Consider the following 144179-nt stretch of genomic DNA (forward strand, 5'->3'; position numbering starts at 1 on the left):
TACAGAACAAACCATCCTTATACAATAACTTGCCTAATTACTCTAACCTGCCTACCTAACCTAATTACTTAACCTTAATTTACCTAGTTAAGTCTTTAAATGTCACTTTAAGCTGTATAGAAGTGTCTTGAAAAACAGTGAAATATTATTTACTGTCATCATGGCTAAGATAAAATAAATCCCTTTTTTGGAATGAGTTAGTAAAACTATTATTTTTAGAAATGTTTGAAAAAATCTTCTCTGTTAAACAGAATTTTGGGGAAAAATAAACAGGGGTGCTAATAATTCAGGAGGGATAATAATTCTGACTTCAACTGTTTATACATAGGTGTATAGTGTAAACAAACAATAATTTACAGTGTCAAAATCTTCAAAATGAACGCATTTTCAGTAGCTATCAAAAGTGCTGTTGCTAAAGAAGTATATGTCAGTAAAAAGTACAAGATGTGTAAAAATTATTACCATATGGAAGCTCTTATTTGTTTGTTTTTGTCACTGATACACTCAAAAAACAACATTTGCTGTTTGTTCAAACTACTTATCTAAAATGAGTTGAATCAACACAAATGTTAAAGTTTATTTTTAACAATGCTTTGTTCCAACACTGGCTCATTCTGAAAGCGTAGCCCTATATACATTTCTGGAGAGCACGAATTATGTAGCCAGTGGTACATATGGCTGCACTTCATCTTTAAAATGAATGCTACGGGCGGGATGATGCTGTTCCTTTTCGCACTAAAAGCTGACCGCTGACCGTATGAACAGCTTTCCCACTGTTACTAGTTTGCCTAGTTAGCTTGCCGGGTACATTGGCAGACTTGAGTTGCAGACAGGAGTTGACCATGATGATGGGGTTTGAGTGAGGAATGGTTCCAGAAAGCAGGTAAGACAAAAACTGAAGCCAAAAAATTAAATAAACAAATAAATAACAAGATGAGAATGTGGTAAATCTGAAAACGTGGTAGAAATCAGGCTCCTCGCCTTTTCTTTTTCTGGATTGCTTTTTAAAACGGTTGGGTTTAGAAAAGTGGGTGGGCGGGTCAATCTGTGCTTTTAAAAACACTATTGGTTGGATTTAGGTAAGGAGGAGGGTGGGTCAGTCGATCACTCAGTCAGTCATTCGATTGGTCGGTCAACAGCGGCCTCTGGTGGATTTATGCGAAAGGAGCAGACATGAATGACACCTATGAGTGAAATTTGAGATCTGAAAAAGCATAAACAGCGACCTCTGGTGGATTCGTGAAAACAAAAACAGCAACAAAAAAAAAAACAGCTCCTGGGACATATTTCGGGATCTCCAAAAATGTACATAGAGGTACGTTTTCAGAATGAGCCTGGGTTATTTATTTTGGAACAACTTAATTGTTTTATATTCAGTCCACTTAAATTTGTAAAATCTAATAAGTTACCTTAATTCCTTCATGTTACCACAACACAAATCGATATATCCCAGCACTTTTTACAGTGTATAATGGACCCACTGTACAATATGGGTACACTTATTTGTTTTATTGATGCACAAAAGTAAATCATCCACTGTTTAAAAGCTAAGCAGCTGTACACACTGAACATTTCACCTGTACAGGAGCTGTAATGCATCCATCATTCAGGGAAGAAATTCAAAGAAAGTCCCACATTAGCTATGACACAAACGCTGCGTGTCTGATCTGGTCTGTTTTGTACAGCACTCTGAATCAGATAATTCTACTGAACTCCTCCACACGCCACAATCATACCTGCATGTTTTCTGAAGTCTGCAATAAAGTAAATAAGAAGTGTAAATTCCCGGATAAGCGTGTCCAGCGTGTTACGACGTGTTCTGAGAGAACAGAATGTGACATTAAATCCGTTCTGGACTACTGGATCGCGCACAGTCATTGTGGAGGAATTTGTCTCTTATTTGTATTGGGTTACCACAGTTTGATATGCTGAAAGGAACACATCCGCCAAGAGAAATGAAATCATGTCTTGACCTCAATCTGTTCACTGTTGGAAATTAAATATCTTATATTATATTTAGTGCAGTGAAATGATTAATTATCGCTTGACATCCAAAACAAAAGTTCAAATTTAAAAAATATATACAGTATTTGTCCATAATGTATTTTTGTGTATATTAATATATAAATGACTAAATTTATAAAATATTTAAATACACAAACATTTCTATACAAATTACACATAAATATATATGTAAATGTATTTCTTTTGTATATTTTTATATTTTATGTAGAGTATGTGTGCGTATTTCTTTATACATACGTACATAAATATACAATACACATATGTATAATATGTAATAACATACATTTATCTTGGATGCGATTAATCATTATTTGACATTACTATAATATTATATTATACTATATTATATTTAAACAGTTCTGTCTGATTCTCAAATCCGATTAGCTGATAGCCGTGTGATATTCTGCAATATCAGAACTCCTACAGCCTCTTTACGCTTTGTGTTTTACTCCGCCCACATACACCCAGCAAAAAGTAGACACTACAGATCTAAAGTTTAAAAGATGCACGCTCAACTGTTTAACTGTCAGCTTATGATTTGAATCCGGAAGAAAGTAGTTCCTCATATAAAAGGGTTTTTGAGACTCTCCATGTTTGATTTTGTTTTTAAATACACAATTATGCCGTCAAACTGTTGTATAAACGCAATATCACAGTCGTAGCAGTGCGATATGGCTGTATATCGGCACTGATGGGGCACTAAGGCATGCCTACCACCAGTGCCGATATACAGCCATATCCCACTGCTACTCGTGTGATATTGTTGATATATTACATTATATATTACAAAATATTTTATGGCTTTTTTTCATCTCTACTTTGGTGTTCCTCTTCTACACACACACAAAAAAACTTAAAATAACACAACGGAAATATCTAGGAAATATCTCTTTAATTTGAATGAATATTACACATAAGGACAAATATAAATCAACACATGATTTCAGTAAAGCTGGTGGCGCTGCGTATAAGGGTGTGAATTTGTTTTCCATGTAAACATTTTTGTGAATCACATGAGTTTGTTCATGATAAAGATCTTTTATCTTCTGTGCTGCTTTTTTAAATTCATTTTGTTTCATATTTCTTAAAGCAGATGCACATTTGTTTTCTTATAGTTTTAGTTATAAATTTTTCTTTTTTAGTAATTATTTATTTTAAAAATGTAAATGCCTCTGAATAGTCTTGTCTTTTTGCCATTAAATGCAGTCTAGTTTCAGATTAATGTGTCATGTGTTTTTTCTTCAAGAGAAAGTGTTATCTGTCTTAGTTTGGCTGGAACAATAGCAGATTAAAAAATATTAATTAATTAATTAATTAATTAATTCAAACCCAGGTGAGCAGATATGTACATTTTCTACCCCATTAATGGCTTCTTTCTCGTCATGTAGTTAATAAAAGAAGATATACTGTTTTTTAGGTTGTGAGACGTAGTTTGGACAAAGTTGTCAGCGATTCTTCCTATTGTAAAGTCATGCAATGTGAAAACATCTGTGACATGCCGGAGTGCTAACCACTGAGCCACCCTGAATATCCGTATCTTGCAAATGACTAGTAAAATATCATATAAAATGCATTGTTTGAACATAAAATAAAGGAAAAAGTTTTGGTACAGTAATAAATCCAGTCCAGAATCAACATATGCATATGAGTCTCTCTCTAGGTTAAAATTGTTGTTCATATGAGCAGAAAAAAAATGTAGAACACAACATAGAGCAATATAGTGGTTGTATTTGTATGGTAGAGGCAAGGGTTTTGATGTATCTTAATTACTATGAGCACATGGATGATTTGGACACTTTTGGATATATTTAGGGCTGTAGCTGTGCTTTTGTGTTGTATGGATGAAACTAATTTTACTACTAATAAGACTAATAGACTGTTTTAATGCTGATTTGAAATCTAAATGGTCTTATACAGCTTGAAAATAATTATTTGTAGTTGTATTTTGTTGGTTTTAATGTAATAAAGTCTTGTAAAATTCAAATGCTCTCTCTCTCTCTCTCTCTTTCTTTTCTCTCTCTCTCTGTCTGTAAATATTTCTGTGTAATTGGCATCCTAATGGGAGCAGGCTACATTCTGAAATCTGGAGTTTGAACATCTCTCCAGGATGCCTGCTTGATGAGAATAGGAAGGTAAACAAATAACAGTGTATCTTCGTTTCTCATTGGCTCTGGTGCAGGTCACATGGGAGTAAGCAGTGGACTAAGCAGAAACTCAGAGCCAAGAAACAAGAAACTTTGCATTCGGCTCAGCTAACAGATGTTCATCTTGCTGCTTTGTTCTTGAGGTTTTTTTATGTGGTGTTACTTGACTGAAGGATGTGGGTTTTTTTCTAAAGACCTTAAAGGAATAGTTAACCCCAAAATAAAAATTTCCTCAACATTTCCTCATCCACACTCAAGTTTTTCTACTTCTTATTCTGTTGGACACAAAACTAAATATTCTAAAGTATGCTGGAAATAAAGCAGCCATTGATTTTTAGTAGGAAGTAAAAACAAAAAAAGTACTATGGTAGGCACAAAAAATACTATGGTGGGCATAAAAAATACTACAGAAGTCAAATTGCTATTTTTTTCACCAACATTCTTCAGAATATCTTTTTTAGTGATGACAAAATGTTAATTTTTTGGTGAACTACCCCTTTAACTGCATTGCAAAAGGTGTTGGAAAAGATATTCAGACATAAATTAATAGTAAACTTTACATATAATTAAACATATTAAACGTTAAATCTTGACAAAGTGTAAAAACAAACTCTAGTAGTTTTTGTTTAATTCTAATGTGCTTCATTTACAGCATTTCATAGCACAACAGCACTTAAGAGTAACGAATGACCTGCTCCTGTCATGCAGTTGTGGTTGCATTTATCTCTTAGGACTCTATTTTAATTATCAAAGCCTAAAGCACATGGCGCAAAAGCGTTAAAGGCGGGTCCGAATGCACTTTTGCCATTTAAAGTATGGAAAAATACGCTCTGCACCACGGTGCATGGTCTAACAGGGTTGTGCTTATTCTCCTAATGAGTTATGGGTGTGTTTTGAGCATAACATGCATTGAACCAATCAGAGTCTAATCTCCCATTCCTGTTAAGAATCAGTTGTGTTGAGCCATTTGTCGATTTGCTATTTAAATGGCGGACTTTGTAAGTGGAAATCTGCAGCACGTAGGGATGTCAAAATTAATTGTTTCTTCAGTGCACCGCGATGCAGACGCGGACAATTCAATATAGGTTCAGTAGTAATTGGTTATTATATTCTGAAGTCATTTATCTAATATGAGCTATGTCGCCATTACTAACTATGGCGAGGGAGGTGAGCGTGAGTATTTAAAACGCTCCAGCTATTTCAAAACGCAGAAACTGTGCACAATTTCACTGCTTGTGTGCTTTCTGGACAGTCTTTCACTGACACTTACAGCCAAAGCCCTTGTTTCACAGCGATTGAGAAAATGAAAGTAAACTCTATATCACTGTGGCCCACTTGACCTGCTGGAGTGACTTTTCCTCTCCTCTTGACTGTTACAGCGATACTTCTGGATACAGACAAGAGGGCGTGTCTGCAGAGTTTTCTCCACCGTGTCTATCATGGATCAGTTGTGATCTTCGCAGCCGTTTATCAGTGTCACTCATCTGTGAAGAGCACCAGCGTGTAACAGCTAATCCCTGCCCTTTCTGTTGAGCGCAAGACCAATCAAAGGGGTGTAAGAACTTAGTAGACAAGGCAAAGGAAGCAAACAGGATATTTGTATTTGTTTATTTGCTATAAATGCTCGTGTTGTTTAAAGGTACAAGATATATATCTGACTGTTTCTATTAAAGGACATAATTGTATCACAAATAATATATAAATATAAATATATTTATACATTTTAATACAAGAATTGCTGAGCTGTTAAGATAATTTAAAATTTGTGTATGGAAAGTATCGTCAATGCATCGTGATGCACCAAGATTTCGAATTGAACCGAATCAATGCAGCACGCACGAGGATAAAGAACGAGCCTCTTCCATTTGACCTCTTTAGTTTCTCTTTACTTTACTTTTTTGCTTTACTTTAATCCTTTACTTTTGTGAATAAGGAAATGAAGTTGTACCCACTCCACTAAAGACATCCATTAGCCTACATATTTATTTTAATGTAAGTTTGATAACTGCAAAGATTTGTTTTAAAACTATGTCTAAATTCAGTTCTAATTTCCAGCAAACAAATAAATTAACAATAATAATGAAGTGTGGTCAAAAACCTAAGTTATATCTAGGGCCAGATGGAATCTGCTGACATTTTTTGCTATTTCTGCTGAGAATTTTGTTAAAAATCTGCGGATTATGTGGAATTATTTTGGGAGTATCATAACTAAAATCCTAATATATGAAATAAAAAGTAATACCTTTTAAACTTAAATATTTAATGTTTACAATGCAAATCCAATTAAATCCACTTCTTTGTTAAACAATGCAAGTCTCTTATATAATATAGCTACTAAAAGACAAAATATTACTTTACAAACTATTCAATAATATTACTGAAATTAATTTAAAAACTGAATAAAAATAAATTTACACACATTTACACAAGTAAATAAATAGACTCAATGATGGGCTCAAAATCTACGGAATTCTGCACGTGCAAATTCTGTGTGGGCCTAGGTATATCCGAACACACGCCCTATTCATGACCCATATGGTGATGCATACGTCAGATGGACAAATCTAAATCTTTTAATTAAAACAAATGTAAATATGCATATAATAAGTACTACTACTATTACTACCACTACTACTACTACTAATAATAGTAATAACACTATACAAATGCAAATTGTCATGAATAAACTGAAAAACTGGACTTTAGACCAGTTTTTAGTTGGTCAAGGCGCAGTCTATTTCAGTTTCTCAAAATAGCAAAGCGCACAAAATGGACTCTTGACAATCCAGGTGCAACGTGCAAAGCGCAGGTCGCAAAATCATTAAGGTTGTGTCCGAATTCACTTTCGATATTTTAAGGACAGAGAAATCCCCTTTGCGCTGCAGTGCATGGTCTAACAGGGTTGAGCTTATTCTCTTAATGAAGTGCGTTTTAAGAATAAACCAATTAGAGTCTCATTTCCCATTCCCTGTAAGAGTCAGCTGTGTCACGCCATGGCGCACTTGCTATTTACTTGGCGGATTTTGTTAGTGGAAAAACTGAACGCTTTACTAGAGAGAAAACAGTTAAACACCATCTGCAGCCCGAGAATGAGAGAATGAACCCCCTTCTTTACTTTCACTCTCATGTATAAGGAAACGTGTTGTACGCACAGATATCTATAAGCCTATACATAATTCATTTCATTTGTTGAGCGCAAAGATTTGTTTCAAAACTATATATATTCAGTTTTAATTTCCAGCAAACGAATAAATGAACAATAATAACAAAGTGTGTTCAAAAACCTGAGTTATATCCAAATACACATGCTCTGCCCCATATGGTCTAAAACCTGACAGGTGGACAAAACTAAGCTTGTTCTTAATAAAACAAGTCTAAATATGCATATAATAAATAATACTACTATTAATAATAACATTATACAAAAGCAAATTGTCATGAATAAACTGAAAAAGCCCCCCCGAGATGAAGAAGGCATGGAGGCGGTGGTTTTTATATTTATGTGACTAATTTATGTGACTAAAAAAATAATCATTTTTGTAGTATTTTAATCCTTTTTTTATTTTTTTATATGTAAAGATATTTACGTATTGCTGTACATCCTGTGTGTATTAAGCAATGTTTAAGCGAGATGCACAACTAAGAGTGCTTTCACACCTACACTTTTGTTTCGGAACGTATCTCGTTTGCCCAGTTAGCGCGGTTCGTTTGGCATATGTGAACAGGGCAATCGCGCTCTGTTCCGCGCCAAAGTAATCGCTCCGAGATCGCTTGAATGAGGTGGTCTCGGCTCGATTCAAACGAACCCTGGAGCGGTTCGATTACAGTGAGAAAGCGATCCTATCCGAGCGCGGTTATATCACAGTGTTTTATGGATATGTAATAGGCTTACGGCTATATGAAGAGAGAATTATGAGTAGGGCGGGAAGTTTCGCGAGTCTCCGGATGCCAGTGATGAAATGTCAGTGATGATCTCCCGGTAATCTCCCGTCTCCCTCCCGGTCCTCAAATAGGCATCGTCGCGCACCCTTCTCACCCCTCCCCACCGCGTCTCTCCTCAGACACGTCGGGCGCGCGCACCCTGTCAATCACCTCCAAACCACCACCTCTCCAGACAGCTTAGCGGGACGCTGCAAAATAAACCCTGACACTCTTCACTAATGTAAGGAGAGTTTACTCGCACGTGACTTGTTTTAGCTCTTTTGGTCCGATTAGAAACTTTGCAGTGTGAAAGCGAACCGCTCCAAGAGCAAAGAGCAACAATGTAACAATTGTAATCTTTGTTTCGGAACAACTGAATCGATTCACAGGTGTGAAAGCACCCTAAGGCGCTCTGCGCTGGACATTAGGCCTCCACACTGGTCTATTGTGCAGTCTATTTTAGCTCCTCAAAATAGCAAAGCGCCAGCAATGCGCCTTAACACGCCTCCTTTTTTTAGACCAGAACGCCTATGGGAGCACATATGAGCGCAAATGCATTTGCTATTTAAACAGCGTGGCGCAAAACGTCAAAACGACTCTTGTGCCAAGCTGAAACTAGCAAACAACAATTGCGTCGCATCTTGTGCTGCATTGCGCCGGGTGTATGATAGGGACAATTTCTGAACACACCTTCTTTATAGACCAGCACACCCATGAGTCTAAAAAGTGGAGCAAATGGATTTGCTATTTAAACAACATGATGCAAAACATGTTTACCGGGGGTTTGTTAGGGCCCTTAGTGTTATTGGACCAGTGCTGCATATGATGTTATTGATGATAATATTCTCCTTAATAGGCTTAAAGATTATGCAGGTATTACTGAAACTGCATTGGCTTGGTTCAGGTCTTATCTATCTGAATTCAATTATTAATTATCAGATATCAATTTGTATTAGGTAATGAAGAGGCATCACACTTATCAAAAGTATATTGTAGGGTACCACAAGGCTCAGTTCTAGGTCCCTTAATTTTTTATTATATATAACATTCTTTCATTCATTTTCCTTCGGCTTAATCCCTTTATTCATCAGAGGTCGTCACAGCAGAATGAACCGATAACTTATCCAGCATATGTTTTATACAGTGTATACTACGGTCAATTCAGTTTATTCAATTTACCTATAGCGCATGTCTTTGGACTTGTGGAGGAAACCGGAGCACCTGGAGGAAACACATGCCAACACAAGGAGAACATACAAACTCCACAAAGAAATGCCAACTATCCCAGCGGTGACTCGAACCAGCGACCTTCTTGCTTTGAGGTGACAGTGCTAACCACTGAGCCACTGTCGCGCCAATATGATGATTTCAACCCAAAAAAAAGCAAAACAAACTGCATTTTGTTAGATCTACGAAGACTTTGTTACAGTGTTTACCACCAACATTAATAACATCATGTAACTGCTCTTGCTTACAAACCAAAGTCCTCAGAGTGCACAAATCCAGTCTGCCATAAGTCGAGCCACATGTAAGGGAATGAGGTCGGACCAGATGTTATTTTTCTGAAGAGACTCTCCAAGGGGTGCTTGTTTTGTTTCTGACCCACCACATAGAAATTGGAGAGCAGAATAACAATCAAAAAGCTTTCTACCAACAAACAAAAGAGTTAATATGGGGGAAACAACACATTTGGATTTTCTGCTAATAATAGAGACAGATTTTAGGATTTTGATTTGCATGTTAACATAATACATACAAAGCTACTGTTGTAGATGGTTGCCAGAGAGTTGATGGTTATTAACAATAGCTTTAACAATAAATATATTTAGAAATTATAGGTGGGCATTGATCATTTTTTTTATCTAGATTAATCTCACTGTAATCTTGGAGTGAATCTAGATTCATTTAGATTAAAATGGCTCATTTAAATTCTGCCGAAGGCATTCAGAATATGTGTACTACCCAAATAATGACTAAATATAAGTCTTTGGCAATGGGTCATTTGTATTCCCAAGCCAGGTGGCGCATTAGACCAGGGGCTCATCTCCTGTTTCCAAAATGCATCACAAACTGCTTGAGAAACTGCTCTACTATGATAATTGGTCATGAAAATAAATGATGGCACTAAATCAAAAATACAAACTGTAGTAAATTTGCGTAGAATCAAAGTTTGTAATGTTGGTTGGTTTGGGTGAAGGCTTATAAAATGGTAACAAAGACTTTTAAAAAATCCCTATGGGAAAATACATTTTGAGAAAAAAGAGATTTTGAACAAAACATGCACTAATGCCCTCTTTAACCTAGGAGTGTTATGCAATAAATAAACAAATGAAGTAATATACGGAGCATTTCAGTCCGTCATCAGCTACAGTGAGAACAGGGCACAGACTCAGTTGAAACTGAATATCTCTCTGACGATTGTTGGTTTTGTTCTGGTTTCAAGAACATGCCAGTAAGATCATGCCAGCCTGCCAAAAATGATAATGGCAGGACCACATTCCTGCCTTTCTGAGATGCTGTTTAGTTCTCTTACGTGCCTGAGAATGTCAGTTTGATAAGCTTTGTGCAGAGGTGCTGTGACATACAATGAAACTCACTGGTTCTCACACATGCTGTTATTTATTTACAAGAATAAACCTCATTGGTTCCCTCTCTGCTTTTATTTATTTATTGTTTGTTGTTGGTGTTGTTGTAGTAAATTAGGCCAAAAGATTACCTTAAGCTGTACAGATTTGAAAATCACCCGACTAATTTGCTTTAAAAATTAAGTTAAAATACATAATTTAATCAGACAATTGAATAAAATTACAGTAATGCATTTATATATTGTAAATGTATTCAACTCCAACTTCATTATTAGAAAAACTCAATGCTAATAAATGATGGTGTTGTAGTAAATTAGGCCAAAACTACCATGTGTTGTAAAGTATTTAAAATAGTTTAACTAATTCACATTTAAATTTAGTTTAAATGCATAATTTAATGAGCTAATTTATTTAAAATGCAGTATACAGTAATTATTAAACTGTAAGTGCAAACGCATTTTATTATGTAAAATTATTATTTTTTATATAATTACATTCACATTAATTATATTTTAAGTAGGCTTTAACCATCTTCATAAACAGCACAAAAGATTAATTAAAGTTCCACTGAAATTCTTTGAAATGCTCATTTTTTATTCAATGTTTGACGTAATCTCAGCTGAAACATGAAGAGAGGGCGAAACAGAGGAGCTCCTCCCCTATTAAAAATAGCCTTTAGGATTTTGTTATTGGCTCAAGTGCATCAAATAAAAAGCAAATGAGAAGCGTCTTAAAGGGGTGGGGCATGTCAGATACTAGAGAGCATTGAATTAGTCAAGATTGAGTATGAGGTGACAAAAAATCATTAGACCGTTTAGGTGGAAGTGACAAATTGCAAGCTTTGTTTAATTTATGTCAGTTTTATATCTAAATGCGGATTTTATCACTGTTTAGGAGCACACTAGCTTACAGATATCATTTAAACCCGTGTTTCTCAACCACGCTTCTGGAGGACCACCAACACTGCATGTTTTGGATGTCTCCTTTGTCTGTCACACCCATTACAGGTCTTGATGACTTTAATGAGCTGATGATTTGAATCAGGTGTGTTTGGTTAAGGGGACATGGTGTGCAGCGCTGGTGGTCCTCCAGAAATGTGGTTGAGAAACACTGATTTAAACTAACAATACTCTTACTAACATCTAAAAAATTATTTAAACTTAACGGGACCTTTAAAGTCCCATTAAAGCTTGCCTTTATGTAAACAGATTTTTAGTGTAAGGAGAGAAATCTCCTAGATATAAAAAGAAATCTTCATTTGTGTTGATGACCAAAATGTTCAATGGTTCAAGATTACAGAAGCGTGAATAAATGCATTTAAATCAATTGAAAATAAATGAATGTATCAATGTAATGTATTAAAATGTATTTAAATTAAATTTTCAAGAGAGAAATTGCTCCATGTTAAGTCCACTTCATTGGGCACTTGATCTGATAGCAGAAAGAATGTAAATCAACTATTCACTTCTTATCAAGCATCCGTCATCAGTCTGAAGATAAGAGTGCGACTGCCCTCAATTTGACTCTTGAGTCTGACGCTCTGAAACGGGTTTATACTGGCTCTTTACATCTGCACCGACCCTAATAATTGGCATAATTGTGAACAAAAATGTAGTTTTGTTTTTCATCAAAGAAGCTCCAGCCTCGGACAAACGGTTGACAGATGAAACCAGAGTTAAACAGGAAGTTGCTTCCAGACCTACTATAATGGAGTGAGTGATTGTGCTGTCATGCTGTGAGAAACTTTCTTCAGACATAGAGGAATTTCAGGTTCTGGTTCAGACATTGTTAATGTGTGTTCACACTTGTTTGCTTTAATTTAGTCTGCTTTAGTGTATATTTTGATACTGCATTTAACCGAAACGAAATATTAAATGAGAAAACAGTGGCTTGTTTTTTCTATTGCAAGCTGATTGGATGTAGTAAAGTAGGCATTTTATTCAGAAAAAAAAGGGAAAAGGGGTTTAGGGAGAGTTATTACAACCGAACAGACTCCTCCTCCTCACCATTTCTGTGTGTTGACAAAACCGACATTTGGAGGCGCATGGTTAAGTATGTTAGCCACGGCCAATAACTATGACATATTTTTATTAATGACAGGCTCAGATGAATTGTTCACCACAAAACTGACATAATGAGCTAACAAAATCCTATGATTACTTTGGATTTCCTTTTTACTTGAAAAATTGCCAACATTTCATTATAGTATAAGTTTTGAAAGAGTTTATGTTAAAATACATTTGAACCCATTGTTTTCTCCATCTACTTCGGATTGAGCATATGCCTCTTGGAAGAATCAAGGGATACTCTCAGTAGCTGATCTTTACATCGAAGGTGTTTTTGCCTCATTTGACCAACTGAATGCATTGTATAACATATTGAGAAATATTTTTTTTTAGATATTTACAAGTACGTGACTTTGTTCGCAAACATTTCCCAGGTTTTCCCAATGTCCCTCAACTTTCAGAGATCGACAATATTTTATGTCTTGAAGCAAGCAGTAAAGGCCTAATCTCTAAATTAATCAGTATTTTTGCAAATTTACAGTCTTTTCCAGGTGACAGTCTCCGCACCAGCTGGTCTGCGGACCTTAATATTGAAATAGACCAAGATACATGGGAGGCAGTTCTGGATAGGGTTCATTCTTCATCTATATGCGCACGTCACTGCCTCATTCAGTCTAAAGTGGTTCACAGAGTACACTGGTCGAAATGTAGGCTCGCACGGATCGACCCAACTATTGATCCAGAGTGTGATAGGTGTCATTCGGGTTTAGGTACTTTAACCCAGTGGTTCTCAAACTTTTTTCACCAAGTACCACCATAATGACCAGTATTGACGTACAGTAGCATAGTAGGCCTAATTATGCAGCTACAGCTCTGTAATTCTTCTTATTAGGAATATTTATTATTATCAGCCACTTTAAACATTAATAATAGTTTAAACATCAACACTGTAGGCCTACTGTGATTACAGGTAAGAAAAATAAATAAAACGTCAACGTTTAAACTAAAATATGCTTTTAAAAGTTAATTAAAAATAGCACTGTTCTTTCAAAAGTAAAAAGAAAACTGCTGTACTCAAATGTAAATTAGTATAATCAAATAGCACCCTATTTATCAAAACCTGGAAATGTTCTTTAAACCGCGTAACTATATGCTATATGTCATCATATTCATGTATATCTTTTTGGTACATTTTTAAATATACAAATAATTCATATATACATGCAACATATATCTTTGAAATCTAAACATTAACTGCTATTTTAAATATATGAATTGGATTTGCATACTTAAATTAGAATTTAGATATGCTTACTGCACGTTAGAGTAGGCTATGTGTGTCAGAAAAGCAAGTGATAAAAACCATACCTGTCAACATTGGGATATAAAAATACAGGATACGTCCCTAACAACCGATACAAATATGGAGAGGAAATTTGCTTAAAATTATAAATACATAACAAACATTAGAAAATTGAAAATAAAATAAAAGGTTTAGCCTAATAAAATCAATTTATCACATCGGTGTTTTCGTGCACATCAAAGGGGTAAAAGTGCGTTCATTTTTTTTTTACTTTAATTATTCAGCGATTGCTCCATGTACCACTTGAATGAAGCCTGCGTACCACTAGTGGTACACGTACCACAGTTTGAGAACCACTGCTTTAACCCATATGTTTTTTGGACATGCCCTGCAGCTCTTTCCTCATTTTGGAGCTCAGTATTTCAGTCTCTTTCAGCCATTACTTCTATAGATATAGCACCATCACTCATTATTGGCCTGTTTGGCGTGACGCCGGATAATTATGCATTACCCACTTACCTTTTAAACTTTGTGGCCTTTCTTACTTTGCTTGCTTGGCATGTCATTTTATTATACTGGAAGAACCCTCAGCCACCCTCGCATGTACGGTGGCTGAAAGATGTTTTGTATTTTGTAAAACTAGAGAAGATTAGATATTCCCTTCAAAGACCTAACGGAACATCTGTCAAAACTTGGGATGCCCTTTCTTTCTATGTTAAAACTCTCCAGCTGGATCTAGACTGATCATCTCAGCTTTTGACCACAATAGTAAATCAGTTTGTAATCTTTCATTACTTGAAATGTAACATTTGAGATTACTGTATAAATGTAGACATCTGCCTCGCATTATTTGTTAATGTGGTTTTATTTTATTATTATCTTCTTTTTTTATTTGTTTTAAATTAATTTATTAATTTATTTACTTTTTTATCAATATGTTATTTGTATTTATATATTTTTTTCTATTATTATTTAAGGGTTGTTTGATATGTTTGTAAAATGGAAAAATGTTAAATAAATCATTAAAAAGATTTTATGTTAAAATATGCAAATTATTTCATTAAATAAGCACCGATTTCCATAGATGAAAGTCAGGTAAGAGAAGAAGGGAAAAAAAGCAGTTTTTTTAGTTTTACGTTGACACAGGAGTTCTAAACAAACTTTCCATATGTTTGAACATACTTGAATACTCAAAAATGAATGTATTATACATATGTTAGTCTCAAATGCCCATCTTGGATTAGTTAATCTAAACTAGTGCTGTATACCTAATCAAATCGTTTATGAAATTGAAACTGTAAGAGACATTTTACGTCAGCATGTTCTGAGTGATTGTTTGAAAGATATATAGAAAAATAAACATGGACAGCTGCATTCAAAAAATTATTCACAACATGTATGTTAGCAATTACACATTATCCGAATTTATGCAGACTGATGGAAATTGCTCATTCTGTTTAAATCATCCAGAGTCTTTAATTCATCTTTTTTATGAATGTCAACATTCAAAGAAGTTTTGGGAAGACTTATCACTGTATGTCCAAAAAAAATCAGGTTTTAGATGTAATTCGACCCCCAAATATGTTAAATTTTATTTTGTCACAAACAATTTATCTGTGAAATTTATAACGAATCTTTTGATTTTATTTGGTAAATTTGATATTCTGCAGATTGCATAACTCTAAACCTTGTTTAAAGGTTTCTATTAAAGATTTTATTTGTATATAGACTTGCTCCAATAAATTAATAAAAAATGTCAAGATACAATTATAGTTGCTAAGGAGCTGAAGTTAATTGAAAAGTAAACTTGCTGTCAATTGGGTACGTTAAATCTTAATATCATTGTAAAGGTTTCTATGTTGAAGCTGTGTTTTTATTTATTTTATGTAAATTATATTTTAGTTTTTTTAATGTTGTTACATTACTATTTTTTGGATGTCATGTTTAAATTGTATATTTGCTGTTGTTTAAATTAAAAGAAATAAAGGGTCGAACATACGGGTTCTGTTCTGTAAAATGGTTGATTTGAGCTGATTGTTTTACCTCAAGATGTTTTATTATTAATCTTAACAATATATGGGTTGTATTTTTTAGAGACATGGAATCTGCACGCACATGTTGTGAATAAGAGGAGTTGATAAAACTACACAAACCTTCTCTGTTGTCTTATATGATGAGACAAACACACAAAGTTTATGTCCAGAGCCCGTCTGCAGAATCAAGTCACCAGTATTTTACTGTCTTATTAGAGAAAAGTTGCCGTTATGATGTAGCGTTAACGTTAGCTAGAGACTCGCAGCGTCTTTCCGACAAACCATCAAAATAAAAGTCCGGCTTAATGTCACCTTTCAGTTTAATTTTGAAAGCAGTTTTTCACTGTTATTAATGCAATACCCTCATGTATAAAAATGTTAATGAAAAGTTTCTTATCCTATTCGAAAATAACTCTTTCCCTTATTATATATTGGTGAGATTGAAATCGATAATAAATGTTGCACTAATAAACACCTAAGACAAATCATTATCCGATCTTGCTTCCCCTATCAAGTATTAAGAAATGTTATTTCATTCAGTGGATAAAAAATACTGTCAAACATTTTAGAACAACATATCTTAATTTCCAATTCTCCCCAAGGAAAAAGAAGTACAATTTAAACATTAAATGATATATACCCTTCTAATAGGTTATTACACTTGAAAATTAATTTTGAAAATTCACCATGCCAATTATGTAAACAATTAATTGAAGACACAGACCACATATTTTTCACTTGTAGCTCTGTTCAATAATTTTGGGAAAAAGTGCAAGATTGATAGGTTGATAATAAAGAATGTGAATGCTGAAGGTTTGACTTTCACATTACAAGATGTACTATATGGATTTAGTAAAGATTTCTCTGTTTTGCATGATTTGATAAATTTGATCATTAGCCAAATACTTTATTCATAAATGCAGATATTTCAAAACACCTCCACTACTGCCTGTTGAGCCTTTCATGAGTGACACACAATTTGTAAAGTTAAATGCTATTTTGTTCTGTTTGGATTTTGTATTTCCAATTTAAAGAAAAAAAAAAGTTTAATGTTTAAGGATAAAAAAATATGGAACAATATCAGTTGTTTTTGTTTTGCTACTTCTTCCTGTAAAAGGCTGTCAGAAGTATTTTAGGTAATATTGAATGTGTCTCATCAGAAAGACACAGAAGTCTGATCCAGGCAACAGTCAAAACATTAGCCCATTGTCAAAACATTACTGTCAAATTATTATCGTAAATTCAAAACAATATTCCTTGTTTTTCATATTTTATCTGTCAAGAAAACAAAAAACATAAGAACCAAAATGAACTCACAGGGCCAGATTCTGTTCACCTGAGGAAACTAACAAAGAAGATAATTTTATGTTAAGTTTCTGAGGATGTTTACTTCTCTCCTGAAATAAGCACTGGATGTTTAGTTTAATATGAACTTTAGAAAAGGTTAAGCAAGCCAACACAAAGGAAACCTTGTCCTGAAATTCTGAATGTAATAACAAATCTGTCATCAGCCCAGGGGACTTAGGAATGCAACATTTATTGATCCAGAAATGTTGTTGTTTCCAATTCGAAGAGTAAAACATATCTACAGAAACCATCTGAAAGATGTAGTTGGTTGTAGCATTATGAATATTTTACAAGTAAATTATTCCTACATTATCACCATATTATGTTTTTCCTATGCTATTATTTTCTTCTTTTTCTTCTTCTTCTTCTTCTTCTTCTTCTTCTTCTTCTTATTATTATTATTATTATTATTATTAATATTATATTATTTTTTTCTATTACTTTCGTCAATTGGTGAAGTTTGTTTCTCGCCACTGTCACCTCTGGCTTGCTTGGTTTGGGACTTGTGGAGCTGCTCATGGATTTGCTCTTCAATGTTTGGACTTCAGTATTTCAGCAGTGAAAATTAAACCACACTGAACTGAACTAAACTTCAAATCGGAAAACTGGACTGTCACAGTTTCAATTTTAATTTACTAGAACTTCTATGTTAAGCTGCTTTGACACAATCTACATTATAAAAGCATTATAGAAATAAAGATGAATTGAATTGAATATATTTGTTAACAAAGAAAAATCGGTCCTCTTTCTCATTTGAAGTGACCAAGACAAAAAAGATCAGAAATCCTAGGGCGTGATAATATCAGAACCTATTTACATCATTAAAATATTAAAGTTTTTAATAAACAGTTTTAATTAGTTTTCATTCCATTTTTAATAAATTTGTATTATATTTTATTCATTTGGTTTTATTTCGACAATGTATGTGTGTTAAAAATGTATATATAGTTTAGCTTTACTTGACTAAAGTTTACCTGATTCAAACCATAAAGATTATCAGCCAATATTTTAAATATTTTAATGAACTAGTATAAGTAAATATTAAATATGTAAATATATATGCTAATTTTCTCAATGTTTACAGTTTGATGTCTTTGCCTAATGTTGATTTTCTTTAATTAATTAAATATATACAAATTTTAATAATTTAGTTTTATTTCATTTTGATTTTCATGCATTTTAAATATTTATATGTAGTTTATTATTTATTATTTATTTTAGCTTTAGTTTACTTAAAAAACTAAAAGACTAGAACAATAAAGATTATCAGCCAATTTTAGAAAAAATTTTAATGAATTAGTATATAAAATACTAAATATATATGTTTTTAATTTCCCTAATTTTAGAGTTGAATGCTGATTTTCATTATTAAGTTAATTAAATCACTCTTTTTTAGGCTTAGTCCATTTAATAATATGGGGTCACCACAGCGAAATAAACCGCCAACTTATCCAGCACATGTTTTACACATCGGATGCCCTTCCAGCTGCAACGTAGTACTGGGAAATATCCACACTCATTTACACACATGAACCACGGCCAATTTAATTCATCCAATTCACTTATATGACTTATATGCATGTATTTGGATTGTGGGGGAAACCCAAGCACCCAGAGGAAACACACACCAACATGGGGAGAACATGCAAACTCCACATAGAAATATCAACTGCCTCAGCCAGGACTCAAACCAGCGACCTTCTGGCTGTAAGGCAACAGTTCTTATCAGCCAATATTAGAAGTATTTTAATAAACTAGTATAAGTAAATGATAAATATATATATATATATATATATATATATATATATATATATATATATATATATATATATATATATATATATATATATATATAAATATACATGTTCATTTTCCCTATATTTACAGTTTGGTGTCATCATCTAATGTGGATCTTAATTAATTAATTAATTATACATTTAAAAATAATTTGATTTAATTTCCAGCATAATTAATACAAATATTTTTAATACTGTACCTAGATGAACCAATCCCCAGTCCCATTTGAAAAGCATTTGATTATTTTCTTAATTAATTTAAAATATGAAATCAGATCAAAATGTGAATAATTTCAATCAAAATGCAAATTTAACTACACTATTTTATAGCAACAAATAAAAGGAAACATTTGCAGAAATATTACTGTGTCTCTTCCCATAAACTTGGAAAGGTCAAACCAAAGCGGCTGTGCTGTCTAATAAATGTTATTAATATTTTCCTACAACCTTATGACAGTGCATAAGGCTTGAATGTGTTTTAGAATGTATGAGTATAAATGAGTTCAACCAAATAAACTCTGCTTCTGCCTATTGTTTGAGCCTCGCATCCTCACAGGATCCTCCAGAAGCACTTGAGACGATCTGGGTAACGAGAGGTCAGAAAAACCCAGAGGAGGAGCCAATGCAGCAGACCCGCTCTATTGTACCACACAAATAAATCATGACTTCATTCACAAGTGAGGAATGCAGGAGTGATAACTGTATATTGTTTTCATATTCAGTACATGTTGTGAAAGTATTTCAAATAACTGTCCAGGAAGTTCCGCAACTGAATAGATATAGATTAGATGTAGAAGAGCAACTAAAAAATAGTGCAGCTTTACTAATATTACCTTCTTCAGTATTAATATTTCAGTTTTTGGGAGCACACTGTAAAAAAACCCTGGTTGCCTTAAATTTTTAAGCTGAATCAAATTGACCTTATGAGTCCATTGAACTTAAAGGTCGCTGATTCGAGCCTCAGCTGGGTCAATTGGATTTCTATGGGGAGTTTGCATGTTCTCCCCGTGTTTGTGTGGGTTCCCTCCGCATGCTCCAGTTGCTCAAGTCCAAAAACATGCGTTATAGGTGAATTGGGGAATCTAAATTGTCTGTAGTGTATGAGTGTGAATGAGTGTGGATGTTTCTCAGTGTTGGGTTGCAGCTGGAAGGGCATCCGCTAAGTAAGGCATGCTGGATAAGTTGGTGGTTCATCCCGCTGTGGCGACCCCTGAATAATAAAGCGACTAAGCCAAAAAGAATATGAATGAATGCATGAAACACCCAAACAAAGATTAAGTCTATAATTTTATGACGTTGATCCTTTAATTAACTAATTATATTCAAGTTTATGCATTAATGCACTTGAAAAATATGACAAATCTCTGTCTAAAAAGTTTATCAGACAGTACTATGATGACACTTTCAAGAAAAAGCACATCTCTGGTGGTTTTGGGTGAGTTTCATTGGAAGCACTGAGTCTTGAAAGCATTTTAGCATGCAAAGCCACAGGCAAAAGTGAGGTACCAGCTGCTCATTAGCATAAGGGTTTGAATGGGGTAAAGACCCCTGCTGGCTTTCAGCCCTCTAGAGGTGCCAGCGTCACATACCGCCTGAAACTGGGGCAGAACTGGAGTCACACTTCCCGAAATACAAATCATGAGCCTGTCATGAGTAACTTCTTGCATTGGTGGTAAATGGTTGGGTTAATGACCATATAAGCTTTTATGTGTGACAGAATGCATGATTAGATCATACACTGGTGAGTTTACGTCAGCTTCAGATTACATGTGCATTTTCAATCTCTAAACTGTTCATTTACTGAATGTATCCGCAAAGACTGAATTCTTTTAATAAGACAAATCTGACACAAATGATTGTTGTTTTTAAGCAACCTGGACATAATAAAAGCTCATGCTGTAATCTAGTGCTACTTTTATCTAGGATAAAAGGAAGTTGCACATTCCCACACTTCTGCTGTTGCTGCATAATGTCTGAAAAGTGACTAAACACTTCAGATGATCTAACCTCAAGTCTAAATATCAATATATATTTAAAGTGACGGAAAATAAGTGTTTTTATTGATTGGTTGATTTATTAATTGATTGCAGACTTGCCTTGAATGAGTCTTTATAGAAACTGACTATCAAAAATAAACAAATTTGGGGAAAAACTCTAAATAAACTGTGATAATTATGCAATAGTAATAATTGATTATTATGTTTTAATTAAAAAAAACAATTCCCCCTCCAAAATTCTGTATACATATATAGTGTGTTTATTATAAGGATTTATGTAATAGTTATATTATATCATATTAATTATATTATATTAATTGTATTATATTATATTATATTATATTATATTATATTATATTATATTATATTATATCATATTAGGTCACACATTTTAAGTAAAATAAATTATTATATAATATTATAATTATATTATTTTGCATGTAGTTTTGTCTACACAATATCAGGGAATAATCATTAAATCACTTTATTTTATATTTCACCATTTTAAATATTTTATTTTAACTCAATGAGGCGATTGAACAACCACATAAATAATAAACTGAAGTAATAAATAAAAGAGTATGAGTAAGTACTGAATCGGGGCGACTTGGTGGCTCAGTGGTTAGCACTGTCACCTCACAGTAAGAGGGTCACTGATTCAAGTCCTGGCTGGGTCAGTTGGCATTTCAGTGTGGAATTTACATATTCTCCCACAGTCCAAAGACATGCGCTATATGCGAATCAAATAAACTAAATTGGCCGTAGTGTATGTGTGTGAATGAGAGTGTATGGATGTTTTCCAGTATTGGGTTGCAGCTGGATGGGCAAAACATGTGTAAAACATATGCTGGATAAGTTGGCGGTTCATTCCACTGTGGCAACCTCTGATGAATAAAGGGACTGAAAATGGATGAATGAATGAATGAATAAATAAGCACTGAATCAATTTTATTATGATTATTATGCAAGAAAGAACAATGACAAAGACACAATATGAACAAAGAGACAAACAATTCTACAAGTTTAAAAGATTTATACTAAGAAAGAGTTTTACATGCAATATTATGAATAGAGTCACATATAAAGTTCACATATAAATCAAAATCCTTTCTGAAAATTATACGTAAGGGTGTGTTTTTTTTTTTTTTTTTGAAGATTTACATTTATGGATGTAAAATTTAGTCAGAAAAGCAACAAATTAATAAGAAATTTACAATGAGAGGTGTCTAGGTTTAGAGAGTAACCGAAGAATAAAATTTTGGGGGATGTGCAAAAGTTTGGAAATAAAATTTCTTTAATTAAATTGTAAAAGTCAACCCAAAGAACTTTACAGTAAGCACACTCCTAAAATGCAGTGAATCTCTAGGTTTTGTTTGTGTGTAATCAGCTTACTGTATCATCACGGAAGCCCATATATGGTAAAATGAGTAGACGGACCCACTTGTTTAGAGGGCGGGGCTTCATTAGTCTCGCTGTCTGAAATCACAACTGAAAACTGGCTGTTTTCCTACGAGCGCACACAGACACAGTCAGGAGGACTTCATAAACCACTTGGGAGGACTTCAAACTGTCTAATTTTTATCCCACGGGAGTATAACCTGGTATTTGGATCAGTATTGTGGACTTGGGACAATATGGACAGTAACATGAGACAAATTACATTACATACGCTTGTATTGGCGCTGGTTTCATTCTTCACGACGTCTTGCGCCTCAGGTGAGTCTCTTACCTGTGTTTTTTCATTTGTTCTTGTCGTTTTATTTTAAATGTTACGCAATCTAAAGAAATATTATTAATTATTTTTCAACTTTGCTTCTTTATAGACGTGTTTCCAAAAGCAAAGAATGTATCCTGGTCTTCTGTAAACTTTAAATCCATGCTAACGTGGAGTCCAAAACCAACCAATTATTCCTACACAGTTGAGTTTTCTGAGTAAGTATTTCTTTGTTTTTACCATACAGTTAGTATTCAGGTTGTTCATTCAATCTTTAGCACTACAATTTTACTATGTAGGATTAGCAAGACATCGTTTAAATATCAGTTTCCCCAAGTTGAATATACAAGTATATTGTATGCAGCTTTGGGTGCGAATTACAGGGGGGTTTGGGGGGGAGTGACCCCTCTAATTAACTCGTGATCCCCCTAAAGGACATTATAACAAGATGTGTGTGGGGGTCTGCCCTTTAATAGTTAGAAAAAAACTTTCTCTAATCTCTGATTTATATCTTAAGTATTAATAATTAAAAATGTATAATATAAATATACATTTAACCCCCATAACGGTTCATACCATTGTGAATGCATAATTGCCCACTCACAATGTCATTCAACAGTCTAAAAATGGCACTTCTAGAGCACCAATAGACATCTTAAGTATTTACAAAACACATATCTTGTAAAATAGGTGTTTATATCTGCATGTGACCTAAAAAAGAAAAATTAGACACATCATTTATATAGTTTGATCTAAAGTGACCTCTAAAATAGTCACTAAAACCACTCAAATAAATTAGATGTAATTTAAATACATTTATAAAATTGATTCACTGAAGCATGTATTACCAAACTACTACCAAGTTGTACCACCCCACCCTGATCATTGATGTATAATTCGCACACTGACTGTATACATACACTAGTGTCACATAGAAAATTTTATATTTTAACAAAGCAATTAAATGTTTGCCTTAAAATGTGAAAGTTATCAAATGAAGAGTTTATTAGCAAAAAAAGTAATAATTTTTTTTAGCAATATTCAGATACAATTATTATGTGGGGTTAGCAAGATACCTGAATTAGCAAGATGTCATTTGAAGAAACTTTTAAAAAGATTTTAAATCTAAGTTTCCCCAAGTTTAATATACAAGTATTAAAAGGTGCAAATAACAGGGGGATTTGGGGGGGAGCGACCCCATAATTAACACTTGATTCCCCCTAAAGGACATTACAAAATGTATGTGGGGGTCTGCCCTTTAACAGTAAGACATAGCTTTTTCTGATCTCTGATTTACATCTTAAACATTCAAACTTTAAAATGTATAATATAAATATACTTTGACCGCCCATAACGGTTTATACCATTGTGAATGCATAATTGCGCATTTTACAATCATTCAACAGTCTGAAACTTGCAGTTCTGGAGCACCGATAGACATCTTAAGTATTCAAAAAACACATATCTTGTAAAATAGCTGTTTATATCTGCATGTAGCCTAAAAATGAAAAATTATACATAATTTATATAGTTTGATCTACAGTGACCTCTAAAATAGTCACTAATTATCCCTCAAAACACTGAAAATGTTTACATTTTATTAATAAATTAGATGTAATTTAAATACATTTATCAATTTGATTCACTGAAGCATGTATTACCACCCCACCCCGATCACTGATGTATAGTTCCCACACTGACCGTTTATAAATACACCAGTGTCACAAAGAAAATTAAATACTTTAACAAAGCAATTAAATGTTTGCCTTAGAAGCAAAACAACTTCATTTTTAGCAACATTCAGATATCATGTTTTTAGGATTACAAAGATACCTGAATTAGCAAGACATCATTTAAAGACACTTGTAAAAAGGTTTTAAATCTAATTTTCCCCAAGTTTAATATACAAATATACTGTATTTATACACTAGTGTCACATAGAAAATGTAATATTTTAACAAAGCAATTAAATGTTTGCCTTAGAATGTGACAGTTATCAAATGAGTAGTTTATTAAAAATATTAATAATAATAATATTTTGCAATCTTCAAATATCATGTTTTTATTCTGTAGTATTAGCGAGATACCTGAATTAGCAAGACATCATTTAAAGACACTTACAAAAATGTTTTAAATATCAGCTTCCCCACATTTAATATACAAATATACTGTATATGTACATCATTGACATATAGTAAATGTATATTTTAACAAAGCTGTTAAATATTTGCCTTAGAATGTGACAGTTATCAAACAAGAAGTTTATTAGCAGAAAAAAACTTTTTTTTTTAGCAGTATTCAGATATCATGTTTTTAGGATTGGAAGGATACCTGAATTAGCAAGACATTGTTTAAAGTCATTTGTAAAAAAGGTTTTAAATCTCAGTTTCTCCAGGTTTAATATACAATACTGTAGCCTATGTTTTTGCATAAAAATATATTTATATATATATGAACAAAATACTTAAATGTTTGCCTTACAATATGGCTGTTATGAAATGAGTTTAATAGCAAAAAAGCAACAAAATAACTACATTTTTAGGTAAATTTAGATATCATGTTTTTAGGATTAGAAGGATGCCTGAATTAGCAAGACATTGTTTAAAGTCAATTGTAAAAAGGTTTTAAGTCTCAGTTTCCCCAGGTTTAATATACAATACTGTAGCCTATGTTGTTGCATTAAAAAAATATATATATATATATATGAACAAAATAATTAAATGTTTCCCTTATAATATGGCTGTTATGACATGAGTTAATTAGCTAAAAAGCAACAAAATAACTACATTTTAGCTAAATTTAGATATCATGTTTTTATTATGTTGTGCAACTGCTTAAAACATGATTTAAGGAAATTACTGGAGCTGTTTTAGTAGTTTTTAGAAGTCATGTTTCTACATTAAGTATTGAGAGTTCACTTGAAAGAAAAAGCTACTTTTGATCCGTTTTTACATGGTTATTTGTTTTATCTGTGGTTATAAGTAGTTTTGCTAGTTTATATTAAATGTTTCTCACTGTAATCTGAACATGGCCATAAACTCATAAAAGCAAGCAAAAAAAGTGCATAAACTATGGTTCATTCTTTCCATTTCCCTCCATTTAACATCTCTACTCATTTCTACTCAATTTACGATGCTTTTTCATGAGAAATGTAAATCTTCAAGTAGTCTTTAATGCTTTGAATTCACCTCTTAACTTTTTAAACTCCAATCCAGCTCCAATATTACTGATAAATATTGTTTTATAATTAGGAAAATCCTATATGAACTCTCGCATGTGTAGATTTGGCAACTTTTGCATACTTCCACACCCATGACTTGTTACAACGTGCTTTAACTTGTCATTAGCTCTTGTCACTAGTCATGTAATTTATTATCCATTTATTTAATCCGAATGATGTTTTTTACTATCTAAACGTCTGTGTAACATCATCGCAGACTCAGCCAGGACAGAGAACGCACGCCATACTGCATCAGGACGATGGATACCGAATGTGACCTGACTGCAGTGTTAAAAAACCTGAAGGCCTATTACAGCGCTGACGTCCTGTCTGAACCCATGCGGGGCGTCTCCTCTGATCTGGTCGAATTCCCTCATGTCAGCTCTGGGAAATTCTCTCCTTATCATGACAGTCAGTGTTTAGTTGTTTTTTTTGCTTTCAACTTTTGCTCTTTTGTTGAAAAGATTTGTTCACTTCCAGAATGAAAATTGCCTGATCATTTTTTTATTCTCTTGTCATTCAAGATGTTAATTTTTCTTCTTTTTACAGTCAAAAATAAATAGTTTTAAGAAAAACAGAAACAGTTAGTAATATTTAAACTTTTAATTTAAGTTTTTTTTTTTTTTTTAAAAGTATAATTTTTTTCTACCAAAAAGGAGGTAACTACTAAATTTCCATTTCAATGCATCTTCAAAAAAACTCTAAACACTCATTAGTAGTGGTGTATTGGATCACAAATCTCACGGTTCAGATCACATTAAGGTTTTTTAGTCACGTATCGGACCATTTTTTGGATCAGCCAAAAAGGGGAGGAGACAAATATAATTTGCTTTCCATTAATTACAAAAACAGTACTCCAAGACACTTTTGGTTTTAACAAACAGAACTTAGAATCTGTAATTTTATAAAAAATAAAATCAGCAGAATAAAAATAAATAGTAAAATATTTAGTACTGTAAAAAAAAATCACTGTTACTACTACTGTTGCTGATAACGCTAAATGTAGAAATCTAACATTATAATTTGTAGAACCCATATTTATTTGTACAACCTATATTTATTTATATTATATTTTTCATGTTTCATTAATTCATTATTTCGTTAACTTCATGTTTTATTGCTAGATGATCATTTTTTAAGAATTATTCAGTGGCACATTTCTGATGGCTGGTTGTCGCCACCTATTGGTTAAATATTGTAATTGCTGCTTAGTTAACTGCACATCAAGGTGATTTTAATCTTTATCATAAACATCAGTGGTTTTATCTAAATTATAAACTGTTATCCTGGTACTTTGTGTTATTTGACTGTAACTTTATAACTAATTCAAAAGACTAAAGGCTGAATCTCTTTCTTGATTTTTGCATTTTTCAAACACAGATTTGAATGCAGCTATTCAAAGGATCAATAAACATATGCAAATCAACATCATTTATAATTTATGTTGCGTGGATGTGGAGATCCCGATCTTTGTATGATTACTCATGCAGCTTACACTGAATGCATTAATGCAGGCTAAACAAGTAGTGATAGAAAATACCTTTAATAACCTAAGAAACCCACCACATCCCGAATAACCCACCTCAACTTCTTCCGTCATCATTATATATTACAGGAAAGCCTAAATAAAGGAAATAAAGGAAAGCCTTTATACATGGGATTTGAATGACGTAAGAGGCGATTTCTCTGCAATTGGTACAAATTTAGGATTAGTCTACAAGTAAAAAAAAAAAGTATTAATCCGAGGAACACAAGACATTACTGTTAACAACATAGTGTATTAATTTCATACTTTAACCTTAGAGTGAAAGTTTATTATTTGCATGTGTGTTTAAGACCTGACTGTAACAATTTAAAGCAAATTTAAACTTTTGGGCACAATAAATGAAATGTATGTAGCTTGAAGATTAATTGTACATTATATAATAATTTACTCAATTTAAACAATACAGTGGTATATTTAATATTATCATATTATTATTATTATTATTATTATTATTATATGGTGATTATTTAATTTCTGCTTCTGATTACTGTTTGACTCCCCAGAAAATCCTAAATCTTTGTTTATTTACATCTTTTCTCTGTTGTATTTAACTATGCTTGTCCTTTTTATGATATTTTATGCAGATTTGCTCCCCTACAGATTCATCCCAAATCATCTAAAATGATGAATTCTTTACTCACTATTTAAGTCATTTGCTGAAATTGAATTTATATCGCTATATATATCGTAGTAAATGAAATTTTTCTTATATTGTGCTGCCTAAACAGTAATATTGATACAATATTAAATGTAGTTATTTAGCAAATGATTTTTTCCAAAGCGACTTGCAATTGAGGAGGCATTCAGCGATTCAACAAAAAGAGCAATACACTCAAGAAATGCTAATATACAGCAAAATAAAAGAGAAATGATGAATCGTAAAATAAGCACATAATAGAAACCCAATCAGAAGCATGTAAGCAATATTAAAGAGATAAATTTTGAACAAACGCAAGCGCTTGTGGTTAAAAAATTTATACATTTTTACAATTTATACAAAAAAAATATACTTTAAAAAAAGCACAAAGCAGCATTGAAACTACAGTTTGGAAGTTTAAACTATAAAACTCAACAGAAGTCCACTATATGGAGAAAATCCTGCATGTTTTATCTCAAAAAACATTTATTTCTGACTTAAGAAAGTATGAAATGAACATGACTTTAATCATAAGTACATTTTTATTCTGGAAGTGAACCAATCCTCTGCTGATGTGACTTTTGGATTTGTTAAATTATACCTGCTTTGATTGTGTTTCAGCGGACATTGGTAGACCAGAGTTTAAAATAGAAGTAAGCAGCGATAAAAGAATGACAAAGCTGCATGTGACGGACGTCCCGACGGCTCTGTTTGATGATCAGAAAAAGAGATTAAATATTCGGGATGTTTTCGGGGATGAGCTGCAGTATAAGGTTATCTACAGAAAGGCCAAGAGCACAGGAAAGGTTGGTGTTTAAAATGTAAAGTCTATTATCTCATGTCTTTTTGATTTTTATCTTATGTTATAAGCAGTCAAGAAATTTTTGTGAGGTCTATCATCACATCTTTTTATCAATTCTGCATTACTATACATAGAATAAAAAACAAAAATTAAAAAGTTTCAAATAAAACAGATTATTAAAGTGCAAGAAGTATTATAAAATTTACTAGCAATTTCTGACTGAGGCGTGTTTTTTATTTTACATTTAGAATAATGCATTTCTGCCAAATCGGCATGTTTACAGTAAATGGTTTCTGAATAATAATGAGACACTGAAAATTGCACTAAAGATTTAACTTTGAAATTTGATAAATAATTAATATTTATATTATTTTTTAAAGTAGAAAAAAATTGAACTGAAATAATATTTCACAGAGCTACAGTTATTTTATGTTTTATTTTTTCAAATAATTTAATCCTAGATGACTTCTAAACCATCAATAAATCGTACAGTAGTAACTAATATGATGTGAATACATCAAAAGCATGAATTGATCTTAGTTTTTCTGTCTTAAGCATCAATAATAGCATTGCTAATTACATTACATTCATAAAAATTAGTGCTGGGCAAAAATTAATCGTATCCAAAAATAAAAGTTTGTTCAACATAATTTACTGTAAGTGTGTGTATTGTGTATATTTATTATTTATATGTGAATACACAGATGCATGTATATATTTGAGAAAATGTTTATTTATATTTATTTACATATATGATACAAATTCTATATAAGATGAAATATCTATGTAACAAAATAGTTTTGTTATTATGTATGTGTGTGTGGATCACATATACATAATAATTGTATATAATACACACATGTACACTCACCGTCTACTTTATTAGGTACACATGTCTATCTGCTAGTTAACGCAAATTTTTACTCAGCCAATTACATGGCAGCAACTCAATGCATTTAGACATGGAGACATGGTCAAGACGATCTGCTGCAGTTCAAACTGAGCATCAGGAAAGGATTATTTAAGTGACTTTGAATGTGGCATTGTTGTTGGTGCCAGACGGGCTGGTCTGAGTATTTCAGAAACTGCTGATCTACTGGGATTTTCACGCACAACCGTTTCTAGGGTTTACAGAGAATGATCTAAAAAATAGAAAACATCCAGTGAGTGGCAGTTCTGTGGGCCTTGTTGATGCCAGAGGTCAGAGGAGAATGGCCAGACTGGTTCCAACCCAAATCTAGTAGGGTATACCTAATAAAGTGGCCAGTGATTGTATATATAATGTCAGAACAAAATTTTATTTTGGATGCAATTAATTGCGATTAAATTAATTTTTTCCCAGCACTAATAAGAACGAAATTTTCTGTAAGCTGTTAATTAGTCAATTTAAGCTAGCATGAACTAACAATGAACAATTGTACCTTTATTAAGAATTAACTTGCTTATTCAATTACTGTTAAAGCCTGCATTAACTAATATTCTACAGTATACAGTCGAAGTTAAAATGATTAGCTCTCTTTTTCAAATATTTCAATGTTTCACAGAGCAAGGAATTCTTCTCAGTATTTCCTATAATGTTTTTTTCTTCTGGAGAAAGTCTTATTTGTTTTATTTTGGCTAGAATGAAAACAGTTTTAATTAAAAAAAAAAAAAAACAATTTAAGGTTAATATTATTAGCCTCCTTAAGGTATATATATTTTTTTATTCTTTATGAAACACACCACTATTATACAATGACTTCCTAATTACCCTAACTTGCATAATTAACCTAGTTAAACTTATTGTTTAAATTGCACTTTAGGCTGAATACTAGTATCTAGAGAAATATTACGTACTGTCGTCATGGCAAGATAAAATAAATCAGTTATTAGAAATGAGTTAAGGGCAATGCAGTGGCACAGTAGATAGTGCTGTCGCCTCACAGCAAGAAGGTCGCTAGTTCGAGCCTCAGCTGGGTCAGTTGGCATTTCTGTGTGGAGTTTGCACATTCTCCCTGCGTTCGCGTGGGTTTCCTCCGGGTGCTCCGGTTTCCCCCACTGTCCAAAGACATGCGGTACAGGTGAATTGGGTAGGCTAAATTGTCCGTTGTGTATGAGTGTGAATGAGTGTTTATGGATGTTTCCCAGAGATGGGTTGCAGCTGGAAGGGCATCTGCTGCATAAAACATGTGCTGGATAAGTTGGCGGTTCATTCCACTGTGGTGACCTCAGATTAATAAGGGGGCTAAGCCGAAAAGAAAATGATTGAATGAATGAAATGAGTTATTAAAACTATTATGTTTAGAAATGTGTTGAAAACAAATCTTCTTTACGTTAAATAGAAATTGGGGGAAAATATACTGGGGGCTAATAATTAAGATTTCAACTGTATCATCTGTGTTTATCTTTTCAGAAAGAAATGCTTAGTAAAAAAAGCATAATTGAGATGCCGGATTTGGACCGAGGAGTGGGTTACTGTTTTAATGTTCAAGCTTATCTACCTTCACGTGCTGCAAACAAACAATTCGGAGAGCTCAGCAGCGTCCACTGCTCTACAGAAGAAAACACAACCGTCTTTGAAGGTAATACTTTCACTTTCACAACAAAAGACTTTGACTCGGCCTTTCAGGGATTTTTCCGCACAACAATCCAAGGAAAAAACAAACGCTGAGACTTTTGTCTGATCTCAAGTGAATCAGTTTCTAAAAATAAACTCTCTGGGCTATGAAGTTTATGAAGTGTCAGAACGCTGATACGGTATCATATCAGAGGATTATATGGACTCCATTAATGCATGATTCAAGCTAAATGTAACTGATAGCACTTATAATTGATAAGAAGTGTGTCTGCTGGGCGGATGCTGATAGTAGCTTGTGAATCAATCATCTCAGAGTTTACTCTTCCTCAGGTCATCCAAGATGTAGGTGACTTCAGTAGAGTTTCAGATGAAACTGTGATCCTTGGTGATTCTCTAAAATTCAACTCAATGGAATTTCGAGACTCCAATAAACAAATACAGGCTAAACTAAATTGACACCCATGTCTCATAATGATACTTTAAAGGGGACCCATTATCAAAAGTCACTTTTAGAAGGGGTTTAAACACAGTTGTGTGGTAACAGTGTGTGAATATAACCAGCTTCTAATGGTACACATGTATTAATTTAGATTTTTTTGTAATCACACTGATAAAAACTGTCAGCAGAAACACTTTGATTGGCATTCTCTCTCTGTACATGTCATCAGAAGGAGAAAGCCCCACCCACTATTGGGGTTGTCACGATACTAGAAATTGGTACCAATCGCTACTAACATTTAAAAAAACCTCCATTTTCTGCTAACATTTGAGCACTACCGAGCACGTTCTTAAACAGCCCTGATTTGCCATTGTGTTCATGTGCTCAACAGAAGTGACTGTGATTGGCCATGAAGGTCAACATTTCACCGAACTCACTGCTGTTTACTGAGTGTAACAGGGACACTGGAGCATTTAAAAGTCATGATTCAACAACAGGTGACAACTTATAAACAAACCAGCTGATCAAAATAACTTTAAAACACTCTAGTGACTCAGTAAACAGCAGTGAGTTCGGTGAAATGATGACCTAAATAAATTGCTCTTGACACTTAAAAGTGTAAACATGCAGCCCACGACAAGGTGTAAAGTTATTGTGTGTCATTTAACAAGCCGTTTACAGCTAATTTGATGTCATTTTGCTCGCATGGATAATTGAATATTAATCAGATGATGTCATTACGCTGCTGTGCCGTCAGCCAATCGTTGCATTGCTGATCATGATTTCGGGAATCGATAGATCTGTCCTTCACAACACACACAGCGATCTCAGATCAGTTTATCCAGACATTTTAATCTGATTCACGAACTTGTTTGAAGAACCAAGTCAGCCAGAGATCAGTTATCAAGATTAAAAGATCCAGGATCTGCCAAATCATCTATGATCATTTAAGCGAGGTACGAAGAACAGAGCCCAGTAAACACACAAATAAACAATAATAATAATAAATACATTCAAGGGATGTAACAATGCTCTACTAAAGGAAAAAAAAAAGTTTTTGTTTTTGAAATAAATGATCTTTTAAGAGTTGCATCAAAACACAAGAATCATCGCTTATTCCATGTTAATTGCAGTGCGTGTTTTTGATTGAGAATTGGTTAATAAGAGTATATATTTATGAGTCTACATTAGTCTAAAAACTTTTAAAAAGCATTAATCAGACTACACAGGTCACCCTTCATGTTTGCAATTCACTACAAAGTACCTGTTCATAATGTAAGATTCATTAATCATTAAACTATGCTGGCTGCACGTCATATTTTTAATTCACTGAAAAGAACTGGTTCGTAAGAGTCATTCATTGGACTACACTGGTGATGCAAACAAACAAATAAACAACAATCATCATTTCATTTCATTTGTTCATAACACAAACTAAGATGTTTTCAATCAAATTCTGACACACCATTCACATGGGGCTTCAGGGTTAACGCTTGACTGAAGGCGTGTCTAAAGTTGAGGCTAACGCGATTGTCATAGCAGCGTCAGCCAATGAAATTCAGTCAGCAATAGGCCACTGTCTAGCTGGTGTATTTGCATACAGCGATCTGATTGGCTGACGCTTCCTTCGACGTTTGAAAAGTTGAGCTAGTCCCAACTTCTGCAGCGAGCAACGCCTCTGAAGCGGCGCCGACGGATCCACAATGCAGTTCGGCAACGCCTGACGTCACCCATTCAAAGTAAATGGGAAGCGTTGACGCTGACGCCCCGTGTGAATGGGGCATGAGATTCCTGTTCCTTCATTAGAAGTATATTCACTCAAAACGTTCGAAAAAGAGTCATTCAAAAAATAAATATATAAACCATGTGACCACAGAATAAATAAATTAGACCATGAAGCTTTAAGTTTACAGATCAGTGTTTCTGTGTAAATAAAAGCCTAATTTAAAGATAGTTCGCCCAACACATAAAACGTCTGTCATTCAAAGAAATAGTCCACCCAAAATTGAAAATTCTGTCATCGTTTACTTGTTTCAAACCTGTTTTTTCTTCTGTTGAACCCAAAGCAAAGATTAACTGAAGAGTATTATCATAAAACAGACACAGATTAACATAGTATTGATTGTTTTTACGGATATTAAGCCACTGCTTTTTCCAACATTCTACAAAATATCTCAAACAGAAGAAAGAAATCTATTTAAAAAAAGAGTAAATAATGAGGAAATTGTAATTTTTGCGTGAACTGACCCTTTACATCTGGTTATTAAAGAATCATCTCATGAATATCACTTATAATAAATATGAAAATAATCTCTTTTCACTCAGGATTCCCACACTTTTGTTCACACCAAATACAAAGACTTTCAAGGACTTTTTAAATCACTAGTAATTCTAAATCATTTATAATTCACACCCAGCATATATAGTGCCAAGAAAGTCCTTTTTGTACACAACGTTTCCCTTTACTCCTAATATTTACATTAAATGTCAGTAATTAAGTTTTAAATGTGTCATTTTCAGAAACCTAGACAATTTTAAACGAATTTGTTAAATGAATATGTTAATTTCATGTTAAAAGAACTTTAATACAATTAGTTGAATTTAATACTGGTAATGTTTCAATTAAAATTTCTGAAATATTTATTAAACGTGCGTTATTCATCATAGTTTTTGTATAAAAGTTAAATTTATGATTTTTAAATAAAAATTGTTTTTTTTGTATTTAGAAGCAGCACAGTACAGTTGTTGAAATAAATAACAGCATCAGTTTAAAATTCAACCACTTTCAAGTACCTATGTTTGTTTTTAAGTAATTCCCAGGCCTTGAATCCATATGTCTAAAATTCAAGTACTTTCAAGAAGTGTGGGAAGCCTGTTTACTAAATGTCAGATTTTGTGCGTGTGTGTGCGAGAATCGGAGTAACAGAGATCCTTAAGTAATCAGAAAGTCTTAAGCTTTGATCTGAAGGTCAACAAATGTTTTATAGTCTCGAAACGTCATGCAAATGGAGACCCAGCAAACAATTATGCGTTTAATAGACGTCTAATAGACATCTAAATGTAGTCAGCTTGGCTAAAACAAGGCTAAACGTAGGCTGTCAGTGAAATATTAGACTAAGTCTAAGAATAGCCCAAAACTAGACTAGTCGTGAAATAGACAGAATAGACAGACTTGATATGTGTAGTCATTCATTTCTGTTTATTTGATGACTAGTCTAGTTTTGGCCTATTCTTAGACTTATTCTATTAGATTTTTACTGACAGCTCAAATTTAGCCTGGTTTTAGCCAAGACGACTATGTTTAGATGTTGATTAGCCATTTATTAGACATCTTTCAAACACCAGAAAAGCTTGCTGGGGAGTGAGTAAGGGCTGCCAAAATGACATTTGAAATGATCTCTTTAATAATGAGGACGTGATTTATTTTTTTGCAGAGTACGGCACGGGTGTCATCACTGGAGTTATTGTTTTCATCCTTTCGGCAATAATAGTCATCGTTTTGGTCATCGTGATGTGCTGCAGACGAAGGAGGAGAGCGGAAAACGAAGGAAAAGAGGGATTAGCATTGAATGGTCTGTGAGGAGTGCACATGCCCTGTTTGGTACAACTAAATTAATGTAAAGGGAGGATTGCTGTTCCGTTCCACTACCGAAATACTGTTTCTGTGAAACCTCAGAATGTAGATATGTTAGACATATAATTTAGCAAGACGCGAGCTTTTTACTATCAGGGTGGTGGGTTCTTTAGTCTGGCACTGAATTGTACTGTATAAATGTTTTTTTTTTATATACCGTTGAAGTCAAAGTTATTCGCCCTCCTGAGAATTTTTATTTATTTATTTTCAATTATTTCCCAAATAATGTTTAACAGAGCAAGGAATTTTTCACAGTATTTCTTATAAAATATTTTTTTTTCTGGAGAAAGTTTTTAATTTAAAAAAAAAAAAACATTAAGGTCAATAATATTAGCCCCTTTAAGCAACAAATGTTTTAGATAGTCTACAAAGCAAACCATCGTTATACAATGACTTGCCTAATTACCCCTATCTGGCTAATTAACTTAATTAAGCCTTTAAATGTCACTTTAAGCTGAGTACTACCATCTTAAAAATATCTAGAAAAATAGTATTTACTGCCATCATGGCAAAGATAAAAGAAATCTGTTATTAGACATTAGTTATTAAACTATTATGTTTAGAAATGTGTTGAAAAAAAATCTTCTTTTCCTTATGTGAAGTTTATTTATAGACTAATTTCGAGAGGGGGTTCCATAGCCAGGGGGGGGGGGTTCGAGTGGTTAAGAAGACCCACCCCTAACTGACAAAGGTCTAGAATTTGTCCCATACATGGGCTTACTTGTCTTATTTTGACTGCTATACCATCATAAATAGTGAATAACCCATCGAAAAAGGCTTTAAGACCAAGTCAAATCCTCTGATGGCTTTCGCTTCAGTGTGACTTGCTATCAAGCGTCAATGCTAACAAATATTTTTATTTTACAATCTGACCTAAGAGAAGTCATCTTTTGCTACACAGAGAAAAATTTAGCAAATAACTGTTATTCCAAATCTTGAACCTTAGTTATACAAAAAAATCTTGTAACAAAAAAATGACCTATAAAAAGGTGTGAAGCATCAAATCAACCCATATTAAAGTTAATCTGAACACTATTTTGCCGATTGTTGTTGTCTATGATTTTTTAAATGTAGAAGAAAAAGGCTAAAAAAATGTGAAGCTCTACATTATTATTATTAATTATTCAATAGTATTATAATATTATTATTATTTTAATGAAATGGTCAAATTCTAAAAATATTTTTTAGAATTTGACTAAAACTAGTTTTAATTCAAGACTGTAATATTCCTATTTTTTGTAAAGATTTATGATGTAATACATTTGTATTTTAAGTTTGATTTCACATTTCTTTATTTTAAATCTTTAGGAAATATATTTGGTATGTCAAAAAGTGTTAGTGATGACCATCCAACAATTCAGCTAGTTCGGTTAAAAATAGTGCTTAAAATGTCATTAAAATGCAGTAAATGAGGCAAATAACTGCAAAAAGGTCCACTATTGGAGAACAAAAAGATCCAGGCTGGCTACGGGCCTGGATTAATCAAAGCTGGTCCCGCATTACCTAACACATGATTCACCAATTAGACGATTCCAAGCTTATTACAAATAACCAGTTTCTTACCTCAGTATCTTCATTTTGAAGAGTTCCTCTGCACCCCTACTCCTCCTCCTTTCTAAATTGGGCGACATGGTGGCCCAGTGACTATCACTTTTTTCTCACAGCACTGGTTAATGTCCTGACCATATCAGTTGGCATTTCTGTGCGGAGTTTGCTTGTTCTCCCTGTGCTTGCATGGGTTTACCTCGTGTTCCCCAGTTCAAAAAACACGCAACCTAAATAAATTGAACATACCAAATTGCTCTTAGCAAGCCGTACATCTCTCCTTAGCCATCCCTATATCTGTCAACAGCCAGAAAAAAACTAGGGGGAGTTCATCAAGATCTACCTTAGCTCAAACTCCCCTTTCGCCCTGCTAACAGGAGGGAGCCCAGGGTTTGAGGATCTTATAAGCTCAGGGCTGTCTCCCGGGACAGCATGCCAAACAAGCTAATTACTAATTACCAATCATCAGCTAAGTGTAAACTCTTGAAACAGAAATTAGGGAAAAAAATGTACAAGGGGGGTAATCATTTAGGAGGGCTAACAATTCTGACTTCAACTGTAGATATAAGCACTACCTAATTTCATCTTCCTGCTAACAAAGGGAAATACTGTATAATTTCTGATGGGTTTTTTTGTAGGCACTTGGGAGACTCTAAATCAGAGCATATTTTATTAAACGAAAGACTAATTTATTGTTTTTAGCTATTGAAGTTGTTTGTTGTTTATGTGTGTAATTTTAAGTATTTGAAATGTTGTGCCAATATTCAAGTTTTATTATAGTGCATCTGTCCATGGCGAAGCATAAAAACGATGTTAAATCTGGTTCATTTTTGTAAATTTGGTACACAACTTTTATTAATATACGACAGACGTGTCCACTGTGAATCCAGTGGAAATGGTACTGATGTTTTTTTTTATATTTATATACATTAATAAATATACAAAAACACATGTGAATTTATCAGCATGCATGTCTTTGTCTATAGTTTCTTACTTCAAATGATGTATTATAATAAGCCTTATATGAAAACATACAGTCAAACTACTTGAGGAAAATAAATGGGTCAATAGCGCCCCCAACTGTAAGTTCGTAGAAATGTGTTAAATGTTAAATTAAAAGGAAAAAAATATGAAATATTTACTGGCTTAACAAGTACACTGTACACTGTAAACAGTGATTAGTTACTTGAAGCAAGTAAACTAATTGCCTTAAAAGCATCAAGCTGACCGTACAAAGATAATGTAAGTAAACCCATTGTGCTGTTATGTTGACATAATTTTTATCATTATGCATTCCAGCTGGTAAAACGATCAGCTAAAACCAGCTTGACAAGCCTGGTTTAAGCTGGACATAGCTGGTGTTGGCTGGGCTCCCAGCCTGGCTAGGCTGGTCAAGCTGGTTTCAGCTTGTCATCTCCCAGCCCCTTTAAAACCAGCCTGGTTAACCAGCTAAAACCAGCCAAAACCAGCCAACCAGGCTAGGCTAGTTTAAGCAGTTTTTTTTTAGCAGGGTGTTGTTGCAGATGAAATATAACACATATAATGCGATTTAAATATTTTCCAGTTGGCTAGATATTTGACTAATAGTCATTCAAACATCTTTACCGAAGCCTCTCTAGACGGTTGGTCTCGCGCGTCCATTATGTTTGTAGTTTATTTACACTTTTCACACGCATTTGTAATTCTATTGGAATTTGAGTCCAATGCGCAATGTACTGTGGGCAATGTCAGCGGTTAGAGTATGAACGCTTCTACACTTAGATTTTTTGCCGGAATTAGCAAACCATCCGGGAATACCTCTGGCATACTCTTTTCAACAAACTATGGTTTGGGACATACTAGTTTTATTTTCAAATATTATTTAGGACAGATAGTATGAGGATTGGGACGCAGTTGTTTTGATTCACTAAAAGATCCAGTTCATAAGAGTCATTAATTAGATACGCTGGTGACACTTCATATTTTTGATTCACTCAAAAAGAGTCACTTATCTACTACGCTAAAACTGAGCCCACTGTATTTGTGCAATAGTGAATCGGTTGTTTTAAAATGAATAATAATACTGAATCAAAAATACAAAGTGTTTTATTGTCTACAGAGCAAACCAGAGATGAATTAAAATGTAAAATTCAGTCTAAACGTAAACACACAAGGAACTGCAATGAAGAGTAAAGTGCGCAGAAGTGACTTCTCTGTTCATTAAACTCAGACTAGGTCAACTTCAAAGTTGGACTTTGTGTTTGTGGACGGATGTCTGGTAAACACACTTCCCGTCGGGCTGCAGGTAATTGATCAGCATCTCACTTTTATTGACTTCAAAGTACACGAAGGATCCTGACGTCTGATTGACGGGGCTGGAGAACAATTGCCAAGCCGAGGGGAAGCTCTTCCTGTGGTCAGTGGACGAATCCTCCTCAACACCAGCTCCACTGACGACGAACGAACTCCCATCATCCTCTCTGATGAACTGACGACAAAGAAAACAACTCTATTTAAAGTTTTGTTGTGTATTGTTCACATTGACTAGCCTTTCGTTATGTTGGGGGCTGTTTTTGCCCCATTGACTTCCATTATAATGACATATTTTGACTGCAAAGCCTTGACACCATATAATCATGCATTCTTGATTGTGTGTGGTTTTCCCTGTTGGGAAGAGGTCAAAGGTGTAATATTTACAGTTGATCATCAGTTGGCAGGATTAACGGTTTAGACAGGCCCAGTGCAAAAAAGATTATTATATGGCGTAAATGGAGTAAACAGATTATAGTGTGTGTGTATGTGTGTGTGTGCGTGCATAAATACACTTACTATATTTACTATATTCTGAGAGCTGAGCTGCTTATTTTGGTTTTCCCAGACATCAAGGTAAATGCGCAAAAGTCACTCACACGCTCACACTATATACTCCAAATTCACAAAACTAAAGCTGCGTCCCAAATGGCACACTATACACTTATGCACTTACACACTCAACAGCATGGTATATAATTTTATATTTATACTTCTGCGTCAAGCGCACACCTATGCTACGGCGCAGCATACACGTTGACGCATAGCCCTACGCCGTGGCCGTTGGCGTAGCTGACGTGCACCTCTCAAAAAAATTTAACTACACGTCGCACCGACATGTAGCGCAAGCTCTGTGATTGGTTGGCTTGGTAACGCTGACGAGTCTGGGCGGCAAAGAGAGCGAGTGGCGCAAGCCCAATGGAGAGCTTGTTTACAAGTGTGGAGTCCCGTGAAGGAGCTCTGGATGGAAAGTTTTGTTTTGTGTTTACCTCATAGTTAAAGTTGTTGCACGCCCGCTGGTTCCTGCCTCAAAATGAGCGAGTTTGAGCCACTTGTACATTTAGAAAAAACAAAATACCAGCGAAGAAACTCGACACAGAGACACATTTACACCTCACTGCCAACTAGTGTTTTGCAAGTGTTAATGCAGACCAAAAGAGACAGCGCGCAGAAGTATAAATGCACAGCTACGCGCGTTGCATGCGCCGTGGGTTACATCGGTCGCTTGCGATATGCGTCGTTGCGACGTGTAGTTAAATTTTTTGAGAGGTGCTCGTCAGCGACGCAGACGGCCACGGCGTAGGGTTATGCGTCAACGCATGAGCCTGGTTTATACTTCTGCGTGTACGCATAGCCCTACACCGTGGCCATCTGCGTCGCTGACGAGCACCTCTCAAAAAATTTAACTACACGTCGCAACGATGCATATCGCAAGCTCTGTGATTGGTCGGCTTGGTAGCGCTGACAAGTGTGGACAGGACCGAGAGCCGCGTGAGCCTGATGGAGCAATTGTTTACAAGTGTGGAGTCCCGTAAAGGAGCTCCAGATGGAAAGTTTTGTTTTGCGTTTACCTCATGGTTAAAGTTGTTGCACGTCCGCCGGTTCCTGCCTCAAAATTTAAGCCATTAGAGAAGCATTCAGAAAAAACAAAACACCAGTGAAGAATCTCGACACGGAGGAATATTAACACCTCACTGCCAGCTAGCGTTTCGAAAGTGTTATTGCAGAACAACAGAAACAGGACACAGAAGTATAAATGCACAGCTACGCGCGTTGCATGCGCCGTGGGCTGGAAGCGATGATGAGTGTGGGCGGGACCGAGAGCCGGGCGAGTCGAGCCGGAGCAAGTGTCGACTGCTAACAAGGAGCTCCGGATGAAGACTGTTGCTTTGTGTTTACCTTATGGTTAAAGTTGTTTGCATTCGCTGTGGGTCACGCTGATCACCTGATGCAGAAGTATAAACCAGGCTTAAGGCTGCATCCGAAACTGCCAACTACTCAGTAGGTACTGCATTTGAATTTAAACGTACTACTAGGCCACTAGAAAAGTATGTTCTATACAGTATGAACGTGAGAAGTATGAATGGAATTCGGACATACTACATCCGCCATTTTGTCATGGTTACGTGACCTACCAGCGTCTGATGTGTCGCTTCACTCTTATTTATGAATTCTCTCACGGGGCATCATGGAATAGCTTAGCGTGCATGGGACGGTTGCCAAGTTAGTGAAATAAATGACCAAACTACCAAATAATACCTGCCATGAGTATAACCACATTCACCATCAGGAGGCGGTATAATCACAGTCGTAGGAGAATTTTGCTTTCATAATCCAAAATAAATAAATTAAACCAACATCAGCGCGCGAAAGCATCACCTCCTCCTACAGCTTTTGAGTGCGTGAAGTATCCAACACAGGCCCGGATTGGCTAATCATGAGGACCAAGAGAATTCCCCTTGGGCCGGTCCATTTTTTGGCCGCGAGTAAGTCTAGACAATTTTGATTATGATTAATCATAACGCTTTAATTAATACTGCAGGTGCTACAAAGAAGAAAATTGGTGGTTCATTCTGCTGTGGCAAACCCTAACAAAGCAGGAATTAAGCCGAAAAAGAAGGATTGAGTGAAAAGATTGAAAAGACCCTTAAACTTAATATTACACTTTTTGTTTTAAACTTTTATATTAAACTTTATTATTTTGGCCTTTGGGGTGACTCAGTGGTTAGCACTGTTGCTTCACAGAAAGAAGGTCGCTGGTTTGAGTCCCAGCTTGGTCATTTGGCATTTCTGTGTGAAGTTTGCATGTTCTCCCCGTGTTGGCGGGAGTTCCGGTTTCCAGTGAATTGGATGAATTAAATTGGCCATATTATATGTGTGTGAATGAGTGTGTATGGGTGTTTCTCAGTGATGGGTTGCAGCTGGAAGGGCATCCGCTGTGTAAAACATATGCTGGATATGTTGGCGGTTCATTCCGCTGTGGTGACCCCTAATGAAAAAAGGGACTAAGCCGAAGCAAAATGAATAAATGAATTTCTGCCTAAAGCACCGTGTTTTAAACAGACGTTATGTGGCAACACACAATAAAAGATTACTTTCCATGTGTCATCATCTAACCAGCTGTGGCAGCTTTATTAGTTAACTTATAGTTGTAAATAGTTTTGTACACAAGAAACATCTGGGAACAAGTAAATAAAGCTCCAAATGGATGGATTTTAAAGTCTGGCATTGTTTTTTGTCTGCTATCTGCTCATTATATGTCATGGAAACTCAGTTTTTAGGCAAAGGGCAGAGAATTTGACATTTGACTTAGAGAATGAATCCTTTAAATAACAAACATATTTCTTGTTCTGATAAAACCCTGCTGTGTTCAGAAGTGTTTGTTCTCAATGAGAGTTTCTTCTTTAAATACAAGGAGCAAAAGATCAGAAGGTTAAACATTAAAATGTCTAATATTGCAGAGGAATTTGTCATAAGACACTGACCTGCAGACTGTGATCATGACCAGACAGATATAGGGAGACGTTGTACTTCTTCAGAAGGGGCCTGAGTTTTGATATGAGACACTTGGTTGGACCGTGATGACCGATGGACCAGATGGGATAGTGACCAACCACGATGACAAAATCCGCCCTGAGGATTAATAAGCAAGATTCATTTGATGACTATCAGATTTATTTCAGTCCTCCTGTGGATTTTTCCCCTTATTTCCTGCTGAACATGTGAGGGGTTGTGCTGTGTGTACAATAAGCTTTGTGTACCACTCAAATCTACTATCCTTTCCTTATGTTCAGGATTAAAACACTGAATTAAACTGCTGTAAAAATGCATGAGATGAATATTTTGCAAAAATCTGTTAGTCAACTTCAGTCCTGATCAAAACTACAAAAATGTTTTTAAAAACTACAGGATTTCAACTCTTTAATTGCCAAGTTCATAATGATGTCCGTGATTTGCTATAAGTATGCAAATTGGGACGCATCATTATTTTGGATGCGATATATCCCTTTTAATATTTATATAGAACAATTCAGTTAAAGTCTTGTATAAATACATAGTTACATTTCACATATGTTTTGTGGTGTTTTGTTGTTTGTTTTCTGTTTTGCAATCTCTTCTCTCTCTCTCTCTCTTGTTGTGGATCCTGTCAAAGAGCTTAGAATGACCGAGGCAACACTCTACTGTAATTTGGGAAAAAGCCACTTGAGGGTGCGGCGGCCATTTTGGAATGAAAACTCCAATAGAGTGGAGGAACAAGTGAGCTGTCAATCACCATTGTCCTCCGGCCTGTTCACTTGTTAGCTTCGCTAGGTTTTGTTTGCAATTGCTGTGTTCTAGTTTTCTCTTTATTGAGAGATTGATTTATTAGATAAACTTGTGCAGCTCAGTTTATTGTCTAAGGAGAATTTGAACGATCTTCATGAGAACTGGATTATATGAGATATTGTTTTGCTAATGGCTAACAGTGTGTGTACTTTAATAGAATTCTAGTAATGTGAGCAGCTTGGGATAATTCTGTATTAGTTAGTTAACAGAGGCATTGCCACATGTATAATTATGTTTGGAAGTTATGAAGTTTAGTTAAGCTACGTGCTGAAGATTACGGTTTTGTTTCTGCATTTTTCTTTGATCAGTCAGTTTGGTGGGTTGGGGTTTAGTTAGATTTTGTTATATTTATTTCTTTGTTTTGGCAACACTCCTGTTTTCTTTATTTAATTCAATTATTTAAAATTACATTTACATTTTCCTATTCATTGTTTGACATTTTCTGTTTAATAAATACTTACTTTCAGGGCTTTACATTAACTTTTTTGATCTCCAGACACAGTGGCTAGTAGTTTTCCAACGTTACTAGCCACTCTGCATTTTCACAAGCCACAATTTTGTTGTTGGAAAAATATTTTATATGCATAAATATGACTTTGACATGCTAAAATTACTTGATTTAGATTTTGTGTTATGTCCACATGCCTTCTCGTTCATTTCACGTTTTGTGTGTCGTGTATGAGCAAATGGGTCATGGTTTCATAGTGTTATACTGCAATTAGTTTTTATTTTACATAACTTTTCAGAACTCAAAATTAAGGATTTACCTAATTTATCTCTGACCACACCAAACAAAAATTATTTATAGCCACAAATTTTAAATGTGTCAAACAAGCAAAATATAGCTGTATACTATATTTTTTATTTAACAAAACGTTTCTATAAAAAAAAACAAAGAAAAGCAATTGACTTTTAAAAATAATTATTGTCATGTCAAAAATCTGCACAGTAATCTGTCCTCGCTAAAGGTCTCTCAGATTACCAGTTAACTACACATAAATGGAGAGTTAATCTCATATTAAAGCAATGATGTTGTAAAAAACAAAACAGGTTAAAAACATACCGTGTGGTAATGGAAGGATGATCACAGGGTTAAGGCCAATTAATAATCTGTTCAAAGCGAAAGCAAACGGTGCTGCTTACAAAAAGACATATTTGGAGCTCTTGAAAGCAGCAAGACTGTGTGTGCATTAGCATTACTTTTTTGCTTGACTATTTGAAAGAGATCCGATCACAGTTGCGTTCCAGGCAAGTGTGCTTCAAGGAAGGAAACAGGAGCGCGCACAGGCTTTAAACAGTCGCGCGCATTACATCAGCTGTTAGCGCGAGTGATTATTATCCTCTCATTCGGTATTCATCTGCTTTCTTCTGCTTGCATGCTCGCTCTTTTTTGTTAGTCGTGCTGTTTCTCCATTCTAAGATCATATTTGTACGCATATTGGGTCATTCTTATAGTAGAACCCTGCTTTTAAGAAAAACACAATTTAAAAATTATTTTCAACCAGCCAAAGTGGCTAGTGAGAGTGACTAACCCGACAAAGCTGAAATCTACCTGCATTTGGCGGGTTGGCGGGTGTTAATGTAAAGCCCTGCTTACTTTTTGTTTCACTTAACAAGCGGTTGTGTCTTCTCCTTATTCATCCAGCATCAGTAGACTCACTGATTGTTACGTTTCATCCATTTAATTATTAAACTTAAACACGTAACAATATGTACAAAGATATACGCATGAATTAATGTTAATGTTATGTTTCTTTAATTCATTTTTTATGAATGTTAATTAATGTTTCTATAGAAACAATCAACAACTGAATTGTTAAAGATTTCTTTGTTTTTAATATGATTGTGTCATTCGCAATGCTTTATGGGAATGTAGTAATTTAACTGTAAAGTACACAATCTTGTATCTTTGTTTGTTGTCTGCCTTTTATTTACTTCTCAGCTTCAAATTAAAGTCTGTAATGCTGTGATTCTCCCAGTAGCCAGCTAGTTTTAACATAACACTAAAATAAAGACTATAAAATCCCTAGAATTTGGAAAAGCACTTGCAGAAGCGGCACTGCTGAAAACCTAGGTGGCACTAATGCAGTCTAATACTCACTTGGTACTTTGAAGTCTCTGCTCAATCCATGCCAATTGTTTGTTAGCAGCAGCCAAGTCCTCTGGCCCTACAGGATCGAGGCCGTCGTATGTATTCCCACACACAACCACAGTGTCGGTCATCAGGATGGTGAGGGACGTGTTGCTGTGAGGCACCTTGAAGTTCAGCTCATAATAGAGGTCTGGGTAGATCCTGAGAAGCACGAACAGAAGCTCCCTGTGGTCATTAATGCTCATCTTTACATTGTTTAGTAGTGTTTTAACTCTGGCTCACCATCTTTCAGACCGGCTGGAGTAGGCGATCTGCGCAGACACATTTCCACGATGATCATGATTTCCTGCTATCAGATACCACGGTATGGTCATCAGTGCAGGATGAGAGAACACCTGTTCATAGCTGAACTGAAGAGCAGAGATCTCTGCATTAGAATTTAAAACATTACTTAAAAGAATATTACAAATTATAACACATATTCTGGGGGGGTGGGGGACTATCATACTTTTCCCCAAAATTTAAAGAAGACTAAGCGTCATAAAGTGTAACAACAGTTTATATCTCCACTATTATATCAAAATTAGAATAAGAATAAAGAATATATACAGTTGAAGTCAGAATTATTAGCCCCCCTGAATTATTAGACCGCTTGTCTATTTTGTCCCTAATTTCTGTTTAACGGAGAGAAGATTTTTTCAACGCATTTCTAAACATAATAGTTTTAATAACTCATTTCTAATAACTGATTTATTTTATCTTTGCCATAATGATAGTAAATAGTTTTTGTTGGATATTTTTCAAGACACTTCTATACAGCTTAAAGTGACATTTAAAGGCTTAACTAGGTTAATTAGGTTAACTAGGCAGGTTAGGGTAATTAGGAAAGTTATTGTATAACAGTGGTTTGTTCGGAAGACTATCAAGAAAAAAAATACAGCTTAAGGGGCTAATAATGTTGTCCCTAAAATTGGGTTTAAAAAAATTAAAAACTGTTTTTATTCTAACCAAAATAAAACAAATAAGACTTTCTCCGGAAGAAAAAAATATTATCAGACATACTGTGAAAATTGCCTTGCTCTGTTAAACATCATTTGGGAAATATAAAAAAAAAAGGGGGAGGCTAATAATTCTGACTACAACTGTAAATATTAAAAACTAAATATATAAACATAACAAAAAATTATTATAACTATATGTCTCAAGGTCAAAATTACATTTATTTTTGCATATATAATGAAATTATCATAAATTACATAATTGCATCAAATCGTCAAATATACTATCTAGACATTTACTCTACTGTGACTTTTTAATTATTATTACTATTGTTATTAGGCCTACATTGAATCCAAATAATGAGTTGAGGAGACATCTGATTTTACTTTTGTTTACAATGGCAAACTATGATTACTATGCACAAATTACAGTAAATAATGACAGGTTTCAGGTCAAATGAAGGCAGCTCAACTTTAATCACTGCTGTATTGAGCTGAGCTATCGTCATGATAAATTCCACAATTGGTGCAAATTTGTAACTTGTAAGATTTCAGTGTAATGCATGTTGATCTGCGGTGTCAACACTGCAAAAGATTGCTCAAGAACTACTGAAAGATTTCAGCTGCTGTCTGGGCTTTCAATGCCTTTCTAAACCTCCCTTTCTTTGATTGTTCAATACTTTTCTCCTGCCTCGCTTAATTTTATTACACTTAACTTAATTTGTAAACTAATTAGATTGGTTTTCTTTGCATATATGGATTTATTTGGTTGCTACCAACATCCAAAAATGATGACGTGTTCAATACTTATTTCCCCCACCGTATATCAGAATAATTACCATTAATGTACTCGGGCAGGGGTGGCCAACCCTGTTCCTGGAGAGCCACCTTCCTGCAGATTTCAGTTGCAACCCATATCAAACACACCTGACAGTAATTACCCTGTGGTGTTCAGGTCCTAATTAATTGGTTCAGGTGTGTTTGATATGGGTAGCAACTGAAATCTGCAGGAAGGTGGCTCTCCAGGAACAGGGTTGGCCACCCCTGTACTAGGGTATATTTGGCATAAATATTTAAAACTAATCAAGGAATTTTAAGAACTATGTGTTGTTGTTTTGTTTGTTTAAGAACCAAATCAGCACGCATATATATATATATATATATATATATATATATATATATATATATATATATATATATATATATATATATATATATATATATATATATATATATATATATATATATATATATGTGTGTATGTATATGTTGTGGTACCATTATGTTTCAGGTAAAATTAAAGTCTTCCCTCTCATTTACGGAGGAGCTGAGCTACCTTCGTGGTACCTAAAATCCAGAATTGGTGGAAAAAACTAAACTGAAACGTAAACGGCTTGCCAAAGCTAGATTATATGACATCATGGTACAGACTTCTGTTCCGAGGTATAAACATCCCAAGGCAAAAGCTTGTCTGCGTTCTCTTCCTCTGCCACTAGAGGGGGATATTTATCTTTCTTTCTTTTTTAAAACTGCATTATCAGAGTGTAAACCAGTTCATTGATCTCAAATACCCTTCATTTTGTCCAACTGTGCTCTTCAACCTCTCCAGACCTGTTACTTCATCATTACAAACATCAAACCCTGACGATAAGCATGCAGTTAAAGGGCTAGGTCAAGCCAAAATTAACATTTCCTCGTCATTTACTCTAAACTTGCATTCATTTCCTTCTTCTGTTGTAAATAAAACTGTAAACTGATGTTGAAAACCAAACTAGTAAAAACAAATCATAAGAAACTCAAACAGGTCTGGAACAACTATTATATTTCCTTCCTTTGGGGGGAGAACTATCCCTTTAACTTGAGGAAACACTGCCTTCCTTATAACGTTACCAGATGCCTCAGAGAACGGTGATCACCTTAAAGCGAGTGTCATCTACGTCTTTGACTCCATCATAGTAGAAATTATCCCCAAGACTGAGGACAAAGTCCAGACCGGAGCTCTGAGCAACCCGGGCCAGTTCTTTCGCAGTGTCGGCCTCATGTGGAGTGTAGAAGGGGTATGAAGGACGGCCACCCCAGTCCCCAATCCCTACAAACCTCAGAGAAGATGCTGCAGAGACAGAAAACATTTGCACTGCAACCACGTCTTGAACACTGGGTAACAACTGGTTTTATTAAACATAAAACTTGACTAACTCTACAGAAAGCAATAAATTTTAGGATCACTTTTACAATACTAATTGAATATGCAAAACACTTCTTGCTCTCATTTAGGAATCGCATGAATAATACCATATTTTCAGCTCTAAACGACCATATTTGAGGTAAATTGTCAAGTAGTTTGTATTACTAAATGCTAACTTTCATTTGTGCCTCAGTAATTATGCCCTCATCATGCGCTTATGGCAAGCCGTATTAACATTGAACCTAATATGGCAAGCCATTTAAAGGGGAAATAAAGCCATACTAGTCAACCCTCCCTCTTTTCCCGGGATTCTCCCGTATTTTACAGTTATATTCCGCTGTTATCCCATAAAGATATTTTGCAGTATTTCTCCTGTATTTTCAGTCTTTCTCTAAAGCAGGGGTCACCAATCTCGATCCTGGAGGGCCTATGTCCCTGCAGGGTTCAGCTCCAACTTGCTTCAACACACCTGTCTGGATGTTTTAAGTATACCGAGTAAGACCTTGATTAGCTTGTTCAGGTGTGTTTGATTAGGGTTGGAGCTAAAATCTCCAGGACACCGGCCCTCCAGGAACAAGCTTGGTGACCACTGCTCTAAAGGGTGGCAATAAACATTAAAGAGCCAATATTCCCTATATGCCCCTCGCTCTTGAAATAAGAGTCTGTTCTGTGCTTTCGTTTTTATTTCAGCATGAATACACTTTGAAATAAATAAAAAATGTCGGGATTCCCTTTACTTTTTATTATAGGTACCGTCGCCCCTCCTATGCAATTCTCAAAACAAATAGCGGTGTGTGACTGTCAGCTGACGCGCTCCATAGTGATAAATAGATGCTGTTTCCCAAGCGGATTCTGTACATGCAATTTAAAGCAGAGCGAAAGTTTGGGTTTTGGGTGTGTATTTGAACAGACATATACACATAATTAATAATAATAACATCTAAAGATGTCGATCTTTGTGGGGTTTTTTTTTAACACAACTAATTTTGTCCTCAATGAGCATAAAAACTAGAAAAGCAATGCTTTCATTATAACGTTAGAGGTGTGCATTTTTAAAGTGACACCTGTTTTTTAATGGGTCCCACTTTATATTAAGTGGCCTTAACTTATATGTACTTACACAGAAATTAATAGTTTGTTACAATGTACTTATTGTGTAAATACATGTATTTATTGTGTACTTATGCTTGATTAAATACCTGTATGTAATTACCTCTGTAATTAACTTTTGTAATTACATTTGTAAATACTCTGTTGATCATCCCTTACACCTTAACCCACCGTTAAACCTACCCATCCCACCAAACCTGTCCCTAACCAACCCCTATCCCAACTCAAAAGCACCACAAGTGTTCTCAAATACATTATGACCACAGTAAGTACATTGTATTTATTTTTTTGATGTAAGTACATAGTAGTTAAGGACACTTAATATAAAGTGGGACCTTTTAATGTAATCAAACGGAAAAAAAAATCTAATAAATGAAATACATATTAGACTCTTAATATAAATATGTTGTCTTTTAAAAATATAATAGTACCCAAAAAATAAGCACTAGTAGCTAATTAATAAGTACTTCTCTCTAATGGAAAACACTAGTACAATGTTTCTCAAACTGTGGTACGTGTACCACTAGTGGTACGCAGGCTTGCTTCTAGTGGTACGCGGAGGAATGAAATATGTCATGTACATGCTATACACATTTCAAAAATGATGTATATAATATGCCATATATGACATGTAGCCTATATTTCTGAGGTAATCTGCCATGTTTTTTTTTTACTTTGCAGAGTTGTAGCTGCTATATTTCAATACTACGCTACTGTATTTCAATACTGCTCATTGTGGTGGTACTTGGAGAGACAATTTTTTTCTGAGGTGGTACTTGATGAAAAAAGTTTGAGAACCACTGCACTAGTACATTGTTAGACATTTTATTGTATGTTTTGGTAGTAATTTACTGGCTTCACTGTTGCCAGCAAGTTACAGCAACTGCCCTTTTACAGAAACTTACCTGTAGATGTGCTTTACAAAAGCCGGGCCTTACCGCAATTTCATTAAAATATCCTTACCGCAACTTATTTTTAATGGTAAAACGCCCTTTACCACATTTTAATTTTACAGTATGACAATTTTTACAGTACTTTTTCTGTAATTTATTTACATTTTACACTACAAAACTTTTGTTTTGTGCATTTACTATTGAATGTAATAAATTACAAACAAGTTAGTTTTGTCTTTAACTACAGTAGCAGTACTTGATTACAGTAGAATACCGCAAAAATTCTAATATCTCGTAAGTTACTGTAAAACTTTTAAAATGACCCACAAAGGAGTGCATATTACAGGAGTGAACTGTAAAGAATGTATGTGGTATTTTACTGGGCTTTTTGCAGTAAACAACTGTAAAATTGCTGCAAAGTCTAGCAGTGTAGCTATAAAATACTATTATCATAAGAACATACTTTTAGATTAAATGATAAACAGCTTGCCATATCGCACTGGAAATTTCACTCTGCTTCTGTGAGCTCCAAACCCCGCCTACTTCAATTTGATTGGCCCTTTCAATCATTTTGACATTAACTAGCATTATTTACTGCTGAGTCAAGTAGGCCAGCCTAAAAATACAGTATAACTGTACTTTTGGTCAAAATGGACATCCTAACATATGAACTTTTCATAATGCAGGGCAGCATAAGAGTGTAAAAAATGCCAATATTATAATATTCTGGCATTTCTAATATCTGAGGGTCCACCTCAAAGTGGTTACAGCCATGATGTATATTTAAAAAGCCACTTGATCACATGAAACATTCTTACAGAACTGGTTAGTTTGCATTGTCATCGTGAGGTCGTTACGTTTACTCTTCCTAGCATCATAAAGATAGTCATTTAGAGAAAATACTTGAGAAATACCTTGTTGGTTTGTCTGACTTGCTGTGCTGAATGTCTGAAGGCAGGAGATAAGAAGGAAGGCCAGCTTCTTCGCCATATCATGCTTCAGATCCTAAAAACGCTTTAAGTTTGTGAAAACAAAAAGTTACAGCGACGCAAACAGACTATACACTCGCTGCTTTACACCTTCAGGGGAACAAGATGTGGTTTATGACAAGCTTCCTGTACTGAGGTGAAAATGAAAGACTGAAGCACATGATGCGGTGGCCAATGATCAGCAGTTTAAAGTGTAAACAAATGAACGGCACTGTCAGCTTCATGAGAAAATAAAACATGCTAATGATTCTTGCTTTCAGGAAGATTACTTTAGATTAATTGTGTAGTTAATTAAATATAATAGTAAATGTTTTATTTAAAAGGATCCAGATGAGTATTTTTTATATTTATTCACTCTATAAATATTGATAATCCCAAATATTGGCCTTACAAAACAAATGGTTAATAATCAATAATAATAATAATAATAATAATAATAATAATAATAAATGGGCTCAATTTCTTGATGTTTTATGATTATTTTTTATAAATCTACAACTCAAGTGACCTCTCTGAGGCAAATAAAATGCAAAAAAGTAAAACTACTGAATTATTAGCGCCCCTGTTTATTTTTTTGCCCAATTTCTGTTTAACGTAGGGACGTTTCAACACATTTCTAAATATAATTGTTCTAATAACTAATTTCTAATAACTGATTTTTTTTATCTTTGCCATGATGACAGTAAATAATATTTTACTAAATATTTTTCAAGACACTTCTATACAGCTTAAAGTGACATTTAAAGGCTTAACTAGGCAGATTAGGGTAATCAGGCAAGTCATTGTATAATGATGGTTTGTTCTGTAGACTATTGAAAAGCTTAAAGGGGCTAATAATTTTGTCCCAAAAATGTTTTTAAAAATTAAAAACTGCTTTTATTCTTGCCGAAATAAAACAAAATAAGACTTTCTCCTGAAGAAAAATCATTATCAGACATACTGTGAAAATGTCCTTGCTCTGTTAAACATCATTTAGGAAATATTTAAAGACAAAAAAAATTCAAAGAGGGGCTATTAAATGTGACTTCAACTGTATATAATTTTCTATTAATATACTATTACTGTTAGGGTTATATACTTGTATTGTACAAAACAATTAAACAATTCTTTTGAATGTTAATACTGCAAATACTACTTAACCATTAACATCAACAACATATTTAATTACAAATAAAAAGTGTTACTTATCACCAGGGGCGGTTTTATTGATTTGGGGGCCCTAACAGTCCTAAAATGCACCCTCTGTACTTTTATTTGTTTTCTATTCATTTATACTGGTGTTTTTGCTCTCTCCTTTCCTACATTTTACACAGCAATCGTGTGTGTGCAGTGTATGTGTATATACCTTTCAAGTACTGTATATCATTTACTTTTTTGTCAGTCTGTTACTATGACAGCCAGAGTTAATCTTTAATATCAGTGTAATGTGAAGTTCCGTGTACTGATCCACTGGTGAGATACCGCCCCAAATATCATATCAGGCTTCATAAGAGTTGACATTGGAAGCAATCCAGCACATCTCATACATCATTAACTTGCACTGAATCGCAAGTCATGAACAGCTGAGACTGCAGGATTGAAGCAGGCAAACCAATGTGTACTTTGAAAATGAGCTCCGGTACAAAATTGAGAAGTATTAAAAGGACTATGGTGCAACCACAAAAAATATTTCCCATTTAAAGTAAACATAGTAATGCCTATGCAATAGTATGCCCATAGTTAAACTCATTTGTAGTAAAGATATTAAACATATATATATTTAAAAAAAAAAAGTCTTATTTTTGGTAAAAAAAAAAAATTAATAATAATAATAATTATTATAATATGTTTTAAACAATCATACATTTTAGAAACAAACACACACACACACACACACACACACACACACACACACACACACAAACGAATACTCACCAGCCACTTTATTAGGTGCTCCTTATTAGTACAAGGTTGGACCTCCTTATCCTTTGTGGCATAGATTCAACAAAGTACTGGAAATATTCCCCAGAAATTTTTATCCATATTGACATGATAGCATCACACAGTTGCGGCACATTTGTCGGCTGCACATCCATGATGCGAATCTCCTGTTTCACCACATCCCAAATGTGCTCTGTTGGATTGAGATCCGATGATTTGGAGGCCATTTGAGTACAGTAAACTCGTTGTCATGTTCAAGAACCAGTCTTGAGATGATTCACGCTTTATGACATGATGCATTGTCCTGCTGAAAGTTGCCATCAGAAGATGGGTACACTGTGGTTGTAAAGGGATAGACATGGTCAGCAACAATACTCAGGTAGGCTGTGGCGATGCTCAATTAGTACTAATGGGCCCAAAGTGTGCCAAAAAAAATATCCCCCACACCATTACACCACCAGCAGCAGCCTGAACCTTTGCTACAAGGCAGGATGATCCATGCTTTCATGTTGTTGATGCCAAGTCTGACCCTACCATTCAAATGTTGCAGCTGAAATCGACTCATCAGAGCAGGCAACGTTTTTCTTTTTTTATTATTTTATTTTACAACGTAATTTTTTATTGTCCAGTTTTGGTGAGCCTGTGCAAATTGTGGCCACAGTTTCCTGTTCTTAGCTGACAGGAGTGGCACCCGGTGTGGTCTTCTGCTGCTGTAGCCCATCTGCCTCAAGGTTGGATGTGTTGTGCGTTCAGAGATGCTCTTCTGCATACCTTGGTTGTAATGAGTGTTTGAGTTACTGTTGTCTTTTAATCAGCTGGAACCAGTCTGGCCGTTTTCCTCTGACCCCTGGCATCAACAAGGCATTTGGTCTCTCAGAACTGCCGCTCACTGGATATTTTCTCTTTTTCAGGCCATTCTCTGTTAACCATTCAGACCACCCTGTGTGGCACAAACAACCATGCCACATTCAAAGTCACTTAAATCTCCTTTCTTCCCCATTCTGATGTTCGGTTTGAACTGCAGCAGACTGTCCTGACCATGTTTACATGCCTAAATGCATTGAGTTGCTGGATTGGCCGATTAGAAATTTGCATTAACGAGCAGTTGTGTGTGTGTGTGTGTAAATATATATATATAGTTGAAGTCAGAATTATTAGCCCCCTTTTTATAATTATAATTTTTTTTAAATATTTCCCAAATGATGTTTAACAGAGCAGGGAAATGTTCACAGCATGTCTGATAATACTTTTTCTTCTGGAGAAAGTCTTATTTGTTTTATTTCAGCTAGAATAAAAGCAGTTTTTATTTTTTTTAAAAAACATTTTAGGGACAAAATTATTAGCCCCTTTAAGGGATTTTTTTTATTTTTATTTCCGCTAGTCTACAGAACAAACCATCGTTATACAATGACTTGCCTAATTACCCTAACCTGCATAGTTAACCTAATTAACCTAGTAACGCCTTAAGTCACTTTAAGCTGTATAGAAAGATAAAATCAGTTATTAGAGATGAGTTATTAAAACTATTATGTTTAGAAATGTGTTGAAAAAAATCTTCTCTCCCTTAAACAGACATTGGGGGAAAAAATAAACATTTATTTATTTTTTAAAAAGAGTATATATTTAATAATAAAAAAATCATACATTTTAGAAATAAAAAAGTAAAGCAATAATTAAAAAGGTGAAAAACAAATAAACAAATAAATGTAAAATAAATAATTTGAACTCATTTTATTTTGATCAAATATTTGTTAATTGTAACTCATTGTGCTGCTCAAGTAAATATTTAACACATCACTACCTGTACAAACTGCTGAAGAAAATCATTGTTTCAGGCTAAACCTGCAATGAAATAGCATTGTAGGACATCTCCGTTTGTATTTTACCACCTTTGACCAAAAACAGGTGACTGGACGCACTTTACAATACATCATCATGTAGAGGGTGAAAGGTCAAAGGAGCGTCTAATCTAAATGGCCTTTCACTCACATTCAAACTGTGTTAAAGTTCAACGTACACCCTAAAGTAGCCCACAACCTGCAATAAACCAGTCCAACTGTATTCACACACACTTCTGCACATCATCAACACCATCTTTCTCAATGATAAAAACACCACTAGCAGACTTCATAGTACCAATATCTCCTTTTTTAATGAAAACGTACAGCAAAGTGGTTTTGTTTGCTTCATGTGTGAAATGCTACGACAATGACGTTTCTGACATTCACATCGAAAATTCTGCAGTAAACAAGTGCATAGGCGACTTCTCATCGAATACAGATAGAGTCTTTCAGCTTTTCAGATCTCCATCCACGCTAAAGTGCACTAAAAAGAGCAACTTGCACACGTTCAAACCGCCCAACGATGCTGCAATGAGCACTAAGGCCACTTAGTAGCTTAAAAGAATTCATGATGTAAGGTTTAGCTGATGAAAAAAGGCAATAATAATTCATTAACATGTAGTTCAGTCTTGTGGTGTTGGTTTGCGTGAGCCTATACGGACAAAATTTCATTTATTAAACAATTAAGTGCATTGACAAGACACGACAATACGCTGTTTTGGCGTACTTAACGGACGTCCTATAAATTGGACTGCTTAATTTACAAAATTATATACAATCAGAGAGAACGAAAGTAGTGTTAATAAATTCCTAAACACGATTTCATCCCAAAAATAAAGGTTACAGATGATTAAAAACAAACTCCTAGATTAGCTTGGCAAGCGACTCTTTAGGAAGTGAACGGTTAGGGCACCTAACTAGGGCCTCTGATAGTGCTGTCGCTCCTCTTTAAGAGCCGAACTCCACAGTTTCCGGTGTGATGGGTTTGAATTCGTAGTTTCCTCTGCCGTCCATATGGAGGTAGTACTGGAAAGAAGAAAGGACAGTTTGTGCTTATGTTTTCCTTTATATCCTATTTATCATTTAACTTTATGTAATGTGCAAGTAAGGAATTATTGACGATGATTATCAGACAGTTGGAGTTACAGCTACAGTTTAGATAACAAATCAGAATCTTTCAGTGAGAGCTCTGATAGGCTGTTCAGCTGTAATTCAGATAGCAAATCAGAACCAGCAGAATTGAGGCCGTCAGTGATAGAGAGCACTCTGATTGGCTGTTCAGCTACAATTCAGATAGCAGATCAGAACCAGCATCGTTGGAGTCGTTGGCAATAGAGAACGCTCTGATTGGCTGTTCAGCTAATGTTTAGATAGCAAATTAGAACTGGCGCCATTTAGGCTGTCGACAATAGGGAGCACTCTGATTGGCTGTTCAGCTACTAATTCAGATAGCAAATCAGAAACGGCGCCATTGGGGCATTTGGTGATAGGCAGAACTCTGATTGGCTGTTCAGCTATGGTTTACATGACAAATCAAAACTGGCGCAGTTGGGGCCATCAGTGATAGAATGTGGTCTGATTGGCTGTTCAGCTACAAATTAGGTAGCAAATCAGAACCAGCACCATTGGTGCCATCGACAATAGAGAACGATTTGATTGGCTGTTCAGTTACAGTTCAGATAGCAAATCAGAACCAGCACCATTGGGGCCATCGGCAATAGTGAGAGCTCTGATTGGCTGTTCAGCTGCAGTTCAGATAGCAAATCAGAACCAGCACCATTGGGGCCATCGGCAATAGTGAGAGCTCTGATTGGCTGTTCAGCTGCAGTTCAGATAGCAAATCAGAACCAGCACCATTGGGGCCATCGGCAATAGTGAGAGCTCTGATTGGCTGTTCAGCTGCAGTTCAGATAGCAAATCAGAACCAGCACTATTGGGGTAATTGGCAATAGTGAGAGCTCTGATTTGGCTGTTCAGTTACAGTTCAGATAGCAAATCAGAACCAGCACCGTTGGGGCCGTCGGCAATAGAGAGCAGTCTGAATGGCTGTTCAGCTAATGTTTAGACAGCAAATCAGAACCAGCGCCATTGGGGCCGTCGATGATATAGAGAGCGCTCTGATTGGCTGTTCAACCACAGTTCAGATAGCAAATCAGAACCAGCACTATTGGGGTAATTGGCAATAGTAAGAGCTCTGATTGGCTGTTCAGTTACAGTTCAGATAGCAAATCGTAACCAGCACCACTGGGGCCAATCGGCAATAGTGAGAGCTCTGATTGGCTGTTCAACCACAGTTCAGATAGCAAATCAGAACCAGCACTATTGGGGTAATTGGCAATAGTAAGAGCTCTGATTGGCTGTTCAGTTACAGTTCAGATAGCAAATCGTAACCAGCACCACTGGGGCCAATCGGCAATAGTGAGAGCTCTGATTGGCTGTTCAGTTACAGTTCAGATAGCAAATCAGAACCAGCGCCATTGGGGCTGTTGACAATAGAGCGCACTCTGATTGGCTGTTCAGCTACAGTTCAGATAGCTAATCTGAACAAGTGCCAATGCGGCCATTGGCGATAGAGATTGATCTGATTGGCTGTTCAGGTAGAGTTCAGATAAGAAACCTAAACCAGTGGCATTGGAGCCACTCTGACTGGCTGTTCATTTACAGTACCAAATCAGAATGAGAGGACAAAAGTGGAAGAGACGAAACAAAGCAAACAATGCTATGTAGAAGAGGAATATAAAAGGATTGTTTCCATAATGTAAACACTATGTGGCTAAACGTATTCACAAAATACAGCTTTAAAATAACTACCCTGTGACCAAATTCTGAAATATGACAAGACGTGATGAAGCACGTTGATCTCACCTCATGATGCTTCCACAGGGACTTTCTGTGAGAGACTGTGAACAGGGTGATGCCAACCTGCACATCAAGAAGAATCAAGCCCACATGCAGCAGTGCTTTACTAAAATATGATGGATAAATCTCTTAAGGACGGCAAAACATCATCATGCGCACCTTTCTGCAGTGACTGTAGATGTAATCCTCCACGTCTACGCTCACGGCACTGGTACATTCATCCAGGATGGCAAACTGGGGCTTATGGTAGAAGAGTCTGGCCATCTGTGAGAAAAAATCTACACTTAGAAATCTTAAATAACATTGAAATTTATTTTTCTTTTCTTTTTTAAAGTTTAAACCGTTTAACATTTTGTGAAATTTAAACATTAATATCTAAATTTGTATCCACCCTGTCTGTTTTTTGGGGTATTTGAAGTCAGTTAAATTGTATATTTGATAGAAGTTACTACATTTATCCAACAAGTAAACAAACTAACACGAAATTTAAAAATAGAAAATAAATAAAAATCAAATAAACCACACTAAAAACATTTCATGGCCAATTTCATCGCCATTTGCATATTCAATAAATAGTTATATTGAACCATTTATTCAAGAAAAAAAGAGAATTTCTCAAAAAAAATGAAGCAGCATAACAGTTTTCAACATGGATAACAATAAGAAATTTTCTTGAGCATCAAACTGGCATATTGGTATGATTGTTAATAGATTATGTGACACTTAAGACTAGAATGAAGAAGCCAAACACTCGCTTTGCCGTCAATTACAATTTTTACTTGAGGTTAGAAAGTGATAACACAATAAATTAATAAAAAATACTTCCTATTTTAAAAAAATTTATTTAATTTAACATTTAATTATTTAATACATTAATTTAATCAAATAATACACTTGACTTCTGTAACATCATGTAAAACAAGAGAATTACAAAAAAAATGAATTACGAAAAAAGAACCTCTAAAAAAGTCAATTTTCACTAAAAATATGAACCAGCACATCAGTTTTAACATGGATAACAATAAGAAATGTTTCTTTAGCATCAAATTGGCATATTAAAATGATTTTTCATAGATTATGTGACACTTAAGAATGGAATAATGATGCAGAAAATTCAGCTTTGCCATCAAATATGAGTTTTAATTGTGATTATGATGCTGATACTAGACCATATTTGTGTATTTTAATGCATTTAAGGTTAGAAAGTGTTAACTTTCATGTAAAAGTTTCCTGTAATTTTGGGTTACTTTAAGTGCAGTTCGGCAGTTTCACATTCATTCATGAACATTTCATTCATGCCCCCGTGACAAACTGGGGTATTAGTCGCAAATAAGGAGTAAGGACTGGTGAGAGGGTTATGGAATTTAATAACACACGCCGTTAAAAAAAAAACTTCTGCATTTTGCGATATTTGTGTGTGTGTGTGGTCCTTAACTGTCCTTAGCGTGTGTAGATCTTGTCAGAAAATATGGTGAAAAGTCCTAGATGACGGTGATAGTTTGATCGCGGTGTTTACAATTATCATAGTAGAACAGTTTCTCAAGCAGTTTGTGATGCATTTTAATAATTGGAGATGAGCCCCTGGTCTAATGCGCCACCTGGCTTGAGAAACGCGTTCTTAAAGACTTACTTTTAGTCATTATTGGGTAACGCACACATTCTGAATGCCTTCGGCAGAATTCATGAGCCATTTTAATCTATATTAATCTAGAAAAATTCCAAGAATACAGTGAAATTAATCTAGATTAAAAATGAATCTATGCCCACCTATAAAAATAATACACCTGCCTTCTTTAACATCATATAACAAGAGTATAAATCCTTCATTCATTCATTTTCCTTTGGCTTAGTCTCTGAATTATCAGAAGTCGCCACAGCAGAATGAACTGCCAACTATTACAGCATATGTTTTACACAGTGAATGCCCTTCCAGCCGCAACCCAGTATTGGAGACAGGAGAATTATGTAAAACAAATAGCGAGAACACAACCTCTTAATCCTTACTTTGTAAAAAAAAAAACATTGATTCAAGATTTTAATCGCAAAAGTGTAACAGTGTTGAATAAACTGTGGTGAAGTGTTGCAAAAACAGGATGTTAACTACACAACAAAAGCAGCTCTTATCAGTGTTGTGCCTCTGATTCTGTTCATCCCATGAGATCCCTCTACCCAGTTACTGAAAGTCAATTTACATTACTGTTTGTGGTTGGAAAAAGTCTTAATTTACCGCCATTCTCTGCTTCTCTCCTCCACTGAGCACATCCATCCAGTCCTGAACTGTATCCCATGAACCCTCTCTGTCCAAAATGTGTCCTAACTGGACATTATCCAGATACTCCTTTAGCACCTGACACAAAAAATAGATAGATGGATTAAAAAACTACAAACTAAAATAAAACCCCAACAGGTTAGAGATTTTAAAACAGTTTACAGCACCAGGTCAGAGATGCCTTTCTTCTTTTGACTCTCATGGGTGTCTGGATAGATCACTTGATCCCTCAGCGAACCGAGAGTCATGTAAGGCCTCTGGAAACAGACAAAAAGGGCAGTTATTTGGCTGTTGGGGACTATTCAGATGCTCTTCTGTGGGTTTTGTTTCACCTGAGGGACGTAGAAGAGCTTCCCTCTCTCTGGTTTCGTCAGATTCCCACCAAACAGTGGCCACAACTACAGAGAGACGAAAAACCAACATTTAAGCTTGCTAAAGGGAGGAATTTTCACAGGGCAGAATCATAATGTTAGTGTCATGGAAGCACTTACCTCTCCAAGAACGCGAAAAAGTGAACTTTTTCCGCATCCGTTCGGACCACACACCAAAACATTGGTTCCAGATTTCACCTATAAAATAAAGGTCATTTTAAAAGTTATAGAAATCAAAATTCATAATTAAAAGCTGGAATTATGAATAGAAATATATAAATACAATGCAGAATCTCTATAAATGGAAGAAATTAAAAATATATAATAAAATATAATATTGTAATAAAAGGAAAAATTGTGAGCCACAGTTGAAAGAATCACAATTAAAGCTGTGATTAACAAAAAGCTGCACACAAAATATAAGAAGTCATGCAACAAAGTTTCATGCTGCGACCCAATTCGAATACTAACCTCGAATACTAAGGTACCTGGATGGTTTACCATTTCCAGTAAACTTTTGAAGTGTACAACTGTCCATAATCTAACCCAGGGGTGGCCAACCCTGTTCCTGGAGAGCCACCTTCCTGCAGATTTCAGTTGCTACCCATATCAAACACACCTGAACCAATTAATTAGGACCTGAACACCACGTGATAATTACAGGCAGGTGTGTTTGATATGGGTTGCAACTGAAATCCCTTTTTTTATTTTTCTTTCTTGGTTTCTCTTTTTTGATTTGCATTGTTTTTTGTCACGGTTGATTGTCTTTTAAATTAAAAATAAGGATGTAAAACATGATTGTGATGTATATTATATGGCCACATTTTTGTTACATCTCAATAAAAAGAAAAGAAATTTAACAGAAATTCAGACAAGGAAGAGAGATATATAATAGTTACAGGGAAAATAGATTATATTATTATAAATGTATGTAATGTCTATGTAGATTTTGTTGGTCTTAAGAGAGATCGACATACACTCTCAGAAAAAAATGGTACAATGTTGTACCAAAGAAGGTACAAACCTTTGTCACTGTGGTAGTACCTTTTTATGAAACAGAATTGTACCTTAAGACAAAGAAACAAATGTGTACCATTGCAGTTTGTACCTTTAAGGACATGATTTGTACCATGGAAAACCAAAATGTACCTTTAGTCTTTAAAACCTGCAGGTACAATATTGTACCTTCATCAAAGGTACAAATCTGATCAGTGACAAGACACTTTGTACCGTAACAGAGTCAAATGTGTTCCTTCAAGAACTATTTAAAAGGCATTTTGCTTAATCCAAAATGGTTTAATTTTATTTATTCATTTTATTGTCGGCTTAGTCCCTTTATTAATTCGGGGATGCCACAGCGGAATGAACCTCCAACTTATCCAGCAAGTTTTTACACGGCGGATGCCCTTCCAGCCGCAACCCATCTCTGGGAAACATCCACACACACATTCACACACATACTCATACACTACGGACAATTTAGCCTACACAATTCACCAGTACATGCAAACTCCACACAGTAGCGCCAACTGAGCCGAGGCTCGAACCAGCAACCCAGCGACCTTCTGGCTGTGAGGCGACAGCACTACCTACTGCGCCACTGCTTCGTCCATAGGTAAATTTATTTTCAGTAAATATTTATTTTTCAGTAAATATGAAACATCAAATACATTTTTAAACAATGTTTTTTTTTAAGTTTCTAAATGTGTAAATGCACCTTTTCAATTTACAATAAAGAATAAAAATAATTATAAATAATAATAAAAAGATAATAATATTAATAATAATAATAATCAAAAGATCTATTTTTTGCTTAACATTTCACAACATTTTTCACAAAAATGTGACAGAAACACATTCTCTCATGTACAATATAAAACATTTTTTGCTCCAATGTTCACAGAATACCTTTGTAATCACTTAAACGTTAATTGATTTGACTTAATTTTAAAAAAGAAATAGAATTATTCAAAAGTATTTTAACAAGAGATGCACAATGCTTGATTAGTTTCACAATAGTAAAATTTATGCAAGAACACATGATATGCAGGACTTCTGCCAGCTCATGTGCGTAATGAAAAGCAAACGCCAAAAGGTGCGAAAACCAATAATGAAAATGTATTCATCAAAAAATGCTTACCAAATGTTTATTAAAAATGCCTTAAATGTTTAGTTTACAATACCTATAGTTTTGTACAGTTGTTTTGTATTATAGAACTTAATAATATGTTTATGAGTTTCTTCAAACATATGCTTTTAAATGATGATTCATGTTTCAATATGGAAATTATTCATAAATGGCTTTGCCTTTCCAGTCATATTTATTTTCATAGATATTGCAATAAAATAAGAGTTGTCCAACACTTTTGTACCATTCTTTTATGAGAGAAATTGTGTACCTTCATTTTAATTGTACCATAAAAGGTACAGAACAGTATCATAAGAGGACTTTTCTATACCACATAAGGTACAACCTTTACAAAGGTACAAAACTGTTTCTTAAGAAACATTTTGTACCACTGTGTACCTTTTTTTATGAGAGTGTAAAATACAAACCTGCAAAATTTGATCGATTGATCTGTCTGATCATGCGCCTTTTTCTTGTACTATAAACAGTTGAAGTCAGAATTATTAGTCCCCCTTTGAATTTTATTTTTGTTTTTACAATATTTCCCAAATGGTGTTTAACAGAGCAAAGAAATTTTCACAGTATGTCTGATAATGTTTTTTCTACTGGAGAAAGTCTTATTTGTTTTATTTCGGCTATAACAAAAGCAGTTTTAAATTTTTTAAAAGCCATTTTAAGGTTAAAATGATTAGCCCCTTTAAGGGATTTAGTTTTTTTCGATAGTCTACCATCACCAAACCACCACCCAAAAAATAAACAGATGCACTAATAATTCAGGGGGGCTAATAATTCTTACTTCAACTGTATTTTAGAGATAACAGAGGAAGAACACTGTGGAGACTAAATACAAGCATGCTAAACAATTTCAAACTCAAATTAAGGAGGACATAGAATTATTTCTTACAGAAAATGATAATGAAGAAGTCAACTCAGGATATATTATATTATGGGACACCTTAAAAGCAGTTATTAGGGGCAGAATTACATCCTTATGCGTCCAAGAAAAGAAACGAAACATAAAATCAAACATGATAAAAATCAAAGTTTAACACACCTCAAAACACAGATCTCTGATCAGAACATCTCCATTAGGAGTAGCCAGAGGTGTGTGATCGAACCTGAGGGGAAATCAAATGTTAAAATTAGTATAAATAGTTCACCAAACTGAAATACAGCGACAGAGAGAAGCCACTCTTACTTGATGATATTGTCTATGTTGATGATTCTTCCACTTCCAGGCACCAGTGTGAGCTTTTCTGAAGCATCTGATCACCAAAAATACAAACGAACTATTAAAAAGATCAACTACATAGCATTATTTTAGATTTTAGAAGTGTCAGAAGCTCACCTTTCTCTGACTGGGACACCATGGTGCGTTCGTATTTACCAGAGTTCAGCTCTTTCAGGACTCTCATGAGCTCAGTGATGCGAGCTGTGAAGCTGAAGCCAAAGACAAACTCATTTCACACCATCAAACTGTCTTATTTTAATGAAATGGCAAGCAACCAGACAAGTTAATAACACATGCTGGTGCACAATGATGAGAAGTGTGAACTTTTACCCTGATAGACGCGTCATTTCTCTGCCTGCAAGCACGATTCTGCCCAATGCCTGCGACATCCGCAACAACATACGGCCGCTCTGATAGTAGTCCTGTTAAAAACACATCGATATTTGATATCAAGCCCAGGGCTCACAAAATTTCTAAATCCCTGATAGGCTTTTGTGCAAGCGCACTTTAGTTTTTGGTTGAAATAAATGAATTTAAACATGTATTTATAGTGGCTCCATGATGCAAGATTATGCCACAACTCTCATGATTCCACACCAAGTCGCTGCATCATCAAACTACACCTTTGTTTGTTGTGAATACACTCCCTCTAGTGGTGAAAATGATACACTGTGCCTTAAATATTGAGTTTTGCTCAGGATTGTCACCTTACAGAATTCAATTGAGGGTCACTAACTAGTAATCAATGCAATGTTTTACCTCCAGCAGTTCAGCATGTGAGCTGTTCAGATGTCGAGAGTGAGACAAATTTAGGAAAGGACGACTAACGACTAGATACCCGACAACGGTAGCAAAATCTGAAAGAAGAGAGAACAATTTAATCCATTAAATCTTTTATATAATTAATCTTTAATAGTTAATAAAGGAAAATTTTATCTAGGCAAGATAAAGAAACTTGCTCTTACACTTGGCGATAATGCTGTCCACCATACCCATGGAGAAACGAAAGAAGATGAAATTGTGCAGATGATCCACCTGCAAACAAATTTGGTTCAGTTAATCTCATATCAACAGCAAGCAAAAAATAATAATAATTCTAGTATTGTACAGTAATCATGTGATTTCAGCGCTGTAGTATGGGTAATTTATTAACAATTATTTGTATTGTTCACTACTAATTTAATAATTAAGTGATGTTTTGATTTGTGTGTGTGTGTGTGTTTTTGAAAGTGAGTCACAAGCTTCATAACGTCAGCATTAAAACAACAATTAAAACATCATTATAGACATTACATATTTATTTATGCATGCTTTGATCTGTTTTTACATATTAACTTTTGAGTTCATACTATTTTTTCTGTTAAACGTATAAATTAATATTATTTTTTCATGCTGCTGTTTTAAATCACTTACAGACTACAAAAAAAACTTGTGTTTTTTTATACAAAATAATATAAATATTATCAGCAATATCCACTTTATTAGGTAAACTTTACTAGTCCCAGGTTGGACCCCCTTTTGACTTCAGAACTGCCTTAATCCTTCGCGGCATAGATGACACAATGCTCAATTGGTACTAATGGGCTCAAAGTGTGCCAAGAAAATATCCCCCACACCATTACACCACCACCAGCAGCCTAAACCGTTGATACAAGGCAGGAAAGATACATGCTTTCATGTGGTGATGACAAATTCTGACCCTACCATCCGAATGTTGCAGCAGAAATCAACTCATCAGACCAGACAATGTTTTTCCAATCTTCTATTGTCCAATTTTGGTGAGTCTTTGCGAATTGTAGCCTCAGTTTCCTGTTCTTAGCTGACAGGAGAGGCACTCGGCGTGGTCTTCAGCTGGTGTTGCCCATCTGCCTTAAGGATGGACGTGTTGTGTGTTTAGAGATGCTCTTCTGCATACCTCGGTTGTAACGAGTGCTTATTTGGGTTACTGTAGTTTTTTCTTGTTTAGTTCTTTCTATCAGCTGGAACCAGTCTGGCCATTCTCCTCTGACCTCAACAAGGCATTTGCGCCCCCAGAAGTGCCACTCACTGGATATTTTCTCTTTTTCTGACAATTCTCTGTAAACCCTAGAGATGGTTGTGCATGAAAATCCCAGTAGATCAGCAGTTTCTGAAATACATCAGCCTGTCTGGCACCAACAACCATGCCACGTTCAAAGTCACTTAAATCATCTTTCTTCTGATGCTCGATTTGAACTGCAGCAGATCATCTTGACCATGTCTACATACCTAAATGCATTAAGTTGCTACCATGTGATTGGCTGATTAGAAATTTGCGTTAACCAGAAGTTGAACAGGTGTACCTAATAAAGTGGCCGGTGAGTGTGTACTATCATGGTCTATCATCAAAAATATAATGGCCCAACACGAATAAGCTAAACTATTATTGCTCATTTTAAAGTGAAACATTAAAAGTTTTAACATTTTAAAGTTTTTTTTTAATTGACCAAAAAACACCTAAACGAGTAAGGACATTACTACTACTACTACTACTACTACTATTATTATTATTATTATTATTATTATTATTATTATTATTATTATCAACTGCCAATATAAACTTAAAAAAACGTCCCTGGAAATCAATTGTGAGGGGTAAAAAGAAGAATTTTAAAGAAAAACTTAATTGTTGACCCTGATTTACACATGTAATGTCAAATACTCACCAGTTTTTTGAAGGTTGAATGAATTGTCTGTTTCTCCCTGGTGTTTCCATTATAGAAGGCAATCTCTTCACTGAAAGAGAAAAAACAAATGTGAATTTAAATAAAAGTGGAAATAATAAACAATGTAAGGGAAAAAAAAACTGGTCACCCTTCATAATATGTTTCCATAAGTTAATGTTAATGTAATTATTAACATGAACAAACAATGAACAATACATTTATTACAGAATTTATTCATCTAAATTAATGCAAGTTAATTAAAATAAAGTCATTAATTGTTAGTTCATATGAACTCGCAGAGCATTAACTAATGTTAACAAGCACAAATTTGGATTTTTATAATCTATTAGTAAATTATTTATAAATGCAGTACAAGTATTGTTCATTCTTAGTTCATGTTGTTAGTAAATACACTCACTGGCCACATAATTAGGTACACCTGTCCAACTGCTCGTTAGCGCAAATTTCTAATCAGCCAGTCACATGGCAGCAACTCAATGCATTTAGGCATGTAGACATAGGCAAGACGATCTGCTGCAGTTTAATCTGAGCATAAGATTGGGAGAGAAAGGTGATTGAAGTGACTCTGAACATGACATGGTTGTTGGTGCCAGATGATCTGGTCTGAGTACTTCAGAAACTACTGGTTTCTTAACAATGACAATGAGTTCACTGTACTCAGATGGCCAGCAGTCCCCGGATCTCAATCAAATAGAGCACCTTTGGGATGTGTTGAAACGGGAGAATCTGCAGCAACTGCATGATGCTATCATGTCAATGTCAACCAAATTCTCTGAGGAATATTTTCAGTACCTTGGTAAATCTATGCCACGAAGGATTAGGGCAGTTCTAGCGGCAAAAGGGAATCAAACTCGGTACTAGTAAGGTGTACCTAATAAAGTGGCCAGTGAGTGTACAATAACTAACATTAACTAATGGAGCATTCATGTAAAGTGTGACCAAAATGAAACTGCTAGGAAGACACAAGGAGAAAAGGTGACCTGTTTGTGATGAGACGGGAGTTGACATATCTGTATTCTCCTTCATACTTCTGTTCTGTCACAGTCATCTTGCCGATCGGCCTGCGCAGGCGGGTCAGGAAGAGGCCGGAGATCAGCAGGTAGGCCATCATGGTCGCGGGACCCTGCGTAAAGGGACCATCACATCATAAAAATGTCCAATAGCATTTATACACTGAAGAATTTAATAGGGGTCTTCTTAAACTCACTTGAGCGCCAATTGCTGTTGTCAATTTGAATATGTACAAACCGATATCCAACAAGGGCTTGAAACGGGAAAAGAAAAAAAACAACATTAAAATGCAGATCATGAGAAAAAAAGTATAAGGACAACTCGTAAATATGTCATACTTTGCTGAGGTTGGAGTACAGATCAACAACGCTGTTACAGAACCTTTCAACATCCTGCGTCAGAAGCTGATCAGCATTAGCAATGCGGTTATCCAGGTTTCCCATTTTGTAGTACGTATATCCCCTGTGACGCAAACATTTGTTATATTATTAACATGCCTTTTTACACTTTTTTTAAATTTATTTAGTGAATCAGTCTAATTTCTTACACAGTCTATATAGTAGAGCCACTTTTGAGATTAGTTTTACTTATGTATTTTGTTTTATTTATTATATAAAACTCTTTTAGGAATATCGCTAATACAAAAGCATTTGATATAAATTTTAACAAATCAAATGTGTCACATTTTAATCGCATATTACTCAGTTAACATTTTTAATAATAATTAGGGATGCACCAATATTTACACCAAGATTTTTTGTGTTTTTTGGGGCCGATACAGACTAACAAATCATTTTTAACCAATTCTGAAACCGATATTTGTCAAATGCACACAGTACCAGCTTTTTTTTTCATTAATTGTCTTCATTAAACCAATATTTGTTGATTGCATACAGTACAAGCTTTTTTTTCATAAATTTTGATCATTAAACCAATACCGATATTTGTCAATTGCATACAGTACTAGCTTTTTTTCATTCATTTTATCCATTAAACCAATACCGATATTTGTTGATTGCATACAGTACTATTTTTTTCATTAATTTTGTCCATTAAACCAATAGCGATACCGATATTTGCTGACTGAATACACTACTAGCTTTTTTTAATAATTTTGTCCAGTAAACCAATACCAATATTTGTCGATTGCATTCAGTACTAGCTTTTTTTCAATACATATTGTTTTATTTATTCACTTCAAACAGAAACTTATACCACTTAAAAAATAATTTTTAAACACAAATACATTTCGTTATAATCAAAAAGGAGTGGGATGAAGTGCAAGCTTATTATTTTCCACTCTCCACTATAGTCTATAGTCGAGCCATTTTTAAGATTAGTATTAGTTATGTATTTTGTTTTCCATTTATTATATAAAACACTTTTAGAGATATCGCTAATAGAAAATTATACACATATTTTTAAATATAAAATCTTGTTAAATTTAGATGCACCTATTGTTCAGTTAGTATTTTTTATAATAATTAAATATGCACCAATAGGATTTTTTTTATTTAACCGATACTGATTTTAACAATCAATTTTTGGCCGATTAAGATACCGATACCAAAACCGATATTTGTCAATTGCATACAGTACTAGCTGTTTTTTCATTAAATTTGTTCATAAACCAATACCAATACTGATATTTGTTGATTGCGTACAGTAATAGCTTTTTTCTATATTTATTTTTGGTTTATTTATTTCGAACAGAACATCATCTACTTAAAATTATTTTTCAAACAAAAATACATTTCATCATGATCGAAATGAAGCGGGATGAAGTGCAAGCTTATTATTTTACCCACCTTATCATAGTCTATATAATGGAGTCATTTTTGAGATTAGTATTACTTATGTATTTTGTTTTATATTTATTATATAAAACACTTTTAAAAATATTGCCAATACAAAAATATTATATATATATTTTCAAATAAAATGTTAATAAAATTGTGTTGCACATATTGCATTAATATTTTTAATAATAATTAGGAATTACCTATAGAATTGTTTTAAATTATCGGATACTAAATCAATTAACAATCAATTCTGATACCGATACCAAACCCGATATTTGTCTGCATAATTCATACAGTACTAGCATTAAATTAGTTGTGTTAAACATTTACTGATCCATTTAACATTCAACTTTCCAACATCTTAAACAAATATTGTTATATGTTATCTTTGAGAAAATGAAAAATATGTCAGAATATTTCAGCTGGAACAATGTGTCAGCATTGGGCCTTACTTTAGGTATTCATCGTAGAGATGTTTGGTAAGCCTCACACGAAAGCACAATTTCAGTTCATTCAGGCCCAACTTCAGGAAGTTATTCACCAGGGCGATCTGAAAAATCGAGATGCAAACTCTTAAATGCATACCAATATATTCAAACAATTCTTGCATATTGCTCTCTTATTAATATTAAACAATGAATTTACTGTAATGATTCTATATCAAACAAATGTCAGCAGGAAGCACATATTAGTTTGGTTATGTAGGAACTGTCATATATTAATGGCTTTTGATTTAATGCATCATGCAAAAAAAGGCATAAGTGGAAATACAGTATCGCATAGCCAGATCTATAGTCTTAAGTCTCAAATATAATTTATGATTATAAAATCATAACAGTGTCACTTTAATTATTCCATTTGTCAATATAATACAGGTGAACTACAGAGCTTGTGCAAACATATCTATATGCCAGTTTTCTTGTACATTTGTTTAATATTTAGGAGGAAAGAGGACAATCATTTGTATATTAATCTACATGTATATTCATTAAATTTTTTTTGGTTGTTTTGTATGAACATCAAATTTTGATGTTTTTTGTATATTGACGTGAATTCGGGGACTTCATTATTATTAAACTTTATGAAGACTGTGAAACTTAGTAAAATGGAAATTCTGTTACTTTAAGTAATTATGTTTGCTTGTTTATTTTATCTGCTAAAAAAGGAATAATAAGAAGAACAAAAAAGACGCTCTGTTTGTTTTCTGGTGTCTTTTCTCTAAACTAAAAAAGAAAATCTTTTCTCAGGGAATTTTATTTAAATTATTGGTATGTCAAATTGAGCATTGATTTTTTTGGAAATTTTAAATATACGTGTGAATAATCTGACAATTTTTGTCTTGTCTGGTCAAGCATTGCCTTAACCCTTTGATGCACTAGCTATAAAATAGAGAAAAAATTTACTTGGACGGGACACTTTAGACCCATGTAGTGCATCATAGGGTTAATTTTTAAATTATAAATATCTCAGTTCCAAAAACACTAAGCAAAACGAACAGTATCTAGATGTTTATTAACAGTATATTTAACTTCCCAAATTTATCTAATCCGAGAATAATAAACAACTTTATTTTAAGCATGACACCATTAATAAGTCATTAGCTACAGTTCACTTTACGTCCACCAGTGTTGCTAGAAACTAATTTTCTTAATTTTAAAGAGAGCCCGATTAAAGGGATAGTTTAACCCAAAGTTTAAATTCTGACATCTTGCCTATTGCAGTTCTCTATGTGTGGGTATTAGTCAAAATGCCCTGAATAGATTGCAATTAGTACAAAATGCGGCTGACAGAAACTCGCAAATACATCATATATTCCTAGTTCTTTCCTCTCTGGGCTGGCTGCCTGTTACGTCACGGATTGACTTTAAACTATTAATTTTTGATCTGGCACCACCTTACTTATCAGACCTCCTACATGTATATAATCCTGGTTGGCCACTAAGGTCTTCTGATCAGTTTATTCTTTCGGTACCAAGATCCCAGTGTAAGCGAAGTAGGTATCGTGCTTTTGCTGTTATCGCTTCAAAACTCTGGAACAGGCTTCCACCCCACATCAGACATGCTCTACCCTATCTGTTTTTAAAAAGCATCTAAAACTACATCTTTGATCTTTAGCATTTGAGCCTTTTGAATGTTGAGGGGTTTGCCAAATGTTTTAATTGTTATGTATGTCATGTAGGTTTTATTTTATTTAGTATTGATTGTGTTCAGCACTTTGGGCAACATTGTGTTGTAAAAATGTGCTGTATAAATAAACTAACTAACAAAATTCTGACATCATTTACTCATGCTCCACTTGATTCAAAAGTCTGTCAACCTTCCTATTTTCCCCAGGATTCTCCCGTATTTTACAATTCTATTCTTCTATCATCCCATAAAGGCATTTTACCGTATTTTCAATCTTTCTATAAAGGGTAGCAATAATATATTACCGCCGAACCTCCAGGGGATGGGAAAACTCTGAAATAAATATAAAAACGGCACAATTCCCTTCCTTTTCCCTCCAGGTGCCATCGCCCCTTCTATGCAATCCTTAAAACAGTTATGTAGTGGTGCGTGACTGTCAGCTGACGTGCTCCATAGTGATAAATAGACACTGTTTTTCAAAGAGATTCTGTACATGCAATTTGAAGTGGAGTAAAAGTCTGGGTTTTGGCTATGTGTTTGAACAGACATATACACATAAATAATAATATCTAAAAATGTTGATCTTGGTGGGTTTTTTTCAAACACAACTTATTTTATCCTAAATGAGCATAAAAGTTAGAAAAGCAATCAAATGCTTTTATAATAATGTTAGATGTGTGCATTTTAAAGCGACACCTGTTATTTAATGTATTCAAATGAAATATCCACAAAAATGAGATTAAAAGATTAATAGATTTTTTTATAATAGCTATTAATTTTAATAGGCTAAACTCTTTGGTAATTTATTTGCTGCTAATGTGTACTCTTTATTTTTTTCTTTTGTGAATAATAATAATAATAGTAATAATAATAATAACCTATTACTGTTTATTCACATTAAAACAGCTCCAGATGAACAGATTTAGTAATTTGGAAAGTTTAAGAGGAACTTAAATGCGAGTACACGGTGAGAAAATTTTCATTTTTGTGTGAACTATCCCTTTAATTTTGTTCTTAGGAAGCATTTTAAATATTTAACAGAATAGTTCATATTTACAGAACTCCTCAGACTATTAACGACTGACTTTAATAAAAAGCAGACACTTACAATTGGCATGGCCGTCATAAAGTTGAATAAGTACTTCTTGAAACCTTTAGTGGATCGACCAATGATTGCACTGTGAACCATAACAACATGCACACAAACACATGCAAACGTGGTTAGAGTTAATACAGAAGCAAATAAACACACATCTTGCTGGCCTGTCCTTTATGTGCACGGAAATAAAAATGAATGCAAATAATCTCTGAGGAAGCAGGACACTTATAGTTACAATAACAAAACACAAATGTGGACTTAAAGGAATAGTTCACCCAGAAATTCAAATTTGCTCATATATTATTTTTTATTCACCCTAAAGATATTCCAAACCTTCATGAGTTTCTTTCTACTGATAAACACAAAAGAAGATATTTTGAAGAAAGGTAAAAACTTCCATAGTATGAAAAAGCAAATGAACAATGTTCACCGGTTTCCAGCATTCTTCAAAATATCTTCTTTTGTGTTCAACAGAATAAAACTCAAACAGGTTGGAATAGGTGAAAAGCAGGTAAATGATTTCATCTTTGGGGGAACTGTCCCTTTAAACTGCAGACCGGTTTGAGATCTGTGAGATGAGCATGTAGGAAACCACAACGGACAGGTTCAGTGATGTAAATTACAGGACACCACATCTGCAACAGTACATTAGTTTTCACAGCACATGAAGATACAGCTAATTACCCCAGGAATGACAGTCAGGTAGGAATAAAAGTGCCTCTTGAATAGTTTGATATCTCTGCTAATGATTCCACTGTCAAAGATTTAAAAATACAATCAAGTCACATTAAATCAATATTTGACTGGGCACTTGGTGTCTTTTAAAGGAACACTCCACATTTTTGTGAAAATAGGCTCATTTACAAGTCATATAGGCTTAAACAGTTGAGCTTTTGCATTTTTGAATCTATCCAGACAATATCCAGGTTTGGCGAGAACATTTTTTTAGCTTAGCTTAGCATAGATCATTGAATCAGATTAGACCATTAGCAGCTCACACAAAAAATAAAAATAGAAAAAGAGTTCATCTTTGAAGTGAAGCGAAACGCTAAAAGTTGAGTTTTAGCATTTTTGAATCCGTTCAGACAATATCCAGGTCTGGTGGGAACACTTTTTAGCTTAGCTTAGCATAGATCATTGAATCAGATTAGACCATTAGCAGCTCACTCAAAAAATAAAATTAGAAAAAGAGTGAAGCTTTAAAGTGAAACAAGACGCTAAAAGTTGAATTTTAGCATGTTTGAATCCATTTAGTTTATCTCCGGATCTGGCAAAAGCAATTTTAACTTAGCTAAGCATAGATAATTAAATTAGATTAGACCATTAGTATCTAAAATAAAAATAGAAAAAGAGTGACGCTTTGAAGTGAAGCTAGATGCTTAAAGTTAAGTTTCAGCATTTTTTTAGTCCGTTCAGCTGATCTCCGAATCTGACGGGAGCACTGTTAGCTTAGCTTAGCATAGATAATTAAATCAGATTAGACCATTAGCATCTAACTCATAAAAATAGAAAAAGAGTTCATCTATGAAGTGAAGCGAGACGCTAAAAGTTGAGTTTGATCAGGTCTTGTGGGAGCACTTTTAGCTTAGCCAAGCATAGATCACTGAATTGCATTAGACCATTAGCATCTTGCCTAATTCGATTCAATGATCTATGCTAAGCTAGGCTAAAGGTGCTCCTGCCAGACTCGGAGATCAGCTGAATGGATTCAAAAATGCTAAAACTCAACTGTTTAACTCTAGGTGACAGTAAAATTAACCCATTTCCAAAAAAATCAGAGTGTTCCTTTAAAAGTTTAATATTTCACATCACTAACAAACTTAATGTCTTAATCCTTGATGTACCTTTCAATCATTGTGCCGTTCTGAATCATCCAGACATCACAATACGTCCGAGTCACAAGCATCACTGCGATCAGGAGCAGATACCATGTCTGTTGCACACAAAATAAATGTTTTAGAATGACTTTGTAATGGCAATACCATTACAACAAAGCCATACAACCTTCTCACCTCTTTGCTGAAGAATTTCGGAACCATAATCTTGAGGATCCGTGAGATCCGGATGAAAAATAACTTGTCCACAGCGGCCCTTTCTTTCTTGCCATCTTTCTGTTGGTGTTGAGACACAAGAAGTGATGAAAGTCAAAGAAAAAGGAGGGAAATGGTTGCACACATCTAGATTTTTAAATAAAACATCAAGATTGCAGCTTTTTAATAGCAATAAGCAATAAAAATATTAAAAGAGACAAGAGTACAGAAAACTATTTCCATTTAAGGACATCAAGCATATTAAACTTAACTGTTGAATCACAGATTTTAAGTCAATTTTCTTTGAAGCAAGAAATATAAAATTATTATTATATTTACAGTACAAATTATTAAACAATATATTAAGAAAGGTTGTCCAAATTTGGTGTCTTGTTAATACATTTACAATAGAAAATACATTTATACATACATACATACATACATACATACATACATACATACATACATACATACATACATACATCACGTCATATGAAACATTTAAGTAGAAATATGTATACATATGTATACATGTTAACAAATGTATTAATTTAGATTGAGTGGGATGATTCTGTAAGGAAATTGAATGATGCATAAAATGTAATTAACAAATATATATATATATATATATATATATATATATATATATATATATATATATATATATATATATATATATATATATAATGCATCATTCAATTCCCTGCATAATCATCCCACTCAATCTAAATTAATACATTTGTTAACTTATTAACACTTTAGAGACCAAAGCACAATAATTGCTTAATAGCATGCATGTTATTGAGATATTGGCTGCTTATTACTACTTCTAAAGTACATATTCTGCATGATCTCATTCTACAAATAGTTATTCTTAAATGCTGATTTTTATAATATGCTAACATTGTTCTTGTGGACATATCTTCAATAAAGCATGGTTTATTGCATCATTATGGTTTATTGTTGTAGAGTTGTAATCAGTTCATTCAAAGATAAATGAACGTCTCTTACCTCACTGTTCAATTCATTTGCAGACCCCTTCTTCCTATAATGATAAAACAACAGACAAAATAGTTTGAATACACTGTAAAAAATCCTGGTGGAGCTGAATAAAATTAACCTTTTGAGTCCATTGAACTTATATTATTTTAAACTGACTTAAAATAGCTTGAGTAACCTATAAAATTAAGTTAAAACATGATTGACTTAGTTTAATAAGGTACAATGACCTAAAAACATAGTCCCGCTGTCAGGACTAAATGGTCATATAACATTATTATAGTGAAGTAGTGGAAATCATAACCAAACAGCGGTTGAGAAACTAATATGAAGTATGTTAGAAACACAAAACATTTCATATTTTGCACAATAAACATTTCCACACAAAAAAATTAAGCTTGAAGCACGGAAATAAAGGACAGTTCAAAGTCCATATTTGATCAATTTAGACTTTTTTCAATCCCTAAAAAGCTAGCTTAAAACGGTGGCAACTATTGTCCAACCAATGCTAATGTTACTGTCCTTTATGAAAGAGTCCATTGTTGGACAGTGAGATTGCAAAGTTCAATAAACCCCTTGAATTTTAACATTGTTTTCACTATAAAGCTCACAATGCAGGAAGCATCTCAAAATCTAGTAAGCCGCCTTCATAGACAGCACTTATAGATCATAGCAGTTCAATAGGTTTTGACACACTGAAATGAACACCAGAATTTGCTTCAGTTGAACTGGGGTCACTCTGACACTGAACACCAGTCTTGAAATGGACACTTTACAGTACGTCTGATGTTTTTGCATACCTGTTTAGTGCTGCGGCTCTTCGTCTCTGCTTTAGGATGTATAAAACGAGTAGGACACCGCCAGCCACCGCGGAGTTCTTCGCTGTCAAGTACTTGCTGACGGCCGCCATGTTTCCTACTGACGGCCCGGAGAACAGCGGCGGTGTGTGTGTGTGTACGCACAGCGCACACAATCCCAGAAAAGAGAGACAGAATGGAAGAATCCGTCCCTCTACCGGCTACCGTACTCGTGACATCATCATCGCACCATCATCATGGACCCGCTCTGTTTATTAACCCTTTAGAAAACGGCCCATACGAATACACACTTTAAAGGGGTAGTTCACCCAAAAAATACTGACATTCAAACCTGTTTAACTTTTTTTCTCCTGTTGAACATAAAATAAGATAATTTGAAAAATGTTGGAGACCTGCGACCACTTCCAATTGTTTTTTTCCTAAATGGAAGGTTTTCAGCTTTCTTCAAAATACTGTATCTTCTATGTTCATTCATTCATTCATTTTCTTTTCGGCTTAGTCCCTTTATAAATCTGGGGTCGCCACAGTGGAATGAACCGCCAACTTATCCAGCATATGTTCTACGCAGCGGATACCCTTCCAGCTGCAACCCATTACTAGGAAACATCCACGCTCATTTACACACATGCACTATGGACAATTTAGCTTACTCAATACCACATCTCTTTGGACTTGTGGGGGAAACCAGAGCACCCGGGGAAACCCACGCGAACACTGGGAGAACACGCAAACTACACTATATGCCAGCTGACACAGCCGGCTCGAACCAGCGACCTTCTTGCTGTGTGGTGACCACGCTACCCACTGCGCCACCGTGTCGCTATTATCTATGCAAAAATTAATTATAGAATAAATGACATCATCTTTTAAAGTAGGGGTGCCCAAACTTTTCAGAAGTGCACATGCGCTACCGAACACATAGGTTCAAGTGCGTAGGTGTGGCTGACATTGCATCATACTCAATCAATGCGCATGCGAGGCTGAGCTTGCATCGGTCTGCATTGTGTCTGCAGCCAGACTCTGTTGAAACTTTTTCATATAAAGGGCCAAAAGCCAAATATCACTGAGAGCCCAAAGGTAAACATACTAAGTGATATTACATTAAAATTGCCATGGCTAATTTCCTAAATTATTCAATAAGATTTAAAAGTAAATAGTAAACATTACTTTAAATCATAACTAGTATACCATTTAAAATGATAACTTATTGCAATAGTAACATAAATAATCACATTTATAACACAGTGGATTTCAATAAGGAATACACTAGTCAAGCAGAATCTGCCTTTGCCTTAATATGTCCTCTATCCGTCGGGTGATGGTATGTGCATTTAATCAACACCAACACAGGGAAAACATGCAAACTCCACATAGAAATGCTAACTGACCCAGCCGAGGCTTCAGCCAGTGACCTTCCTGCTGTGAGGCGAACATGCTACCCACTGCGCCAATATATACATTTAAAATAATTATTATAAATACATTTAAATATATGTATTTATTTTCAATATGTATTTGTTTATAAATTATACAATTATTATTCTAAAAAATACAATAAATCAATCCTAAATCTAACTGAAAAGCAATGTAATGACACAACTGGGGTAATATTCTAAGACTTTAATTTTGACAGTTCAAAAGATATAAAAAAATATGTTTTATAGAATTCTCTGTTATCTTAGACCCGACTCATGGCCGAGAATTAATGTTATGATGTCTTAGTTACCTCCCTGACTCATTATTCCATATCGGCGTAAACAGCCGGAATTAGGAGCAGCGCGTGTGAGGCACGCGGGAATGACCTTATGCGCACATGCGTCAATTTGTTCTCATCAGCATTGTTTGGTTGCACAAAAGAATAACAAACTTGTATGTGCAAAAATGCCAAATCATAATGGCCTCTAATGTCTGTATTCTTGGATAACCGCTCTATACACTTGCATAAAGTAAATCTTATCTCAAAGCTTTTACTGGGGCACTTTTTTTGCCGCGACCGCCCACACTGCACATGCCTAAATCCGCCACTGAGCAAAACTGTGCAGAGCTGCGGCCCTCCAGGAATCGAGTTGGAGACCCATGCTGTAGAAAGTTATATATGTTGTTATAAATACAATATGTGGGTAAACTTCAGTTCAAATAAAATTAGTTTTCATATGTTCATATATTAATTAAAAACTAATCTAAACAAAATTAACTTTTGAACAGTTTTTTGATAATTATTAAAACTAAAAAAAATGTAGAATAGCCCACAACACTATCTAAAAGTACAGTGATTTTATTTAACAATAGCAACACAACCACACACACACAAAACAAACCCACAGATCAGCAAATAAAACACGAATTTTATTCAAAACCCCTCGGCGAGCGCCTCTAATACGTCTTTCCGCCATTTCTCTCCAGAAACGGAAGTGACGCACGGTTCTACCAGTCAGTGCCAGAGCTCGCTTGCTGTGCGTAGCGTTTTTGCAGCCGACGCAAGACAGACAACATCACCAGACAACAGCGAAATACTGGATTAATTCGCCCGCTACTAAAAACACCACAGGCCGTACGTACCCACAGCCGCTGTCCGACTAAAACAAACCGCCTCAGCAGCCCGTACGAGCGGGTTTTGGTTCGGGGGAAAGGGGAGGATGGATGCGGGAGCGGGACATGGAGTCAATTGGGATAAACTGGGATGCGAGATGCTGCTGTTGGCCTGTAACACCGAGCTGCATCCTGCGTGCACAATGTCACGTCTGTTATTATGGTGTGCTAAAGCATCGAGGCTCCATCTGAAATGCAGCGATGCTAAAAGCGCGTCTTTGATCGTGTAAAATATTAATCGACCGAGTCAGTTTACAATCGGGACTGCAGCTAACGTTATTTGAAAACCACACTTGTGTTTCAGGGGTGCAGATGCGAAGCGCTATGCGAATTAGCTTTTTCTGCATCAGATTGTTTTTCATTTGTATTTTTATTGCTTTGAGTTCTGATGTATCGGCTGAATGTTTTGAATCTCGTAACTCGGATGCACAATGCGAGCAGAAACACGTTGCATCTGACAACAGCACGCGTCCATACACGGTGCTGTTTATATATGCGACATCTTTAATCATAGATCGTAGTTTAGTATTGGATAGTCATGGGCCACTATACGATTCTGACGGTGCGATAATCTTGGATTAAAATATCACAGTTTCACAGTATTGTTATAACTAAAATATATTCTACTCAAATGTCTGGGTTAAAAAAACGACATGTTTTCCCCATTGAACACGATATATTTGTTTTAATAAACATTTAAAATATTTTGGAACAGTAAACTTTAGGTTTGGGCTGGTATTTGGATCTGACAGGATTAAAATGTCACAGTTTCACGGTATCATGATTACTGCTCTGAAATATATTTTATTTAAATGTCTGGGTAAAAAACTACAACCTGTTTTCTCAATTGAACACAATAAATTTTGTTTTAAGAACCATTCAAAGTATTTTTTAACAGTAAACCTGTCAGGCTGAATAATTAAAATCAATCATTGACTTCTACTGTCTTTATTAGTTTCAAAAACACTGATTTTTTTTTACAGTTTAAAACTGCATATTTGGATATTTTTGCTGCTGGAGATACTGTTGTCTTAAAAACAAACAAACAAATAAATAAATAAATAAAAAATCTTACAGATACCTTAGGAATGGTATTACAGAAAACCTGAGGATTTTAAGACTTTACCTTTTCCAAACTGTGGTGTACCTTGAAAACGGTTATCGTCCCATGCCTACTTGGGTGTTTGTTTATAAGTGGTTTGTTTTTCAGATGTTTGTTAATCGTAGCCTGACGAGTAGATTTTGATGTGGAAAAACTGTTACTGCCCTTTAATAAACTAAACAAAATAGTTGAGAAAAACATGGAAAAAAAAAAAAAAAACGTACAAATATCGTAGGAACGGAATTACAGAAAATTATAGTGGTTTTAAAACCTTGGCTTTTCCAAATCGCGGTAAACCCTGAAACTGGTTATATTCCCATATCTAGTATTGAATATAACATTTTATATGTAGTTGGGCATCTATATATTTGACTGGTTTTGATTGACATGCAAATGTGACAGAGTGTGACTTTGCAAATGAATAACTGTTAAACACAAGTCATGAAACTCAATATGTGTGTATGTATGTTTGATCGATACTGGCAATTATGCGTGTTTTTGTTGTTTAAATATTTGCTGTATTATTTTTTTACGCGTTATCATTTTTAGGCCACATTGATGATGATGACGACTATGATTATTATTGTTTTTTTATTATTAATCTTATTATTGTTGTGTTTTCATCGATGTATATAATCAAGGTTTGAATTTAGAGAAACCCTATGAAATGTTTCTTATTTTGTTTCTGTTAAATCAAAATTCATATTTTTTTCTGGCTTCTGAATGTCCCGTCTTTCATACACACACATTATTATTATTATTATTATTATTATTTGAGAAGTACATAAAGTACTTTAGTAAATTACTGCTACTTTACAGCATTAATATATAGGATACATTTAATTTTTTTGACAATTTTTTTAGATGTAAAGATGCTTAAGTTTTTATTGAGGTAAAGTTGGTTTTATATTCACACATTCAGACTTTCTCCTTAATAATGTAAATTCACAAAAAATATTCTGCGCAAATTCTAAACAGTGAAATCACAATAGCAGCTAATGACTATTAAAGTACAATATTGTTCACAGTCAATTAAATAGTGCTAATGTTGTTTTCAGGTGATGTTTACATGCAACTTCAGACTGAATATTCAAAGTACCATGGTAAACAATGTAAAGAGCGTGTCACAAGTTGTCACTGAATGAATCTATAAAACCACCTTTATCTCAACTGAGGCTTTGTGTACATGAGAAAATATGTTTTTTTTTACATAAGACTTTTTCTTTAATTAGAAACATGTTCTATCAGTTAATATTTATTTAGAATTAAGCAACATGCTTATTCTGACCAGTACTAATTAGAATATCTACTAAATGAACTGAAGAATTTATTTTTTATTATGTAATATTTTATGTATATCCATTTTGCCACGAAATAGCCAGAAGTTGCTAATGTGGCAATTCACAAATAATAAATAAATAATTAGAATATCTACAAAATAATAAACTTGATTATATATGAAATTATCAAACGGGAAACATTCTAGTATATGAACAAAAATTTAACCTGTTTAATGCTTTTATTGTTTTTTAGGTATTTCATCTTTATTCCATAAACCTGACATTTCTCCAAAGAAAAATGATGCATAATACAATAGGGCTGGATAATATATAATTTGAGCATCAATATCGCAATGTGATCATTCACTATAGTCGCATCTCAGGATTTGCAATGTTGAGTCTGTGTTATAGTTTATCATTTAGATGTGATTTTTTGAGGCCTGTGACCGTATTATGATTTTAAAAACATTTAGGCTTAAGAAATTGTACCATTTGTAACTATAATAATGCTTAATTTTTATTGAATTTGATTTATTTTTATAGTTCGGTTACTATACCTGAATACTGTTATGCTCAGAAAAATGATATCTATATTTACTTATTGATAAAACGCTCACTTTGTTTTAATTGTATGTATATATTTTATTGTGTTTATATATGCTTGTAGATTCTGAATTTGATTTCATGCAGATGCAGTGCCTCTCAGAATTATCATAATTTAAAATGAGGATTTTTTTTTCCAAACAGAGATATTTAAGCCTTCTGGTAAAATTGTATTTATGTCGCAGAATAACAAAGTATCCCAATGTTAGATTTTTCCAATGTTGTGCAGCCCTATAATACAACCATTTAGTCAGCTTATTGTTTAGGAGTATAATATAAGTTCTTCTACTGTCCTTCCCTGTAAAGGTGCTGAAAGATAGACATCATGAACCCTGTTTATAGCCCTGCTTCATCAGGGGTTCCGTATGCCAACCCTAAAGGAATAGGATACCCAGGTAACCAGAGAATGAGCTCTCACTTTGCATGCAATCAGTAGGAAGTGACTGGAGTTTTCACACCTCATGCAATTAAATTCCAGCACATTGTCAGTGCTGTTGTGTTCATTACTGTGATTTTCTTTTGCTTCTTAAATAGCTGGATTTCCTGTGGGTTATGCAGCAGCAGCTCCAGCTTACTCCCCCAGCATGTATCCTGGTGCTAATCCAGCTTTTCCTTCAGGTAAAGAAAGCTTAAAGTCTGCCTATTTAACTGTTTTCTGGTCTTAGAAGGCATGTGGAGATGTATGTCTTTTATTTAAGTCTGGTTTGGCATAGCAGCAGATTCAAAACAGGACGTTATCTCTGTGGAAAACTGAAAATGTCAAAAGAAGTGGCTCAGTCTAAGGTGTTCATTTCACATCCTAAAACATTTTGTTATGGCTCTTAGGGCGTACTCACACTATGTACAGTTGCCATGAACCATGGTGAAGCACACTTGTTGTCTCCCCTCTCCCTCGACTGCCTGCACTCACATTGCATCCGAGCCGGAGCATGCTTACATCATTGATGATGCGCTGTTCAGTATAACAGAAGAGAAGCGCTCTCACTCAGCACAGTGGACATTTCTTTAGTTGTATCATTTAAGTCGTTTGATATGCAGTGACATGCAGTCAGATATTTAGCCGAACAGATCAGCCACCTTTGACGCTCATAAATAATCATAAAGTCCTCATGTTGCATGTATTAGGAGGTTTGCTGAAGGTGGCAGCTGACTTGCAGCAAGGGATTTGCATCTTTAATAAAGTATAACAGTTCGCATTCATTGAACAGTAAGAATGATTAATAAATCCATATGAAACAGTCCCTTAAAAGTCACGTCTCGTCATCAGTTTCGGGCTCAGGCGCACTTTGCGTTCACTCTACAAGCATACCAAAAGTTTGCCAAAGCTCAACTGAATCGTGCTCTGAGCCCGATTCAGAGCACTCACATTTCTTAAACGAACCGGGAAACGTGCTGGTTAGTATAGTAAGGTACAGTGTGAGTGTGCCCTTAGTCCCCAAAAAGCTTTTCAGTGAGTAAAATTGGAAAAAAAAGAATTGACTTTATAGTGGAAATGTCAGTGTTTAGCTAACTGTAAACCAAATTGGTATTCTGGACTAATGATTTTGAATTTTAAATGGCAAAAAGATTATTAAAATAAATATCTTTCTTTATTTTCCATTTTTTTAAACGTCTGTTTAAATATTGTGTTGTCAAATCATTAAAATTAAAAATTTCTCCTTGAAACAGCTCAAAATGTACTACTATTGTGCCATCTAAAGGACATTTTTTAATTAATTATGCTACTAAATTTAAGGTTTAGTTACACAAGAATAAACTGAATATTTTTGGGGGACTTCATAAGTTTCATATGGTTTATGACGTGTTTCTCAACCATGTTATTGGAGGACCACCAGTTCTGCACATTTTCCAGGTCTCCTCAATTTAAACACCTATTTCAGATCATCAGCTCATTAAGAGAGACTTAAACAGCTGTAATGAGTGTGACAAACGAAGGAGACATCCTAACATGCAGTGTCGGTGGTCGTCCGGGAACGTGGTTGAGAAACACTGGTTTATGACAAAATCAAAACTAGGCCTTTAAATTTTAAATGGCAAATAGAATGTTGGATATATAATATAATAAATATATAAAATTGATATGTATTATTTTTCTAAAAAGGCTTTTAAGTTGTTGTCAAATCATCTTTATGCTAGCCCATCAAAATAAATGTTTTTGCCTGAACTATACAGTGGTCTCTCATTATTCGCTGGAGTTACATTCTAAAAACGACAAGCTGGTTCTAAAATAATAAGCTGTAATCTGCAAAGTAGTCCGCTTTATTTTTACAGTTATTATAGATAGTTTTAAGGCTGTAAAACTCTTAATTACACATTTTATACACTTTTCTCAGACAGGCATTTTCACACTTTTCACACTCTTAAAGTTCAAACCTTCATAGGAAAATAAGTCCAGTGTTATAGAATGAAGCCAAAATCATTTGATCTTTATTTATTTCTTCCGTAATGGCGCCCTACAGCCATGTAACTTCTATCTTTCTTTAGCATGTCCAGAAGTGCAAATTTTTGTGCGATGGTTAGCATCGTCCTCTGTCTTTTGGGTGCTACCACAGCTACCTTTGATGGTGCAGAAAGTTTTGTCGACATTTTGGGGAGAAAACTTGCAAACATACAGTACAGCACAGTTTGGCAAGCAGAACGCATTCTGTACTGTACAGAAAACACAGCACGGAGAAGATTGATTGACAGTAGTCTTCAGCCAATCAGGACGCAGAATACAATATGCTAGTCAGGATGCAGAGCACAATTTTCTAATCAGGACACAAAACATAGTGCGCTGTGAAAAGCATGTCAGATTGCATGAAAAATGTTGTGAGGCTGCGAAAGGTGAACCGCGTTAAAGAGAGGGACCACTGTACATGTATTACTATAGTTCCTTATCTTTTTAATTAATAATACCACTAAATAGAAAAAAACTGTACTTCCACAGTATAAATAATTACTCGGGAATAAAATTACATTTGAGGGGAAATTCTAAATTGGTTCATAACAAAAAATGTAAGTTAAATAAATTGCATTTTTTCCATTCATTGCTTTTTGAATATAAAACATGTAATATTTAAAATACAGTTCATCAAAATTAAAAACAAAAAAGAAAATAGACAACATCATTAGATTATTACCTTATTTAATGTGTCATATATTATACCTACAGGTTATGCTCCAGGGACTCCTTTCAAAATGTCCTGCTCCCCGACAACAGGTGCCGTTCCCCCTTATTCTTCATCACCCAACCCCTACCCAGCTGCCGTCTACCCTGTGAGAAGTCCTTACCCTCAGCAGAACCCATACGCACAGGTAAGCCAAATCATATACCTGGAAATTATGGAGCACAAATAGCACCAAACTTGTATTTCGGTAATATTTTGGATGCTTTTCTCCCTCAGCAGCAAGGCACTTACTACACACAGCCCCTCTACGCAGCACCGCCTCATGTCATTCATCACACAACAGTGGTGCAGCCTAATGGCATGCCAGCGGCCATGTATGCCCCACCCATTCCACCGCCGCGCCCCAATGGAGTCACAATGGGAATGGTGGGAGGGACCACCATGGCGATGTCAGCTGGTCAGTCACAGGACATAATCCATGAAAAGTCTTGCAACAGTGTTCACCCATTTAAAAAAAGGCTTTTTTTTTGCCGTGTAATTTATTAATAATTTTATTTAAAGAAGTTGCAAGCCAGTTCCAGTGCAGAAGTAAGCTCTTTTTGCAGTTGTTTTAAGATTTCTGATTCATTTTGGGATGCACGAAATATCTGTGGCCATATTGTTATCAGCCGATAAATGCTATTTTTAATGTTATCATTATTGGTTTCATGTCAAAAATAGGCCGATATCTTTAATCCGATAGATTACGTAATCGTACATAACTGGCTGCCTTGCATATGCGTGGTTTGAACTTGTTCAGACTTGTCTATTGCACTATACCGGAGCTTACCTCACATTGTTTATTCCTTCAAAGTTTATCCTTTCTTTGTGTGGTAATGCTGTGCGTTAATAACCCAGTAAGTAACCATGTTCCTTATCATTGTAGATATGTTTGATAGAGTGTCATTGTGTATTTTGGTTTAAATCGTCCCGGAAAAAAAATATTAAATGTGTAAACATAACAGCAAAGGAAGAAGTAACAAAGTAAAGTCTTTACCACAGGTGGAGGAGTTCAAGTACCTTGGGGGTTTTGTTCACGAGTGAGGGAAACATGGAATGTGAGATTGACAGGCGGATCGGTGCAGCGGCAGCAGTAATGTGGTCGATGTATCGGTTCGTTGTGGTAAAGAAGCTGAACCGAAAGGCAAAGCTCTCGATTTACCAGTCAATCTATGTTCCTACTCTCACCTATGGTTATGAGCTTTGGGTCATGACCGAAAGGACATCTCGGATAGAAGCAGCCGAAATGAGTTTCCTTCAGAGTGGCAGGGCGCAACCCTATGGATAGGGTGAGGAGTTCTGTCACCCGGAAGGGGCTAGTAGTAGAGCCGCTGCTCCTCCACATCAAAGTCAGCTGAGGTGGCTGAGACATCTGTTTCTGATGCCTACTGGACACCTACCTAAAGAGGTGTTCCAGACATGTCCCACCAGGAGGAGACCTCGGGGAAGACCCAGGATAAGCTGGAGGGACTATAGCCCCTTTCACACAGTGATATCGGTAGAATATGGAAAATTTCCGCAACGACTTTACCTGTATTTTCAAAAAAGGCCTGTTCACAAATACACACCTTTCGGGAAAATTGCTGGTAATTTTCCAGAAAGGTCTGTATGTTTGAAAGGGGCTTATGTCTCTCGACTGGCCTGGGAACGCCTCAAGATCCCCCCGGAGGAACTGAAGGAAGTGTCTGGGGAGAGGGAAGTCTGGGGTTCTCTCCTAAGACTGCTGCTCTTGCGACCCGGCCCCGGAAAAGCATTTGAAAATGAATGAATCAGTATATCGGTTTTGGGGCTCCAAATCTTAAGAGTTATCGGTTATCGATATCAGCCAAAAATTCCATATCATTGCATTCCTAGATTCATTCAAATGACTAGGAATAACAAACGGCAGTAAATCCACTTGCTCTACAAATAAGCGTGTTTACGACTACGTAAATAATACAAATAATACAGGGTGTCCGCAGGGTCTTAAAATGTCTTAAATATTTTAAATCTTAGGCCTTAAAATGTCTTAAAGCATATTAAAAGTGTGTTTAGCAAAAACTGGCCAGATTTAGCAACTCTTTGATTTTTCTGTACGCATTCTTGTGCAGTGTGGTTTTCAACATCAAGTCTACTGTTAAACATAATTATTTCTAAAATGATATGACACAAGGAGAACAGATAGGGTTTGAGAAACACATATAGTTGACTAATGTTCTTAAAACTCATAATAGAGCAAAACAAATCAGATCAGTTTGTCTGTGAAGAAAGTGAATGACTTTTTACTTCTCAAACCTGACTGTTGCACTTTATTAGAAAGGAAAGAAAAGGGTGAAAATGCATGTATTTTGTTTTTATTTCTCAGGGACGTTATTAACTACTCACTCTCCGACCCCAGTCGCCCCCCATCCCTCAATGCCCACCTACCGCCAGCCTGCCACTCCAACCTACAGTTATGTTCCCCCGCAGTGGTGAACACGACACTGTGAGTACAAAACCAACATCTCTTCACACTCTTAAAGAAACAAAAATGACAATTGTTATCATTATTTACCCAATATCACTTGTTTTAAACCTGTTTGACTTGTCTTTGTTCTGTTGAACACAAAGGAAAGTGACATTAAATGTGTAAAATGGCATTAAATCTGTGTTACATTTTAGTGTTTGACTGAAGAATGTTGAATGTTAAAGGATGTTAAAAAAACAGTCATTGACTTCCATTGTTTTGTTTTTTTTGTGTTTGTACAATGGATGTGAATGGCTGGATGTTTTGTGTTTAACAAAAGAAAGAAATTATATTTTTAATACCACTTAAGTGTGAGTAAATTTTTATTTTAGGGTGAAATCTAGCTTTAATATCTGGTAGTTGTTGTTCTATGAATTTTTAATTCATAAACGATATTATATCATATCTTGATCAAATTTATGTCAATAACAATGATAAGACTTTTTTTTCTCTATATTGACCTAAGAGCCAATCACACGGCAGAAATGTACAACAATAGGAATCTAAAAGTCTGTTAGTATTATAGATGTACGGCCACTGAAAATGTATTGGCCTAAATTGTCATGCCATTTAATGGGCCCTCTAATTTTTGCAGCTTTAGTCAATTTTATGCTACTTTTTAAAACTGAAAACATTAACAACTTATATTGAAATATATATTTTTTCTGTTCAATATGGAAAATAATTATCGAGTTTGCATTTTTGCCACATCACCCAACCCTAATTTTGTGATTTATTAATTTTATTTTAAAATATAATTTGCTGCTTTGACTATTGACCTGATATATAAAAGTGACACGAAAACCACAAGTATTATAGGAAATCTTAGTCATAATGAATGATTTCTTAAATCATTCACTCAATTGTTTAATGTGTCATTTAGAAAATAATTAAAGCAAGTGACTTTCTTTATGAATTGATCATTGAATAGTTGACTCAAAAATATTATTCAACAGGAGCTTAATGCTTGTTGAAGTGTTGTATAAACCACATTTGAGGTCAAGCAGAAAATCTGATATTTAGGAAAATGGCACTCAATACCTCTGAATTATGTCATGTCCTATAAAAGAAAACTAAAACAGGAATATATATATGTATGTTTTTTTTATAACTTTCTAATTATAGAATAGTTCTTCTAAGCGTGTTCTAATAGGCTTCATAACACTTTTTGCTAGGCTTTTTTTGCAATAGTTAAACCTTAAAAGGTTTTTTATCTTATTATTAATATGTATTGTATCTTGTATATTATGTATTGATATTAATGACCTTTTTATTGTTAAGATATTTTTAGAATTGTATAAAAGTGATATTTGTAAAGAGTTTTAAACTTGATCTGAGAGAAGCTGATATGGCAATAAACTCAAAACTCTTTCTCTCCCCTGCTCTCTCTCCCTCAATTCAATTCAATAGTTGCTTTATTGGCATGACAAATGTATTGCCATAGCAGTTATAAAGTTTACATAAAAAAGAACATGCCTCCGTATTAAAAAAAAAACAAAACAGTAAGCAGTAGTAGTAGTAGTAGCTGTGTCTCATTTCAGAGGCTGTCTCGAAATGCGTTCATAATGCACTGCGTCATTGCGGCGCGACAAAGGCTGTCTCATTTAAAAAAAAATTGAAGGCTCCTTTAAACGCAGCCTAAAAATGCAATCTTCGTTTCCCAGGTAATAAAGGACACAACCAGTGGATTCTTTCGTGGCCTCAAACGTCCCAAGATTCATTGCGCGCTTTTAACGGCAGGACGTTTTTAAAAGAAAAATCCGGATTAAATGTATGAATTAGGTTTATTTTACTTGGATATTTCAACATGTTTAAAAACAAAGAGTATGACATGTCTTACTAAAGAGTGATTGTATAAACAGTTTACATGTTTGTGTACATGTTTGGATCAAAGGAAATACTGTAAAAAAAAAAAAGTCATTACAAATGTAATTACCACTTATTAATAGCAGCTGTTACGATTGCCTGGTGACAAGATCTGTCCTCTATAGGCGAGATCGTCTTGTTTTAAGACGGTTGGTTCAGCTTGTGTGGACTTCGAAGGACTCACCTTTGAAGTCTGCATCCTTCGGAGGAAGCAGCCTCGGAAATGAGACACAGCTACAGCAGCAGTAGTAGTAGATGAAGAAGAAACTATAACAATAATAATTCAATTAAAAAATCCAATAAAACAAATAAATCTGAATAAACAACATTTAACAGTCAACATTTATGGATAAAACAGTAATAATAAATAATAATAATCAGTATATTTACTCTCTCTAATATTTTTTTTACTTGAAAATTTTAAAGAGAAAAAAATTTGGCTAATTTTTTTTAGATAGAATTTGCAAAAATTAGTAGTAATAATATTGTAAAATGTCTATTTTAATGTTTCAATATGCTTTTGTTATCATAAAATGTCAAAATAGGGGTAAAAATGTTTGACCATGATTCAATGTAACAGACAGATTTATGTAAAAATGAAGCCACACACATATTTAATGTTGTTTTTAAACGTTTTATTGAAAAATTGCTTAAAATTTGGTTATTTAAAAGTGTGTCGAACTAAAAAGATTAAAAATGACAGTAAATTTGTACTTTTACTGGGTGACATCTGTAAATCATAGTATAGATTGATAAGTTAATTTTTTTGCTCCTAAAACTTTTTATGCTTCAATGTAAAAAATGCTGGGTTCGTGTTGGGACAACATGATGGAATTAAGTTAAATAGTTTGTTTTTCCAAATTTAAGTTGACTGAAGATAAAACAATTAAGTTGAAGAATTAAGTTGCCCCACAAAAACTCAAGATTTGTCATTCAGCTCTTTTAAATAACGAACATTTTTATATATATTTTCGTTATTTAATATCGAACAAACGGCAAACATCTTTTTGTTTGAATGCTGAAAACACCTTTAAACTCGTATACTCCCAGAGTATTTTTATTTTCCCTGTGTGAAATAATTGTCTTTTTTTGTTGTTGTCACCACCTTCAGGTCAAAAAGATGGTAGATATGCATTCTCACTGTCCAGTATTTTTACGATTGGAGCTGACGCTACAAGTGTTATCAGCCAGTTGCTCTTCCTTCCAACCATAATGTGAATCCGACTCCAGATGGCAGACGAAAAGGAAAGAGTATCTTCCCAGTCCGACTCCATTACTACTTCCCATCCTTCACTTCATTCTACGACATATCTCACGGCCGAAGACCAGACAAAGCTCTTCATGCTGAATTGTGTTGTGTGGACTGTCTTGCAGTTTGTTTTTTAGCTAACTCTTTAATTGGTGAAACCGGAAGAGAGTTGGAATTAGTTTTATTGGAATGCATGTACATATTTAGACAAAACAACAACAAAAAAAAAGGATTAAGTAATTATAATAATAATAATAAACCAACAGCTACCAGCTACGACAGATGCAAAACCATCAGCAGCTATCTGAAGCAAAAATAATCGGGACGGGGGAAAAACAACTGTATATTAAATGCAATGTCTTAATTGTTATTTCATACAAAATATTAATAACGTTAGCATTTTTGAGGGTTATTTTACCTGGTTTTAATTAGGGTATTTGTAGCTACAGGCATGGTTCGTCTTCTTGGCGGTGATGGCGTGTTTGTTACGGATTTATCCTGTTGGAGAGACGAACTTTTAGGGTTTGTGCCTCCGCTTCATATGCCTGTTTTTAGTTGATAAGTTTCATCACTCTACATGCTCTCGCTGCAGTTAATTGTTGCACTAATTGCCTGTGTGTGTGTACATAAATTGGTTGATTGAGCTGTATTGGTGCTGAGAGCATGCTATAACTCATTCGTGTACCTCTGGTTTGGTTTTCTTAACTTTTAAAAGTCTTCTAGAAGGATTAATATTGGAATTGCGTTGGGCTGCGACATTTTAATTGATGAATCGTTAATGTGGTTGCTTACAAAAAAGAGGAAAAGTCAATTAAGTTGATTTGATAACACTACTGGTTACCGTTTGAGGAGGGGAATTTGAAATATTTAGTTGTTATTATTGACCCAAAACATCGCTTGTTACCTCAAAATGACACCGTAACTGATTTTCATCGTCTTTTTACTTTATACATTGCCTACGTCACTTCGGTTAAAGAATGTTTTGTAACGTTTAATGTGTTTTTTGTTTTGTATTTTCAAGAAAGACCAAAAAATAAATACAGTAATAAATTAGGAGTTTGGGTGTTTTACTTGAAGTGTTATGTTGTTAAATGTGATTTGTTTTTCTATTATTATCAGAATTTTGTTATTATTATTTTTATTGAAGTATGCAAGAGGTACATCAATTGGGATCACATACAAAGAAAACAAAACAACAAAGAACAGATTAAAAAAAATAGAGTCAGGTACTGGCAGGTGTGTGTGTGTGTGTGTGTGTGTTTGAGTGTGTGTATGTAAAGGTAACTGGGTAGACAAGTCAGAGTACATGCATAAGAGAGAAAAAAAAAAGTATATTTTTAATTTTAATATTTTTTTTTACACTCACAAATAGCACACATAACAGTCAATAAATGAAGCAAATAACTTAGATATGAATAAAACTTTGAATTGAGTCAGTGGTAAGGATGTTATCAAATACTGTATAATGTTAAGTTTAAAAAAAAGTATAATCTATGAAACCAGAGTTTGCTTGTTTTGATACATTATTTAATTATGCGGCTAAGAAATAAAGTAATTAGAATTTATTTGATGAAGATAGTAAAAAAAATTTCCATAAGAAAAAAAAAATATAGTGTTTATTCCCATATTAGCTTTACATTTAGTTAACTCGTCTTTTTAGGTCTGTTTTTTAATTGTGATATATTTTATTCTTACTGTGTTTTTTATTGTATTTTTTATTGTTTACTGTGCTTTGGTGTTTTTACTTTCTTGTAAGCGCTTTGGGTTTTTAGAAAAGCATGTTATAAATAAAATATTAATATGAATTATGGTCTTAAAAAGTCTTAAATTTGACTTTATGAAACTTGCAGAAAACCTGATCTAAATTAAATTTAGGTAGATATAAAAAGTTGAAAAAATAAATGAATAAATTGTTGTGTGTTTTGTACTGTAATAGATATGAATCCATTGTTTTTCTTATCTAACACTTAGACATTCCATGAAACGTTATAGCTCATGAAAATTTGCTTGGAAGTCTTACTATGGATTTTTAGTTGTAAAAATGTGTGTGAACCCTGCAAAATGAACATTTACTACTTACCCTCAAGCTGATTCTAAACTTTGAAAACAATCAAAAAAAAAAAACTAAACGTAAAAGAAGATTTTTTGAAGAATGCTGAAAACATGTAAGCATTGACTTCCATAGTAGGAAAAACAACTACTATGGAAGTCAACGGTTGCAGCTTTCCAGTATTCAAAAAAAGATAAAAACTAATTTGAACTTGGTTTAAAATTGAGTAAATAATGACAGAAATGTTCAATAAAATCCATTTTGGATCCCTTTATTCCAATTTTGGTCACTGGATGTCGCCATTAATCCAAATTTATTTGGCGGTCCCTCTAGCAAATATGTACAATTACAAATTTACAGACTGAATTGATTTTATTATAACTCATCGATTTCAGCTAGATTTCCTCTGACGGATTCAGTTTTTTTTGACATCTGGCTTAACTGCCTAAACTAAATCTGAAACACTTATGGTATTCATAATTAGCGCGAATCTATTTACTTTGAAATAACGTCGCAACTAAACTGACCGTTACAAATCCAACAGTTTTCCTCAGTGTTTGCTCGACGACTGTGGTCAGTCACGTTTATTTTATACCACTTTCTCTTAAAAAAAAAGGTAAGAAAATTGTTCAAAATAATTATGTTTGATTCCAGTATTTCACAAATAGTCTATTTTGTGACATTGCTTACAAAACCTAACGAATAACTCGATTTAGCGTGGCATACTGACGTTACGTTGTTTAAAGTTGGTCAAAACTAAAAGGTTACCAAGTTTCTTATGTCAATCTAATGTAACTTATAACGTTAAATTAAGGATCAGTTCACTTTGTTGTCTTTAAATGTTTTCAAAAACTGATGATCAACTCAATGAATCTTGACAAAATCAGTTTTCTAAATGCTTAATTGTTCTCTCTCTCTAGTAGTCTATGTATACCTAACGTTATATATGTTTATTATTTGCTTTACATATTTTCTATAAAGAGCTATGGATGCAGGTGATTCACCATTCACACAATCTGCAGACTGTGCACAGGTAAGTAAAAACGGTAACATGCATTAATGCTGGGGTGTTAAAAACAAATATTGCCCCAAGTCATAGGAATTAATCCCTATTTAACTCGATCGGCAATCATTTAGTCTCTCAAACTGTCCACAGTTATATGGTGATGGGTGAGTAAGAAGTGTTGAATCAGGCATGTGTTATCTGGTCACACATGTAGGTGGCAGGTGAAAAAAGCGTAGGATTGACCTTGTGCGATGTGGAAAATGTATAAAGTTACATGATCTCCTCGCAGACTTATATAAGAGTTGATCATGAGATTATCATTCTAATTAAGAAATTGTTTACAACAGGGATGGGCAGTAGGTTATGATATGTATTACATATATATTTTAAACACAAAAAAGTATTTTGTCATTTGTATTTGATAGGGTTTATTAAAGTGGCTTAATATTTTGTATCAAAATACTTTAGTGTCTAGTGTTTTTTTTTTTTTGAAATACTGCAAAATACTTTGTAAGAAGTCCACATTGGTGCTTTCTCAGTTATTTGCCAAGACTTGAGATAAGACGAAAACAATGCTGAAGAAGTTGATCAATGCTTGGAATATGGATGGAAATTATGCATCACATATAAAAAATGGTAGGAGACAGATAGAAAGGGTAGATTAAGGAGCAGGTCAAAAAAAAGACAGGAAAATAACAAGACCAACAACATAAAAAAAAGTCCTTTAGTGGCAATACCTCCAATACTTCATTAGCTGTTTCAAATGACAATTGATGATCTGCAGGTGCTGTTTAGAGTTAATTACAAACTTTGACATAGTTTATCAGTTTGAGACAAAAATATTGAGTAATACTCCACAGACTGGTCGAAAATTTCCAACTTAGGTTTTATGGCAGCAAAAACTGCAATTTTTCATATCATCACCTTAGAATTATAAGGTTCTATCTGACATTTTTGTCCAAATTGAGTTAGTCACATATTCTTATTAAATGACAACTTATTTACATTGTGTGATATTTTTTTCTAGGTTGTTTATGTTAAAAACTTTATTTTTTAAAAAACAAAAAAGTTTTTTCCTACAAAGTCGAATCCTGGCTTGGCTCTATGGTTCTTTCTCTAAGCCAATCAGCATTTCGAATGCATGCACGAAGGCCAATTAGGATCAGCTTTCTTTTACATTCCACCGGTCTGCTCCATTGACAGCGGGAAAGACCAGAAAGAAACACAAAATCAGAGACGGCTAAATAATGCCGCACCACAAAAAATTGAGCAGAAACCTGAAACGGAAAATGTGATGATTAAGAAGGTTTGCGGAGAAATTTCATGCTTATAAAAGAAGAGTATTGTATTTTGTTGCACTTGTGGCTGCTGTATTTTTTAGTTTATTTACTGTTAACACTTTAAATTGAGGTATTTGGTATTTTATTTTAAAGTCCATTCCAATGTGTTGTTGCCCATCCCTGGTTTACAAAAAAGCTAACAAAGCATTTTTAAACTTTTTTCCCCCCAAAAAAACTCTCCAGATTTTTCCGCAGGCGTCATCAGCTACTGTCAAAGAGCAAAATTCTGGGGATCTGCCAGATTCTACCAATACACATAATGGCGACTTTCTAAAAGTTGGAAATGAACAACAGAAATCTGAAGTCGTGGAATCCTCAAGAAATATGTTCAGCAATACCAGCGCAGTCCCTTTCAGTGAGAAATTTCAAAGACATGTTTCATATGTACAGTGGCCCTCAAATAGTTTTTAGCATATGTAAGTCACATATAAAAAGGTACCATATGTATAATGTTGCAAAATGACAGTTGTCAAATGTTACCATTAACAACAAGGAGTGTTGTGTTTTTTAAATTGAGATTTTATAACCTGAGAGATTAATAAACAGGCTTTCCATTGATGTATACTTTGTTAGAATTTGACAATAGTTGTCCAATTTAATTGAAAATCTAGAATCTGAGGGTTCACAAACATAAAAAAAATATTTGTCTAAATGGAAATCTTAGCAATGCACATTACTAATCAAAATAGAGTTATTAAATATTTATTTTTACTAAATATCTTCATGGAACATGATCTTTACATATTCAAATGATTTTCGTTTTAAGAGAAAAATGGATAAGTTTGACGGTAACACTTTACAATAAGGTTTATTAGGTAATGCATTTACTAACATGAAATGATCATGAACAACACTTGTACAGCATTTATTAATCATAATTGAACATTTACTAATGCATTATTAACATCCAAGTCCATGCTTGTTAACATTAGTTAATGCACCATGAGTTAACATGAACTAACAATGAACAACTGTATTTTCATTAACTAACGTTTATTAACATGAATATATACTGTAGTGAATGTATTGTTCAATGTTTGTTCATGTTAGTAAATGCATTACTTAACATTAACTAATGAACCTTATTGTAAAGTGTGACCAGTTTGACCCATAGAATGTATTTTTGCCTGTTGCAACTTGATACTGATTTTGATTTTTTTTTAACTTTTATTGCAATTACTACTACATATGTTTTTCTGGTCAAGCTTTTGTGAACTGGATGACTAATATACACTACCTGACAAAAGTCTTTTCATCGATCCCAGTTGTAAAAGCACCAAATAATAATGACTTGATGTCTAGTTCATTATTTGGAAAAGTGGCAGGAGGTAGATTTTTCAGATGAATCATCTGTTGAACTGCATCCCAATCATCACAAATACTGCAGAAGACCTATTAGAACCCGCATGAAGCCAAGATTCTCTCCGATATCAGTCAAGTTTGGTGAAGGAAAAATCATGGTTTGGGGTTACATTCAGTATGGGGGAGTGCGAGAGATCTGCAGAGTGGATGACAACATCAACAGCCTGAGGTATCAAGACATTTGTGCTGCCCATTATGTTACAAACCACATGAGGGCAAATTCTTCAGAAGGATAGGGCTCCTTCTCTTTCTTCAGCCTCCACATCAAAGTTCCTAAAAGCTAAGAAGGTCAAGGTGCCCCATTATTGGCCAGCCCAGTCACCAGACATGACCATTATTGAGCATGTCTGGGGTAAGTTAATGGAGGAGGCATTGAAGATGAATCCAAATAATCTTGATGAACTCTGAGAGTCCTGCAAGAACGCTTTCTTTGCCATTCCAGATGACTTTATTAATAATTTATTTGAGTCATTGCAGAGATGTATGGATGCAGTCCTCAAAGCTCATAGGAGTCAGACACAATATTAACTCTTTTTCCACTGCACCATGGCTTTATATTCTATACTGTACATTACTTCTGTCAGACCTTACTGTCCTAAATAAATAATTAAAAATCAAGGCATGATCAGGTTTTATTTTGGTAAAACAAGCATAATCTTGAGGCCTTTGCCTTTCATATAAGCCACTTCTGATACCAAATGATTCACTAGAAGACTTTATTATTTGTTGTTCCTAAAACTTGGATAGGTGGCAAGACTTAAGGTAATGTAGACTTCCGGTTATGTCGCCTTTGGTATAGACGTGAGTGCGATCAGCTCCCTTTAACTTTTTATTTCTTCTTTACAAACCTCGTTGGTTTAGAACTTTTTGGCAACCTACATTTATTTACTTTTCTCTCTTAGAGTACGTAGTATTAAATTTTCACTTAACATGTCGAAAGGAAAGGGCAAACAGGTGGAAAAAGATCGTGAAGCGCCGTCCTCGCCTAGCTCTGGTGTCACGCTAGCCGAAATTAGCGCCCTGCACGAGGAGCTCAGAGCCTCTCTGGCCGCGGATTTTAAAGCCTCTTTTGAAAGCTTGGACAGTAAGTTGGAGAATATTAACTCCACAGTCGCGGCTCACGACCAGCGCATCAGTTGCCTTGAATCGGGACTCGCGGAGGTGACCCAGCACCTTGAACACCTGGAGACCGCGTGCGCCGGCCTCACTAAAGAAAATGAGTGGCTGCGGTCTAAAATGTCAGACCTAGAGGGGCGCAGCCGGCGGCAGAATATTCGCATCGTGGGGCTCCCCGAGTCAATCGAGGGACCGCGACCAACTAACTTTTTCTCCGAAATGCTTGCTGAGGTATTTGGCGATCAGATTTTGGCGTCACCGCCTGAACTGGACAGAGCGCACCGAATTCCCGCTCCCAAACCTGCCCCAGGTCAGAGACCGCGCCCTGTGGTTTTGCGGTTTCACCGTTACCAGGTGAAGGATTTGGTGGTTCGTGAGTCCCGTAAAAAAGGAATTTTGACCTTTCGTAATCACAAGATTCGGATATTTGAAGATTACAGCCCAGATGTCCTAAAGCTGCGCAGTGAATTCAAAGATGCCATGGCGGAGCTATACAAGCGCGGACTCAGACCTGCTCTTCTCTTTCCAGCTAAACTACGCATCACTCTACCGAACGGTGAGAAACTATGGCTGCTGACAGCTAACGAAGCCAACAACTACATTCGGAACTTAGACGTATAGTAGTTCACCTCTATGCTTTGGACGATGACATGACGTGACATAAACCCATCTCTTGTCATAAACAGCTTGGCGCTTTTTTTTCCCCTTTTTTCCGTAACACTCATGCCACTTCAAGGAGTTACTACTGGGTGACTAACGTTATTCGATGTACTCTCACAGAAGTTTGTTCGTCGAGATGCAATGTGAATTTTTTTTTATTTTTCTCTTTTTTTGACAATTCTATTATTGCTTTTTGATGAAAATGGTGACTCGTTCTTTTCACCTTTAATATTTTTCATGGACGATGATATATCATCGTGTTCGGGGATAAAGACTTGTTAAACTGTATACAATGTTTGATACCAACATACGATTACGTCATAGTTCAAAATATGTTTAATTAATCTATTTTTAAGTCAGTTATTCATACGGTTGTATGTAGTAGTGGTACAAATACAACTATGAGGTTGTGTGGTAAAATATGGGGAGGGATTGTATAAAGGAAGAAGGAAGCTTGCAACAGTGTTGGTTGGAGATATGTTTGATGTAGATGTTCTTGCCTACATCACTTGTTGGAGTTGCGTGTGTGGGTTAGGAGGGTGGGGGCGGGTTGGTGTTTGTAGTTGTGTGTTTCTTTTTTTTTTTTTTTTCTCTTTCCCTTTTCTGTTCTTTTTCTTCTTATGTTTTTTTTTTTTTTTTTTTTTTTTTTTTTTTTGCGGGGACCAGAGAAAATTTGTGACAACTAGTTTTTAATGTCTCCTGTGTTCAGTGGGACACCTACTGGTGTACTTACATTCTCCAGCTGGAATGTCAAAGGGCTTAACTCACCTATAAAACGTAACAAAGTTCTCAACCACTTGAAGCAGTTAAACACTAAAATAGCTTTTATCCAAGAAACTCATCTTACAAGTGCTGATCACTTAAAAATTAAAAAGGACTGGGTAGGTCAGCTGTATCATTCCTCGTTTTCCAGTAAGTCACGAGGAGTGGCTATACTTATACATAGATTAATTCCATTTTCTGTATCTAAAGTAATTTCTGATCCAAATGGACGTTTTATCATTATTACTGGCCACATTAATGGTATTCATCTGGTATTAGCAAATATATATGGACCAAATTGGGACAATGAAGTTTTTTTCAAGAATCTTTTATTTTCCCTTCCTGATTTAAACACTAGCCAACTTATTTTAGGAGGAGATCTTAACTGCTGCCTGAATCCTACTCTAGATTGTTCTTCATCAAAACCCAGAGCTATTTCAAAATCAGCAAAAACTATTGAATCGTTTATGGAACAATATGCAGTTTCTGATGCCTGGCGTTTTCTAAACCCTAACGCAAAACAGTTTTCTTTTTTTTCACCTGTCCACCAAAGCTTTTCTCGGATTGATTATTTTCTCCTTGATAATAAATTAATTCCATGTATCAAGAATTGCTCCTATAGTCCTATTGTGATATCTGATCATGCTGTGCTTACATTGGATCTATCATTTCCTTGTGGGACAACTCCTAGGTCTTTCTGGCGCCTAAATACTCTATTACTTAATGACCCAGATTTTGTGCAAATTATCAACGATCGGATTGACCTTTTTATTTCTACAAATGTCACCCCTAGCATTTCAGCTAGTATTTTATGGGAAGCTTGTAAAGCCTTTCTGAGGGGAGAAATCATATCTTATTCAGCACAGCAGAGAAAAAGGGCATCTGAACAGAAGTCCTCTTTAATTAAATATCTAGCGAAGCTTCAGTCCAAAATGGAAACCTCACCAACTCCAGATTTGTCTAAAGAAATACTTACAGCAAAAACTGAATTTGACCTGCTGACAACGAATGAGGCCACTGAAGCTCTTCATAAAAGCCGTTATAATTTCTATGAATTTGGCGATAAACCTAGTAAACTACTAGCACACCAGCTACGCCAGTCCTCTGCTCTAAACCATATAACTCAAATTTCAACTTCTTCTGGACCCACAACTGACCCACTTCTCATTAACAACCAATTTAGAAATTTCTACAGCTCCTTGTACACCTCAGAAAGCCTGAACGAAGAATCACACCTTGATAGTTTTTTTCATAATCTTGATATTCCCCTTATAGATCCTGACTTGGCTTTAAAATTGGATGATCCCATCACTCTCGATGAAGTTAAGACAACACTGAGCCTTTTGCAAAGTGGAAAGAGCCCAGGTCCTGATGGTTTTCCAGCTGAATTTTTTAGAACATTTTCAGAGAAATTATCACCTCTTATGCTGAACATGTTTAATGAATCTTTTAAATCTGGTATACTTCCACAAACTTTACGCCAAGCCTCCATCTCCTTAATTCTTAAAAAAGATAAGGACCCCCTTCAGTGTAATAATTATCGTCCTATTTCTCTACTGTGTGCAGATGTAAAAGTACTTGCTAAGATACTAGCATGTCGCTTGGAACCACTACTACCAGCTATAATCTCCCCAGATCAGACTGGTTTCATTAAAAATAGGCAGTCTTTTCACAACATCAGACGTCTCTTAAATATTCTTTACACTAGCCCACATAAAAAGACTCCAGAGTTAATTATATCCATGGACGCTGAAAAGGCTTTCGACAGAGTTGAGTGGGATTTTTTATTTTACACTCTTAAAAAATTTGGAGTGGGTGATTATTTTATATCTTGGATAAAGCTTTTGTATACTTCCCCTTTAGCCTGCGTACGCACAAATAATTACTACTCAAAATACTTCCCTCTTGGGAGAGGAACAAGGCAAGGATGCCCACTCTCCCCTCTTCTGTTCGCTCTGGCTATCGAACCTTTGGCCATTGCCCTTAGAGGCAGTTCAATGTTGGGCATCACTAGGGGGGGAGTTGACCATAAATTATCCTTGTATGCAGACGACCTTTTGCTGTTCATTGCTGACCCGGCCAGCTCTATCCCAGTGGTGCTTGCATTGCTAACAGAATTCGGCAAAATTTCAGGCTACAAATTAAATCTGACTAAAAGTGAAGCAATGCCTATTAATAATGCTGCCTCTGAATACCCTTTATCTTCCTTGCCATTTAAGGCCACTTTACACAGCTTCAAATACTTGGGTGTACAGGTGACAAAAAAATTTGAAGAGCTGTTCGACCAAAATTTTTCTCCATTGCTTAGTCGTCTCACACATGATTTTCGCCGCTGGTCTCTTCTCCCATTATCAATGGCAGGCAGAATCAGCTGCGTAAAGATGAATGTACTCCCTAAATTCTTATACCTTTTTCAGTGTATTCCAATTTTTATCCCAAAATCTTTTTTTGCTACATTAGATAGTTCTATCTCTCAATTTTTGTGGAATGGTAAGACCCCGAAGATTCGAAAGGACATTCTACAGAAACCTAAGGGCTTGGGTGGGATGGCCCTCCCTAATTTTTTGTCTTATTATTGGGCTGCGAACATACGATCCTTATTATATTGGAAAAATAAAAAAAATCTAGACGGTCCCCCAGCATGGTTAAATATTGAGAACGCCTCATGTAGATCTTCGGACTTAAAAGCTCTCCTCTGCTTTCCCATCACGCTATCTCCACTTAAATACACTGATAATATAATTGTGAAAAACAGTCTTAAAATTTGGATTCAGTTTTTACGTAACTTTGGCTTTCAATCTACCCCTTTAACCGCCCCAATACATCTAAACCCATTGTTTTCTCCATCTATATTGGATGGAGCATATGCCTCTTGGAAGAATCAAGGGATACTCTCAGTAGCAGATCTTTATATCGAAGGTGTTTTTGCCTCATTTGACCAACTGAATGCATTGTATAACATTCCGAGAAATCATTTTTTTAGATATTTACAAGTACGTGACTATGTTCGTAAACATTTCCCTGGTTTTCCCAATGTCCCTCAACTATCGAAGATCGACAATATTTTATGTCTCGAAGCAAGCAGTAAAGGCCTAATCTCTAAACTAATCAGTATTTTTGCAAATTTACAGTCTTTTCCAGGTGACAGTCTCCGCACCAGCTGGTCTGCGGACCTTAATATTGAAATAGATCAAGATACATGGGAGGCAGTTCTGGACAGGGTTCATTCTTCATCTATATGCGCACGTCACTGCCTCATTCAGTGTAAAGTGGTTCACAAAGTACACTGGTCGAAATGTAGGCTCGCACGGATCGACCAAACTATTGATCCAGAATGTGATAGGTGTCATTTGGGTTTAGGTACTTTAACCCATATGTTTTGGACATGCCCAGCTCTTTCCTCATTTTGGGGCTCAGTATTTCAGTCTCTTTCAGCCATTACTTCTATAGATATAACACCATCACCCATTATTGGCCTGTTTGGCGTGATGCCGGATAATTATGCATTACCCACTTACCTTTTAAACTTCGTGGCCTTTCTTACTTTGCTTGCTAGGCGTGTCATTTTATTATACTGGAAGAACCCTCAGCCACCCTCGCATGTACGGTGGCTGAAAGATGTTTTGTATTTTGTAAAACTAGAGAAGATTAGATATTCCCTTCAAAGACCTAACAGAACATTTGCCAATATTTGGGATGCCCTTTCTTTATATGTTAAAACTCTCCAGCTGGATCTAGACTGATCACCTCAACTTTTGATCACAATAGTACATCAGTTTGTAATCTTTCATCACTCGAAATGTAACATTTGAGATTACTGTATAAATGTAGACATCTGCCTCGCATTAATTGTTTATTTCATTTTATTATTATCTTCTTTTTTATTTTAATTTATTTATTCACTTTTTTATCGATATGTTATTTGTATTTATATTTATACATTTTTTTCTATTATTATTTATGTAAGGGTTGTTTGATATGTTTGTAAAATGGAAAAATGTTAAATAAATCATAAAAAAAAAAAAAAGACTTAAGGTAATGTAGTCGCAGGAACAAAACTGATCAAGGTCAAGGGTCAAAGGCAGGTTTTGAATCACAAATGGATACAGTTTTGATTAGTTTTTTCCAAACTCTATTGTGTATCACTCTGAATACGTGGACCATTCTTTGATACTTCTAAATATTTTTTTTAAAGTTAAATCTGGTTGCTATTCACTGCCATAAAGAAGTTGAGCAGGAAATCTTTTAATTTCTTCTATTGTAGCGACACAGGATAAGTAAATGATGCTAAATTAGTTTGAGGCCACTGTAGATGATTTTATAAACATTATTGTCGTAAATCAAAATTATTTGCGTAATCATTTCCTTATGTGTTTTTATTGTTATTATTTTAAAGTCTCCATGAGCCCGAACGGTAGTGTCCACTTCATCCCCTGCCAGCAGAGATATGAAAACTTCTCTTCCTGGCCTAGGTCTCCCGTGACGCAGTTTGCTGTTCACTCCAGGAATGGCACTTACATCGTCTCTAACAATCAGGGCCAAGGTAATGACGTCATGGTTTAAATCATCATTTAGCTGAGATCATGGCATTTTATAAATACCGTTATTAGGATATTCAGACTAGTAAAACGCATTCATAATTACAATCTTGTAATGTACAACTTGCTGCTGTATTACATACAATGTTTAGGACTCGATAGTGTTGCCATAGAAATACATAATTCTGAGGCTAAAGACGTGAGCGGCTCTAAACAGAATGTGATGTCATCTTGAAATTACAGTTATTACAAAATGACATCAACACAGGCAGATATTTTGGAATATTTTTTGGTTCAACAAAAAAATCTAATTTACTACATGACTTTAAGATGACTTTTTTACATAGTGATACATTAAAGATGATTTTAAGCTATTTTCTATAAATTAATCATAGAACTTAAATTATTGAAAATTTAACTACTGAAAATTAAACACACACACACACACACACACACACACACATATATATATTAAATATGGGTTTACATTATAAAATATAAAAAAATGTAATACACTTTTTTCCTTTTTTTGGATCATAAAAATGATATTTGTTCATACTTTTCATTATTTTGCGGACAGTTAAATTCATTAAATATAAATTAGCAAGGATTTTATTTAATGCTTTTTTATTTAATTCTTTATTTAAAGGTTATATTTAACTAATTCAAAAATGTAAATGTATATATGTGTGTATATATTTTAAAATGTAATTTATTCTTGTAATAGAAATTGAGTTGTTAGCAGCAGTTTCAATCTTTGTTGTCACATGATAGTTCATGAATCCTTCTGTAGTCTAAAACATCCAGAAAAATTGGGTACAGTGTACTCTATTAATATAAAGAAATTTTTGGTGTTCAGGCTTTTTTTTAAAAGAGTAATATACATTTTAAAATAGAATATACAGTTTTTAAAAATATTTTCATTAACAAAAAATTGAAAACAACCACATTTATTTTTTAAAATGCATTTTTAAACCAAGCCTTGCCATGAAAAAACAATGTTTTCACCTAAATAGCAAAACCCATATGCTGTTTGTGTAGACTTCTAATTTACAGAACTGTTAAAATACTCAAAAATGTCTCTGTCAACATTTTCAAACAATTTATTTGATTTACCAAAGTCACACAAGTGCCACTTCACATCTGTCACATCCGTAACGGAGGAATGTCACATCCATAACGAAGGTTTTTCCTCATAATATATATATATATATATATATATATATATATATATATATATATATATATATATATATATATATATATATATAGTCTTGATTAGTATTATTTTTTTGGGGTTGGACGATTTGACTCACAGAATTTCCACAAAGTATGTTGTATATCGTAAACTGCCACACTTTTTTGGTCACATCCATAACGCATATTTTTATTTCCCTAATTTAAAGTATAAATCATGTTTACAGTAATACACAGTAATTACAATTGATTATTTTATGATCCCTTAACTCTGTGGCTTGAAACAGATGTTTGCATATACCGCATATATAGTTGAAGTCAGAATTATTAGTCCCCCTGTTTATTTTTTCCCCAATTTCTGTTTAATGTAGAAAAGATTTTTCCAACACATTTCCAAACATAATAGTTTTAATAACTCATTACTGATAACTTATTTATTTTATCTTTGCCATGATGACAGTAAATAATATTTGACTACAAATTTTTCAAGACACTTCTATACAGCTTAAAGTGACATTTAAAGGCTTAACTAGGTTAAATAGTGTTAACTAGGCAAGTTATTGTAAAACATTGGTTTGTTCTGTAGACTATCAAAATAAAATTAGCTTAAAGGGGCTAATAATTTTGACCTTAAAATGAATGTAAAAAAATAAAAAACTGCTTTTACTCTTGCCGAAATAAAACAAATAAGACTTTTTTTCCAGTAGAAAAAATATGGTCAGACATACTGTGAACATTTCCTTGCTTTGTTAAACATCATTTGGGAAATATTTAAAAAAGAAAAAAAATTTCAAAGAGTGGTTCTGACTTCAACTGTATGTTCTTTGTGAATTCATATTTCGAGTTTTTACTTCTGACAAATGTCACATTAATAACACTGGAATTCCTCAGTCTTTAATGAAGTTTGATCTATTTGATGCATCCTTGATTAATACATGTATGAATCAAGACATCATAACTAAACATATAAGCTAAATAACAAAATGACACTGTATATAATGTATCATATATGTTTAAACTCATAATAGAAAGTCCTATGCACAGGAAGCTTTTCAACAAGCTTTTGTAGTCCAGCTCACTGTCTGAGATGAGAATGGCGGAGGAGGAGGGAGGGAGGGAGAGAGAGAGAGAGGGAGGGCTGGCTCCGCTAGCCACTGCGTTACTGACATCAGGAGGCTAATGATGTCATAGTGATGTCAATGGCCCCGACAGTGACTGCACACTTAGCTTGTGGTTTGGCCGGCATTGCATTCTGACAGCAGAGAGATACAGGCTGACTTTCAGCTCTCTATACATGGCTGTGACCGGAGATGAGACAGAATCAGGTACGTCTGCTATGTTTTTGTGCGGATTGTTTTGTGCTTTAACATTGGGAAGTTGGTTTGAATAGTTTGAAATACTTCGGTAGATTTGTTTGGGTGTTGTTAGTCAGAGATTTCATGCTCAAACAAAACTTTGAAGAAGGAAAAAGACATCAGACCTGACTCTGGAATCATTTTTCCCCATTATATTCCCACAGTGAATCATCTCTGCGGCATGCAACAGGCTGAAAGAATGACATTTTTCACAATTTTTGGCTTTCTTTATAGTTCGCTTATTTTTTTCAGCACCTCTCTCTCTCTCTCTCTCTCTCTCTCTCTCAAATGCGTGAACTGCGCTGCCCACTCAAAGTGCAGCCGACGTCATCTTGTTTCCTGGAATTGTACACCAGCAGGAAAATGTAAATGCTGAACGGCAAATGAAATGTACATTGACGTCATTCCAGAGTCATGTTGTGATCTCAGGCCGAGCAGATTATTCATCTCTCAGACTGGAGCACGGTCTCCACGGAGACCAGATGAATCATGTACAGAAATCCTCTGCACTGATCATAAGCTTTGTAAAACTGTTTCATTTGTCTCAATTAAGAGAAAACTTTTGATCCTGCAAGTCCCTCATGTGACCTGCCGCTCATTTTAATTTGCGACCGTGAGCTCATAGTTTGTGGCTACAGGGGGAAATTGAATCACTAAAGCTTTCATAATGGCAGGATGGTCGCACGTTGAACCATGGATGAATATTTTATTAGTGTGTAATTCAGTTTATAACCACTCCATGAGCAGATCTGTGTATGATCTACGTCCGTGCCGGACTCAGAAAGAGCTAATCTCCACTGGATATTAATTGTCTGCTTATGGTCCTTGCAGACATTTGATTCGGTTGAACTTTAGGTTTGTTTACATGGTGATAGTCAAACAGAGCTTTGTGTCAGTGCGATCTTATTTAATCTATATAATTTAATTAAATCTATTCACTATTTTAGTTAATGCTTTTAAGAACGTTGAAGTGTATTGATACATTCTTGCTTGAAATTTGAGACAAATGCCAATACGTCATTGCAGATTAACCACACTGATTACATTTGCTGCTGGAGATTAGCAGTTGCAGTTGTCAACCACAATGACGTCTAAATGTCACCACACTGATATGTGATATGTGTTGATTTTACCAGGCTCGGTCGCAAAGTTTTGATCACATTTTTTTCCATAACAAATAGGTCACTATTAGTGTTATGATAACAAAAAAGATTGAGTAACTCATTATACTAAATTTCACTAAAATAATTTGATGTTTTTGTTAAGTAAAATATTAACTTAGCTATGCAGTGTGTTTATTTATTGATAGATAGATTGGTTGGTTGATTATTTGGATTGATTGATTGATTGATTGATTGATTGATTGATTGATTGATTGATTGGTGTTTGTTGATTGATTGGTTGGTTGATTGGTTGATTGGTTGGCTGATTGATTTGTTGATTGATTGATTGATGTTTGTTGATTGATTGGTTGGTTTGTTGATTGATTGGTTAAATGATTGGTTTGTTGATTGATTGATTGAATGAATGATTGATTGGTTGTTCGTTGATTGATTGGTTGGTTATTGGTTAGTTTTTTGGATGATTGATTTGTTGATTGAATGATTGGTTGATTGAATGATTGATTGATTGATTGATTGATTGATTGGTTAATTGATTGGTTGGTCAGTTGATTGATTGGTTGATTTATTGGTTGATTGCTTGGTTTGTTGATTGATTCATTGATTGGTTGATTCATGGATTTTTTGATTGATTGATTGATGTTTGTTGATTGATTGGTTGGTTGGTTTGTTGATTGATTGATTGGTTTAATGATTGGTTTGTTGATTGATTGATTGATTGATTGATTGATTGATTGATTGATTGGTTTGTTCGTTGATTGATTGGTTGGTTATTGGTTAGTTTTTTGATGATTGACTGGTTGATTGATTGATTGATTGATTGGTTGGTCAGTTGATTGATTGGTTGATTGCTTGGTTTGTTGATTGACTGATTGATTGATTGATTGATTGATTGATTGATTGATTGATTGATTGATTGATTGATTGATTGGTTTGTTCGTTGATTGATTGGTTGGTTATTGGTTAGTTTTTTGATGATTGACTGGTTGATTGATTGATTGATTGATTGATTGATTGATTGATTGATTGATTGATTGATTGATTGATTGATTGGTCAGTTGATTGATTGGTTGATTGCTTGGTTTGTTGATTGATTGATTGATTGATTGATTGATTGATTGATGGATTGGCTGATTGATTTGTTAATTGATTGGGTGGTTGATTGATTTATTGCATCTGCTGTGTAAAACATATGCTAGATAAGTTGGCGGTTCATTCCACTGTGGCGACACCTGATGAATAAAGGGACTAAGCCGATGGGAAATATTTTACACATACCATATATTGACATAAATGTTTGACTCATTTCATTGTTTCTTAAGCATGTTCAATCTACTTGATCAATTAATTACTCTGCTTCTCCTAATTCATTTATTCAGAACTGTTGATTTTATGTACAGTATATAACCAAGTACATTATAAGTAACTTTAATTAAATTACCTGAAAATGAAAAGTAGAACCTTACTTGATTTTTTTTTCAAACAAAATGAAATACAATTACAGTAACTGGTTACTTTGTTAACAATTACACCTAACATCATGTGTGGGCCTAACCGTAATATTTTGTCTTACATGCATAACCATTCATATATATATATATATATATATATATATATATATATATATATATATATATATATATATATATATATATATATATATATATATATAATGCATATATTTTAGTATGCCTTTAGGGTCCAAATACTTTCTGAGGTACTTGTAAATATAATCAGCATAGCTGTAATGTCCAGCATAATGTAACCATAAAAATAACCACAACAAAGCACTCCCTCTGCAACAAAGAGCTTGTTCTCTGTGCCAAAAATGCAAAGTAAACTGTTCCTCTGTAAATGAATGTGCTTGTGGGTTTTTTGCAGCCACCACTGGAGGTATGTCAGGATATCAGATGTCCTCTCCTGCATCTGGTCTTTCCCAGGTCATGGACAGCTCACCCGACTCTCTGCCCAGCCCTCAGCTTCTGGCAGAGGAGGCATCACGCAAAAGGGAACTCCGACTGATGAAGAACAGGTAATGCTCAGACACCTTTCTCATTCTACAATCGACAGTAATTCTTATAACAGCTCATTCTTTCTGCATGCTAAAAAAAGCTAAAATTTGTTGTTCATTTTCTCTCCCTTAAGACAATCTTAGATATAGGTTAATATTTAAGATCATTTTTTATATTTAGTGGTCCTTTGTGATTTATAAAATGCAAGTCAATGGCACTTTTGATAGTAAACAAAACATATACAGGCAAAACTAAATTAGTGCCTAAATATAATAAACTCGCATGGTTTAGAAAATGTATGTATAGGCTGCATAATCCAGGAAAATATAATATTTATGAACGATACAACGGTTTTAGGGTGGTTCGAAAGACCCACCCCTCACTGACAAAGGTGCAGAGTTTGTCCCATACACAAGCTCATTTGTCATATTTTGACTGCTATGCCATAATAAATTGTGAAAATAGCTATCAAAGAAGGCTTTAAGACCAAGTGGAATCCTCTTTTGGCTGTTGCCTCAGCGTGACTGAAAGGTGAATGTGCTGGCCAGTTTGAGTTTTCCTAATATATGACAATAGCTAGTTTTTTTATTTAAAACTTGAGCAGCATCCTTTTTTCTGATGATATACTGTATGATGTAATAATTTTGTATTTGAAAAATAAGTATTATTCTCATATTTCTTTTCTTTTAAATCTTTAGGTTTTTGGTACATCACAACATGTGGTTGATGACCATCTGGCAAAGTATTCCAGCAAAAAAATAGTGCTTAAAAAGTATTTAAACCTCATAATTAAATAGAAAATGAGGCTAATAACGGCAAAAGGTCCATATTTTAAGAAAAAAAGAACCAATCCTTTCACCAGGCTGGCTACGGACCTGTTCTGTCTCTTCATCTGATTGAATTTCAAAGGCAGCATATATCTTTCATTGGTTTCAATTTCCCACAATCCTGTTCGTTTCAGACAGTTTAACTAAAAAAACATGGCATCTCTAAGTGCCACATGGGTGTCTTTTTGTATGTAATTTTTTTTTTAATTCAAAAGTATTTTTATTGAACATATTAGATATGAAACATTATGTATAGCTTTTCACTTTTACTTTTTTTTACACAACAAACAAACAAAACCTGTCGCACACATAAACATTTAGGTTCTATAAAAATATATAAATTATATTAAGATGAAATACAAATAAATAGTAATATTAAGTAAAACATATGTTACCCTTATATATAAGGGAAGGAAAGGAAAAAAAATAGAAAAAAAACAAGGAAAGGTTCTACTCTTCTAAAATGACTGAGGGGTTCATTTTCTTTATGTGATTTAAAACATAAAAACATATCAGTACGGCCTCCTACAGTATATCGTATTTTTCTAAGGTCAGGTGGTGTATAAGTTCCATAAGCCATTGCTTAAAGGTTGGAGGAAGTTTTTCCTTCCATTTCAGCAATAGTAATCTTCTAGCTAAAAGCGTAGCAAAGACAATCACATTTATCTTGCTTTTGTTAAAACATAAGGACAGTGGTGAGATCCCAAAAATGTAAATTATGGCCTCAGGTTCTATATAGGTATTTAATGCGTCCGAGAGAAATGTAAATATTATCTGCCAGAAATCCTTTAATTTTGAACAAGTCCAAAACATATGAGATAGAGCAGCTGGCTCAATGTTACATCGGTCACAATTAGGTTCTATATTCGATTTAAATTTAGCTATAGTTTCACTTTGGACCAATGTAGTCTATGTACTACTTTAAATTGTATAACTCTATGTTTTAAACAAATTGAAGATGAGTGGATATTGTCTTAAACCTATTAAATGTACATTTGTGACCAATGTTATTTTTTTATGGTATATTTTAGAGAGAGGTTATTAAGCAAATATTTTCCTTGTTATTATCCTCAAAACTCTCTCTATTTTGCTGTAGATGATTATATTATTAGGCTGTCTCAGAAGTCTCTGAAATCAGTTTTACGAGGTGTCTTCATAAACAAACAACAGGGCAGCTAAGTCAGCTTTCTGGTGCAACTGAAAGTAGGTGTTGACTGGCATTTCATGAATCACCAAGGGCCACATTTTACAAGAATCTTTAACGTTTTGCTGAAGGAATTAGTTACCCACGTTTTTGAATAGCCTAAAGCAGGTCGCACACCAGAAGCGCTGCTCGGCGCCGCGACACGGCGCGCACATGACAGTTTAAAGTATCACACACCAGACACGCACATTCGAATGATATTTAACATGAAACTAATCAGATGGCGCTCTGTGGCGCGGCTGAAAAATGAACTGCGTCCTGAGCCGTGGACGGGCGCCGCCGACAGCCGCCGACTTGTGGCGCCAGTGTGTGTATCCTGATAGAAACCTATGTTTAGAATTTTAAAATGCGTGGCGTTGCGCGGCGCACTGCCGAGCGACGCTTCTGGTGTGCGACCTGCTTTAGGGTAAGAAAATTAACAGTAACATTTATTTTGCCATAAATTATCCCTGCGCATGTTAATGTTCTTTATTTGCATGCAGAGTAGGGCTTCATTGTTTGATGAAACGTCCCTTCATCATGCTTGTTTAGTCTTGAGAGTGTCAAGCATGTGCTAAAACCTGTTTTTTTTCATGATGATGCTTGAGAGAGAGTGGAAAAGCTCAACCTCAACTAAACAAGCACTCATTCAAAACCCAGAGTTTTGCTTTCACAAGCTTGCCCGGATGATGTTCTGCAGTTTTAACTCTCATGAACTGGGACCTGTAAACACAATGTAAGATTTACAGTATTGACGCTCACCGAGCCTCTCTGTTGTTGCTTCCAGGGAAGCTGCCCGAGAATGCCGGCGAAAGAAGAAAGAATATGTCAAATGTCTCGAAAACCGAGTTGCTGTGCTTGAAAAACAAAACAAGACGCTCATCGAAGAACTCAAGGCTCTTAAAGACATATACTGTTGCAAAAATGAGTAACACTAAACTAAAGACTGGTCCGACCTTTACAAAGCAAACATGCTTTTCACCCACCCAATGTCCAGCCTAATTGCGTTACAATCGGATAAGCTGACATCTGCTTGGTTATGTCGTCCCGTGTGCGAAAGATGGTGACGTGTGATTGTGTGTGCGCTGGAGGCCTAAGTCAGTGTGATGTGTTGCCCCTGTTGCTTGTGCTCTTTGCAGGACGGCAGCCAAACTGTATAGACGCAGGAAGAGAGACTATGTGCTGGGTTTAGAGACGCGCATCACCTCGATCGAGGACCAGAACCAGAAACTTAAAGAGGAGCTGGACAATCTAAAGAAGTTGTGCTCTCTGGGATGTTCAAATCATAGTAGCACACTGGATGCTGCTATTTGATTTCTATTTAACAGTGGAATATTTTAGTCGTGTTTTGTTCAAATCTTTTGGGAAAACTGAACCAGATACCAGCACTGCCTATGCGTATACAGTTAAAAACAAAAAGATTTCATAATGACAATTGGATGATATATTCAAAATAATTACTTAGTTGACAGATCTATTTTAAGTAAGTGTAATTGAATATTTAAGTACACAAATACACCAGCTCCGAAACTAATATGAGTATAGTTACTGCATATATTTCTTGAATTAAATGTAGGCTGCAGAGATAGGTTGTATATATTAACAAATAACAGTATTTTGTGTTCTTTTGGTTGTGTTTATGGCATATTAATCAAATAAATGTGCCAAATTCTCTTAAAAACAATAACCAATATATTCTTGAAACCTTCCTTGTGAATACTTTTTAAGTCACACAGTCCTTCAGAGTCTCCATAGAGACTATCAGCACAAATTTATCTGTTTACTGTCTCGCATATTTACATAGCCTTTGTTCAAATAAATTGATCTAGGACTCCACTTGATGACATTTTGGCGTTGTTACTTTATTATGAAGACTTTAATAATAACTGTTTATTTATTTATTTAGGTAAACGTTTCACAGCAAAGTCATAAATTACTGTGACGTATACAGAATTACATTTAAATGTTATCTCTATTTCCAATCACTTACAGGGAGTGTGGGGTAAAATTACTTATGAAAGTACTGCATTACAAAAGGGGTTCCCAATCTTTTCTGTGACCCCCAAAATACAATGCCAGTGGTTATAGATATGCAATATAATCCTTGCACACAACAGTGCACACATACCAATAGGCCCAAGTTTATTCATTAATTAAGTTTGAAGAACACCACTCGGAGATCATCCTCCATGTTCAGATGTGGCCTGTATTAATTTTTAATGTACATAAGTGCTGTAAAGGTGTCAGAAAGTTTAACCTGGTGCCATAAAATCAGTGTGCTGCATTTGACACTATTTCTGTGTCTTTCATATGACGTAATCACCACAGGGGTCACAACAACAACAACAAAAATCGAAAGGCTGATGGCTTTTTATTTGCATGTTGTTTTGTACTGTTTATTATTAACATGCTAACAATGTTGCTATTAACTACTATTTTGTTCCTCAGTAGGTTGTGGATACAATATGGTCATTCTAATAGTATAATAAAATAAATTAGATTTTTGGTAATCACCAAGCAACCCCTCCTCATTGTCCTACCACCCGAGAGGGGTCTGGATGCAGACCTTGTGCAGTGCAATCTGAGCTGCAGCCAATGCTTTTTAATGCGCTCACCTAACCCCACCCCTAACCCTACCCATCACAGAGTAGTCACTTGCTTCATTGAGTGCGTTGTGTCTGAGATTGCATCGCTGAGTGATGCAATCTCAGCTTGCATCATAAAGACTGCATCCAGATACTATTGCACCACCCTGCAGGGGGTCCCAACCACCACTTTGGAAAATACTGCATTATAATAGAGTTACTCCCCTAAAAAGGTCATTTTTTTTCAATTCACCTTTATTTGTATAGCGCTTTTACAATGTAGATTGTGTCAAAGCAGCTTCACATAGAAGATTATCGAAACAGTGTCAGTTCAGTTTTTAGTGTTTAAGTTCAGTTCTGTTTAGCTCAGTTCATTGTGGTTTGATAATCACTGAGAGTCCAAACACTGAAGAGCAAGTCCATCGATGCGCAGCTCTACAGGTCCTGAACCATGCAAGCCAGTGGCGACATCGGCGAGTAAAAAACTTCACCAATTGGCGAAAGTGAAGAATTAAAAAACCTTGAGAGAAACCAGGCTCAGTCGGGCACGACCATTTCTCCCATGGCCAAACGTCTTGTGCAGAGCTGCAGTCTAATCAGTCTCATACACTTCACTCCTCCATGACCACCACAGCAGCTGCTCAGGATACAGCCTGGTCTAGGATTATGGAAACTTTGGGATCATCTCATCGCTGGTCTTGGATCGTATCAGTGGCGCTGCATAGTCTCTAGGGGCCTCAGGGTGAGTATCTCCAGGTAGAAATAGAGAATATGTTGCATAACAGTTACTTTTAATAAGTAATGCGTTACGTTACTTTTGAGTTTACTTTTTCTGAACTGGCTGAGGCTTGATCTCTTTCAGAACTCGCAGGATTTTTTTCTTCTTCTTTTTTTTTAAATATAGGAGCTCTGAAATGAATGCACCGTATAGCCTAAACCTTCATTTACCTAAAATGTTATTTACCTAAATAAATAATAGTGTAGAATAAGATCTTCTGGGAACTTCCTGACCCTTGAGCTATACAGGTAGATGCTATATACAGATTAATGAAAGTGTAAAGCAGTGTGTTTGATACTTTTGTTTTTTTTTTTTTTGTCCTATTAGTGAAGTAAAATCACTGTCCATTAAGACAATGCCCCTTTCCCTTTCTTTGATGCATTCAGAATAATAAGAATACATCCATCACAAAAATGTACGGCTCTGCCATCTTGGTTTCTGTCTGTTCCTGCATTCTGTGGGATTCAACGTGACAATGTTCTTTTTAACCCTATAAAGCTGCATGTATCATATTTGATACACAGGTTGCTAAGACATATAATATCAACCTGATACATTTTTGGCTTGAAAACTGTTGAATATAATTTGATACTTGTATTTTGCCTTCTTATGGATTTTCATGACAGTGCAAACAGTGGAAGGGCTTTTTTTATCCTTTCAAAATGGCTGGTCTCATTGAATTACTCACGTGCTTTTTGGCTGGAAACTATTTGCTAATTTCAAGTTGTTATATAAGAATACATTTTTTTATTGTTAATAATTTGATTAAAAAAAGTTTTTTTTTGACTGAAACAATGCATAATTACTTAATAATCAATTCCTTATGTTAATAATTTTGTTGAAATTCATGTTTCGAATTTGATACAACATATAAAAGGTGCTTTATTCCTGAACAATCATGTCCCATTTTTTCTATATCATACCCGCTACAATTCAAACACACAGTATTTGGATGATTTAATTAATCTAATTGGCATTGTGGGTATTTTTACAATAATTGCACCTAATAAAATGTCAAGCTGCAGTGCGCCTTTTTATGTTAGAATGCAGGAGACGGATCATTTTCCAACATGTAGAAACCTGGCAGAGATGAAAGCACTGCTCCAGCAGTCACTACAAATGTCTGTGTAAAGTGAATCTTTGCATGAGCAAGGACTGAAACTGCTACTATGCCTACCCCAAAGTGAAATAATAAAAATGTAACTGTAAAATATTTAATGTAACAATTCAAAGAGGAAAACTGCCTGAAATGTTCTGTTGTCAAAATGTTTGGGGCAAAATAATTTTTTTGTAATTAAAATGAACATTGTTTTGAGCAAAAAGTTTTGGCCTGATGTATCAAATGTGATACAAAATAAATATCATGAAGAAAAAAATAAAAACTTTTTTTTTGGATTTTGCTAGATGGTTTAATAAACATCACAGTCCCAGAAAATTTTAATTTTCTGCCTTTTTTATATTTCAGGGTTTACAGGGTTAATTTAGCTTTTATAAGATAATTCTTTTAACTAAAAGTAATTTGCATAACATTTTTTAAAAAATAAATCAAATATTGTTAGTTAATTATTAAAAGTAATGCGTTACTTTTTTCGTTTCTTAGAAAAGTAATATTATGACATAACTCATGCGTTACCCCCAACACTGGAATAACGTTGATTGTTTATTGATACTGTCTTAATTTAATTTTAATTTCTTATTATTATTCCTGCCTCCTAGACTCAATACATGAACCGTATCATAAAAAACAGCATATCTGGTGCATAAACTAACAATCTTTGCATCTTTTTATTTATTTATTTTTTATTTTTTTATTCAACAGTTGCACATTTTACAAAAATGTAAATCTCCATTATAAACAAAACGAATTGTTCAAATTCCAACAGTGCAGGTGTTTTAACATAAACAAAACATAAACAAAGACACACATCATCACATTTTGCCAGGGGAAGTACTGAGTTACAAAAAGATATCAAAGTGTTTACAAACAATCACAGTTTTTGTAGCTTTTGGATTAAGAGAATGCTTTATTGAGTTGACATATTGCTTGACCTCATTGTTAAAAGCAATAAAAGATGTTTTGGAATTCACAAATTTACAATTATAAATGTAATATTTTGAAAAATGAATGATGAGATTCATAATGAAAGTTTCATCAGGCATAGTCTTAGTTCCGCTGAGGTCACAAAGGCCAAAGAGAACATCCTTCCAAAAAAACTTGAAATATTTCTCAATATTTTCTCCAATAAAGTTGTAAATGTCAGACAAAATTTGGACAAAGGGGCAGTGCCAAAACAATTGGGCAACTGTTTCAATATTCACAAAACCAAAAGTGCACATTACATCAATATCTTTTTGTTGACAATATGATCGTTTGTCGGGTGAAAAATATGAATTATCTTAAATGATATTTCTCTAATTTTATTGGTCAACAGGTATCGGTTGGGTTAGAGCCAGACCTTCTTCCAGTCAATGTTTTGCACAAATTTATTCCACTAACCACATATGGCACTGTGATAATATCTGCTTTTAATAGGAATCTAATTTATTGGAATCAAATTTATCTAGTTTATTGTTCTTATCATTGTTACAGGAAAAACAAATCTTACCAACTGAAGTGTCAGTCAGCGATAATAACAAATTTAGTTGTTTTGTGTTCAATCTTGGTTGAGCTCTAAATAACATGCAGCCACCAGAAGAAATTGCTCCAAAGACTTTGCCAAAATCTCCAGGAGACACAGGAATTGTGTATTCTTCTAAAAACTCGATATATGAGTAAAGACAACCAGCCCTGTTAAATAATTGATCAACAAAAATAATGTTATTATTAAACCAGTAATCAATAAATAAAGATTTGTGTTCATACAGTATGTCTTTGTTGTTCCATATCTGTAATATTTGTTGGGCGAAAGGTTATGCTTGAAAAGGTGAGACTGTGAAAGGAAGGCCTGGCGGTGAAAGGATGACACTTTTTTTTTTTTATCAGAACTTTATCAATGTTGTAATTACAGGTTAGGAAAAAGCTCAACCCACCCAGTTTTGACAGAATATGACAAGGTACAACATTTCAAATAGAGTTATGGTTTTTAAAGAAATGTTTCAACCAATTTACATTAAAATTATTATTAAGAGTACAGAAATCAATCAAGTTTAATGCACCCTTTTCATAGTCATTTGTTAGAACCGACTTCTTCACATGATGAGTTTTATTTTTCCATAAGAAGTTAAAAAGTAGCTTGTCAATCTCAGTAATGTGTTTTTTGTCCACATACAGAGATAGAGCTGGATATGTTACGTGTGACAAACCTTCTGCCTTGTTTTAAACAACAGATACATGACAATATAGTAAACAAAACAATGCCAGGGTGATAGAAAGTAAATAACAACAATACAAAAATAAAAAATAAAATAAAATAAAACAAATATAAACACAAGATATAAATAATTAGCTAAAATTCTTACAAATACAAATAAGCAGGACCTTTATATTAATCAAAAATATTGAAACTAGAGCACAATTGGACAGTTTTAATGGCCTTTCGATTAGCACTATGCTGAATAGTGCAAAAGTAATTTTTCAGTTTCTTATAAAACACAGTAAAACAAGTTTTTTTTGTTGGACAAAATAGACTTATGAATATGAAACTTAATTAACAAAATAAATAGGTTAATAACAAGAACTTATTCATATGTTATATGTTATTCAAATTTTCATGATTAAAATATCCAAAAATTACGTTTTCAAAATGCAGATTAAAATTAAAAAGTACCTCTTTCTTTATAAAAACAGAAGCATCATACCAAAAGCTATATAACCATAGTGCTAAAAGATGTGGGGTACAGTTTCTAAATGCAAAGAACAAAAAGAACATTTTATATCAATTTCCCTTTTACATTTACTGAGAAAATGTTTAATCGGTTGGAATTTATGAATTAGTTTACATTTTTTTTTATGTAACCAAAAATTTGTGAGACAATGACCAAATAGTTTCCCATTTAGGAATTCTTACAAAATTATTCCAATAGGTAATAGCGCTAGGTTTGGAAACAACTTGGTTTAAAAATAGAGAGCGAATAGATTTGTTATTAGACTGTGAGAAACAAACCACACACTGTATTAACCAGACTGATTATGGGCTTATGAATCCAAGTTCCACCTCTAAATAAGGAAACAATATTAGAATTAATTGCAGAGAAAACAAGAGGACATTCTTTGGGAGTTACAGGAAAGTTCAAATGTACAGTACAACCTTCTGCCTTGTTTTGCCTCAGGCATTAATCTCTGTATAGTAGACACGCCCACTCGTCGTGTCTGTCATAATCATTGACTGCGCATGCGCTTTACACAGCCAGCAAGGCGACGCAACGGTCCTACTCCCAGAAGAAAAGTAGGAATCAAAACAGAGGAGTGCCTTTACATAGTAATGCTTTCTGTTGTTATTTTTAATCTACTTTCATAACTACCTCCACAAAGCATTGAAGATATTGACACAGACAAAGAAATAATCAAGAAAGCGTCGAAACTCTTACTTCAGTTTCGCATTCAGACGCAAGCTACTAACTAGCGTAACAACAACCCAAGGTAAGTTAGTTCACTTATTCAGACATTTTGAGCCATAAAATTGAGTTCCTACATTGTAGTGTTCCTGTAACGTTCGTTGACTCTGTATTTACGTAGCTAACGTTTAACGAGTATTGCATAATAGGTTATGACATCATGCTAAACGCTGAACATCAGGAGAAGACCAAATCTAATCTGTTCCATTATCATGAAGTTGGTTTTATATTTGCACATTTGTTCAGTGACAACTCGTGACAAGCTCCCTATATTGTTTACCATGGTACTTTGAATATTCAGCGGTTCTGAAGTCACGTCATGTAAGCATAATTTCAAAACAACATTAGCACTAACGTTACTTATTTGACTGTGAACAATGTTGTGCTTTGATAGTCATTGGCTGCTATTAAGGTTTTATTATTTATAATTTCTGAAACTGTATGTATATTAACAAGGAGAAAGCCAGAATGTGTGAATATAGAACCACCGTTACCTCAATATATGCTCCCTATGTTTCACAATTTTCAAAAGCAAAAATATATTTATAGTATGGACTTGTAGTATTGGATATAATGTTAATAATCATTAAGAAAAACCCTATTTTGATCGGTGTGTGTATTCTGTTACTTTATTTCATTGTTTATTAAAATATGTTTCGTATAACTCACTGTTAACAATACCAATAAATGCACAGTGTTATTAATAGTTTGTTATAACATAAAAAGTATTAGGCCAAGACCACTTACGAATTTAACCATGGTTTTAGTATACAGGGTCTCTGCGAGATCTTAAAAAGTCTTAAAATGGCTTAAATTTCAAAAAACAAATTTTAGACCTTAAGTTGACTGAAATATTGTGTTGTAGGTATTTTAAATTTTGTTCATTTTCAAATCTTTTAATTTTAAACGGGTCTTAATTTTCCATGTAAAGCTATACCTAATTATGTACCCAACATAAGGCATGCATGGGACCATAACAGTTTTTAAGGTATACCGCGGTTTGGAAAAGTCAAAGTTTTAAAACTGTCAAAATTTTCTTCTATACTGTTCTTAAGGTATGTGAAGATTTTTTAAATTGTGTTTTGTGTGTGTTTTTAGGACAACAGTATCTCCAGCAGAAAATATATCAAAAGATGCCATTTTAAATTGTAAAGAAATCTGTTTTAAAAAACAAATGAAGACAGCAGAAGTCAATGATTCGTATTGACATGTTTACTAATGTTTAAAGGGGGAATAAAAGTTCTTGTTTTTTTACCTAGATATTGAAAAAGAATATATTTTAGAGTACTAGTCACAATACTGAGATACTGTGAAACCATGATATTTTTTAACAAGGTTATCATACTGTCAGAATCCTATATCGGCCCTACCTATCGCCTACACTCATCCAATCACTAACAATATATTTCAATAAAAGTTTTAAGAAACATTTATTTATTTACTCTGTTTGCCTATTAATAGGGTTTTAATTATCTTCCTTGTAATAACATTTGTTTTTAATGTTAACTTGGGCTTTAAAAAATATTTAGGGTTTAGCCTTGTGTAAGACTGAAATTTCATTCATTATGGTCTTAAAATATGTCTTAAAATGGTCTTAAAAAGTTCTAAATTTGACTTAATGAAACCTGCAGAAAACCTGGTATAGTTAAAAAATTAACTGTTTGTTTTGGCATGGATGACCATTGGGAATTGTTATAACCGCAGTTTTACTTAAAATGCCATGGTTAAACTATGTTTAGTGTAGCAAAACTGGCAATCTTTTTGTTGACTATGCTTTAACTACAATAACCAGTTTTTATTTTATTTATAGTAAAACCATGGCTGATTTTCAGAATTTATGTTTCCTTAATGACATACCACTCTATGGTCATTTGGGAAGTACATTGCAATTCCCAAAATACTACTATGCAAAATGCTAATAATTTAGTTTATAAGAAAGCACTTCTGTATATTATTTCCACTACTATTCTTTCTGCATTTCTCTTATTATGGATCTATTAGAAATCTTAGAAAGGTTAGAAAGGTTTTTTTCTTCACTCCCATCAGGTGAAGTTTTTTTTCCCTCTCCGCTGTCACTGGCTCGCATGGTTCAGGATTGGTAGAGCTACGCATCGATGAATTTGCTCTTCAGTGTTTGAACTCTCAGTAATGATTAAATCACACTGAACTGAGCTAAACTGAACTGAACTGAACTGAACTTAAACACTAAAAACTGAACTACACTGTTCCAGTTACTATTACCATTTATGTGTAGCTGCTTTGACACAATCTACATTGTAAAAGCGCTATACAAATATACAAATAAGCTGAATTGAATTGAATTGAAATCTTTGATCTGACATATGTTGATTGCATTTGTTTTTAGTGTTTTTTAAGGGTTTAGCTTGGCCATTAAAAAATCCTAAGGGTTTAGCCTTGTGTAAGTCTGAAATTTCATTCATTATGGTCTTCAAATGGTCTTAAAAAGTCTTTAATTTGACTTGATGAAACCTGTAGAAACCCCAGTGTAGTAAAAAAAAAACATAAATAACCGTTTGTTTTGGCATCGATGATTTGTAAGTGTATTTGTAACCACAGTTTTACTTATAATACCATGGTTAAACTATGTTTAGTGTAGCAAAACCAGCATTATTTTATTGACTATGCTTTAACTACAATAACCAGTTTTTATTTTATTTATAGTAAAACCATGGCTGATGTTCAGAAAAGTTGTTTCCTTAATGACATACCACTCCGTGGTAATTTGGGAAGTACCTTGCACTTCCTAAAATACTAATATTGAAAATGCTAGTAATTAAGTAAAGCACTTCTGTATATTATTTCCATTACTATTCTTTCTGCATTTCTCTTAGTATGCATCTATTAGAAATCTCTGATCCGTGGTGAGATCTGACATATGTAGACTGCACTGATATTAAGTCAAGTTTTCCATTTAGAAGCCTTCATTGTTCCTCCCACACAAACGCGCAGACTCCTCACACACACCTCCTCTCTCGCTCAAAGTTTCTGTTTAAATGAGTGTAGCCTTCAGCTTATTCTGCTCAAAACACACCCTACTGTACTAGAACAATCCCTGTCAATCACTGCACATGCCTTAATCACTCATACCACTGTATAATTCACATTTAAAGAGCATTATACTGTTACAATTACATTTTTATTATAAATGGTTAGCCTTCTGAATAAATAGTAACTTTGGTTTTATTGTTATTATATAGCATATTTTAGCCGTTTGAATTTCCTTCAGAGATTGGGAAACTGCAAAGCTTATTTCCCCCCTATTTGGGTGAACTATCCCTTTAAATAACAATATGGTTAAGATAGTTCATTAATTTTTTTTTCCGGCTTAGTCTCTTTGTTAATCAGGGGTCGCCACAGCAGAATCGCCAACTTATCCAGCATATGTTTTACGCAGCGGATGCCCCTCCAGCTGCAACCCATCACTGGCAAACATACACTTCCATTCACACACGTACACTAAAGACAATTTAGCCCAATTCACCTACAGTTCATGTCTTTGGACTTGTGGTGGAAACCGCAGCATCCGGATGAAACCTACGCAAACACGGGGAGAGCATGCAAACTCCACATAGAAATTCCAACTGACCCAGCCGAGATTAGAACCTGCAACCTTCTTGCTGTGAGGCGATTGTGCCTCTGCACCACCCTGCTGCCTCCATATTAAAATATTTAAAAGAAAAATAAGCTCGCAACAGTAAATTAATCCTTTATTGATTCTAACTTAAACCCTTTTATACATTGATATTACTTTGCTACAAAACCGGTTGGATGCAATCAGAATGTGTTCTGACTAGTTAGACCAATCAAACAAATAATAGCCTGAGAAAAATTCTGTTACACTATTTGTTTTTAAAGTGATAGTTCAACAAAAGTTTAACGTTTACTCACCATCAAGTGTTTCCAAACCTTTATGGGTTTCTTTGCTCTGTTAAACACAAAAGAAGATATTTTGAGAAATGTTGGAAACATGTAACCACTTACATCCATAGTCGGAAAAGTACATACTATGCAACAGTAAATAAATCCTTTATTGATTCTAAAATAAACTTTATACACAGCTTGACTCTTTTGCTACAGAACAGGTTGGTTGCAATCAGAATGTGTTCTGACTAGTTAGACCAATTAAACAAATAACTAGCGTTAGAAAAATACTGTTACACTATTTGTTTTTAAAATGATAGTTCAACGTAAAATTAAAATTTACTCACCATCAAGTGTTTCCAAACCTTTATGAGTTCTTTGCTCTGTTGAACACAAAAGAAGATATTTTGAGAAATGTTGAAAACCTGTTACTTCCATAGCCAGAAAAGCAAATACCATGGAAGTCAATGGATATAGGTTTCCAACATTTTTTTAAATGTCTTCATTAGTGTTCAACAGAAGAAAGAAACTTGATTTGGGTCAAGTGAAGCTGAGTAAATGATGACAGATTTTTCACTTATGGATGAACTATCCATTTAACCACTGCATGTCTAGGTGTTAGCTAATAATAAGAAATTAAATACATTTTCATACTTCTTTCTGGCATGCTAATAAAGTGGTTATAGAGCACACAGCATGAAATCTTATCCAGCATAAATGGAAACACAAACACCACTGGATTTTCCTAATATGACCCATTGTGGCTCATAAAACCTGTTATCACAAATGCTTTCAGTTCCCATGGCACATTCATCCGTTTTCCATCTAATGTTTCCATATGAACAGATCAGCTCAATGGCTACAGCATGTGTGTCCAAGGTGGAGCTGACAGTCTCCTGTGAAAACCTGCTAGACATGGATGTGGGCTCCAAGTCAGACCCGCTGTGTGTCCTGCTCATGAACACATCTGGAAACCAGTGGTTTGAGGTCAGCTGACTTTTTGTTTGTTGTGCAAATTGTTTAAGTGTTCATTTACTTTACTTGTTCCAAACCTTTGAGTTTCTTTTTTTTCTGTGAGTTAAAGATACCTGGAAACCTGTAACCATTGACTGCCATAGTATTTGTTTTTTCTACAATTGAAGTCAATGGTTACAGGTTTTCCAGTTTCTTCAAATGTTCTTCTTTTGTGTTCAACAGAAGAAAGAAACTCATAAAGGCTTATAACCATTTTATGGAGAGTAAATAGTGAGCCAGTTTTTTTTTTTTTTGGGCAAACTATCCCTTTAACAATCTGATTCTGTGTTTCTTCACAGGTCGACCGCACAGAGAGAGTCAAAAACTGCCTGAACCCAAAATTCGCCAAGAAGTTTGTGGTCGATTACCACTTTGAGATCGTTCAGAAGCTCCGATTTGCCGTTTATGATATTGACAATAAAACCATTGATTTAAGTGATGACGACTTCCTGGGCGAGTTGGAGTGTTCGTTGGGTCAGGTAAGACCCAAAACAGCTGCTTTTATGTGTGTTTATACCTTCCGTGGCTTAAATCTGATGTGGTCTTTTCATTTGTATGTAGATTGTTTCCAGTAGCAGACTGTCAAGACCTTTGCTGCTGAAGAACAAAAAACCTGCAGGGAAAGGAGTGATTATGGTAAATGGCCATGATATTTAGAACAATTACCACCATGAACATTTTGTTTGTTTGTTTGTTTCTTCAATAGGATTGGTATGGATTAAAGGGCAGTGTTTCCTCTAGGATTTTTTCCAGCTGTGGCGGCAGACTCTGTTAGGCCTTTTACATAGATCTACCAACTACCTGTGGCATTATTTCAAATGACAAATGTCATGAGCGCAGTATTACAAGTCGAGATCACATTCATGGAAAACAAGCATGTAAATCTTTGTGGTTAAGCGCCGATTTCCTCTGTTCGTGCACAAAACTTCTTGCACACCCTCAAATACTCAAATATACGCTGCTTAAGTGCAGATCTTCTTGTGCGCTCTCAAATAAACTCTGCTGAAGGGCGATTTAGTACGTTTATGTAACAAGTATTCCTCCCATATTTATTAGATTTGCTTGGTATATTCATAAATGTCTCCAATAGACCTACAGATCGGTATTAATGCATCCTGAAGTAAAGTGAAACGGCTATAAACTCCAGCAAGATTAAGTCATTGTATGCAGAGTGATAGACCTTTATCTATTAAGTATAATTATGGAAACTGATTCATAACTGAAAACTATGTCGTGTTTTGCTAGCCTCATGCATTACACACCTGTCATTCAGTCAGTCAGCACGTCACCTTAAAGGGTTAAATAAATAACGCATAACACCACTATGATTACAGAAAGATTTGCACTGTTATAATTTACTTACCTTTTAATTACATTTTGTTGCAATTATAACCCACTATGTAAAAAAAACGACTGAATGTTTTAAATGAGAAGCTGTAATGTAGCCGTGTCGGGATGAATTTTGGTGTGGCATCCCGCCATGGAAGAATGAATCTAGCGGAAACCATGAGGGAGTTAGTTCACCCAACATTTACTCACCCTTTACTTGCTCCAAAATTGATTCAGTTTCTTTTTTTCTGTTGAACACAAAGGAAGACTTGTAGAAAAAAACTGGAAACCTGTAGCCACTGAATTGCATAGTATTTGTTTTTCACACTGTAGAAGTCAATGGTTACAGGTTTCTAACAATTTTTTCAAAATATCTCCTTTTGTGTTCAACAAAATAAAGAAACCTATAAAGCTTTGGAACCACTTGAGGGTGGATAAATTACTTAAAGTAATAGATTACAAGTTACTGATTACTAATGGAAAATTGTAATTTGATTGCATTACTAATTACTTCATGTAAGAAGTATTCAGATCACTAATTACTTTTATGGTAAACAAAATACAAAATAAACTGCAGCTCTTTCAGTAATTTAATATTCACTAAAAAACATTGCAATAGGTTTAACACTGCAGCTTGACAAATTCAAAACATTTAAAGAGAAATTCTCTGATCATTTACTTAATCTTCACTTGTTTCAAACCTGTTTGTCTTCTCTTTTTTTTTTTTTTTGAATGCAGAAAACATTTTGAAGAAATCCAGAGAGCTGTAACCATTGACATTTATAGCAGCAAAACACAGCCTATATGTCTGTGTTTGTGGAGACAAACAGTAAATGCTCAAATGTTGAATATGTGATCGCGCCACGTGTGCATCGCTCAAATATGCTGCGCGTACAACTTCGTTATTTCCAATGGAGGCACACGCAGCACACTGGGAGCAATGCTGAAAAGATGCAATATGTTAATAGCCCTGTAGGCAGCTACGCTTCTCTTCAGATTTTCAAAAGTTACTTTCACTCCCGGTGCTGCACAAAAATCCAATTTAGCCTGTTTTGCCTAAGTTGGGCTGCTGTGTTTTTGGGCGTCAGTGTCCTCCTCGGAAAGAATGCTTTCTGTTCTGTTCTGGACATAGAGTGCAGTTCACAGCAATACGTTTGTTTTTACGCTCAATGAAATCAAAGTAATGTGTGATTTCTTCCACTTGAAGAAGCAACCAATCTCATCAGCAACCATTTCAGCTTACGTCCTCCAGCAGTTTAAAAGTGAATGCTCATTAACTGATGTTGCAGCTGAAAACGTGTTTTAGAAAAATGCAAATGTTGTTTTCCAAAATCTATATTTGTAACGTTAGTAACACCAGTGCACTATCTTTAGTAAGTGTAATCAAATTATACACATTTAAAATGTAATTCTTACATTACTGCGTTCTCCAAAAATGTAATTAGAATACAGTATTGCGTTACTGTGGAACGCGTTACATCCAACTCTAGTAAATAGTAAATAAATAGACATGTTTAGGTGAACTGTCCCTAATGGCAGAATATAAACTTATGGCAGTTATTCTGTCATCACATATACACAAACACAACCATTAAAATTTTTGGGGTCTGTAAGAGTTTTTAATGCTTTGAAAGAAACTCTTCCCAAGGCTCCCATTATTTTCAAAAGAATCCAGTTAAAACTAAATAAAATAATATTGTATTATTGTACAATTTTTGCTAATATTTTTTGTCATTTATCTGTATGCTTTGATATATTTATTGCATTCAAGCTCAATAAAAAAATTATTATGTTGAAAAGTATGAGGGTCAACAAACCTGGTAATTATTTATTGATTACAGTTAGAATGTCTGTCAACCAATCAGTCAGTAAAATGCTGAGTAAAATCGGTGAGTAAAATGCTGGTTGGATTAGATCATGACTTGTGATGCTTTAACAAATTGTTTTAATTTCCCAATGAGAAAAATGTATACTCCCAAAGGACTTTCTGCTAAAAAAAGTGTACTCTTTATTGACAATAATAATAATAATAATAATAATACAAATTTTTCTTTTTTTTAAATCACAGATTAGTGCAGAGGAAATCAAGGACAACAGAGTTGTAAACTTTGAAGTGGAGGCCAGAAAACTGGACAATAAGGTAAGACACAAGATGTGAGATTGTGGATTTGATTTACTATTAAACTGTTAAATGCTTTCAGTGTCTAAATTTAAGCCTTGTTGTTGCAGGATTTCTTTGGAAAATCAGACCCATTCCTCGAATTTTACAGGCAGACGGAAACAGGCTGGCAGCTTGCTCACAGAACTGAGGTGCATTGTGTGTTGTGTTTGTAAAGTATGTTCTGCAATGTAAAAGATGCCTCACAATTCCTTCTTGTTGTCCCAACACAAACCAATAATGTTAATTTAATCGTTTTTACAAATTTAAGTTGATTGTAAACATAACACTATTAAGTCATCCTCTAAAAATACTTAAGAATTGTGTTGTTTCAACTCATTTTAAATAAGTAGTTTGAACAAGCAGCAAAAGTCATTTTTAAGTGAAAACTGAGACTATTTTAGGTTTGAGGTCTCCTACACTAGATTTACATCCGTCAATAGTAGAGGTGCCCAAAGTAGGCCCTGCGGGCCAACGATGGCCCTGTTGTAACCTTTGATTTGACTCACCACCCCATCTGAGAGGAGAGTGAGAATGATGGAGAGGGTTGGGGTGAATGTCTTCAACATAGAGATTATCATTTCTAATTTGACACATCATTTTTTGTTTTATACAAAAAAGGCAAACTGAAATTAAATGTTTTAATTAAATGTTGTAAATGAATAGATTTTTTAAAATGTACATACTATCACATGACGGAGAGAGGACTACACCGAAGGAAATCAGGGCAAAAACTAGTGTAATTCTGTTAATAATGAGATTTTGTTCTTACTGTAAAAAGTTCATCATAAAATGTAACAAATACTTGATTAGTTAATGTAAATAAATGTTTTCTAGTCATTTTTAAACATTATTAAATAAATTATGAATTTACCCATGGCAACTATATTTACCTTCGGCCCTCTAGCAATCAATCAAGTTTGGTTTTTGGCCCCTTATAAGAAAAAGGTCTGGACACCCCTGGTCCAAAGTCACTATGTAGCTTAATTTTATCAAAATGTACATTGCTGAATAAGCACTTTTCTTCTTTTGTCTAAATTGGATGGTTCAAGAATCCAGTCTATATAAACCCCGCCTTTCCGAGTGTAATCTCTGCTCTGATTGGTCAGATCATGGCTCAGTCTGTTGTGAATGGTCCAGCACTTACAGTTGTTCACTGACAACACAAAAAGAGCATAGACTGGCATTATGCAAATTTGTTACAAACCATTCAATTAATAAACAACCTGTTTTTGTCTTTGTCATGACAACTTGATACTACCAAGACAACAAAACTTGTCATAAATCTGTCATAAACATGACTGTCATGAAGCCATTATAAACGTCATGAATCTTATAACATCATTATTAATGTTTTTTGACCTCAACTACAGTGTACAAGCTGAATTTTTTATTAAAATGTCATTAAATATTAATGACGCTGTTAAAAATGATTTGACAGAGTAATGACACTTTTAATGTGACAATTTAATGACATATACAGTTTGTTCCACTGAAAAGGTGACCAGAAAATTATTCATGACACAATTATCATGGCAATCATGTTTATGACAGATTTATGACAAGTTATCTTGCTTGTGTTGTCATAGCAAAGATGAAGACAGGTTGTAATGTATTAATTTATGTCAAGTAGTCATAACAATGTCCTATGAACACCCCTTCAAGTAAAGTGTTACCCAAACCTATATACATACCATACATATACATATTAAATGTTACACTACAGGAAATGATAGATCTGAAAAGCATTAGTGTACTTACTATGTTAATAGTTATCTTTCATTTTAGGTGAAGGAAATTTTCCACATACATATTTTTAGATGGACTTTTTTTATCAGTCACTATTTTTTATAACCCATTCAAATGTTATGGGTACGGCTTGAATATTGCCTTATATTGTTTTGTTTACAGTGAACTCTTATCTTTTATTCAGGTGGTGAAGAATAATTTGAATCCTTGCTGGAGGCCTTTTAAAATTCCTCTACGCTCTCTCTGTGCAGGCGACATGGAGAAACCAATCAAGGTAGACGCTGTGTTTGTTACTTGCTATGAAAGGTATTTTCCAATGTTAAAAGGATCCCTGTTGCTAACACAATTGCTAGCTTAGAGGCTTTGAAACTCTAGCTTTGCTTGGCTTTTTTGGTGGCTTACAATCAGTGTTCATGACTTTGTGATTTCTCTCGCAAAAGCATCTTAAAGGGAAACTCACTGTCAGGACGCCACCAGGTATTTGCGTTTGTTAGAACTTCTGTTTCATGCATTAATGTGTGTGTCATTGAATAGCGTCTGGTGTGATCCATAGATCAGTAGACGAGAGCTTTTCTGTCAAACTGTTGTTTCCTGATGAAGGTCATTATTATGGTCATAATAATGAGGTCACAGTGTTCATGTCTTTACTCTTTAACTACTAGAGTCGCTCTCAGGAAACAGTTTCACGCATATCTGCACATTTTAAACATTTTCAGATTTTAATTTTAAAGGTTAAAGATGGACATTCAAGAAACCATACACTTATGGAAAAATAAAGTAATGGATGAAGGTGAAATAATGGGTTGAAAAAAGTATATATATATATCTCATTTGCCTCTAAATAAACAAACAAAGACCACTGATCGCTCACTTACCAAATCTGTAGAGACAGGACAATCAACACCAACTGGAACCTCGTCTTTATTAAAGGAGATGAGCGGCAAATCTGGATTTAGCCATTTTCTGATGCGAAAAAGCTCTCGGGTAAAAAATGTTCCTTAGACATAATTTTTGTCAAGCGTTGCGTGCACTGTAATCCACATGTGAGTCCAGCTACGCTCTCATAGCGGGAAAATGAAAACCAAACCTTTAATGCAGCAAATTATAAAAGCAACACTGACAACCTGTATCTGCAACCAATTATTCTTCTCTCACTTGTTTTGGCAACACAACGTGGCGTCTCTCTGCCGTCTGAAAACTATACAGGTACAAACAGTCTTCGAAGCTATCATGCATATTAATGAAGTTGCACCGCATGCACAATAGAGCGCGTTGATTGGTTTGAACCAACTCTTACTCATGAATGAATGCAGCAAACTCAGAGACGTCACAAAGTACTCCCAGGTACAGACAGCCAGTCTACACGCTGGAATACACACAAGGATCTAATCTGCGTGATGCAGCTTCAAAAATTTGTTTTCAACCGGAAGAACGAATTTGCTCGAAATAACGCAAAAACAACCAATTTTCACCTTTTTGTGAAATAAATGTGTCCTAATAGTGTTTTTAGCAGTGTGGGACACATATATGACTGTCAACAGCTCCAAAAATGTGTTTTGATGTTTCGTGACTCTTTAATATGGTAATAGTTAGCTTTCATAATAGATGAAGGACATTTTCTAGAAATATATAAAAGAAAACTGTAAAAAAAAAAGCAGAATACTGTAATATTTCAATAGAATCACTTTTTATTTATCTATTACTATATTATCATTTCCTTCGGCTTAGTCTCTTTAGTGTTCAGGGGGCGCCACAGCAGAATGAACCGCCAACTTATCCAGCATATGTTTTACACACGGATGCACTTTTAGATTTAAACCTCAACTGGATGTTTTCATTCACTCGAGCTGTGTTACACACTGCATGGAAGGTCGTTTTCGAATGTAAGATGTTTCAATTGTTTTTATTAAATTGATTACATTACCCATTCAACAAAATAAAGATTAGTCATACAAGTCTTTATTATGCTCTTTATAAAACATATCATAGAGCCATAAAAGCAGTGTGCAACTATATCCGTATATACTATCCCACTATAATTCACACATAAGGAGATTTACGCCATTTTTCTTAAGGAAAATGCTAAGCATATTTAATTGGCAGTGTCGCACAATAATGATCTTTCAAATAATTGAGTTTTAGATGGCATGAAATAACAGCGTTGAAATGAAACTGAAGTAGAAATACACACTTTGTGCTGCTCTTAAAGCTGCAATAGGAGTTTTACTGTTTTAAAAAACAATAAAAACAGTTGGACTCACTTTGTCTGATGTGCTCAGAGCAACCATATACATGTCTCATAAAAATTGTGAAAATTAAATCATCTTAAACTGCTAAAAGAGGTCAGTATTTATAGTCAAATCATTTTGGCTACCACTATTATATTCATTAATCATTCAACTGTAATGATAAATAATAACTGACTTGGTAATATTGTTCATTTCTGCATTTCAGTAATATTATAAGTGACCCTGTTTCCTCAGAAAGACTCGCTGTTCTGGTAAAAGATTCAGAGAAAACACAGATGCTACAGGTTTCTTCATTATCTCTAACCTAATAAACTGTGGACAGTGGAGATGGCAGGTCACCCTTAACATCTAGAATCCATGCATTCATTATAGAGTTAGCCTGCTTGCTGTGCTTTTTTGGTGTCTTACTGGCTTTAAAATTAAAGCAACTGTAGATCTGTTCTCATCTATGGTTCTTCATCTGATGGGCTTTTTTCTTTTTTTGCATGACCTCTCTCTCTCTGGCTCTCTTGGGGTAGGGATGGACTATATCCCAATATTAGTTTATTATGCGATAATCCATATGTATTGTCTTTTTCTAATTGTTTAAAAATTGATTCTTGTCACTAAAAATAGGGAGTTGAGAGCACACGACGTAATATTAAATTAATTTTTTTTTTTTATTTTTATAAAAAGTTTCATTCATACTGTAAGAGCATAAACTCCACATGTGCATCACAGTAGTAAAGACAAGCATAAAAAGAATGTAGAAACACTGGAACATAAGAATAAAAATAACACACAGTTGTTGTTTTCCAAGATCTCCTAATAGGTATTTTCATAAGAATAAAGTATATTTGTAATGCAGTGCTTATCACTATAATCAATTTAATCATTACTATAAAATAGATATTGAAAAAAAAATGACATAGCATGCTTGAAATTGTGATATTCATTGTGTAATACAGTTGTATAAAAGATGTTATAATGATCAACTTATGTTTTTATATTATTTCAGTGAAAAGAAAGCATTGCTACATCCAGTGTTGGGGGTAACGCATTACAAGTGATGAAAGTTACGTAATAAATTACTTTAGTAATGAGTAAGTAATGAGTAATAAAAAAATAAGTAATAATATTTGAGGTACGTTTTTAAAAATATAGAATCCAAGTTACTTTTTAGTTTAGTTAATTTATTTTTTAATTGCTAAACTAAAATGAACGTAGTTGCGTTGAATCCCGCATGCAATGAGAGAATGCAGGAACAGACAAAAAGGAAGATGGCAGAGCCTTAATTTTTGGATTGACATATCTCATTATTTTGAGCAAATTAACTGAATGGATTGTGATTTTACTTTTTATTAAGACGAAAAGTTCAAAATGGCAAAAGCACTGCTTTAAACTTTCATTTATCTGTATATACAGTGCATCCGGAAAGTGTTCATAGCGCTTCACTTTTTCAATGTTTTTTCATGTTACAGCCTTATTCCTAAATGGATTAAATGAATTTATATCCTCAAAATTCTACACACAATACCCCATAATGACAATGTGAAAAAGGATTTTTTGAAATTGTTGCAAATTTTTTAAAAATAAAAAACCTGAAATATCACATGTACAGAAGTATTCACAGCCTTTGCCTTGAAGCTCTAAATTGAGCTCAGGAACATTCTGTTTCCACTGATCATTCTTGAGATGTTTCAGCAGCGTAACTAGAGTTCACCTGTGGTAAATTCAGTTAATGTTGACAGTTGGACATGATTTGAAAAGACATATGCCTGTCTATATAAGGTCCCAGGATTGACAGTGCATGTCGAAGCACAAACCAAGCATGAGGACAAATGAATTGTCTGTAGATATTGTAACAATATTGTCTCGAGGCACAAGGCTGGGGAAGGTTACAGAAAAATTTCTGCTGCCCTGAAAGTTCCAATGAGCACAGTGGCCTCCATCATCCATAAGTAAAAGATGTTTGGAACCACCAGGACTCTTCCTGGCCTGCCATCTAAGCTAAGTGATTGGGGGAGAAGGGCCTTAGTCAGGGAGGTGATCAATAACCCCATGGTCACTCTGTCTGAGCTCCAGCGTTCTTCTGTGGAGAAAGGAGAACCTTACAGAAGGACAACCATCTGTGCAGCAATCCACCTATCAGGCCAGTATGGTAGAGTGGCCAGATGTTAGCCACTCCCTGCCTGAAATTTACCAAAAGGCATCTGAAGGACTCTCAGACCGTAAGAAACCAAATTCTCTAGTCTTTGAAGACACTAAAATTGAACTCATTGGAGTGAACGCCAAGTGTTATGCTTGGAGAAAATCAGGCACCACTCATCAACAGGCTAATACCATCCCTACAGTGAAGCATGGTGGTGGCAGCATCATGCTGTGGGGATGTTTGTGGAAAAGTCAGGATTGAGGGAAGGATGAATGCAGCAATGTACAGAGACATCCTGAATGAAAACCTGCTACAGAGTACTCTTGATCTCAGACTGGGGCAACGATTCATTTTCTTTAGCAGGAAAATGACCTAAAGCACCAACATATCAATGGAGTGGCTTCACAACAACTCTGTGATTGTCATTAAGTGGCCCAGCCAGAGCCCAGACCTAACTCCTATTGAACATCTCTGGAAAGATCTGAATATGGCTGTACACTGTCGCTTCCCATCAAACCCGATAGAGCTTGAGAGGTACTGCAAAGAGGAATGGGCAAAAATTCCCAAAGACAGGTGTGTCAAGCTTGTGGCATCATATTATTATAAGTATTAAGCAAATGCTGTTAATACTTGTGTACATGTTATATTTTAGGTATTTTATTTTTAATAAATTTGCAACAATTTCGAAAAATCTTTTTTTCACATTGTCATTATGAGGTAATGTGTGTAGAGTTTTGAGGAAATAAATTAATTTAATCCATTTTGGAAGAAGGCTGATACATAAAAAATGTGGAAAAAGTGAAGCTGTATGAATACTTTTCGGATGCACTTTACATCATGTATATCCTACATTTTGTATGTGCTTTTTAAAGGCAAAGGAGGGTTATACAGTGCGTTGTTAATTGCAGCAAAAAAAAACTGCAAGTTTTGAAAGAGATCAAGCCTCACTCAGATCAGAAAAAGTAACGCAAAAGTTATTATAAAAGTTAACTTATTATAAAAAGTAACACAACTAGTTGCTTTTTTGGGGGAGTAGCTCAATATTGTAAAGTTTTACTTTCTGAAGCAACTTACCCCAACACTGGCTACAACTTCTGAAATTGAACAGCCATGATTTATTGCAGTATAAAACAAAGCATAAATTGGAAGGAAGTGTACAAAACAAATGCTAAATGAAATATTACCATCACTTTGCTCCACTGGAAAAGCTTTATCAACCTGAAAACATAGAGTGGTCTACTCTTAGAAGTTCATTCAAGTTTACAACCACAAGTGTGAACAAATGGTGAGGAAATGTTCATTTTTGGGATAACTCTCTTTAATATATGTTACTTTTATATTAAAGCTCTCATTTATTTCAAACCATTACAATTTGTATATTTTAGCATGCACATGTCTGATTCAATACATGTCTAGTTATATATATTTGCATAGCCCTAAAAACATAGGGCGGATTTTATCAATAAATCCTAAAAACCATAAGATATCGCCCATCCCTATTGTCTGAAACCCTCCGTCATTCAAAACCTCAGATCACTTCATACTCTATTTTATGGTCTGACTTTAGGTGGAGTGTCATGATTACGACAACGATGGATCTCATGATTTGATTGGGATTTTTGAGACCAACATGAAGCGTCTTGAAGCGGCTTCTCGCTCGGCTCCGGTGAGCTTCTCATTGACACACATTTGACATCAGTGCATTTTGAATGTCTGAAATGTGAAAACAAACCCAATCTGCGTCCTACAGGCGGAGTTTGAGTGTATAAACAGCAAGAAGAAACAGAAGAAGAAGAGTTATAAGAACTCTGGAGTCGTGAGTGTGAAAGTTTGTCAGGTATTGTGTCATGTAAACACACTGGTTTGATTGAGGTTGTAACATTCTACAACAAACCCAATGTTGAACACTTAAAGATGTGTTTGTGCTTGCTATTTCAGATTACTAGGGAGTACACCTTTCTAGACTACATCATGGGAGGCTGCCAGATAAATTTCACTGTAAGTTCTACATTCGTTTAGTGTTCTATGTAATGTATACTATTTATGTTTATATTACAAGATTGTTGAATGCTTGATTCTGATTGGCTAATAGAAATTGTAAGGCGTGCAGTTGTTTTCAGATAATCGCACGGCTAAATTACAGTTCCATATCACTACGCTTAATGATTTCAGCTATTTCACAGTTCAATAGTATGGTTCTTTGTAGGGCTGCATAATAAAACGTTTCTGCTTAGATATCGCAGTTTGATCGTTCGCAATAGTCACATCACAGAATATGCAATGTTAAGTCTGGATAACGATATATGCTTTTGAGGCCTGTGACAGTTTTTTTAAGCATTCAGGATTTTAAAAGCATTCAGGCATAAGAAATCGTATTGTTTGTAACTTTAACCCTTTCACGCATGACTTTCAAATACTCCATCTGACCCTCCTTCGTGATTTTTTTGTTACCATTACTTAGACTTCATTGCATTCTAAAGTTTCTATGTTGATGCATCAGGTTTATCTCGTGACCCACCATGTATGTATAAATCATATTTAGTTTTTTTTGTCCTTTTCTGTAAGTATAATGATAGATTTATTTGTAAGATGACGGGTAATGGGTGATAAATGTTGTTTGTTTGGAAGCACGTATTAAATAAATTGTGATTTATGAAAAGTGCTGCGCACCTCTTTCTGTACCTAAGCGCACGCCATCAGATTTGAATTTTAGCAGTTAATGACATGTGCTCTGAACTTTCCAATCACACTGGTGTGATCGTATGCTTCAGGGACCAGCCAAGGCTGATCACACCAGTGTGATCATACACGTAGAAGGGTTAACAACGGTTTGAATTAAACTGTTTTAAAATATTTATACAACAAAGACTATGCAGTATTTTTTATATTTGATTATTCAATTACTGTACCAATAAAACTTTATTTTATTTGTATCTTTTTCTGTATTGTATTTATATTTCTCTCTCTCTATTTATTTATGCTCGTAGAATGTTTATTATATTTTATGCAGGATTCACTCCCCTACAAAATCATTCAAACCAATCTAAAACAAACATTTTTTTCAAGTCATCTGGTGAAACTGTATTATCGCAATATATATCGCAGAATAACAAAGAATCTCAATGCTCGAATTTTCCAATATTGTGCAGCCCTAGTTCTTTGCCTGGTACATTGATATTTTAGATTTTTTTTTTTCAAGAAGTAGTGATTCACACTCAAGCAGATATTATGTTTTTTTTTTTTTACCTTTTTAATTTACATTCCATAGGAAACAAAATCCCAAACCCTTTGACTTAATGCCTCACACTGAGGAAGGCATTGAGCCGAAACATTTGTGGTTTTGTTTCCTAAGGAATGTAGAATAAAGAGATAGAATATTTGTATGCGAATGGAGTGCAGATACTTTTTGAAATAAGTTATTTTGCAGCGACAACAGTCAAAAAAATCAAGACAGTAAGCTTTTAATGGGATGTGTAATAAATTAATACTACACACAAGAGCTGTTTGAGGACTAAAACATGCCAAAAGTCTTGAAATATAACATCTGAAGTTTTTTTTAGGTGTGTTAACCCTATAATAAGCAGAATCATTGCCTCCTGCTCATTGAATTATTCACAAATAATGCACAACTGCTTCAAGTTGTAACTGCGTCACCACCTAAGATGGTTTTTATTGTAATAATTCAACAGCACATCAGCAGTTATTTCTCACATCCATAGAATATTTTAAAGTTGATCAATCAATGAGGTATATGCACATGGACTTAATTTCAGCCAGCCATCCTCAGCACTTTTTTCCCTTATACAATTGTGACACTTAAGGTCTGATTTCTTTAAAATTCAGTGATCTTTACTTGCTGATAAATATACGATATGAAGTGGGTCTCAGACCAGACAAGAAGCACTGCATCAAATTCCATTTCCCCCTGCCATGTTTTTAAAATATGACAGTTTATTTTACCCCAGTATTTTGCATGGAGTTTCAGCGTTTGCCTGCTGATCGGCGCTAGCATCTCATTTACACTTGAACAACTAAATGAATGCTCAAGTCTATTTAACTGAATGCATTGTTATTACATTACAACATTGATGCTGTTAAGGAAACATTATGAAATCAAAATAATCAAATTAAGCTTTCATCGGAAGTTTATCATTGGCTGAAAAACACTAGCTGTGCATATACCCCCATTTAGAGAAATTTAAGGCACTGAAAAGGTCTTTAATGCTATTTTAAAAGGTATATTTTTGTAAAATTTTTGATTGTACAATGTATAGTTCTATGCTAAAGTTTGCATGAATTTAATCTGCGAATATGCAGATTATTATGCAGGTGCTGTGTAGTTCATGAAATCGATAAAATCCCGCCAGATTTGACAGATCTGCTTTGTTTACTGCAGTAACCAAGACAACACCTTTATTTCTGGAGTTTGGCGCCACCTGCTGGATTGGCATTTTCATTCAGTATTTGAAAAAGGTTTTAATTTAGGATTAGTTTCTTACAGCAATCAGTGTTTAGTAAATATATTTTAACTTAAAATGTCGCCAGTGTTACCAGTTGAAGCCTAAAGTTGTTTCGGGGTCATATAAGGAATGGAAAAAATCTTAAAATAGGTATTGAAATCCACTCTCTGATTCCTGTATTCCTGTATTCCTTCTTATAAATTGCTGAAAGTGTAAATTAAAATCCTGATAAATTTGAGTATTTAAAAATAGTTTTATGGAATTTTTCATTGTGGTTTCATTATATTCTTTTATGTTTGATTTTATGTTATATCCATGTGGTTGACATTTTTTATCTCCTCCAGGTGGGCATAGACTTCACAGGGTCTAATGGAGATCCCAGGTCACCAGATTCTTTACATTACATCAGTCCTCAAGGTGTGAATGAATATCTGTCAGCCATCTGGTCAGTCGGCCTTGTGGTTCAGGACTACGACAGGTAGATGAGCACAATGAGTACATTTTTTCACTTTTATTAATTTCTGAAGCTTTTATCACAAGAAACGGCACATTTTATGCACATTAGCTTAAAAAAGGGATACTTTAACTGGTGAAATGAAATCTATTTGTATCTAATGAATGAATATTTTTTTGATAAATTCTATTTTAATAGAATGTATATTTTAAGATAATGTTAGTGTATGTTTTTATTTGGGTAATAGTTGAAGGGAAGTGTATCTTTAATCAAATTAAAAGATCTTATATGAATTTTTATCAATGGCTTTAATTGGTAAATATTATTGCTGAATTTTAAATACTTGTATTTATAACTAGGGATGCAATGATACCAGTGTCGGGTCGATACTCGGTTAAAATACTCGTACTCGCATTGTACATAAAATGCCGATATCATGCAATGATACCACTCAACAGTACTTTACTACGTGGATGTGATTTGTTGTCCTGCCTGACTTCAATTAATGTATTATATATTAATACCTTAATCCTTGCATTATTAACAAATCGATACTGCAGAATAAACCGAAGATGAAAGTATGCGCATTTGTTGCAGCATGTTAAGATAAAATCGCTTAAAACATCTTAATATTTTAGAGAAAGTAGTCAAAGTCTGCTTAACCAACTAACTTATCCACCCACGACTCAACCTTATAGTTAAACTTTTTGATTACCTGACCTGCAGATTTATGGTGGGACTCGCGAGTATAATGTAAATGGTAATCGACAGAGTCTATTGATTTACAGGGTTGTCAACAATGTGTGTATGTTTTTGGCTTGGAATAGCCTTCTATTAAAAATTATTGTGTTCATCCTTGCTACAGGCAAAACATCAAACCTCCTTTCAAATTAATTGCACTTTCATTGAAACCAAATCTAAGAAGTATCGGAATCGGTACTCGGTATCTGCAAGTACACTAATTAAAATACTCGTACTCATATTGGTTTGTAAAAAAGGTGGTATCGGTTCATCCCTACTTAAAACACGTGTTGCCATGAATAAATCCAAAGCTGCTGACATGTCATTAAAGCATAAATAAAATAAATAAATAAACTACTGTAATAACAAAAATAACTTCAGTATATAAGGCTTTATTTTATATATTGTGTATTGCTTATTTTGTGTTAAGAGTTGGTATTTAAATTGTTCGAGGTCTAAAGTAAAACATGTTATATTTTACAGTAAGGCCTCATTAGTATACAATAGCTGCATTAACAAACATCAACCTACGCTATTATATTAATGTTAGTTTAAAATACCTAACTGAACTTAAATTCAAGTTACAAATGTTTAACGAGCTCTTAAAACATTAACATCACCCATTAATAAATCTTTTACAAGTGGTTTTCATAGTTAAGTTTATTTTACTAATGTTCACAAATGGAGATTTATTGTTAATTGTAAACAAGTACTAAATAAAAATATGCGTAAAAAATCTTTAGATTAACCACTGCGAAAATCTTAATAATGGAAGGCATTTCAAAGATTTAAGTAATATGTAATTTTTCAAGGTATTTTGAAGTGCCCATGGTAAAAAGAAATCATGCATGTTAGTGTTAGGTATATTGTATTATCATACCGTATATCAGCATGTCTTTTTATCATACAGTTGAATATTTTATGACTCATGCTTTCTTTTATATGCTGTAGTGATAAAATGTTTCCGGCGTTTGGATTTGGCGCTCAGATTCCACCTTCATGGCAGGTAAATAAACCAGCATCTGCTGTTTTTATTGCGTTAAACTCTCCGAATGCTCAGTTTAATGTTTTTTTTCTTTTTGTTGTTGTTTTTCTAGGTGTCTCATGAGTTTCCTCTCAACTTCAATCCTACAAATCCATTCTGTGCAGGTTTGTTTCAACAATTCTATCAGGTCTACCATCACCCACTTTCTACATATGACAAGAAATAATGTGTATTAACAGTGTTGTTTTAGCTCAAATATTGGATCATAGTGTTAACAGCGAGAAGGTTGTGGGTTTGATTCCCAGCAAATGCAAAAGCAAATTAAATGCAGGTTCCTATTTATTTAAATCTTTTTAATTGTTCTTTTGTATGACCAATGCAAATTATAGTGCAAATTAAATATTGTGACGTAAACAGTAAAGTATTGTCCATTGTTAATCCCATCCCTTAACCTCTCATTCATTAACTCAATTAACAATAAAACAGATTGCTATTTAAAGACATGTTAAGCAGCTTGTCAAGAAAAACAACACTTTAAAAAACAAATATTTAAAAGTATGAAAATAAATTTTTAAATAAAATACTTAAAAATAAATTATATATAAAAACAGTATAATATTACTAATACTAGTACGTTTTTTATTATACTAATACATTTTTATAGCTTAATATTTTATATTGGATGCTTTACAATAATATATTTGTCTATACACCTTAGATTAGTCACACTTGAGCTGTTATAACAAAAAACTACATAAATAAATTAAAATTGGTAGATCCAATATTAAATGTTAGAAAAATATCTTAAAATAACATAAAATTTAACATTCTAAAAAATGAACAGGGAAAATTTTTAGAAAAACAAACAAAAAAAAACTTTAAATTTTGTTGGAATTGGGGTTTGTATATATATATATATATATATATATATATATATATATATATATATATATATATATATATATATTGCAATAATTTGCTTGAATTTAAATGCATTATCTTTCTTTTTTTAAATGTGTTCGGCGACTAAAATTACATTTTACTGTATTTTCTGCACCGTTAGGCGCACATAAGAGCCTTAAAATTTTGTCAAAAACGGCCGTGCACCTGATAATCCGGTGCCCCAACTGCGCCAAGTTAAGAAGACGAACCAGAGTTTCCACGAGAACAAAGCGAGGGGGCCACAGTTAAAAGACCACTTGAACAAGGGATTATTGAAGAAAGAACAGCTTCCGTTACATTTTTTTGTAGATTGTATGTTTTAGCATGCGCCTTATAATGCGGTACACCTTATGTATAGGTTAAGTACAGAAATAGACCCCGTAATTGAGACTTCATTTTATAATCCGGTGCACCTTATGGTGTGGAAAATACAGTATATAAATATATCTGTTTAATAAATCTGTTTTGTTCAAATGTACCAAAATATATTACCTATATTCGCTGAGAAATTGATACAAATATTAATTTTCAAAATGTACTCATATATGCTGAGCACTGTATATATATATATATATATATATATATATATATATATATATATATATATATATATATATATATATATATATATATATATATATATATATATATATATATATATACAATATAATATATGTGTGTGTGTGTGTTCATGTGTGTGGGTGTGTTTGTATGTACACAACAAAAAATGTGAACAAAATTATTAATTTACAAAAATTATGTATTTACAGTATTATTGCTCAAGAAATTAATGATAACAGTAATAATAATTAACAGTCAAAGGTTTGATTAAAACATGCACACTTTCAATGCAAATGTTACTCGCTTAAGGTAAAAGCATGAATAAATATAACAGAAAGTTGCATTGATGTTTCCATAGGTGTGGAAGGTGTGATTGAGGCCTACAGGATGTGCCTTCCTCAGGTCAAACTTTACGGCCCTACCAACTTTGCTCCTATCATCAACCATATGGCTCGTTTTGCACAGCAGGCGTTACAGCAGAAAACGGCATCGGTAAGATTGAGGTCAAACGCACAATGATCCACCCATGCTTGATGCGTCTCTGACTTCACCTCTCTTTGTTTCAGCAATACTTCGTCCTGCTGATCATAACAGACGGAGTGATCACTGATATGGATCAGACGCGTGGGGCCATAGTTGCTGCCTCACGCTTGCCCATGTCCATCATCATCGTCGGCGTAGGAAAAGCTGATTTTACAGACATGGAGATTCTGGATGGAGACGACGGACGATTGAAGTCTGTCACTGGAGAACCGGCCGTACGAGACATCGTGCAGTTTGTGCCCTTTAGAAAGTTCCAGAACGTGAGTTTGAGGAGTTTTGTGCACTTTTTAAGCCTGCTTTGGCGTTGGCACTTTCTTTTTGGGCTCTGTCTCTCTCAGGTCTTTAATTTGGATTTATACTACAGTTTGAAAAGTTTGGGGTCTTTAAAACATTTATAATAGATTTTTGTGAGAAAGAAATTTTATTAAAAATAATACAAAAAACAAATGTAACTGACCCCAAATTTTTGAATGCCAATTTACTGTATATTGAGCATATTATTCCAAAGGGTATCTATTATGCTCTTTTACAATGTCCCGGTTCTGTTAAAAGGATGTACTAGAACTTGCTCTCATGCTTGGTGTTTCAAAATACAAAATAATTTTCATTACCACACCACCTGACAAAAATCTAATAATAGATCATAAACAAATAATAGCTTGACTTCTAGTTGATCATTTCGAAAAATGGCAGAAGGTAGATTTTTCTGATGAGTCATCTGCATCCCAATCATCACAAATACTGCAGAAGACCTATTGGAACCCACATGGACCCAAGATTCCTATAGAATCAGTCAAGTTTGGTGAAGGAAAAGCCATGGTTTGGGGTTACATTCAGTATGGGGGCGTGCGAGAGATCTGCAGAGTGGA

The 144179-nt window shown here is 34.5% G+C and overlaps 6 protein-coding genes across 28 annotated transcripts in view; 4 read left to right on the forward strand and 2 right to left on the reverse strand.

Moving 5' to 3' along the window:
* Positions 1-22699: 22699 nt before the first annotated feature.
* On the forward strand, positions 22700-36019 carry f3a (coagulation factor III, tissue factor a). Its single transcript, NM_001245967.1, is given in 6 exon segments — positions 22700-22873; positions 22981-23089; positions 26309-26502; positions 28896-29080; positions 31469-31637; positions 35507-36019. Coding segments are annotated over 6 exon segments (885 nt in total). The 5' UTR covers positions 22700-22791; the 3' UTR covers positions 35653-36019.
* Positions 36020-39318: 3299 nt separating this feature from the next.
* acp5b (acid phosphatase 5b, tartrate resistant) lies at positions 39319-52285 on the reverse strand. Of its 2 annotated transcripts, NM_001002452.1 has the most exons (6): positions 52059-52270; positions 48873-49066; positions 46241-46368; positions 45968-46159; positions 43026-43173; positions 39319-39718 (listed from the first exon to the last, which is right to left on the reverse strand). In NM_001002452.1, the coding sequence occupies exons 1-6, from the start codon at positions 52132-52134 to the stop codon at positions 39473-39475; spliced, it is 984 nt and encodes a 327-aa protein (NP_001002452.1). In that variant the 5' UTR covers positions 52135-52270; the 3' UTR covers positions 39319-39472. The 2 variants fall into 2 exon arrangements, with proteins under 2 accessions (NP_001002452.1, XP_073796351.1); XM_073940250.1 differs by lacking the exon at positions 43026-43173 and having other exon boundaries at positions 39321-39718; positions 52059-52285.
* Positions 52286-56183: 3898 nt separating this feature from the next.
* abcd3a (ATP-binding cassette, sub-family D (ALD), member 3a) lies at positions 56184-77607 on the reverse strand. Of its 3 annotated transcripts, none has more exon segments than NM_213482.1 (23): positions 56184-56920; positions 58760-58816; positions 58913-59017; positions 60981-61100; positions 61190-61279; positions 61355-61420; positions 61514-61591; positions 64576-64639; positions 64720-64786; positions 64870-64961; positions 65083-65174; positions 65512-65609; positions 65718-65787; positions 67437-67506; positions 68438-68580; positions 68665-68721; positions 68807-68930; positions 70723-70820; positions 73506-73575; positions 75341-75429; positions 75509-75607; positions 76538-76571; positions 77326-77607. In NM_213482.1, coding segments are annotated over 23 exon segments (1971 nt in total). In that variant the 5' UTR covers positions 77436-77607; the 3' UTR covers positions 56184-56842.
* Positions 77608-79771: 2164 nt separating this feature from the next.
* On the forward strand, positions 79772-92722 carry fam168b (family with sequence similarity 168 member B). 6 transcript variants are annotated; one of them, XR_012399150.1, is made up of 7 exons: positions 79772-79894; positions 83224-83312; positions 83452-83535; positions 86072-86214; positions 86304-86545; positions 86633-88530; positions 91529-92722. XR_012399150.1 is itself a non-coding variant. In XM_005162851.4 (7 exons), exons 2-6 carry the CDS (start codon positions 83243-83245, stop codon positions 88518-88520), a joined length of 585 nt encoding a protein of 194 aa, XP_005162908.1. In that variant the 5' UTR covers positions 79772-79894; positions 83224-83242; the 3' UTR covers positions 88521-88530; positions 91529-92722. The 6 variants fall into 6 exon arrangements, 4 of the variants coding, with proteins under 4 accessions (XP_005162908.1, XP_021325867.1, XP_021325868.1 ...); XR_012399151.1 differs by having other exon boundaries at positions 86307-86545; XM_005162851.4 differs by having other exon boundaries at positions 86307-86484; positions 88411-88530.
* Positions 92723-93576: 854 nt separating this feature from the next.
* On the forward strand, positions 93577-114036 carry cremb (cAMP responsive element modulator b). Of its 10 annotated transcripts, none has more exons than XM_073940375.1 (6): positions 93577-94332; positions 94698-94749; positions 96246-96417; positions 104359-104505; positions 110055-110205; positions 112983-114036. In XM_073940375.1, exons 2-6 carry the CDS (start codon positions 94702-94704, stop codon positions 113125-113127), a joined length of 663 nt encoding a protein of 220 aa, XP_073796476.1. In that variant the 5' UTR covers positions 93577-94332; positions 94698-94701; the 3' UTR covers positions 113128-114036. The 10 variants fall into 10 exon arrangements, with proteins under 10 accessions (XP_073796476.1, XP_073796474.1, XP_073796478.1 ...); XM_073940373.1 differs by having other exon boundaries at positions 113335-114036; XM_073940376.1 differs by having other exon boundaries at positions 94252-94332; positions 94698-94762; positions 113335-114036.
* Positions 114037-119898: 5862 nt separating this feature from the next.
* Positions 119899-144179, forward strand: part of cpne3 (copine III) — a 31450-nt gene continuing 7169 nt past the window's right edge. For 3 of the 6 annotated variants that reach the window (XR_012399086.1, XM_005162840.5, XM_005162839.5), the window contains exons 1-15: positions 119899-120137; positions 124841-124981; positions 125308-125487; positions 125570-125644; positions 128406-128477; positions 128567-128647; positions 130429-130518; positions 136192-136290; positions 136375-136461; positions 136563-136622; positions 139429-139562; positions 141231-141285; positions 141377-141428; positions 143126-143259; positions 143334-143570. Coding sequence is in view for 5 of the 6 variants with exons in the window: in XM_005162840.5 (XP_005162897.1) it covers positions 124850-124981; positions 125308-125487; positions 125570-125644; positions 128406-128477; positions 128567-128647; positions 130429-130518; positions 136192-136290; positions 136375-136461; positions 136563-136622; positions 139429-139562; positions 141231-141285; positions 141377-141428; positions 143126-143259; positions 143334-143570 (1488 nt within the window). In the remaining variant the exon portion in view is untranslated. 6 annotated transcript variants of the gene reach the window in all.

Source organism: Danio rerio, chromosome 24, assembly GCF_049306965.1.
Source record: "Danio rerio strain Tuebingen ecotype United States chromosome 24, GRCz12tu, whole genome shotgun sequence".
NCBI lineage: Eukaryota > Metazoa > Chordata > Actinopteri > Cypriniformes > Danionidae > Danio > Danio rerio.

What these genes read in the sequence shown, in the direction of transcription:
- acp5b (NM_001002452.1), bottom strand. Translation starts at nt 52,134, where the DNA reads ATGGCGAAGAAGCTGGCCTTCCTTCTTATCTCCTGCCTTCAGACATTC. An exon ending in TAGATGACACTCGCTTTAAG is followed by an intron (nt 46,369 to 48,872) that starts GTGATCACCGTT and finishes TCTGCTCTTCAG; the next exon opens with TTCAGCTATGAACAGGTGTT. An exon ending in CAGAGACTTCAAAGTACCAA is followed by an intron (nt 43,174 to 45,967) that starts GTGAGTATTAGA and finishes ATTAATCCTCAG; the next exon opens with GGCGGATTTTGTCATCGTGG.
- fam168b (NM_001076569.1), top strand. Translation starts at nt 83,243, where the DNA reads ATGAACCCTGTTTATAGCCCTGCTTCATCAGGGGTTCCGTATGCCAAC. An exon ending in TAATCCAGCTTTTCCTTCAG is followed by an intron (nt 83,536 to 86,071) that starts GTAAAGAAAGCT and finishes TTATACCTACAG; the next exon opens with GTTATGCTCCAGGGACTCCT. An exon ending in CACCATGGCGATGTCAGCTG is followed by an intron (nt 86,485 to 88,410) that starts GTCAGTCACAGG and finishes TTTATTTCTCAG; the next exon opens with GGACGTTATTAACTACTCAC.
- abcd3a (XM_021470125.2), bottom strand. Translation starts at nt 77,435, where the DNA reads ATGGCGGCCGTCAGCAAGTACTTGACAGCGAAGAACTCCGCGGTGGCT. An exon ending in GAAATGACGCGTCTATCAGG is followed by an intron (nt 64,962 to 65,082) that starts GTAAAAGTTCAC and finishes CTTTGGCTTCAG; the next exon opens with CTTCACAGCTCGCATCACTG. An exon ending in TCAGAGATCTGTGTTTTGAG is followed by an intron (nt 61,592 to 64,575) that starts GTGTGTTAAACT and finishes TTTATTTTATAG; the next exon opens with GTGAAATCTGGAACCAATGT.
- cremb (XM_073940372.1), top strand. Translation starts at nt 95,864, where the DNA reads ATGCACGAAGGCCAATTAGGATCAGCTTTCTTTTACATTCCACCGGTC. An exon ending in AAAATGTGATGATTAAGAAG is followed by an intron (nt 96,029 to 96,245) that starts GTTTGCGGAGAA and finishes AAAACTCTCCAG; the next exon opens with ATTTTTCCGCAGGCGTCATC. An exon ending in CTCTAACAATCAGGGCCAAG is followed by an intron (nt 104,506 to 110,054) that starts GTAATGACGTCA and finishes GGTTTTTTGCAG; the next exon opens with CCACCACTGGAGGTATGTCA.